Below are 109,377 nucleotides of genomic sequence, written 5' to 3'. Positions count from 1 at the left end.
AATTCAGACTGTTAATCCCCTATCACACATCCAGTAATTCTTCCAATTTACAATACATCTCTGTTCAAGTACAACTCGTTATTCTGGTACGGTAACATATGAAGAAAGAAGTGAGCAAAGGTTTAGAGTATCAGACACTGACTTTATTTCAAAATATTGGTGTCTAGACTACATCTACCAAAATGTAGTCTGTGCTGAAGGAAGTGTGAAGTACAAGGAGTTGTCAAATTTGGTGAAAAGCAGGGTTTGCTTACTCTTGTTAACATTTGGTCTGAAGAGGTCTGACATTTTATTTAGTCAGTTGTATTTTCAGAACCTGAAATTCTAAGGAAAAGTGCCCCGAGTGCCCTGCAGCTGCTTGGGGAATTTAAAGTTCGTGTAGCTGTCAGTATTCTTCTAAGAAATTATTAATCAAAATTGACAGGAATGACATTTCTCAGAGCAACTGCAGCAACCTGAGTGAGAATCAACTCCAGTCCTGGGGTAGACCAAGGCTGCCCAGAATCCACAAGCTCCTGGAACCTAGGCTAATACTTCAGGATCCCCTGTGTGGAGAGGGAGATTAGACTCCCAGGACTTTCAGTGGCAAAGAAACAATGTTCTGGATCAAGAAATCAATGTTTTCTGTCAAATTTTTGTTTTGCTGAAAGGTTTTTACTAACTGTAGTGTGACGAGGATGTACCAGGAAGTGAGAAATGTCTGTGAAATTTCCCTGACAGATCCCAGCAAATGCATGCTATGCAAGAATGCTTTTCTGCTGCTATGGAAAAGAGAACACTGCATGGTCCTCTCTACTAAGGATAGTAGTGGGGATAAGCTTATTTGTTTGCATCTCCTCGAACACTGAACAACCATAGGGCATCACCTATGAACGGTCCACCTCTCCGACATATGGATGCAGAAATGATCATAATGTCATTATTTAACAATGAAATAATTACACAGTATGTATAATAAGAGCTGGTGAGCCATTCTAAAGTCCTGCTGGGTTTTCAGGTTTTTTGTTAACCAGGATATATGTGACTAACTAAATATAATTTTCATACTTTCTCACTCCCCAAGTTTTAGGGTAAGTTCTTAGAATGAATGGCCCCAGTTTTCTTTGTCAAGCTGTAACCATAGGATGTTCATTTACGGAGCTTCTGATAATGAGAGAAGATACAAGAGACTTTTTAGGTAATAAGGGAAGCCACAGTATAAACAGTGTGAGTGGAAGCATCTGAGATGAAAAAGAGGGACATGGTGAGCACAGCAAAAGAAGAGCACAGTGAGACTCTGAAGGAGTTATTTTTTATGTAGAACAGCAAGGAAATGCCCTGAAATAGAAGAAGTGTGTGTAGTAAACTGGGCGTAGGACATGGTTCTGTCACATACTTCAAGTCTTGATGCCTCTTCATAATTTCATCTTACTGGAAACCAGTGCTCTTCTTTCTCAGATCTATACCGATTCTTATATCTGGAATGACTTTTGTCTCACAGCTGGTCAGTGATGGTAGATTCTGTAATGTTAGAGGCTAAAGCTAACAGCAGAGGTGGGTCCAACAGGAAGAAAGCTTTTCTTTATTTTTTTTTTTTTTGCCGTTCTTTCCCTTTTACTGTAAGATTTGTGATGTTGTCCAGTTATTACAGTCCTACAGCTGAAGGAGCATATAACGTTATTAGACTTTGACGGGGGACATAACTAAAATTCTCTCTTTTGTTGGATTTTTACTTTCTAATGCATGTAAAAGTGGAAGTGCGTATCTCTGAAAATTTGATGAACCGTGCCATCACAACAAACCCTCTTAGGACACAATAAATCATACCTGTTTTTTAAGATGAAGGCGAGATTCATTAAGATACACTGGTATTCTACTAGTGGGAAAATTAGTATACTACTACTAGTATTCAACTGCAGAGAAAATGCTTGAAAAGTCAGTACATACAGCTTTGATTCTTATATTAATTTCAGCTTACTGTAATTCTGTTAATTTCAAGATAATGGATCTTCACGCTCTTGTATGCTATAGGAAAATGGCTTTTTTTCTGAATTTTCCAACCTTTGATTTCTTATCAACTATCATACCACTGCTATTCTGTCTTTCTCCTCTATTTTACATCCTCCTGAAGTTATGGAGCGACAGTGCGAAACTTCTACTTCCCCCATGATATACAATGAAAACGAATTTGCATCTGTGTCAGAAACTGGAATTGAATTGCTTTTGTTTGTATTAGGCAATTAGGCTCCGCTGACTAAATCTTCTACAGCTGTTGTGCATATACAGGGTGGCTCAGGCATCCATTAAAAGCAGCTGTTCATGAAACAATATAATTCAACTGCTCCATTAGCACACTTTTTGAATTTTATGAAGAGTTTACTTTTATTTTGGATTTCTCAGCTGGTTCAGTCATAGCCATGAGGAGTTGTCGCTAACAGACTTGGTTGTTCAAACTTCTTTTAGCTGCCACTCCCTGAATATTTCAAATTGCAAGCTTGAGTATCACAGCAGTCAAACAACTTGATTTTGTCAGGTAGACATTTTTGAACAGAAAAAAATAACATGAGTACAGCATTTTTAGACAAGAACATTCCTGTTTTCCTGAAGAGGACATCAATAATGAAAGGATCAAGGCAACAAAAGGAAGAATTTTACATGACCATTAAATTTTTTTAAACTGAAAATTGCAATGAAAATAACATTATACAATTATTATTATCATTTGTTGTATTACTCATTGATTAAACAAAAAGGTGTCTCACAGAATAAACAATACTGAGTCCAGACACATTAGTCACGTTAGTACATTTCATTCTAGTGGCTTTTCAATTTAAAATTAGCTTACATTTCCTGAGGCAAAGGTTCTAGTATGTTTTTGCTTTTCCTGAGGCAAGCTTTGTTGCTTCTGAAACTCTGATACCCTCCTACTCATCTTAGGGCATAATTAAGACAGAATTTTGAACCATAAAAGTAGATAAAGGAATTACTACCACTGAAGAAAGAGGGGTCCATACATAGTCTGCTGCAACAGGAATTAAAGAGCACTAATAACCATTAATAACTTAATAACCATTTTCAGGAAGATCTGGGCTGTTCATTTCAGTGTAAATCACATCTAATTGTATCCCGTAAGTTTCTTAATTATTAATACAAGAACCTATGATGTTATCTGAAATCCTCTCCACCCTACTTCCTTAAGAAAAAGATTTACAGTGTCTCAGAGTTTAACAACGTAGCCTGCTGGAGATATGCAAACTGAAAATACAGGGTATTCCATCAGGTGTTGGCCTTCACACTGCTGCCTCTCAGTGAACACCAGCTCAGGACATCCAGCAAATTGCTAGTGATACTGCAGATAATAAGATGCAGGACTTCCAAATAACTGCCCTAAGCCATGCAGTAGCCTTGAAATACAGGATTTTCACGATTAAATGAGTGCTGAAGCAAGTGAGAAGCCTATACATGCTTCCTAGTTAAAGGCAAACATATTTTGCACCGTAAAATTCAGATAGTATAGAAATGCAGCACAGAAGTATTGTAGAAAATTATGTCAAGCAAGTAATATTTACTGAATGCCCTAAAAAACAAGTAGTACTGGTAGAATGCAATCACATTATTTTAGAGCTTTATTTGGCCACATACAGAGTTAATCAAACAGTCCTAGAAACATTCTCCACATACAGATACAGTAAGTAACAGCACTTTATAACGGCCCTGAGATATAGTACTACATGCATATACTACATGCACATAAGCAGCCAAGTTCAAACTCAATATTGAAAAAGTCTAGATATGAGAAAATATTGGAAAAGATTAGATGCAAAAATATATTTAGCCTCCACAACTGTGTACCTGCAGGAAGTAGAGCTGGATGGAAAGACCATTGTCCAAATCATGAATGCTTTAATGAATATACAATCCCTTAGAGAATAAGTCATACAAAGGGGAAGTTTTCAGCAGCTCATTTCACACACTACCATTTTGCATTGCTTATCTACCTCATTGAGATTCAAAGCCCAGCTCACCTCTAGGAAATCAAAAGCAGCAACAAAAATATGCAGAGCCCCAGAAGCCTCAACATTTCACTCACAACTGAGTACAATAACGAAAACCTTATTTTATGTCTGAATACTGGTCAGACTTTGCCTAGCACAAATACAACAGAGAACAGGGTGTCCACTCTTCCCCAGTCACTATCTTGTCTGACTGTGTACAGTTAAGGTCAGAAATAAAAGCCTGAATCTGCTTCTGAAAGGTAGAATATGCCTTTGGGCACAGCCCTAAGCAAAGGTTGGCATTTAACCTTCAATATGGGAGTGGGAGGCACTGTGTTGCAGAGACACACCTCAGGGGCAAAACCTATACATCATTTCCTCATTGCTTCAAGGGGGTAATAATTTACTACTCAATCAGCAGTGTTGGCCATCATCTTGGGGCATGTCTGATGTAAGGCTTAGAGTGTTTCTCCTCCATGTTTCTGTCTGCCTCCATGGCCTCAGATGGTTGTGGATGTTGACGTGATAGGTAGCCTGCACAGAGAAAGTGAAGAAAGTGTATGTAAGAGGATCTTTCTTCCACAGTTCCTCCTGTAAGTGCCTAGTCCAGATAAGTAATTGGAGAACTGAATCTCTGACTGAATTTATGTAGAAATTCTGGCCTCCACAAGATCTGGCACTTTCCTTTTGATGCTTAGTTCATATTTTGTATATGAATTAGATTTATTGCTGCTTCCTAATTATTTTTTTACGTAGTTGTGGGCAAACAAATCAAAGGTAGTATTTAGTGATGGAAAAGAGTGAGCAAATAGGGTTGGGGGGAAGAAAAGCATACATATTCATTTATTCTGCTCATTGCAATTATTTAATACAAATAACCTTAAAAGTAAGACTTCATATGCTGGACTTCATTTTAATTTTATATAAAAATAGTTTAAATGGTTTGCAAAATCCTAGGAAAATGTAATTATTGAAAAATAACAGAGAAATAGTATAAAAGGTTGCAGGTTCCAGCAGAAGTCTTGTTTTAACTTAGTTACCCCCCCCCCCATTTTTCTCAGACAAAGCACCTATAAATTTGTTTTCCCTACATTTTTTGTTTGTTCCCTTCCTTGCTTGGTTTCCACTTTTGAAAGTAACCAAGAAGTAAAAGTTCTCCTGAGCAAAGAACTCAATGAAGAAAAAATTGTTTCAGTTTTACCAAGAAGACAGTATATGGGGTTCACTTTCTTTTTCTATCAGACTTGAAGTACTTTGCCTTCACTGTATTTTTTAATTTGGAATGGTCCACATGCACTGCTATCTTCAAAGTAAAGGATTAAATTCATTTGAAAGAGTGAAAGCAGAACTATGATTTCTGTACTGTCCTCCAGAATCAAACTGAATAAAGTTTTAGGGCCATAAGCCTTACAGGTAAACAATTATTTCCTATTTCCTTGAAGAAAAATCTGACTTTAAGCTCCCTCTCTATCACATTTTTGCTGATTGACAGGGTCAAACTAAACTAAAGAGCTAGCTTATCTGGCTTGCTCCTATTACAGCAAGTTTTGTTGGCACTCAACATTTGCCACTAGTTTAAGACTTATTCTCCTGAATTGCTTTCTATACTAATTCTGATCTCAGTTCCTTCATGGACTTGCAGAATGTATTCCTGAGGAAAATTTGGTTCAAATAAAATGTGATCCAAAATCCTCATTGCTTCTAGGATTTGCCCCAGAACCGATTATATCTAAGGAGCATGTTTAAAGCATAACTAGTTTCTGAAATTTTTGAATACTGAAGAGTGGGGTTGATTGAAGAACAGGGTGGATTGAAGAATGGGGTTGATTGAAGAACAGGGTTGTAAATAAGTAACCTCAAGAACCTTAGGCTTTGTTAGCAACTATAGAGAAAACAAAATTACTAAGATAAGCTTTGCCAGAACCCCCTGGGGGTTACTGATATGACAATGATCCTAAAACGAAGTGATGAAGAAATAACCACCAGGAGTCCGAAAGCCCACTACCACATTTTTGTATGCATACAGGAGGCATTGTCTAAGAAGTATGATGTAATGTATGTCATCTAATGAACATGTATGTTTAAGGACAATATAATCACAGCCTGGTTGATGCCTGGGAGACACATGTTTGGAGGAGCTATCCCCCGTGTCTCCCAGCACTGCAATAAAGAATACCTGCTTGTCAACTTAAAACTTTGTTGGCGAGTTCCTGGAGTTTTCTCCGAATCAATTTGTCACCCTAGGTGGGACCCTCTCTGCTCGGCTGCAGGACCCACTGAGGACAGGGCTCCGTCCCCTTGGCTCATTCGTATCACTGCTAGAGCAGACAAGGACCATCTCATAAAAGGTATTCTTTTCTTTTAAATTGTCCGTAAGATGCAGGGGGTGTCTCAGTTTGGTAAATTGGTTTGATAAGTGTACGCATGGTTTGGAAGCCTTCTGTAAATAGAGATAGGTAATCTCGTGGGTAAAGGTGTATACCGAGCTGCTAGCTTCTGTTTGGTATACACCCACAAGAAGCAGGGGGCTTCTTGTTGTTTGGGTCCTGCAAGACGCAGTGGGTGATTTGTGGAAAAGGTTTTGGATTTTACTGGTATTTGACTTATGTTATGGCTTGTTATAGTTATGATTTTGGTCTTGTGATTTTGGTATTGGTGACAGACTGTTATAACTGCGTTATTAATTGTTGTCTCTGTTTCAAGTGTTGTAACTGTGGAGTGTCTATTCTGTGGCTTGTTACAGTGACGATTTTGGTCTTGTGATTTTGGTATTGGTGACAGGATAACTGTGTTACTAATTGTTGTTTGTTTGATACAATTTTCGTCTCTGTCTCAAGTGTTGTAACTGTGTGGAGTGTGTCTGTGGGATCCTGTGTGTGTGTGTGAATGCGAGACTAATAATGGGAAATCAGCAGAGTGGAAAGATCTTGAAAAAGAGTCCTTTAGGGTGCATTTTGGCACACTGGAAAGAACTGGGAGGGTTTCCTGGGGGCTCAGTAAATAAGAAAACTTTGGTGAAATATTGTAACCAATGCTGGCCATTGTATACTCTGGGGGATCAGGAGAAATGGCCAAAAGTGGAACTCTGAATTATAATACATTGTCACAATTAATGTTGTTTTGAGGTGGCAGGGACAACGGGATGAAGTGATGTATGCAGATACATTTTTCACTTTAAGAAACCACCCAGAGTGGCAGACAGAATGTGAAATTAATACAGCTCTGCCAGATCCCTAATTTTGGCTCTGGAAAGGGACAGGGAAAAACAGAAAGCTAAGCTGGAGAGATGTTGTTCAGCCTATGATATTGGGGGAATGATGTTTAAAGTTAAAAAAAAAAATCAACAAAAAACAAAACAAAACAAGAAAAAAAAAACACAACAAAAAACCCCAAAACCAGAGTAATCAGGAAGATAGGTTGGGAGATTATGTATCACAGGTACCTCTGAGAGGAGCACTCTTGGCATCTGCCCTGTTACTGATAAGGAGGAAGAGGTTGCTGTCACTGGCAGCAGAGTGGAAGGACTTGAGAAAGTTAAAGACATGTGGAGAGTGTATCAGAATCGGAAACATGTAGAGAAGAAAGAGCTGAGTTGTGCTATAGGCACGGCTGCAGTGGCTGCTTTGGGACAAGTAGAAACTGGTGGAGGGACTAATGTGAGAGGATGAGCAGAGGTAGAGGAGGAATGACAGGCAGAGGTGAGAAATTGAATTCTCCTGTGGGATGGGATCAGTGTGCATACTGTAAGGAGTTTGGATGTTGAAAGTGAGACTGCTCTGGAGGGAGTGCCATGGGGTGCCTCCGGTGACTGAACTGGAACTAGACCGACAGGGACCTGGGGGATCTACCCTAGCAGATCCACTGATTAAATTAAAACGAGGAAATAAAGTGGAATTTTTAAGTGGATACAGGAGCAACTTACTCGGCGTTAAATCAGAGGAAAAGAATTTGTTACAGATGTGTGAGCTACTGGCCATCAAGAAAAAAAAAAGGAAACAAAAACAAAGAAAAGCATTCTTTCTGAAACCTTTAGAGTATAAATTGGGAAAACAAATAGGAATGCATAAATTTTTATACATGCCAAATCTTCCAAAAATCTTTATTAGGGCGAGAAGCAACATTTAAAGAAGGCAAAATGGAATTACGAGTCAAAAATGATCAATTAATTGAAGTTTTGAGTTTATCTTTAATTCAACAGAAAAGCAAACAGGAGGACCTCCCTGAAATAGAAGAAATCCTTAATCAGGTATATCTGGAAGTATGGGCATCTGAAGTTCCAGGTAAGGCAAAAAAAATGCTTTGCTTGTTAAAGTAGAAATAAAAAGGGGGGGGGGGGGCTGCCCAATTAGAATAAAACAATATCCCCTAAAATTACAGGAAAGGGAACTAAAAAAATCATTGATAAATTTAAAAATATAAATTATTAATTGAATGTGAATGGGAATATAATACTCTTATCTTGCCAGTAAAGAAAATTTGCAGGTTGGTTCAAGATCTCAGGAATCAACAAATTTATAGAGGATATTCATCCAGTAATAGCTAATCCATATACCTTATTGACTAAATTGAATCAGAAATGGTTTGCCGTCTTGGATTTAAGGACTCTTGCTTACCATTGGCCAAAGAAAACCAGAATTTATTTGGTTTTGAATGGGAAAATCCTGACGCAGTAAGGAAACCCCAATTAATTTGGACAGTATTACCTCAAGGGTTTTAAAACAGTCCAACAATTTTTGGAAATCTGTTAGCACTGGAACTAGGATCATGGAAACCACCCACTCAGACGGGGACTCTGTTACAATATGTGGATGACCTATTAATTGCCGCAGAAATAAAGGAAAAATGTGTCCAGTGAATGGTGGAATTATTGAATTTTCTGGGACTGAATGGTTATTGGGCAACCAGACAAAAGGCTCAACTAGTCCAAACCTGAGTTTCCTACCTAGAATATGAAATAACAGGACAGAGAGAACTTGGAACTGCTAGAAAAGAAGCCATTTGTCAAACTCCATGACTGCTGACCATCAAGGAGCTCCAGATGTTCCTGGGAATGACTGGATGATGCAGACTTTGGATGGATGATTATGGTGTTCTGGTAAGACTCCTATATGAACTGTTAAAAGAAACCCCTCTCTCTTTGGAATGGACTGATTCAGCAGAGGAGAGCTTTAAAAATTTGAAAACAGAGCTAATGAGAGCTGCAGCTCTGTGACTTCTGGATGTGACTAAATCCTTTTGGCTATATTCCTATGAAGAACAGGGAATAGCTTTGGTGGTCCTTACTCAGAAACTAGGACCCTATAAGAGAGCAGTGGTGTATTTTTCAAAACAGCTGAATGAAGTGAGCAGAGGATGGCCTGGATGCCTAAGGACTGTGGCAGCAGTTGTCATGAATATTGAAGAGGCCCTTGGGACAAAAGATTACTGTACTAGTGTCCCATGTTGTATCATCAGTCCTGGAACAGAAAGAAGCCCACTGGTTATCTCCTTCATGTTTTTTAAAATACCAGGCCACCCTTGTGCAGCATGATGATATAGAAATTGTGGTCACTAATGTTGTGAATCCAGCATCCTTTTGCTGGAACAACCAACAGAACTATTAACACACGACTGCTTGGCCACTAGATGAAAGTGTATATTCAAGCCAACCAGATTTGAAAGAAACCTCTGGAACATGCCCTGGAATTGGCTAAAGACAAAAGGATAAATATTTGGACTGATTCTAAATATGCATTTGGTGTGGTCCATGCACATGGTGTCATCTGGAAAGAACGAGGACCTTTGAACACACAGGAGAAACAGATTAAACATGCTACAGAAATTCTACGACTACTGAAAGCTGTTCAGCTACCTGAGAAGTAGCTATTATGTATTGTTGAGGGCATGACAAGGTGACTCCGATCAGGAAATTGGAAATAATTTGGCCGATTTTGAAGCCAAACGAGAAGCTGAACAATCTAAACTCCTTCCCTTAATCCCTGATGGCAAACTAACAATTGAGATATCTAAACCTAGATATTCAAAGAAGGATAGAAAATTGATTGGAGATCTCAAAGGAGAGGAAAACAAAGAAGATTGGGTTCAGATACCTGATGGGGGAATTGTAATCCCCTATAACCAACTCTGGAAGCTAGTTCAGGAGGAACATAATAAAACTCATTGGGGTGCAACTCTTTGTATAAATACTTAGATGAACAAATTGCAGGAAGGAATCTATATACCATAGTTCAATTAGTGACAATGTCAGCTCTGTCTCAAGAATAACCCTAAAATTGAAAATAGAAATCAAATTAGTACAACTGGGGAGGAAGTTATCCGGGACAACATTGGCAAATAAATTTTTCTGAATTACCGAGAACAGGAGGTTACTAATATTTGTTGGTGTTAACGAATACTTTTTCAGGGTGGCCAGAAGCATTCTCTTGTGAAATAAATAATGCAAGACAAGTAATTGGAACACTGTTAAACAGTATAATACCTGGTTTTGGAGTACCAGAGGCAATTTCTTCCGACCGAGGTTTGCCCTTTAGTGCAAAATAGTTACAAGAAATTAGCAAAAATTAGAAATTGATTGGCAACTACATGTTCCCCACAGGCCTCAGGCCAGTGGACAAGTAGAAAAGATGATCAAACAACAGATTAGTAAAATATGTCAAGATATTGGTACCAAGCCTTACCACTGTCTCTTTTAAGAATTTGAACTAAACCTTGGTCAAAAGAAGAGGCTATCCCATGTAAAATTTTATATGGAAGATCATATCAGTCCCAGTTTAAAGGAGAAAGTCTTCTGGAAGTGGGAGAAGGTTATCTCCTAGAGTTTCTGGTCAATCTGGGAAAACAATTAGAAAATAAGAGAATACTGGGGACAAGAGCAAGAGGCATGGGTTATCTGATTCACCCTTTTAGATCCAGAGACTGGGTTTATGTTAAGAATTTTTCAGGAGATTCTCTACAGGATAAATGGAGTGGACCATACCAGATAATATTGACCACCTTTACAGCAGTGAAGATAAAGGAACAACGTGCTTGGATACATTATTCAAGAACCAGAAACACATCAGAACAGAGAAGAAGTATGGCATGTTCAGTCTTCAGGACCCACACGCATGAGACTACATCGATCATAATTTGGACTTGTATAATAATAGGTGTAGAAGCATGGAACCAAAATCTGTATCTGAGATAGATACAAAATGTTACTAATGTCTTAAACAAGAGTGATTGTTGGATCTGTACTCAGCTACCTAAATCAGGAGAGAAACTGGGTATTCTTTCAATTGGCCTCCCTATCCCCTTTAAGACAAATTGGAATAGATTGTTCCTATATAGATCAAAGTGGAAGAATTACTACTGATCTAAAGGAAATGTGGAAACAAGTTAAAATATTTCATGAGGTGGCTCAGGACAACACCTCATGGGGATTTGAGGAAATTTGGGAAAAATTAACATTATGGGTACCCAATCTCTCCTGGTTGAGACAGTTGTTTTTTTACTATATTTGTAATAATTGTAATGGTTGTAATTACATGCATAATGGTCCAATGCTCCTTTTGGTGTTGCAAACAAACCATGATGAACTATGATGAATGGAAGAGAAACAAAATTAAGCATCAAATAGAAACAGGGAAACACTTCAGGAAACTTTAAATAAAAATGAAATAACTCAGACAAGAAAAAAAATTAAATAACTCAGACAAGAAAAAGGGGGGATTGAAGAGTGGGGTTGATTGAAGAATAAGGTGGATTGAGGAATGGGGTTGATTGAAGAACATGGTTGTAAATAAGTAACCTCAAGAACCTTAGGCTTTGTTAGCAACTATAGAGAAAACAAAATTACTAAGATAAGCTTTGCCAGAACCCCCTGGGGGTTACTGATACAACAATGATCCTAAAACGAAGTGATGATGAAATAACCACCAGGGGTCCAAAAGCCCACTACCACATTTTTGTATGCATACAGGAGGCATTGTCTAAGAAGTATGATGTAATGTATGTCATCTAATGAACATGTATGTTTAAGGACAATATAATCACAGCCTGGTTGATGCCTGGGAGACACACGCTAGGAGGAGCTATCCCCCGTGTCTCCCAGCGCCACAATAAAGAATACCTGCTTGTCAACTTAAAACTTTGTTGGAGAGTTCCTGGAGTTTTCTTCGGATCAATACTAATCTTGTCCCATCCAGGTATAGCTCCTTTCAAGATGCAAGATGTTGATTCATTATTACAGTTGTACATAGGGCTTTGGGCCCTCCTTTTTACTGATTCTTTTTGTTCTTGTTCTTATCTTACACTGTCCATTGTTGCTTGAAAATATCTGATGAGCTAAATTATGAAGTGTGGACATGAAAGCTGAAGTACAATGTGGTAGGGTGTGTTAAAGTTTTGACCTAACAATAGATAGAAGAATTCTTGACCTGATATTTTAATTTCTTTCTAAGTCTGTAAAAGGAATAGCAAAAGGAACTAACTAGTATGAATAAAAGCAAACAGTATTTTGTTTTATATATATACATATGTATATATGGTACCAATACAAAATATATTTTAGACTGATTGAAACTGCTGTCTTATCTATCATACAGCCTTCATGGCAACTGGATAACCAGTATTATTATGGCTTTGAGATAGTTAAGAAAGTGTACAGCCAATAGGTGTGGCCAGGTTTTTCCATCAGGTAATTAAGAACATTTGAATACTGTTTTTTTCTGTAGACTATTGATCTCCATTGACAAAAACTGAGGGATAACGCCTTTTGTTACTTATTTTCAAGAATTCACAAACTCAGCTGAAGTAGGAGAATTTATAAGCTTGGGCATTCCTGGGTGGGACCATTCAAATGTACCTGCTGTCAAACCAGTTCTGAAACTTCTGAATTTCTAAAGTAAAACTCTGGGATGTGATCCTTTACTGAATGCGAAACTTCCATAATACATTACCATTGTTGTTCATGTGCAAAACAGAATGATAGAATGGTTTGGGTTGGAAGGAACCTTAAAGATCATCCAGTTCCAACCCCCTGCCACGGGCAGGGACACCTTCCACTAGACCGGATTGCTCAAAGCCCCATCCAATCTGGCCTTAAATGTTGCCAGTGATGGGGCAGCCACAGCTTCTCTGGGCAACCTGTACCAGTGCCTAATCACCCTCACAGGGAAGAACTTTGCCCTTACGTCTATTCTAAAATCTGCCTTCTTTCAGTTCAAAGCCATTCCCCCTTGTCCCATCAACACATGCCCTTGTAAAAGTCCCTCTTGAGCCTTCTTGCAGCCCTCTTTAGGTACTGGGAGGCTGCTATGAGGTCTCCTGAGAGCCTTCTCTCCTCCAGGCTGAACAGCCCCAACTCTCTCAGCTGTCTTCAGCGCTCTGATCAGTCTGGTAACCTTAAAAACAAGATTCTTCCATTAGGCAAATCATCAGATCACTGTTTAAACTCCATAAAGATGGCATTTCCCTTACTAATTGGCCATCTTGAGATGAGCAGACTTCAAAATCCAACTTATTATTGTAGTGCTTTAATGTTTCTCTCTTACAGAAGTGTACAAGGAAAAACATATTGTCAGACAATAATCACCCTACTTGGGTTTGGGCTTTAGAGTTTTTGTAATTGGTGGATTTTCTTTCTTGTTGGGTAGTTTGTTTTGGGGTTTTTTGGTTTTCTTTTTTTTTTTTTCTAAATTTCAATACCTGAAGTATGTGCTTTTGAATAATAAGTAAAATTCAACATTGAGTGTTTGAATTAACAGAATTTAGTGCTTTTGGAAAGTATACATATAGATATATACTTATCTTACACTATAAAAAAGGTTTTGACTTACAAAGAGGTTAGAACATGGAGAGAAAAAAGATTTATAAAATTATAAATACCATTTTTCATTTTAGACTGGCTACCTCCTTTTGTACTTCAGACCTGCAGATTTGTGAACAGCAACATTTAAAAAATAAAGTTCTGGAGATAATATTTAGAAATGGAACTTCAGCAGATGCTCTACCTCTTTTCTGACAAACTGTACTTACTCTTTCACATAATCAAGCATATTCTGTACTAGCTTGACTGAATTCTGAACTGAAATTTCTTGAGAGCAAAGAATTTGTCATCTTAAATTTATCTAACTATTTTTGCACTTACTTCAAGTTTCTTTAGAATCACAGTTTAGCAATAAATAGCCTAATGAGTCATTAAACTCATACTTTTTCACCAGCAATTGGTGTTTGTGTGAATGTGATACTTACAATGTTGCATATATTAGATGTAGATGGTAATACAGGATTATAACCAAAATACTTCAACAGATACGTATAACTTTCCTCCAGAAAAGCTACATTCAAACTGTGCCTGTTCTGCTTAATGACTGTAAGCCATTCTGCAAATGACTATATTTTATAAATTCTCAAGATGCAAGTTAAAAGTTTTCTAACCAAACACAGTCTTCAACTTCTTTAGCTCTGGCACTTGCCTAACTGCAGTATGAGCTTACTCAAGCTAAACACACATGTGTTTGCTAGGCTAGTGAATTGAGTCAATTTATGATGTGATCAAATAGTATTGCCAAAATCTGGGGAGATGGAACTACACAGCTAAAAGCAGGGAAACAGAAGTGTCAGCTGCAGTGTGACACCACTTTATACACACGTACAGTATCGGTGAAAGCTTATTATTATTGAATTTACTATTGTAGGAAAAGATTATTACTGGAGTAAGGCACTGCATTGTTACTGATTTTACTATCACACGTCCTGGCTAAATAATTTTTGCAGTGAAAAGTCTTGCGTAGAATTGAAATAGCATAAACTTTACCTGTTGGTTTTTGTCTTTTTTTTTTTTTTTCAACAAATACCTATAGCAGGCAAATCAATCTTTGGCAGTTTATTTTGTAATTTACTTCAGGTAGTCCAGGACTGTATTGGTGCTTTCTCCTAAAAAAATGGGGAAAAAAATTGCAATTATTTGTGGCCATTATATAAAAAGCTTAGGTGAAGAGGATCAAAGGGAAGGAGGTTTTATTGTTAATGGGGGATCACTGTCAAAATAAATATTCAATTTACAGAAACACAGTTAAACATAACCATCAAAGCACTCATTGTCTCCACTGGCCTTTTAAATAAACACATGTGAAATATAACAATTAGGAAGATATTCAGTAAGTGTGTGTCCTCAAGCACTGATAATAAACTTTTCAGAAAGAAGCAAATGGGCTAAACCGCCAGTGTTACCTTCCATCAGGTGACTCATTAAAGCTTAAGTATCTGTAAGGGCTTGAGGTCAAGGTCAACCCTTGGTATCTCTAAAGTGCTATATCTAGCCTGACTAGAGGACAACTACCATTCTGTTTTCAGGGCAAAGAGCAGAGAGCAGACCTGTGCTGAACGCTGAGGAGATAGCAGATTGCACCCTTAATAAAATTAAGGTGGGCTTGTGATAGTTGACTCAATGTTGTTTATGAGAAAAAAGAATAACTACTAATTTATCAGCAGTGAAACGAGGCAGCATGTTTTTTTAGATACATTCCAGGAAAAATTGAAATTCGAGTCTGAAATTTGAAGTTTTACTTTTTTATCCCATATCCTTCTGCCACATAAACCCAACAAACCAAGATGATACAATATTTTAGCATTGTAGTATGCAATATCTGTATTGCAGCACAGGGCACAGTGTTATCAAGATACTTACGCTAATTCAGAGCTAAGAAGCTAAGAGGTCAGCATTGCGGTCACTTCAGGGTAGAGCTCTTTTGCTGTGTAATTACTCTTACTGGGAAGTAGGGTATGTTATTGGAGACGTCTGAGCTTATCCGAGTCATGGCTATTATCTGTATGGCACTGAGCTGCCCTCTGTAGACACAACAGCTTAATGAGAACTAGCTCCAGCTTTGCTATGTAAAACTGCAGTCTGCGGTGGAGATATAGCCAAAGTTTCAGGCTTTGGATAGAAGGATATGCATTACGGTCAAAGTAAGATTCCACTGTATTGCACCATTATCTGGGCGAGTCTATCTGAAGTAATGAACCTTTTGTTAAGCTTGCATGGAAAGCTTCATGTTGCAAGTTCATGTCTGCTTGCTGTTTTAAGCAGTATAACCCTTAAAGCAGTCTTGAAGACATCAGGGGCTCACTGGGTGTGAGGGAGGTCAGCTTGCACATATGTGTGGGAATATCCAGTTATTCAGTCAGCATCAATTTACTCATAACTGGGATAGAGCAGTTAAGTGGATGGGCATAACATTTCAGAAGGATTCTCACAGTCTGCTAACCCAGCACATTACTTGATTTTGGTGAAATACATGAACATGCCAATGGAAATATGAGAAATACAGACTCTAGTCAAGAAACTGATGAACAGAGAAACAAAAGGAGGAACAGGGACTTTAAAGCAGCCTCCCTACCAGTAAAATTGACTGAAGTTTGAGGAAAACCTGAAAAAGGGTCTCATTGCTCACTGAAAGAAACTTAGAACCTTCGATAAATATCTGGTAAAGGATATTTAACTGAGTACGACTGGAGAGAAATCTTGATGATCCCTGTCGCACAGAGAGCCTCCTTCTGCATGATGTAAAAGCATCAAGTGCAGCATGTAAAGCTCACAGAAAGCTGAAAATAGGGATATACTTTTTGCTGCATATTAAACATACTGCATATTAGGATATATTTACACTATGAACATTCAAAGATTTATGCACAGAGCAGTAAGCTAACTCAACACAGTCCGACAACATGGACTTTCAACTCTATAGAATTCCAGTTTGGCCACCAATATCATTATGTTCAGATGTGTAAAGTGACCTGTAGGATTCAACCACCAGATAACAGTATATTTCCATGTGGAAATAAGTAGGTTGGTACAGGATTACATCTCTTCACTACTGTTTGGCATTGCTGCAGAATTGGTAATGAGGAATTGAACAGACAACGGAAATGCCAGCAGAGTACGTACGTGCAAAACCACACAAGACCTAGAATTTGGGTCTACTGAGCACACTTCTGATATGCTGTAAATAAGGAAAAATGACCTGACAGAAATAAGAGACCAGATTCAAAATCAGTTAAGACATTCTTAAACCTCTGTAATATCAGGTCTAATGGGAAACCCATCAACAAAGGGAAAAGGTTCCCCAGCTACTATCACACAACCAAAGACATAACCGAAGTAGGTTACACGTGAGCTTTTAGGAAACCTGCTAGCAGCACTGACAGAGTTGCTTGTTGTTGTTTTTTTTTTTATGCGGTAAAAATAATGTCTTTTACACTCATTATATTGTATTGTACTTTAAATAACATATCTCTCAGAAGGATGCTTTTCTCTCATATTTAAACTGAACTACAAGCAACAGGTGGGTCACCCTTACACATTAGTCGTCAGGCTATTTGTTTGGATTTTGCTAGAAGGTACATGAGTTACCTTCTAGTGAAGAACTAACAGTTTAGAAAGTCTTTAAGATGACCTTTCATTTTCCTAGGCAAATTGCACAGTACTAGTGAGCAACACCTGAATGAAAAAGAATTTAAAGGTCTGTTTCACAAAAGAGGTTCTAGCACTATACATATGACTACTGGCAATAATATTTTAAAAATCAAAAATCGAACAAATTATTTCTTGCAAGGTTATATCACAACTTGTAAGCATCTTTTTATTAATGTTAAGCTCTTCTGAATAGAAACATTTCCTCATTCATCATCTGTACACATCACATCATCAGCTTCTAGCCAAATTCGCATTAGAATACATTGGAATTTACAGCCCAATTAAAAATCATGATTAAAAAAAAAGTGATCTATAAACAATTTAGATGTCTGAGTGATATGTTTCTGTCTATACCTATGCCTATATTTTATTTAGCGCAGTCCCTGGGATAAAGAGCATCTGTGATTGCCAGATTAAATGGAGATACTTAGACCCTGGGTTTTGACAAAATAAGCTGAACAATACTCTTATTCAGCTCTTACGCGGAATTTTTTAATGTGTTCCGGAAAGAGGTCTTAATTATTATAATTTGAAAATCAAGATACAGTGAGATAAATAGGATTGCCTAAAATCACTGACTACTGAGCTGAGACTGGACCAGCCCTGCTTCCTGTCCCAGTCATTGCTTATCAAACTACAGGCCCTAAGGAGGGATGGCTGCAGTAGGGGTGTGTCTGTGGTTGTGCAGTTATGCGCTGCCAATGCAGAAGCACATCCCTGCATTTAACTTAATGCAGGACACCTGACAGGACACTGTGTGACCAGGTGCAAGGACTGAAACCAGATCCCTCTGCTACTACTGTGCACCTTGGGAAAGCTAGCTAAGGTGTTTTGGTACAGTTGCACCAGATGAAAAGCTGTGTCTAAGAAAGAAAATTGATTTTTACCTTTTCTAAAAAAACACTGAGCCAGCTTTAAAAATTAAATGCCTTTGATGCCTGACTTTAAGTATCAAAGCAGAGTTAGACTGTTACAGTACATGCAACTGGGAAAAGCTAAACTATCTGTTGAGTGACCTAGTGACAGCAGAACTGTGGGACCTCTAACAATTCCAAAAGATAAAAAGCATTAAAAACAAGCTACCATTGTTCTCAGTTTGCAAGAAGTAAACACACACAAAAATCCACTGTGTCTGTAAACACAGAGAAAGGATTTCCCACAAGTTAGGTGGGGTATTCAAAGCTTGTAACTGAATCAAATAGAGCCAAAAATGCAAGAATTCTAGGGACGTTTAAACTCTCATAGAAGGGGATGTCTGTGCCTGTATGTCTTTCATGTGAGTAAAATCATAACTATTTCCTATCTCTTAATTACTGCAGAGGATATAACAGTGTTTGCACAACAGCAGTTTCCTGCTGCTCGTATTTATGTATTTTCTTTCTGTAAGTATTAAACTGCAGCAGGGACAGTCTTGGTTTTACCTACCGTCTGAATCACTGAATGTGTTACCAATGGTCTTATTGGTCACCAGCAAATTATATTCCTGATACTAGAATGTAAGAACATAACCAATTTAATATTTTAATTTACAGATACTTGAGACATATAGTCTCAAGGCTGTACTCTGTAACAATTCATACAGCTTGCATTGAAGCCCTCAGGAAAGATTGTAGGTCAGCAGAAGCTAGTCTGTGCAGCCTTGGCAATGGTGAAATGTAGCTCATGAGAAAGTTTTAAAATGGATTACTTTTTAAGCTAGTTAAACACATATGTTAAAATTGAACTAATTTGTATATTTCAGGAGTCCTATTATTATTTAGGAATCGGAACTTCCTGATATACATGATTTTTTGGTAAGAGCATAGTAGGGAGGAACCTTATTTATGAAAGAATGGTTTATACCTAATTTACCAGTTCCTCCTTCCCCAAATCTCATGCCTTCCAGATGCAGCCAACTGACAAATTTCCATTTCATCAAGTCCCATTGCAGGCAAAATGTTTTCATTAGGATCCCAAGATTATTCTAGGCGAGATGTCTTGACTGATGGATCTCTTCTGCATAGAGAGTACAAAATCAAGCAGTTCTGATTCAAAAGCAGACATTTTATGCAGTGAAATATGCAAAAGGTTTTGCCTCTTGTTGAAGGATGGAAAAATAAAGGTCAAAACTTCAGAAGTTCTCATGAAAAAAAAACCGCAAAAACTGATATGGGTTTGATCAGCCTTGTTAAGCTTGTATAGCTTTTTGAATTATTATCTTGCTTACAATTAAACAAAATCCAAAATTGTACATTTCACATCCTCACAGAGATGTAGAGAGACTCTTTAAAATTTAATATAGTTCTAATCTGTGTTACAGCATTGTAAATATGTCAGACTTAAAATTACTAGTTTAGTGATGAAGCAGAAGTCCTTGGCTGCTTTTTGATTTCACAAACTAAGTGAATCACTCAACTGTGTCAACATTTGCTCTTTTCAGTAAAATAAACTTTTGTTCTTTCGGTGGAATTATTTGTTGGTTATGCCTTATAGCACTCTGGTACATGCATGTCTTTTCCTCATGTGAAAAAATATTAGAGGAAAACTGAAAACTTTGTAGACTGCTAGAAAAGTTTCTCTTCTGTTAGGCTTATTACCATCTTGGTTTCAGAAACTTATTTCTTTTTCAAAGTGAAGTCAGGCAGTCTGGAGAAAATTGTAGTAAACACAGGTACTTGTTGCCAATGTACGCAGAGAGTAACTTGCGAATCAGGATCACCTGCCAAGGAAGACAGTGTTTTTGGGCTCAGTCAAATACTACTCACTAGTGGGCTAAAAGACACGCATGACATAGCAGCAGAACTGTCTCATCTCAAACCCACTTTCTTAGAACTTGCTGTTTAGTCTGTCCTGTAGCTGCAGGTGCTGTCATCTCCCATACATGAGAACAACCTCAAGACAGAAACACATGTGACAGTGTTTATTTTACCACACTGGCACATAAGTAGCTCAAACATTAGGGGTAGCATAATAGAGACATGTGGCTCTATCCAAGAATAGTATAACAACCTAAGATGTATCTTTTATCTATATTGATTGTTATAACCGATTTTACATAGCCAGTATTCTCTAAATTAAAGAAGGCTATTGATTGTAAATATGTTTGTGGTTTTTTTGATTATATGCCAAGGTTCTTAAACAGACAAAAATGTTCTCCATAGTATGTCAATGTTTGGTCTTTGTATGGGAAGTTCAGCTGCAGTAATGAGATGTATAGAAAAGAACAAGACATAATACAGAGACATATCTAAAAGACTGAAGGAAAAAAAGAGATTCCAGAGGAAGAAAACATGTTCTTTTTGATTGCTTCTTGATGTGTTTTGCAGAAGCCCAGGAGAGAATCTTACACAAGAGTGCAGAAGAAAAACAAGCTTAGTAAGTTAGAAAGGAGAACTCAGTGGAATGATACAAATTCAAAAAATGAGGCATGTATTGTACTCATACACTAAGTTCAGCTTTTCATCAGTACATATTTTTTTCGTATAGGACATGTCTTAGGAATGCTATATGTCTTCTTGGCCCAGTGAACTGATATCCCAGTGTAACCAGATTTGATAAGTGTTATCACATTCAGTGTTATTTTTTTGTTGCACATTCGTGCATAGTTTGCAGCAGAGTTCTTGTAATGAGGTTAAAGATCTATATTATTTCATAGTCTTTCAATATGTTATGATGATGATATAAAAGGGGGATCCATGACCCAAAAACAGTGAGAAGAAAAAGTTAACTCTTTTTTATTCAACACATTGCAATACTGAAATATTAATACTGGTCTTACAAAAATCTTGACTTAGGCTTTCATAGCAGTATATACATTCAAAGGACTACCTTGCTATGTGTTTCAAGAAAACTGCCTTTGCAGCAACATTTGCTATCCTTTCCTCTCCCCACCATTTATTTTCCATGGCATTAGAGCTATAAGGCTCTTCTATAAGTAGAAAAGGTTATCTTCCTCATGTGCATTGCTACTCCCCAGGTGTGATATGAAGCATCACAGTAAAAAGTGGTTGCCTGGCCAACTTGGAGAAATGAATGACCACTGACAAACTGGCAGTTTGTGAATATTTCCTTTGAATATTGTAAAGCCACCAAATGACAGTATATTAGTGAAAAGCTGAGAGTTACGTGTACCTTTTCATCCTCACCATCCTTTCTTTAAAACGTCTTTCTTGAAAACAGTCACCTGGATATCACCCTTTTCAGGGAATTAAGAGTTGACTAGGCAGAAGTGAAGAGTTTAAGCATCATGATTAGGGACACAGAGTGGGATGCTGGTTTTGTTTCATGTAATTACAGAAACAGGGAAATGTGCAGGAAAGCTGAATGGGAATCAGGGTGCAAGCAAGGTAGTAGGAAAGGCACCCATGTATTCCTTCATCTGGATGTTTATATAACTGCAGATCAGTTAAAGTAATGCATGTTGTTCTGGTGAAAAAAGATATTTTCACTCCTAGCTTCTTAGTAGATGACCCCAACCAACATCACATATGGCAGATGAAGCACCAAGAGCTAAGGTTTGTGGGCTCCTTATGAATTAGCATGATGATGTAAAAGTTTTCAGATCAGTGTTTAAACAGCACAGTAACCATCTCTTTACCATGCCTTCCAGACTGTAGAGGAAACAGGGATGAACACAAAGCCTAGGAGGAGCAAACATAGTAGAAAATGAGTGGCAGGTTTTGACAATCTTGCAACATGACATGTTTCACAACAGATTTCAAATGTAGACAAACCCTAATGGTCTCAGAACTAAGCATGCTCTGAGATACATTTGTCCTTAACCTTCAGCAGCCCTGTAATATTTTGATTAGTTTTATGATATCACGTAATTCTGAGCAAACCAACAGATTCAACAGGAAAATATTCAGAAAGGTTTTCATGTTCAAATACAGAAAACAGGTGACACACTTGTAACATAAATAATTATGGGTCAGTTGCGTGTTAAGCACCTATGTATGAACATATTTGTATTTTGCTGCTTTATGTTTATATAAAGCACTATGAATGGTTTTTATCAACCGATAAGCAGCTACTGCCATCTATTGGAAAAAGCTGTTGAAGTAGAGAAATTACATCATACTGCTTGCAAGGGATCTGAAATACAGCTCCCTTTGTGGAAATCAGTGCTGAATATTTTATCACATATAAAAACTGTTATAAGAATATTATCAAGGGACGCTAGCTTAGATATAGGTAGACAATGGGTAAGGAAGTATAAACCAAACAAATTTGTTTCAGCTCCATTTCAGAACTGTCATTAATCTCGCTTCTAAGATAGCAAGTAATTGTAACCAATTTACAAGCTCAGGAGTGTTGCATCCCAACTAGAAGGAAGTGCAGCAGGAGGGCCAGGGGACCTCCTTGGATGGATAAGGAGCTGCTGAGGAAAATCTGAAGGAAAAAAGAGGCTTATAAAAAGAGGAAGCAAGGACAGGTGGCCTGGGAAGAATAGAGGGATGTTGTCCAGGAAGGTAGGACCCAAGTTAGGAAAGCTAAGGCCCAGCTAGAATTGAACTTGGCTAGGGATGTGAAAGATAACAGGAAAGGAGTCTATAATTACATTGCAAATAAAAGACAGAGGAGGAACAACGTGGGTCTTCTCTGGAAGCTATCAGGAGAACTGGCTACACTGGATTTGGAGAAGGCTGGGGGTCTTAACGACTTCTTTGACTCAGTCTTCACTGACAAATGCTCTGACCACACCTCCCAAGTCTTGGAAGGCAGATGCAGGGATTGTGAGAATGAAGACCCTAGGCCCACTGTAGGAGAGGAACTGGTTTGAGGCCATCTTAAGAACCTGAATGTGCACACGTCCATGGGGCCTGATGAAATTCATCTGTGGGTCCTGAAGGCACTGGCGAATGAAGTTGCTAAGCCCCTGTCCATCATATTTGAAAAATCATGGCAGTCAGGTGAAGTGCCCGCCAACTGGAAAATGGGAAATATAACCCCCATTTTCAAGAAGGGGAAAATGGATGACCCGGGGAATTACAGACCAGTCAGTCTCATCTCTGTGCCTGGCAAAACCTTGGAGCACATTCTCCTGGATGTCATGGTAAGGCACATGAACAACAACAAGGTGCTTGGTGACAGCCAGCATGGCTTCACTAAGGGGTAATCCTGCCTGACCAATTTGGTGGCCTTCTATGATGGGGCTACAGAACTGATGGACAGGGGTAGAGCAGTTGATGTCATCTACCTGGACTTGTGCAAAGCGTTCGACACTGTCCCACACGACATCCTTGTCTCTAAATTGGAGAGACACCAATCTGATGGATGGAACACTCGGTGGATAAAGAACTGGCTGGATGACCGCATGCAAAGAGTTGTGGTCAATGGCTCAATGTCCAGCTGGAGACCAGTAACGAGTGGTGTCCCTCAGGGATCGGTGTTGGGACCGGTCTTGTTCAACATCTTTGTCGCTGACATGGACAGTGGGATTGAGTGTGCCCTCAGCAAGTCTGCCGATGACACCAAGCTGTGTGGTTCGGTTGATACACTGGAGGGAAGGAATGCCATCCAGAGGGACCTTGACACGCTTGTGAGGTGGGCTGATGCCAACCTCATGAAGTTTAACCATGCCGAGTGCAAGGTCCTGCACCTGGGTCGGAGCAATCCCAGGCACAGCTGCAGGTTGGGTAGAGAAGAGATTGAGAGCAGCCCTGCAGAGAAGGACTTGGGGGTGTTGGTTGATGAGAAAATGAACATGAGTTGGCTTCAGTGTGTGCTCGCAGCCCAGAAAGCCAACCGTATCCTGGGCTGCATCAAAAGGAGCATGACCAGCAGGTAGAAGGAGGGGATCCTGCCCCTCTACTCTGCTCCTGTGAGACCTCACCTGGAGTGTTGTGTGCAGTTCTGGTGTCCTCAACATAAAAAGGACATGGAACTGTTGGAAGAAGTCCAGAGGAGGGCCACGAGGATGATCAGGGGGCTGGAGCACCTCCTTGTATGAAGATAGGCTGAGAAAGTTGGGGCTGTTCAGCCTGGAGAAGAGAAGGCTGCGTGGAGACCTCATAGCAGCCTTCCAGTATCTGAAGGGGGCCTATAGGGATGCTGGGGAGGGACTCTTCATTAGGGACTGTAGTGATAGGACAAGGGGTAACGGGTTCAAACTTAAACAGGGGAAGTTTAGACTGGATATAAAGAAGTTCTTTCTTGTTAGGGTGGTGAGGCACTGGAATGGGTTGCCCAAGGAAGTCATGAATGCTCCATCCCTGGCAGTGTTTAAGGCCAGGTTGGACAGAGCCTTGGGTGACATGGTTTAGGGTGAGGTGTCCCTGCCCATGGCAGGGGGATTGGAACTAGATGATCTTAAGGTCCTTCCCAACACTAATTATTCTATGATTCTATCATTCTGTTCTAATTTCACATATGCACTCTACACAGCAGTACTTATTTCTACGGTGCTGCCTGTCATCTCAACTCTTCCACTTGACGTGTGACAGCTCTTTATAGCAACAGCACCTATTGCAGGTATCTTTTAACACAGTACAGTTCTGTTTTCTGTCATGTTCTGTTCTAATTGAAACTTGTTCCCAGGGACAATGAAAAAGAAATTTACAGCAGACAACTTTAGAAACTGTTCTTCCTGCCAGTGCAGAGGCTGAGGGTACGGACTAGTGACTTTAAGCTGCTGAGGTACTAGATCATTGCCAGTGACCACTCACCAGCTAAATTATGGTAACTGAATATGTGTGCTCTTATCCTCCCCTAAAATACCTATCTCTTGCACTATAAATTTTCTTACATCGCTAAACATCAACTTCTACAACCTAAACACCTGTATAAAGTGGCTTAGTTTTTAAATTCCATTTATTTTCAGATTTTAATTCTGTACTGTACAGACATATAACACTTCCAAGTTGGATATGATTTTACTTCAAAATTTTAATCCAAATATGTCTATTAAAGGACCTGTATGAAAATTAGAGTATACTGCAAACACATGGTTCTTAACATTATTCTCTATAAATCAATAAGGTTATCATCAGAAACTGGAAAAATACAGTCATAAGGTAAACTTATACACTGAAATATTGCAGTATCTCAAGTGCACAATATCCGAGGGAAATAAAGTACTTTTTTTACTAGATTCATGGCACTCATAAATCCATTTCTTTTTGGCTGTGAGTGGAAAGTTTTCAGTTGTCAACCTTACACATAAGAATCTAGGTGTTTGTTTTTTTTTTTCCCAGAATGCACTTTCCATTTTCTGATCAGGTTTAACCAGGGCTTTGGTTTTGTTTGAGAAAAAAACAAATAAGTGTCCTGTTGTGGCACTGATGGAATACCAACTGAAAGAAAAGAGCATCATCCACTGAGTAACCATCACTCCCTGCTAAAACATTTAAGGGTATTTTCAGATTTCCTCCCAAGTTCCAATCCTTCCTGATCTTTCTTCATTATCCTAATAAAACCCAGAAACACCATAAGGTAAAATGCAATCGTATGAAATTATTTCATGTAATTTCATTTATAAAACAAAGGACACTAAACACAGCATGCCTCTTAGTGTTCAAATTACACATTTAATGCCAGTTTATATTTGCTATGAGTGCCAGTTCAAGGGACGTTATAGTAAAAAGCAGATTATTTCCCCCCCCTTTTGTTTAGTAAGTATAAAGAAGCTGGAGTGTAATTTCTTATGTTTTCACAAGGTTGAAAATGGGCATATTCTTTCACAAGTAATCATTTTAGGGCAGAAATATTACATGATAAATATTAATAGGTAAATTCAAGGAAAAAATAATTGCTCTACAAAATAATTTAATAGCCCAGAAAGTTATGCAATATTACATGAACAGGTTTTAAAACATATTCTGGTTTTTGCATATACGTATATACACAGCAGTATACCACATCTGTGCTTAACTACTTTGCTTATGAGCACTTTCTCTAAAGAGTAAGAAGTAGTACATAAAAAATCAAATTGAAATATTTGAAAGTCAGTTTCTATACTGACTTTCCCAGACTGTATCAAAATATCAATACAACTCAACTTTGATTTTATGTCTATTAGAGAGGTTCTAGAAGATAAGTTGAATTTTATTTTTGTTTGCTTTAGTAATTAATTCAGTGAACATAATCTTCAATTCTCTCAGCAAAAAGATTGGAGTAAAGGCTTCTTCTATTGCAGTATGAACTTGTCCATAGCCACAGATACTTTAAGGTGTACCTTCTCCAGCATGGACTTACCCTTGAGCCACTACCTCCTTCTGGAAATTAGTTACTTTCAGGGTTTCCAGAATTACTTGTTGCAAGTACATGATGAGAATGTTGCAGTTCTCTGTCATATAAACGTCTTAGGTAACTCTCTAAGGTTAGGAAGTTGGTCCACTTTCATATTAAATTTACGAGATTCATAAATGAAAACTTATCCTGAAATCTACTGAGGTCATTAGAGGGGCTTCCTTATTTGGCTTCAAGGAACGAGAAATCTGGAGCAACAGCTTAAAAAAACCCAGAAAAGCAGAAGTGACAGTCACTAAGTGTGTCAAAGAAAGTGTAATGGTGAGTTTCTGAACAAAGGAAAGGTCAATCTTCTAACTGTGAATGAAAAACATGTGAAAATATGGGAAATTTATCATAGAGATAAGCTGGAAATACACAAATAATAATGATCCAACATAAAAAGAATTATTACAAATAAAATGGTACGTCATCCAGGTACCTGTAATGAGATTAAAGGCAAGCCAACTCCAACAGTTCCAGTATACAAAATGGATGATATATTAGCTGCCACTACTTGAAGAAGAGATTGTAAAAAGCAGATTAGTAGTGAATATTAACGTAACTGATTTACTCATTTTTCATGCTTCCTCAGAATTCAAACACGTTTTACATTAATTACAGTAGTTTACTAGGTGTTATCATCACAAGCACGAATGCTGGAAAACTGCACAAGAATGTGATTGTTGTTGATAGATTCTGCTAGTTCCTGTCTGGCCACCATACTTCTTATCACGTATGTATTTATTAGTGAAATGCTTTAAAGTCATTGATCTGTACGAATCTGCGGGGGGGGGGGGGTGGGGGTGGGGGGGTGGGGGGGGTGGAACCCAAGCGTTTTCCTCTTGTTTTTCTTCATGCAGCAAAAGCCATTGCTTCCATTTTGATTAGTAACAACATTGACTATTTAGAACACTGAACACTTCTTACTCACCTGTTCAAAACCACAAAAAGGACAAGACATGAGTATTAAACAAGACATGAATGTCAAATAACAAGAAGAAAGATGGGGAGGAGAAAGAAGGAGAAGGAGGGAGAAGAAAGAAGAAGGAGGGAGAAGAAAGAGGAGAAAGAAGGAGAAGGAGGAGGAAGGAGAAGAAGAGGAGGAAGAAGAGGAAGAGGGGGGGGTCCACTTGCCGTATCTTGGTAACTGCCTTGCTGCCCTGCGGGAGGGGGCGAGGAGAGGGAAGGCTGTTAGAGGTGATGGTTCTCCCTCCCTTGCTGACGGTTCTGTCCGCTGGCTGGGAGGAGGATACACTCGCTGAGGCCTGCGTGCGCTGGCGGCCCCTGTGCCTCTTGTGGATGAAGCTTAGACCCTTATCACTGTTGCTTGACTGAATCTGTGGGCATGGTGTGTTACGCTACTGCTGATTTTAACCCCTGACTCAGCATTTTCTGAAGCTACTTTGTGAAAACTTCCTGTATCCTCATTCACAGGGGAGAAAGTTACAAATAACTTTGTACTACCTTAGTACTTCCTTGTTTCTTGCTCCCTGCAAATTTGAGGGACAAGCATTACTGTAATAAAGAACTTTAACTGGTGTCACTTTTCCACTGATCAACAATTCATATATTAAAAAATTACTTCGCAGTCGCTTATGTCAGAAGGGTATTTAACTCAGGTTTGGGGGGAATTTTTTCACCATAGATAACAGTTCTTTCCTCATACTTACTCAGAAGCATTGCTCTGTGTTTTGCCTATAAGAACAGTTAGCAAAAAGTTATAAAAAACTCTCAAGCAGAAGAAAATGCAGATACTGTTCTGCTGGTCCAGAGAAAAAAAAACAACCACACCACAAGAACATGCTGTCTGATTTTTCAACTGATATGTACACTACAATAGCTATAGTTTGCTAATTGGGTGAGTCTCTTGTCATCTTGTACTTTAAGTAGTAGTTAATTTGTATGCTCAAGGGATGTAAATCTCCACAAAATCAGTATGTGTAGCTCATTGTTCAGATATACGTGTATTACATAGAGCTTCTGCAAATGAGAGCCTCTTAAATATGTGATTTCTTAATATATTTAAGATTAATTAATAGATAGTTGATATATGTCTTGCCTTTGTTTTCATCTTTGCTCACTGCTCTTCTTTCTCTTTTCCCCACTTCTAATGCTGTATCTTCCTACTTTGCACCATCTCCGGCATTTATCAGCTCATGCAGTATACCATATCCAGCTTGCTAACCCAAAAAAAGCTATTGCGTAATTCTAGTTTTGATGTCCATTATTCCATCAAAGTTGATTAAATCACTGCCAGAGTCGATGCAGAATAAAGCAACTGGAAGACATGGCTGGAAGTAAAGTGGATGTGGGAGAAGCAGGACTTGCAGGTTTCTTAACCTTAGGCTAAGGTTAACAACCTAAAAAAACAACCCTCACATTGTCTTATCTTCTCCCTTAAGTAAGTCAGAAGGCCTGGAATTCCTGCATAAGAATTTCCATTATTTCCCATCCCTTTTTCATCTGTTCTCAGGTAATAACGAAGCACCAACAGCTGTTATCTTTTCTGTTTTGACTGAGCTAACATTCGTAACCCTTTTCCTCTATTGTGGATTCATAGCGATTAAAAGAAAAAAGGACAAAGGAATATCTGTTCATCTTGCCTAGTGCTTTCAGATAAAGAACTTGTTAACCCATACTATGTTAACCCAACTATTGCATAACTATGTAATGGTAAACTCAAACTAAAATGCAGGGTTTGGGCATCTGATGTAATGACCTAAACAAGGAATCATCTAGACAGGTTCAGACAAATTGTTAAGTAGATCTGCACAAGTCTGCCCAGGTTTCTGAGTTTTTAAGCTTTTTATTCTTATATGATTGACAGGAGAGTGTTTTTCCGCTTCTTGGATAAAAAGCTGTAGCTGATATTGACAGTGTATTATCTGAAAAATGTAGTTTTCTCATTCATGACAATTTGTTTTTCTTTAAGCTGTTTGAAATTACCAACATTCTTAATTTGGATGTGAAGGAAACAGAAATTTGGCTTCTGTTCAGTACTAGTCCTGGTAACAGTTAACATTTAGATGTGCTACTGACTTAGCTCACTGTTTAAATGTTCTATATAATTGTTTTTTGAACTTTGAGTAACATGAAATGCAAAGTAAATTTTTGTTTGTTTGTTTGTTTTATTATAATTCAGTGCCTGAAAGCCTAAAGTTTTTTTTTAGAAGGATGCAATGCTCAAAGACCCCAGCGTACTTGGGCACATCATTCCTAGATACGGAAATCAAGCCCATTAAGGCTATAAATTCTTCATAAAAAAGGATATTACATGTTGAGCTAAATCACGGGAGAAGTAGAGGGAGTGGCAGATACAGGGAGAGAGAGTAGGAGTCCCAAATTTAGAAATACATACCTTGTTTCTTGTGTCCTGGATTGAGCTTCCCCTGGATGTCTCCTGCACTGCATAAAGTACATTAATTGTTCCTACAGAAATAATATGACAGAGTTCAGTAGATATAGGCTTAATGCTACCAGAGAATGTACAACCTGTTTTCTCTATCATAGATTACCTTTTTTTTAAAAAAAAAACAACCACCCAAACAGTTTATTATTGCAGGTTCATGCATCAGTTCTAAAAGGTTGTTTGTGGTCAAAATCCTTGTATATTTAGAAACTGAGTTTTTATTATTCCATAGCTTCTTTCCTAAGGAAGGTGATATGCAGATCTGTGTAGTTGAAGTGTGTTCTCCCTGTACACAAGATGATAGTGATTTAATCTGCATAATATGCATCTGTTGTAAGTACTTGTTTTCAAGGAAAAGCTGGAAATATAGAGGCTGTTTTCTCCTGGAAAGCACGCATGCAGGATTTTGAGCTGGTGCTGGCTTCTTTCAAACATCCTTTTGCAATGGTTACCCAATAGTTATTATTACAAGTTTTATCACAAAAAAAAAAAAATCCAAAAAAAAACCCCAAACAAAACCAAACCCAAACAACAAAAAACCCTGTAAGTAGCAAAAAGATATCCATGTGTTTCCTGTTTTTGTTTAGTATTAAAAAATGTTGTCCTAGTTCTGCATACTTCAGAATAGCTTCATCCTGTGTTTTGCATTAACCATATCAAGTACTAAAATGTGTGGAAAATTTTACCTGCCTTTCTTTTAAATATGCTGAGGTGTTACATGTGTGCTCCCACCCATGCCCCCATCCTCCCTGCCCTTTCGGCCTGCTGTAGGTGATGTCCATTCCTTGTTCATTTCTGGAAAACATCAAGAGAAAATGACTTTTTGAAATTCTCTGAGAAAATTTACTTATCTGAAATTCCTAGATCTCTTTCACAATACATTAGTAAGTTTGGAGGTAAGGACTTTGTATGTTTGGTTGGTTGTTTTTTCACAGCTAGCTTAAGAAAGATGTAACCTACGCACACTGCATTTTGAAAGCATATGGAAGACAAAGCTAAGAAAGTGTTAGCTATCGGGAGCAACATTGCAATAGTTACATGTATGCTTTGTTCAGCTCTGTTTTCTGTGAAAAATAAAGGCGAAGTATGAGGGGGCAGTTTCTTTTCCAATAAAACTGAAAATCAGCATTTGTGAACTGAGGGAGTCTCAGTGCCTATTCCAGTTCCAACATACCATTAAATTGGTAATGAAGATGCTGATCACTGAGATGTGTCCTAAGAGATAGGCAAAAAATGGTAGGTTTCATGCTGAGGTAGTAACTTTATTTCTGCACTTGATCATCTGCAGGTGAAGCATGTTTTCTTGTAGCTATTCAAAGTATGCTTTAGAAAGCATGTCTGGATTTAGTTTATTTTAAAATGAGCAGCCATAGGAAGCAAACATTTGGCGGTTGTTTGAATGAAGTAGATGTAGAGCTTGGATAAGTATTTCAAACTTTAAAGTTTGTCTTTCACAAAGATTATATTGCTCTAGTGGGTGAGTATGCAGAAGAACATGCCTCTGCATGTTAAACTGACAACACTTGGAGGAACTTTGATAGCAACTATGATTTCACAAAAAACTCAAACATAGCGAATCGCAGCACTCTCAGCAGCATCATGGGAATCCCAGGTGATTACCATGGGGATCTTAAATAGTTGCTTGTGTTTAGGAGTTCAGTTATGTATTTTTATTGAAAAATGTCACCAATATATTCCGTGATTACTACTTCTGAAGTTTTCCTGACTCACGTGAGATGGTAGTTAAGTCTGTGAATCGATGCTGAACAGTTGTTGCTGAAATAAATGTATTTACTGCTTCCTGACCTTACCATAAGCATTAAGAGACTTCTGTAGGTCTGAGTGCTGGAAAAAAAAAAAAAAAAAAGAAAGAAAAAATAATAATAAAAAAGATATTGCAACACCAACATATACCCCAGTTGGTTAACTTTCAATTGGATCAGCTTTAGAGTCTGGCTTATTCTAGCAGTGTAACACCTGGTATAATGCAGAGATTTAATGCAGAAAGTGGTGTGAACTTGAAAGAGTGACTGGAAGTGGTAAAGAAGAAATAGCAAACACTTAGGTTTCACATGCTGTTTCAAAAACTGTTTCTCACCCTTTACCCTTAGATATCTTTCTGTAATTAAAAAAAAGTTTGCTGATTTTCATTCTAATTTAAGTAGTTTTATGCAATGGTAACACAAATTTTATTTTTTTTTTTTTTTTTTTCTGAAATGGATAGCTTGCTGCCATAGCAAGGAAGAGGTTTTGTTCCTGTACGTTCCTTCTCTGGTCCCTCTAAGACTTCAGGTCCTTCTTTCGTCATCCATGGCTCCTGGCCATTCCCTTGCCTTCTCTCTGGCACTCATGAGATAACTCTGTGACTCAGTTCAGTCCATTAACCTAGCAGAGAAGACAGTCTTCTTTTTCCTGGTAGATCTGTTTCCTGGCAAGTTGACATGTTGTATGAGCTCACAGAGGAATCCAGAGAACACAAGAGTTTGTGCAAGGTGAAAAGTATGATCATTGACAGCTTCTCATTACAAGCATGGGGAATGAAAAATAAAGGAAAAGTATTGTTAGCTCCCTGTCACAGAGACTGTGAGCTGTTAGATGAGGTCATCTCATGCTGCCACAGTCCCAGACTGACGAGTGCCAATACTAGAGGAAGACTGATTTCATAATTCATTCTTGCTTTTCTTTCAACTGTATGTTCACCTAAAGTAAAATATTCTTGGTTTGGTAAGTATGTAAAGGCAGGCTTTATTCACCAAGTATCTTTGTATGGACAACAGATACCCAGTCATGGCTGTTTCTCTTCTCACACCTCTCTTCACCCCCTAAAGAAGCAACACCCTCCTGCTACCCCTAAGCCGTTTTATGTGAAGATCTAAACCTTGTATGAAAGGAAGATTGAGCATGTTGGCTCTGTCTTTCAATACAGCCTAACAGGTGTTATATAATTTGAGATTTTGTTTATAGGTTTTGTAAGAGGAGGTTTAACTCGGTGTGTACATCAGAACATAGGCAATATTAGCATTCATTTTACCAAGATGATGCTACTGATTCATGCCACGCAGCAGAAACTTTCAGTTTTTATCTTCCTGGTTTTTTGAAGTGATGTCCAAATGTTAACTCGGTTTGTTTTCTGTGTATTAAGTGAGTATTCAGCGCCTGAGTTCTTTAGAAAAACTCAGTCTTTACTTACAACCGCATTTCATATCTATCAATCAGAAGTGTTTAGACTTCATAGCTTACTGCACTCTAAGGTTTGGATCTGCATTTGAATTAGTATTTAAAAAAAATCTGACTATTGCCTTTTTATAGTATTCATGCTTCCAGGCCTTAGAGATTTATGTAAGAAAGTAAACAATACATTTTTACTGCATAAATGCATTTCTTTGCTTTTATGACAGGCAATTTTAAGGGCTTGGGGTTGAGAGTTTGCTAAAAAATCTTGTGTAGAAACTCTGTTCACGTGTTTTATAGTTTTTATACGTGTCATGATGTAACCTCTGTAATGCAGTTGTAACACTTACTTTTTTATCCTCTACTTAAATAGTGGAAATGTAAACAATGAAGGCTGAAGAAAGCAAGCAACAAACTCTCTTAATCTGATTATTTTAAGTACTTGCTACCGCTTTTAAATAAAACAAGATTGTTCAAAAAAATCCATCAATAGATGACCTTGAAATTGCAAGGATGTAGACTTTCAGGGCTAGATTATAAGTGTGTTCAGCTTTGGCATAAATCCCATTCATATTTTTGGGAGACCAAACTGGCTTCTGTAAAACATCAGACTCCATTAATTCTATCAGTCTGAACTGTGTCTTGGAGATAGATACAAAATAAGTTCAGAATAAAGTTGTTTTGAAGTAGGGATCAAAGTAAAACTCGGAGAATACGAAACAATACTATATTTTTCACTTTAGCTTATATGTTACCATCCTATAAGGATATGACTTGATTAAATTCACAGGTATGTGCACAACTCATTTGCAGATTAACTGTATACACAAATGTTTTGATAAGATAGCTTATTTCCTTTTTGTTTGCATTTGTTCCTTTGAAATGTCTTGATAATAAGCTTATCTTGTACTACAAGGGAAGAAAACTAGATTCTGTTTCCTCTGGGGAGCTGTGCTGATTTTACTTTTTTGTGGAGCTATGAAACAAATGGCTATATTATTGCTTTGTGAACTTTGATCTGCCATCCACATTGTCATTTATTGCTTTGTCATTGATATCAAAGGTCACAGAAAGTGAAGATAGCTACTATTAGAAGTTATTAGTAGAACTGTACTACTAACTGACTAAACACTATAGCAAGTGTATATTTTTAAGTGGATGTTAACTGTGAGGCCTTCCTATGTTTTCTGTGACTGTTTAGACTAATTTCTGTACTTTTTTTCATGTAAATGCTATTTGTTCAACTTTTCCCTCCTGCCAAATTTCAAGAGTTTCATAGCAGACAGTTTGCACGTTTATCTTAGTATTAATAAAATCACACTGTTCCAGATGTAAGACTAAGTTAAAGAATAATCATGCTCAAGTGAAGTTTTCAGAAGCTTTCCAGTTTCCAGATGAAGTTCCAATGTTACTGACACTTATCACTTTCAGCCGCTGATTCTATTGCCAAAAAATTCTCATTGTACAATGCCAGCCAAAGTTTTCTACATGCCTAACTGTTGCCAAAGTTTCACCTTTATATTCCTAGGTGGAAAGAATCATTAACATAAAATCTGCAAGTTTGTTTCTAATGCTTCTGTTATAGCTCTAACATGTGCTATCAATGGGAGATGAGTTTCAGCAATTGATGTAATATAACGGATAAAATGACAGTCAGGAAGTAACCTTTTCCTAACATCTGAGTTAAAAAAAATTAAAATAATCCCTTTTCCTACATAGAATGGTTTGATTTACAAGATTTGTCAAGATTTTGTGTACGGTTGCTATGTTTGTACGGATTTTGTGTTGTACGATGCTATCTTGGGTGCACTTATTTTTTCCATTAACATTTCTTACCTACCTCAGTATTGACACAGCACATTAGATTGATAAACTGTCTTTTAATTCAATAATCATAAAGATTTAGTGGTGCTGCTGACTCAAACACTCGTGAAAATCTTAACAATGTAATCAATTTTTGAAACATTACATGATCATCCAGGCACTGTTAGTGAATGAAATGCATCTTTGCTGCATTTTACTAGACAGCATACATTTAAATTAAGTCTTTCTGAGCAACTGAATTAAATAGATGATGTTAAAAGGTACAAATGCATTACTTGAAACAGTTGAAATGCTGTCCCAGTAGTTAGAGATTCATTCAAAAGTGAATAGCATAGTTAAGTGAGGTCAGAAAAATTCAAAGTGAAGTCTGGAAACACTTAGAAAATCTGCAAGACTTCAGTCACCAACTGAATTCACCTTAAGTATTTTTGAAAGATAATTACACATAACTATGGTACTGCTGCCTCTCAGTGTGGTGAGCTGGTATACACACAGACTCATGCTTCAGTGGCTAGAATGTTTCTGGGACATTACATGTCTCATTTAAAAATATGTGTCTTGTAGTACGCTCAACAGCATAGACAGGAACTTAGATGCATCTAATAAGCCTTGTCGGTTTCTTGTGTTACTTTTGGGGGAGGATACCTTTTCTGTTGGCATCACATATTTTCAGGTAGTCTCTTGATATTTATTTTTCATTGGTGAGCTCATTAAAACATTCATTTTCAACACCAGCATCCTATGTTCCTTCTAGCTTGTTTCTAAACCTGGCATGGGTTTGTAAGCATTTTGGTTACATTTTGTTTGTAAGCACTGATTAGCAAAGGGAAGAAAGGATTTCTGATGTACTGAGACTGGTTTTGCTCTTTTGAAATACTTGGTTTGAGTGTAGTTCAGTTGCATTTAAATTTCTGTTGTGTTGTTTCTCTGTATTTATGTAACTGTGTATTGTACATTTAGGCACTCCTCTGGCAATAATGACAATTTTATATCATGTTTTGAATGTCAGCTTTGGTAATACTGTTTTGTAATATCAAGATACAGGACTAGATTATAGCAATTACAAATATAACAGTTTTAGTATTTTGTCTTTATATATTTATGTGAAATTTATTTTTATAACTGTACCTTTTTTTTATATGTACGCTGATATAAACACAGGCATAATGCAATTGTTAACTTACCGTGAGTTTTTCAATTTAGCACTGTTGTGATCTTTGCACTCAGGAAGGGGAAATGTAATTGTATGACTACATGTCAAAAATAAAAGCGATGTATAAGGAAAGATACAAAAAAGGTGCAAACAAGGCCAAACTAATAACACAAAGCAATACAATTAGGTAATCTTAGATATATATGTTTTGTGAAATCTTCAAGAAAACCCCAAAAGCTCAGTAAATAAAGCTGTGGATAAGGGGAAGATAGTATAATTTCTCTGGCTTTGGTGACACTGAGATTCATGCAGATCATAGAATCACAGAATGTTTTGGATTGGAACGGACCTAGTTCTGATCCACCTGTCATGGGCAGCGACACCTTAAATCTTAAAGTTCTTAAATAGTAATAATGATGATGATGATAACAACAGCAACAACAATAATAATATGTTAAAGTTCTGCATTTGGGTTAACATGTGTGTTAAGTTTGTTGTTTTTATGATTTGACTTTCAAGTGATGAAGGCAGCTGCTGATTATACAGTTGTTTGAGAGATAATTTTAAGAAAGACATGCATGTTTGGTACTTACAGTCAATTTATTTTTATGTTTTTAAATTTTCAAATGTTATTTCATTAGTATTTACAAAACTGATAGCATAAATGTTAAAGAACAAGAAGTCTGAGACTGGACCCACCTCTCAAGTATGGTAGCAACATGGTATAAGTAAGTTTGTATTGCCATTAGCTTTTTGGAACTAGAGATTTCATAAAAACCCCCTGCACCTATATAAGTATAGACTTATGGAAATGACCTTTCTTTTGGATGAAATTATCTTAAATGTCTGAACTTCTTGCTTCAATATTCACATTTTTAATGTTCTCAGCCTGCTATTTGCTCAGAACTGGGAGCATTTCAGGTTACAGCTGAGGTACATTGTGCTATTGTTGGAATAATCTTGCCTTGTGTTATTAGTTTGGCCTTGTCTATACCTTTCTTATCTGTTTCCTTAATGCTTTCGTCTTATTTTTGATGTGGAGTCATAAAGTTTTTTTCCCACTGCTAATGGTAGCTACAAGGGTATTTACAAAGCTGAGATCAGCTGAACTGATGACATCTATCTCATGACTTTTGTAAGTTTAGCTTGTAACTTAGGACACATTCGAACAGAGCAGCCTGACACTACCTGCTTTGCCAGAACTAAAAATCTAAACTAGGCACTTCTTTCAAACACTTATTTCCAGGCAAACCTTTCTTTTACTTGTCAAACATGTTCAGGGCTTTTTTGTATTGCTTGAAGGTCAGCAGCTTCATACTATTTGGGATCACAGTGTTTCTACCACCAGCTTTTTCTTTAATATTTTAGACAGTAGGACTGACATTTCCGTTGCTAATAAGTGGAGTAGAATTGCATAGAAAAGAGACCAGTGCAGACAGTGCTTCACAGTTGGCATAGCACAGTCTTCTTATAACATGGTCTTCTTATATATCTGCCTTGCCAGTTAATCATAGAAACATAGAATGGTTTGGGTTGGTACGGACTTCAAAGATCATCTAGTTCCAACCCCCTGCCATGGGCAGGGACACCTTCCACTAGACCAGGTTGCTCCAAGCCCCATCCAACCTGGCCTTGAACACTGCCAGGGATGGGGCAGCCACAGCTTCTCTGGGCAAAACTGTAAGTTCAAGATGGTTGGGTCCTGAATTTTTAGCAATCCTCATGGGTTTTTTCCTGATACTTGGAGTCATCATATCTCTGTAAGGAGAGAGATTGGGGTTTCATTGCAAGAGGTGATAGACTTGCATGGAGACTGTGTTGCTGTCTGTGCTTCTTTGAGCAGAGATGAGTAAGTTTGTATACTGGCTTTGGAGAATTACAGTTCAAAGCTAAAGTTTGAAAGAAGAGGTTGCAAGAGCACTTAGAGGTTGTTATTAGTCCATGATAAATATCAAAGAAAACAGCAAAAAGACCTGTGGTCTTGAAAAAACTTTCTTGTAGAATTTCCTAGCATTTTTGTACCACTTTATCAGCAAAAGGATATACAGTCTAGCTTACTAAACACAACCTGATAGTTATGGCATCTAAGATGAAATACTGCAAAAATGCTGTCATCTTCAGAATTCAATAATTCTCCTTTGGGGGAAGAAAAAAAAATTGGGGGGGGCGGGGGAAAGAAAGAAGAATAATTTTAACCAGCATGTTTCTGAACAGTTTGTTAGATATATCTCTGTGTTTGCAATAGGAATTTCAGCTAATGCTAGGAAAAGGTTACCTTTCATAACACTTTCCTATGCAAGTGTAAATACTAGGATCTTTATTCCTTAAGTAATGCAAGTTTTTAACTTCCATTGATTAGAATGATTTATGTAGTATCTTAGAATTAACTCTTGGTGCTTAACAAATAAAACCCACAGATGGCATGAGACATTAGCATTTTATTTAATCACCTATATTTGGAACTTGTTTGGAATTTTGCATCCTTATGCCCTAGAGTATGATATTTCAGTATAGTAGAAACTGCTAAAAATTATATTCGTGTTTTGCCATGAGTTTAGTATCCTTATGCTCTGAATCAACAAAAAGCATTTTTAACAACAGTAGTGCTAACACTACATGCTGTAAGAAAATAATGCAGCACACTGCGTTGACAGTCTATGGAAAAATGGAAAAAGAGTAGTATAAAATTAGAAATTTATCACTGTTATCACCTAGTTTTCTTATAATCCCAAACAATTAATAAGCGTGGAATACTTGGTCAGTGTCTCAAGTCTGAAAAGCTGTATTTCAGTCCTGTTCAAAAATATACCACATTTTATTTTGCTGTGCTTGGAAAATGCTTATTGTCTGTGTGATTTAGCATTCTTGTCTCTTGCTTATTCTAGTTTATATCCATATATTAAATTACCTGTAGTTATTTGATAGCAAACCTGTCTTTGTTTTTTTCCCTTTGCTACAGTATAAATATTTGTCTAACGTCTCACCAGCTAAACTTCTCAACAGTAAACAAGGACCTGAAAAAGAAGTAGCAAATTTATGTTTTCAGAAACATAAGACTAAGGATTTGTCTAAAAAAATTCCAAACCTAAAACTTCAACATGAAGATGAAACTTATAATAAAATTTCTGTCCAGGCTAACTTTACAATCCATACAGGTATTAATTTTAGCACTTTAATTCTTTTGCTTACTTTGTTTAAGGTGTTGATTACCATGGTAGAGATTATTCTTCTATCTTCTATATAGGAAGTATGTGTTTATGGCTCTTTATAGTAGTCTTCTGCTTCATTTATTATTCTGTGATTGCCAGTATCTTTAGGAGATATCTAAGCTCTGTAATTAAATGGAAATCAAATTCAGTGTTCTCGTAGAATGATTTTTTTGAGCTTTCTAATTGGTGTCTTTACTGAAGAATAGATTGCAGTCTTTAGCCATCACATACACTTGTGGCTGGCCCCGAGCTGCACATAGACTGGCCAAAAAGTGCCTCTTGCTTAGCAGGTTTTGTGCATGGAGAGTACTTCAGCAGCATAGGGAGGTAATGGATTTGGTGAACATTGGGTAATTTGGCTAATAACTGGAGGTAGTGTTGGGAAGAGATGCACATGGGCTGCATGAAAAAGGATATTGAGCTAATACTGTGTTGAATGCATGAATAAAAGAACATATAACAAATCTGTAGGTATAAGTGGTCATGTAGACTGCTAGATATTGATTCACAGTTCAGTTAAGATTGCTAAATCTCTTCTACTCCACAATCCTCAGAGACATAATGGACATGCATCTTGCGGGGGAAATGTCACAGAACAAGCCCCTGTGCTTTTTTCCTCCTGTGTGATAGGAGAAATGGACGTGACCTTTGGGTTTCAGCTCAATGGCATACATTAGATATTTGGTAGTTCACACGCTCCCTGCTCTTTAGAAGAAAAATCTTTTTGTCTATTTGGCGGATTCTTTTTTCCTCTGTGCCTTGTGCACCACCTAGTGGACTCTTCAACAATCCCGTCAAAGATGCAGCTTCTCACAGGTCCATGGAACACAGTATTCTCTTGTTTCTGAGCAGATAACTCACACTCCAGTTACTTTGTCTAGTAACAATACGCCTTAATTCATACCTTTCTGTTTAACTTCCAGTTGGTTTTAGCAGCTCATAAAGAGTTCTTATTTTATATGAACATCATTAAGAGTTCTTCCTTTAACGTATGGTATCAATAATCATTGGTGGCAATCTAGTTTAGGTTTAGCTTTCACCAATTTAAAAAGTCAGGAAGAACAGAACATTCAGAAGTCTTGAATATAGTTTGCATGAAACCATGTGAAAAGAACCCAGTAAGACTTGGCAGGGAGGATATTTTACACAGTCAAAACTAAGTCTTAATATTCTTTCTCCCCCTTGCTAAGCCCCTTGATAACTTGATGGCATCAGATGCACTATGCACCAGTGGCTACTAGAGCCTTTTAATCTGGTGAGACTGATATGCCAGGCCATCTGATCCTTACAGTCCATTAAACTCAGTTGTCCTTCTCCTCTCCGTGACTGGAGGCAGGGCCCCTGTAATAGTGATCATAAGATTCTTCACTTACTTCTTATAAAAAGGGATTAGAATTCCTGTTCATAGGAATTGGAGTAAAATCAGCTCTTCCACAATATCTGGGGAACTGCCCACCAGAGTTTGGAGCAGCAGTTTTCCTGGGAGGATTCCCAGGAGGGGGGATCCTTGGAATTCATGTACCCATCCCTCTAGAATTAAGGTAGGTCTCCATCTCACTTCCTCAAGTCCTCTCCATGATCCTGCAGATAAAACCACACCCTGTGGCCTTCTACATTCTCCCTCACAATGACATGTGCTTACTGTTAATAGCTGAGATGTGAGCCTGTACATGTGGGGAGCAGCATATATCCTCTCTAACTTGCTGGAACTCCTGGCACAGTTTTGCCAGAGCTGAAATGATGGAGGGGGAGATACTGTCTTCAGACTCCTGGGGTTGGTCATCAGTTAGTCATAAAGTGCTTGTTGTGGAGGCTGAAATGTCTGAAATCCCTGTCACCAGAGTTTGAGTAGCTACAGCGACTGCCACAAGAGTTTGAGTCCCCCTTCTTCTTCGAGCCACAGTGCTCATCACTGGGGGCTGGAGGAGCCACAGGTAGCTGATTAACCCTAAGCAAGGTCTGAACCATGTTTAACAGCATGCTCACTCCCAGCAAAAGAACCAGGATGGTTTAATGGGTATTCAAAGGATATTCAAATATTTAAAATTCGCAGATGCTACTGTAATTATCCTGGAGGAGAAGGAGGATATTGGAAGAAAGGAAGGGGGAAAGGAAGGACAGAACAAAACCAAAAGGAAGCTATAGGAAAATGTTTCCGTGACCGGTTGGCACTCCAAGGAGAAAAGGCCAAAAGTGTAATTGTTAATAGCTCCCAACAGATGGCTCCCGAAGGACAAAGGTGACGACAATACTGAGTGTACATACCAGATAGCCTCATGATGAACGATTCTCAGTCCTATCATAGCCCAGCACTACAAAGTACAACAAAATTATAAACTTAGCCCAAGCCCCACGGATAAACATCACCACAGAGAGCACGTAGGACAAGAACAATATTACCAGGGAGTACACATGCTTGAACTCTGAGAATGAATGAGGCAACATTGTAACCAATGACTATTACAACACAATGAATGCTTACAACAAATTTGTTTTAACACGCTTTGGTCAGATGCATTGTTATCTCAACCCTCTGGGTCCCAAGCTGGGTGCCAAAAAAGGAGTATTGTGGTTTAAACCCCCATGTGGGGTGGGAATAAGAATCAGAAGTATATATATCCTGCAGGTTGAGATAAGAGCAGTTTAATAATTAAGTAAAATATAATGATAATAGAAATAATACTAGCTGTAACAATACTGATTACAATAAGTAGCAACAACCTCAGAAAACACAAATGATGCACGATACAATTACTCACCACCTGCCCACCAATACTCAGTCTGACCAGAGCAGGGATTGGTCCCTTCTGTGTAAAGCACCCCCATTTCTACACTGGGCATGATCTGCTGTGATACGGAATACCCTTTTGGCTAGCTCTGGTCAGGTGTCCTGTCTCTGCTCTATCCCAGCGTCTTGTGCCCCTCGTTACTGGCAGATCATGAGAGACTGAAGAATCCTTGATCTGGGTAAGCACTACTTAGCAACAACTAAAACATCGGTGCGTTATCAGCACTATTCTCAGACTAAAGCCAAATCACGGCACTGTTCCACATAGTAGGAAGAAATGCAACCCTCTCCCAGCTGAAATCAGCACAAGTGTGAATACAACTGTATTTAGCTAGTATCTTTTCACTTCTGTAAATCTAAATTATTCCATGAGTTCATACATGCATTATTTCTCCTTAAGCAAAAATCACTTACATTTAGTAACTTGTACACAAAGTGATGGAACTGTTTGCAATTGTGAAGAATATATAAAGTACTCCAAAGCGAGCAAAATTTTACTGGAAGTATTAAGCTTTTTTCAAAATAAAAAAAATAACCCGAGAACTGGTCTGAAAGTATTTTTATCATCTCCAGACCTAATTTCAAAAACTAAGTGGATTTTCATAATAAAAAATCCCAAACCCAACAATATAGACTTTATTCTTATAAAATACATAAAATACATATATAAAATATATATAATAGAATACTCTGTTAACATGACAGTGTCTTTTTTTCTTTTCCAGACTCATTAAAATAGATGAATTATACACTTCTTCAGAGCAGCACATGCAAACTCAGAATTCTAACATACTCTCAGCATCTGAATTGCTCAGCAATAGAAAAATGTGCAATAAAGCAAACTGACCTGCTGAGAAAAAAAACTTCATAGCTACGCAAAAACATAATGAACAATCTAATGCTTGGAATATCGATGCTTAAGCAGAAATTATTTGTTGCCTCTATGGAAACTGTATGTGAAGAACAAACAATAGAACTGATGGACAGGTAAGCATTAGAACAAAGATCTGTAAGATCTGATTGTTGTGTATTATAGATCTCAAATGTTAAAATGGACCTTTAATGAAGATTCTCTTTTCTTAGATTGCTTTTCAGAAATTAATATTGTTCTATTACTCACTCACTACCTTTTTTGGCTTGCAAAAATAAGACCTGCTGAACCCTGTTCTCTGTAATGCCAGGCTTAGGGCTCTCTAATGTTTTCATTCATTTGGTAAGCAATCAGAAGACTGCGGTGGTGGTATGCTAGTCCTATATGGAAAGATCCACCATCTTGTTGGGATCTTACTCAGTATCTGTCTCTCACTGTTCTGCAGTCAGTTGCCCATGGTGAAAGTGTCCTCTGCTCAGGTAGGCTGGATAAGAAGAAGGGACAGGAGGGCAGAAAATTCCTTAGCTGAGAAGGCTGGAATACAATAAGCCATAACAATCAGAGGAGAAAATACCCTTGTTTACTGCAGCTTTGTTTCTGGATTTAAACCCATGTAAATTCAGGATTTTAAGGTCAAGTGTCATTCCTGTAGTTCTGAAAAAAATCAGATCTAAACAGATGGGATTTTTCCATGGAATGTGGGTACTTGTATCTTAATTTCAAGTGATATTGCAGGGTTTTCCTAATAGAGACTTCTGTCAAGAAGACTGTAGATAAAGTGTTTTACAAAACAAACAAGCACGAATTCTTGCTTAGTTTTATATTTCTGCTAGAAATAGGTTCTTCTTCTTTATCCATCTGGTGATGGTCAACAGGGCAACTGTCTCACAAGACTGAGCAGCTCATCTGATAAAGTGAATACCATTCTTCCAGGTGCCAGCATATCTGTCCTTGCAATTAAAAAACCTAACCCCTTAACTATGTACCTGTTTACACATTTTCTTTTTCACTGATACATTCAGCAGTAGTTGCAAATTAGCCAATTCTTGTGGTGCAGTTCTGTCTTTTCAGAAAGACTACTGTGTTTTTTATGTTATACATAAGCTTTTAAACCTCTTAAGGCTTCTAGCTTTCGAACTTCATGCTGCTTCAAACCAGTAACAGACACTTTGTGACAAATTTCTAAGTGCTTATTGAAACATCTCACTTTATTCCATTAAAAAGTTAGCTTCAGGCATGTACAGATGGCCTTTCTATTAAATGCATAGTCCTCAGGCTGGTTCTTGTGTGCTTTCTCTAACTTTGCTGTGACCAGCTTTCTCTGCTACTCTTTTATCTGAAGTTTCCACTATTTTGCTTATTTTTGTTATGTTGTTGCCCTCCAATCCCTTATTTCCTCCATTAAAATTAATCTCAACTTTCTATAAGCATATTATATTTGCTAATCCAGGAGTAAAGCACAATAGAGATATTGCATTAGCTTTTGGCATCTGCCTCAGTCTCACAGGGAGCAAAAATGCTATCATTGAATGAATGAATGGCCCACTGAAGTCAATAAAAATCACAGCTTTACATTGTAATAGCTTGGAATGAGGCTTTAGCAAAACTCCAGAGAATGCATCTGACTTTCTCTCTCATTGATGGCTATTCACAGAATCTACTTTAAGCCAGGTGACTACTTGCCTTTCAGCTTTTGGGGTTAAAATACACCCAAACCCTAAGTCAGTTAACCCATCCAAGCATTAAGCCGTACAGATTTTCTGCATCAGTGCAGTATTTATTAATGCAAAATACTACTTACTATCTGACATCACCAACATCACTTTCTATCTTACCTCTTAAAGGCTGTTACCCTCTGGTCATACTCCTTTCTAGACACTTGTAAACCAGAAGGAGCTCCAGGCTTATCTTCACTGCAAAGGCCTGCAGTCAGTATCTCCTGCAGGAGTAACAATTTGTTCAACTTTTAATGGTAAGACTGTTGTTAAGTTAAGGCTTTGACAGATACCTACTGAGATCTGTGATACTCATGTAGCATTGAGAAGGGTGTAGCATTCAGTCATAAGCACCCTGCAGATCTGAGGCTAATTTATGTCCAAAGTTCAAGCTCCTTTGCTATTTCTTCAATACTCCCTTTGTAGGGAGGAGCAAGACAACTAGCAATCACTTAGTGCTGGTGACAGTGCCTTGGAGCAAAGCCAGAATCTTATAGAAACCATAAATTTTAAAAAATATATATTTATATATACTAATACATATAGTTAAATAAACACTATATTTAAATGTAAACATTAAATACAAATTTTATATTTGTATTTTTTATATTTTATACTGCATCTGGTCTAGTGACTTCAACAAGTGGAAACTATTCTTACTAAATAGATATCAATGTATGACTGCGTAATTTATAAGAAATGTTCCTTTAAAAAGTTCGCTTTGAAGTAGAAGTTCAACTTATTAATAATAAAGTACACTAAACTGATCAAAATACTACTGAAAGGAAACTTTAAAAAGATCATTTAATTTAGCTGGGGAAATGAACAAAATAGGTTGCCTGATTAATTTATAGAACTTTAATTTCTACCAAGACTTAGCAGACACTCACTTGCCACAAGACTCAAGCTGAGCAGTTTAACTGGAGTTATTATCAGTTAAGAAACACAATGAATCAGCTTTTTCACAATATAGCAACAACAGATGTTGGTAACACTGCAAAGAAGGTAAAGTTTCATGCCAGTAGTGTTGATCAACATAGCCAGAAACACTCAGCAGTTACAAAACCAAAGCCAGCACCACCAACAAAACCAAAATCAGCACCAATAGCCTGTCTCTGGCCAATTAGGATGAAGACCTGTTAGTAGGAAACATGCATATATTCAGTGTGGTTCCCTCCAGACAGTTTATCAAACAGCGATCACCTGGATTCCTCTTTTCCCTTGCTGCTGGCACCTGTATACGCAAGCCTAGGAGGACCACATCTACATTTCAGCTGCTGGTACACTTCTCCCTCACCCTCACACACACCAGCACACACTGTGAATCTCTTGAGTAACTGGGTTTAGATGTGCAACCAACTCAGTAACTTGCCCCTGGATTCCAACATCTCCAGTTGCCTCCTGCTTAGAGACACACGCCTTCAGACCTTGTGGTCTTCCCAGTAGCTGGCTGGGACTGCCTGATCCCCTCTAGCATGCTCTTCGAGCTGTTTGAGAGATATACACATACCTGGCCCAGTTTTATGGCTGCTTTGGTAACTGAGGCTAAAGCCTCTTAACCTACTGGCTGAGTAGGTTCAGCTTGGTATTTGGTAGCAGTCACATGGTAGTATACATCCCCTCACTTGATCCGCTTCCCGGTACAGAGCCTCACACACTCAATTGCTGGCACCACAGGTATCACTGGCTATTGTGACCCATGGTCTGACTTCAGCTGATGGCAATTAGACCCCATATGCATGTATGTATACAGGAGTATCCAGTCTTATCCATTACAATAAACACACTTAATTAGATGATCCCAGGTACACGAGCTGTTTAGATAGCAGACTCAGATAAAATATTCCATTCTAGCCAATTTCTGTTCCACATACAAAGTTATTGTTGCTGTTACAGTGGTCATGGAACTCAAGTAAAAATGGGATTAAAACCTGTATTTTATTTTCTATAGTACCATGTAGTATCAGGGATTGACTACCTTATCTCCACTGAAAAGGAAAGGCATACTTGCACTAGCTGGAAGCAAGATTCATTCCAGCAGTCCCAGCTGGCTATTCTTTCCTACTATCCCTGCCACTCCTTATATTCCTATATTCATTCCTGAAAACCCCTGCAGCCCTCAAGTGACCCCTGGATGGTTGTGTAATCTCTGGAGTTCTCAGTTTTGGAAATAAAGTGATGTAAACCTGGAATAAACTTCAGGTTGAAATGTGAACCAAACCAGTAAATTTCAATGAGCCTGGGTTAGTTTACATTATTAATAAAGCAGTGCAGCAAGTTAAATGGGAAGTTGAGGAAAAGAAAAAATTCTAACTAGAAAACTAGGTTTTATGAGTCTTATGAGTCCCCTGAAGGCTTTCATTTGGCAGAGATATAGCTTTTTTTTTCTCCCCACCTTTCCCTGCTCTGCCTTTCTCCATGCAGTGCTGGCTGTGGTAAATACCTAGCAGAACCAGAAGAGATCAATTGCATTTGGCATGGACATGAGAGTAGTAGACCTAACTGATGCTGATTTGAGTAGTCAGTCCTAGAAGCTTAGAACAGAAACACAGCAATGGTTAGGTGGTACTCTGTCAGACCCATCTCAATAGGGCTATCTCTACATGCACAATCTACAGGGCACAGTAACTACACATAGACAAAACTGAGCCCAAAGAATTCTATTTCTGGAGTAAAGAGAATACATCCTGGCAGATTTTTTTTTACTTTTTATTTTAAAGTCATGATGCGTAAGTGGCATTTAGGGTTGAGCGGGCATTTCTAAAGGCTCTACAGGAAGATAATAAAACCTCAACTCTTTTGAAAATACAGATTTAAGTGTCTTATATTCTCTTCAGACAGAAGGGGTACTATCTCCCTTTAAAGTTTTTTGAATGAAAAAAAACCCTAACTTTTCCTTTAGTAATCCCTGAAGATTCTGTTTCATTACCTTTTTTTACAGTTTCAGTAACCATACATGCTCAGAGATAAAGGGGGCTTTGTCTGGCAGTCATACTACAAACAGTATATGATCTCCATGCAAGAAGCTATCTCAGGACACAACTCTATTAAATTTCACTTAAAAAGCATTTCTAAAGAAGGTTGTCTAGTGTGTTAGCAGAGAGAACACCATTTCCAATTAGAACCCCTAGAGGAGAGACAGTGTAGCTGTAAGCTGTTTAGTAATGTTCTCTTGTAGTTGCTAATCCAGTACCTCTACATTACTAGAGCAGCACTGTGCTTGGGTTATTGTAACATTATCATGTTGTTAAGATGTTCTGAGTTTAATTAAGTAACTTCAGTCTTCTGTTTCTTGAAAAATCTTGGGTGTTATTTCTACTGGGAAGCTGAAGAATATTGTTATTTATGAATAAAAGGTCTACGTTTGCTTTTGAATGTAACATCCTTAAAACAATGTTCAGGGTAGCAAATAACTTTCCTTGCAAGTAGAACATTTTCAACTCCACTGAGAAAGTAAGAAGAGTAAACTCAGGCTTTTGAGACTGAGGACAGATATATGTTACGTAATTAGTTAAGAATAACTGGTTTCATCACTGACAGATCTCAATTAGCGGATCATCATCATGGATCATACTAGAGTTCGCAAAATGTTAATGGTCAGCTTTACTCATTATCACAACTAGCTAAATAAATGGTGAAGAAGAAATACATTCTACTCAGAACCAGAGGGGGGTGGTTCAGAGAGTATTTTGTGCAATTTATACATTCATTAAGAATTAGCTTAACATCTAAAGTATAAAATAACGGTTGGTAACAAAGTTTAGCAGCAAATACCATTTACTTCAAAAAATCCAGGAACTGATGTAGTAACACATTTATTGATCACTTTACCAACTAAAGATAAAATCTTATACAGTCAGTAACAGCAGTAACGTATTTTATGAGAAGCTATGCTTTAAAAAATGGTGTTTACAATATGGATTTCACTACAGATTTTTCAAGCCAAGCTTTTACAGTGCTAATTGAACAACTGCTGTACTTGAACTTTTTCCCTAAAACACCACCAATAATGTTGCAGACAAAGTAGCTTTTCCATTGTTAATGTGGGTTTAGAATTTAAGAAGACAACTCTAAAAGGTTTAAAACATCCATAACATTGTCATTACTTTAACATTCACACTGATAAAGTGATACATTTAATACTTTCTAGCATTAATAAACAGTGTAAAAATATATAGCATATATATATATATATAAATTTGTCTCCTTTTCCTGAAAAAAACTAATACAAACTAGTAGTATATGATCCCCCCTTCAAGTTTCTTTTACTTACTTTAAAGATTGAATAGTAGTAGTTTTAAATTAACAGAAACAAAGATATGGAAATAGAGAATCACTGTTGTGCTCCTCCATAACCTCTCGTCACGGTTACTAAGCATATTAACCCCTTGGTGACAATGGTTCTGTTTTTGTTAACACCAGTTAGAATTTTGGCACTGACTGCAGTGGGGATAAGATTTTGCCCAGCATGCTTTGCACTGGATGGTGCCTGGCCCCTTCAACAAGTGGTTAAAAAATCTTTGCTTAGAATATGTCTATCTATTATAGTTAAGATTAAGCAATGCTATGCTCATTTGCAATAATGACCAAAAAAAAAAAAAAAAAAAAAGGGTTCAGTGTTAAATTAGTGATGAAAAAAGTAAACTTGTAAGGTTAAATGATCATGTAAAATTTTTACCATGTTGAAAATTTCACAGTGAACACAGTAGGCTAGTACAGCTGAATGTTAATGTTTGCAATGCCTGCAATTACAAATATTGCAGGTAATTATTAGCACACAGCAGCTTCCTGGTTGATGAAAGACAAATGAAAATAGGAACAAGAAATAGTAAAATTCACTTAAAGTTTTTATGATACTGCACAGTGATCCAAGGAAGACTATGTCAAGACCTATCTCTGCATCACAACTATTTAATGATTAAATATTTATTAGTGCTCTGGGTAATCAAGGACAGAACAGTTTTGCCTCTACACTTTATGATCAGGTCCAGACAGCATGCACATTCATATTTGTGCAAATAAAGAATCAAACCATCTAAACCAAATTACAAATAGTTGTTGGAACAGCACGGACAGATAAACAAGCTAGCAAAAGAATAAAGCATAATGTGGATAAATAAATGGTTCATGACTGAAGAAATCCAACCTCAAGCATTCAAAAATTATACTTTTATATAAATATATATTTCTCCTTTAATATTTAAATCTGTGAAACATAAAACCTTGCTAAAACTTCAATATACTTATCAAACATTGATGATTTTTCTGCTTTACAGAATATAAGACAAATTACTTTGTATTATAAGCATTACATAAAACATTTTCTCTGCTGCAGTAGTTTGGCAAAGCTTCTGTATTCCGAATTCAGCACAAAGACAAACACAAATACACTTTTGTTGTATTCTGTAACTTGTTTTGTCTATAACCTTGCCATTTCATACACTACAGTGCTAACAGAAGCAGTTTGCCAACAGGATTTCATACAGAACATCAGAGACTGTAGGTTAACTGACTTTATAGAAAGCCTTTGTAAAGAGCTAGTATATATTTAGCATGAATATTACAGACATACAGCGTTTCAGTTGCATTAATATAACCTTATTTAACAGAGCCCAGGCTGCATTATTTCACATTATTTAATTATTTTGTTTTTAAAAAAAACGCATTGAGCAAATGCAAGCATACAGAAATTCATCTGATGTAAACTAGACCTTAAAATAATTCATCATTGTGGGGATACAAATTGCCATCTTTTTTCTTATTTTGTTGCTCATTGATATTATAGCTCCTGATCAAAATGTAAAGATGGATGAAGAATGAGTGTACTTTTAGGGATACATTTTTAATTAACTTGAAGGTAATTTTATTTGTGTTCATGATCTGTTTTGAAAAATGAGCCAAGTAGTAGAAAAATCTTGAATAAAGAAAACTGAAGGTGGGTAAATTATGACTAACTTCATCTTTAAGACCTTTACAAATGCTTACAACAAAATTCACTTCATTCAGTGCTGTAAGCTTTACAGTAACAAAAAGAGATGCTGTATAACTATATTTGAAAATTGATTCATTGGCTATTTATCTGCAATTATTTGAATATGGTAGGTGTTTAACATTTTTCCAAATCAGGTTAGTCACTTGGGCATTTCAATGTCTATTTCCAAATCTAAGGTATTACAAGGAAAAAAGCCTCTTCTGTAGTCTTGCCACTCATAAATATGCCCCAAAGTAGTGCATGTGTGCATGCACATGTGCATGATTATGAAAGAGAATTTATTTACAAACAAAAATATTTTCAGACTACCAGTATTTCAAATGTCTGTCAAGAATACCTAGCAAATAGGCTGGGTTTTTTTCCTTTTATTTATTATGAGGCTCACTTTTGCCAAAGATTACCTTGAGTTGATGATCAATCAGTTTGAATAAAACAAGCCAATTCAAATCTTTTCTGACAACAAAGAGTTGTATCTTAAACTTGTTTTAAAATCCACCTTTTCCATATGGATTTTGAAAACCATGAAAAAATATCAATATATTACAGTTATTTCTCCCTGCAAAACTATGTTACTTGGACAATTAAGAAGTGAAGCTTCTATCTGCAGGATAGTTTCTTTAGCTTCCTGAAGCACCATTCTTAGCTGGGACATCTTTCAAAGCACTGTTTTTGAGTTTAATGGGCAACCATTAATGCAGCTAAAGGTCTCTCACTAGTTTTAGGATTCTGACTTAAAAAGAACATCCCGGTCCATCATTCCCACCCTATATTAGGTAATGGGCATTTAGGGGTGCACAGAATAAGTAACTGAATATCTAAATGCTATTTTATGGGCAAACACTCCAAATACAGCAGCCAAATACAGGAGGTATATATGTATCAAGTTGAGGCACTCCAGACTGTGAGAATTTCATACAAGTTTGAGATCTGTCATTATTCTTCAGGTATTTAATTTTATAAAAGTCTATATAAGACTCAAGTCCATAGGCATTGTATAACAGTTGTGTTTCTTGTTCCCACCTCAATACACCATGACTTTATACCTATTGATGATGAACGACTCCATGTATACATAGTGAGTGCCAACTTGCTTCACAAAGTTGGGGGAAAGAAAAGCATACGGCCCATGCAAGGCATAATATTAAATGGTCTTTTGAGAGCACTCAGAAGAAATCTTGCCTTCACTCTCACTCCTACTTTCTCACTATGGAGAAACACTTCTTGTCACATCAAGTCTATGTCAGAATCACCGAAGAGGGACTTCCCCTAGAAATAGGGACAGGGTAAACTTGTAAAAACATAAAAGCCTTGTTAGATCTTTACCTTCATGCTATGGAGGGCGAATGTCAGTGTTACCAACTGGCCAAGCTAAACAGCATTGGCTGCAGGACTAGAATTTGGCCCTAGTAAGATTTGAGGTTTGGATCAACATCTACATGGTTTAATTACTTAGCTGGATCCAAAGAGTATGTGCACACACAAACCAACCTGTACAAGTCTTGTGTATTACACTACTTATTACCAACTAATAGACAAACCAAGACCATAATAGTCACACTACAAACAATATACACAAAGGTGCAATTATTTTGGCACACACGTTAACAGTCAGTTAAGAAGACATGTACTAGTGCAACACATTACATTTGCTCTATCATGAAGGTAAAAGGCTTGTTTCTTGACCAGTGCAAACAGAATTCTCATTCATGGATGACAGGCACATGCCCACAGAACACATGCATCACTGAAAGGCAGGGTTATGTTCTGAATAGCATACATGCAGGCACAAAGAATTAAAATATATTTTATAACTATGTCAAGCCTTAAGGAAAAAAACCCTATCAATTACAACTATTGTTTTGGTTTTAGAGAAAGATACATAAGGATCTTCCCTACAGATGGTTACAGATGCACAGATACCTATCACTTGCAAGCCAAACCCATAGCAGTCATTTGCCTTTTAGTTCTGGCTAGTTTCAGCTACCGTAAAAAATATTACCTGAGCCAACAGAGAGAAAATATGGGTGACTGAAATGGTAGTTCATGAACAAAGTTTTCTATAATGCCAGAAAGTTGTCAGAGAAATTTCTAATTTAGGCAAAGTCAGTATGGGAAATATCATACTTCAATCCAAAATATCTTTGAGAGACAATCTCTATGCTGATGAAAAACACAAATTGTGACACGTGAGTACTTCTGAAATCTCTCTTTCCTTCCCTAAAGTGAAAAGGAGACAAGAAATACTGTAGGACTAAAAGAATCCCAAAGTGGCTAGATCTTGGCCACTGTCAAATATTCAAATATTTGATTACAATTAATGATAACTGTTCACATAGGACTGTTGAAACAGTATGGTTTTTAATGCCTGCTTCTCTTGTGATGGCTTTGATAGAGACAAAAAGCAGAACAATAATTTTGTTTCTGGTATTTCCATATTGACAAGTATGTTACAAAACTCTCAACAAGGAACTAAAGCACATGGAGTGACTAGAGGGAATTGGTAAGCAAGCACTACTAATAAAAAACATTTGAATTCCTCATTCTCAATGAGGTTTTTTCCTCAGTGAGGATTTTTACTTCTTGTCCTCAATCTTCCAAAGACTTTGATGGTCAGATTAATCCTCAGGTGGAGATACAGGTACAATTATGTACTGCCATAGTATTTACGGGTTTGATTTTAAATGAACAGTATCATTTGAATTTGCTCTTTAAGGCAGTTATTGCTGAAAGCTACCTGAACTTTCTGATTATATTTCTTTTGGTAGCATGTTGAGCAGTAATGAAAGCATGAAAGCAAAGATAATTAGGAAGCATTCTACAGAAGATGTGTAGAAGAGCGCTGCATAGTGTAAGATGCTGGTAATCAGAAAGGAAAGTTAGATGTAATGAGTTGAGATGCCAAAAATAAAAAGCGTAAACCTTATTAAGGTGCCCATGTCCTTACTTCAGACATGACATTTAGATAGTCTGAAGTATGGTGCACAGGAAGAGCACATGTCTCTTTCTTTCAAGCTCATAAGCTTGAAAACGGGTCACCTCCTGATCTCATTCTTTCCCTCATCATTGAGTTGTACTTGCTGTCCCGAGAGTTCAGTGAATGGCAGATGAACCAGAAAATGTACTTTGCCTCATTCCCAAGCAGGCCTAGAACTTACAGCTAACATTCAAGCTAGTATTTAGGGGTTTAGTTTGCTGCAAATCTTAGTGCAAAAGTAAGAGCTGAAGTAGCTGACTAAACCCCTCATACACAGGTGCATATGGTGCTTTTATTCACAGCCTTTATCCTCCACACCAAGTGTAGTAAAATGGAAAAAAACTTTCCAAAGTACTTTTCAGCCACAACTATTTGTCACTGTCATGTTAGACTGACCTCTTTTCATGCATCTGTTCAATTGAATTTTAAAACTGTCTAACTGTAGAAATGAAGAAGAAACAAGGAAGTGTGCTCCTCAAAATGGAATACTACTATCTGAAGCATCTTCTCAGGTCCTGATCCAAAGTTTGTACACAACTGAAAGTACTTCAAAAATTTTGCATCAGGTCCACACATAGTGCTTTGGTGCATGGCAGGGATTTTATACTGTACAAATAACACCAAGTAAACTCTGGCAGAACCCCAGCTAGTTCTACCAGCTTCTCCTAAACAAATAGTAGCTCAATTTCTTGTCAGGGTTAGCTTGGATCTGTCCTCACTCTCAATCCTTTGCATGCCTTCTATGAGTGCACTGGTCTCCCTCACATTATGAACTAGCAACTTAAAACCTAATATACTTTAAAACCTTCCCAATCAATCACACCTATGTAGCAACAGTCTGACATTACTGACACTCAGCATCTGTGTACTTGAGAAAGCCTGTTGCTTGTGTAGCTCAGGTTAAGTATCACCTGATGTGCCGCACAAGGCAGCTAGCTAGCAACAAACAGCATGCTGAAAGGGCTCTGCAGTAGACTGGACTTCACCCTTCATTCAGGCTGGGTCCAGATTTCTTCAGTTATCAGTGAGTTATGAGTCTATAGTCAATGGGAAGAACAGGGACACTGGTTTTGCCTGTAACTTAGCTGAAGGATGTATCAAAGGTCAGAGGCTTAGCCTTTTTATTCATAAAAACTAGGACTAATCCGGAGCCTTCTTCAGGTGCACAGGCACCAGTGATGTGGAAGAAGGTTCTCTCTGTTTAGGCAGTTTACTACCACACTGGAATAATTTGCTGATATCACAGCATGCAATCTTCTGTCTCAGAGTGTGACAGGTAACCAGTGCAACACAGGAGTTGATAATCCTTCATTCCATGGAAATTTATCAAGAACAATGGGTAACTCTAGGAAAGGCTTCACAAAGCTGGATGCTTCTCATCCTGAGCATCCTTAGGTACATGAAAAAAATCTTTCCAGGTAACCAGAGCCAGCTATGGGAAAGCCATTTAAATCTTTACAGGAACATGAGCTGAATTTTTGGCAAGCTTCCCTCCCTCCTCGAAACAAAACCCAAAATAAGTTATAAACAAACAAAAACAATCTCCAAGTTCACAAGGAAGTCCTTGCCTTTTCTATTGTTGTTTTGGTTTCAGGCTGATATATGGGCTCAAAGGGTCATTGAAGGCAAAGTAACAAATAAAAGCTACCATTCTATGTCAGAAAAACAAAACATGAACAGTTTAAGGACTGAAAAGCAATGCTCTGTTTCTGGACATTGACCAAATACAGATTGTTAACTTGCATGGCACAGGACAGCACACAGTGCTCACTAAATTTCATGTATTCTGAGTGGGATGCTGATACATGTTGGGGGAGAGGTATAAATTTATTCACCTTTATTCAGAGTTACACATGAAAATCAGCGCATGAGCTCTTTTTGAAAGAAAGCAAAGTAGGAGTGCTAGAAGCTGGTTTTGAATACTGAAAATCATCATTTTAGAGAAGCAGAGTAATACATTAGGGTACGTGTTCAGCTCTTGCAGAAAATCAGAACGGCCTTTTCTCTCCTTTTTACCCAATATAAAAAATGAGTTATTTTTATTCCTATTAAGGTGTTTTGGCATTCTGGGCCTCAGGCAGCTCACACTCAGCTGCTTGTACCTTAAACCTGTGGAATTGGTTCTCCTTCTATAGCAGTGGAAAGCCATTCCCATCAATATTATTACTCCCAAGTTAGGCAGCAAAAGTGAACAGAGAATCAAATCCCTTGGCTTCAAACAATCTAACATAAAATGTGTCCCAGTCATAATAGTATATTCTTGTGGGCAAACTGCACCTGATTACATGGATATTAATTATAAATGTCCTTATTCCAATGGGCTGTAAACTTTTTTCACATAAGTTATACCTTAAAGGGAATATGTGGCAATGTATGTGCATAATAACATTCATTTAATAGCAATCTGATTGGCAGTATTTAGTCATAACAATTATTTTAAAGCATTATTAGTTTAATGCCCCCTTCACTTCAAATGTGAGGCAGTGCAAACTTGAAAACAGACTGCAAAAAGCTTTAATAGACTTTCTTAGTAATGTCTTGTTCCTCATCTCTCAGGTTAGTACAGTAGCCCCATCCAAATCCAGCCAGTCAGAACCGTGCTACAGTACATACAGTAACAAGCACAAATTATAGACAGGAGGAAAACAAGGGCTGGTATTTTCCACTCTTTCTGTTGACATGAAATACTTTAGAACCTATATTGTCCTAGAAATAGGGGTGGGTTTTTTTTTTCAGTTTTTCATGAGTGGTATATGACATTTACAGGCTAGAACCTTGTATGTTACCACCACTTACTCCCCAATAGCATATTGTTGAATGTTTTAAGGAAAGTGCCATATCCCATGTAAGACATTTTTCAAAAGCCCAAACCCAGTAGTCAAATCAAACTGCATAAATAATGGGATATTCTTCAGAAAGACTGCTATGAAAGACCCTCTTTTCATGAGGTTCTCTTTGACATCTTCAGGGCAACTAGACATTTAGGAATGTTTGAAAACTTTTGCTTAAATTGACAAAGTGTGGATATAACTGCTCTTGAATTTTGTGGGTGGTTTTTCCTTGTTTTTTTTTTTTTTGTGCGTGTCTAACACTCAGCAAAATTATGTAAATTTTGTACCTATATGTTTATTTTTGCCAATATACACATGAGGAATGTAATGAAGTGGCGTTGTGCTGCAAGTAGCTCAGCAGATGTTGAAATCAGTTCCAGTTCCTGAAAACAACTTCTTGACAACATAGTCTTAAGCATTCACAATAACCAAAACATATGGGATTCATCTACATCATTCTTACAAATATATTCTCTTTCCCCATCTCTTTCTCTTTCTGTGTTGCAAACCCTCAACCTTACTTGCTTCCTTGTACTTTATGATCATATGTGCCTGCATGCTTATAGCCAGATACATATCCTGAATCATCCACCAGATCTTCTCGGCCAGCTTTGCCTTTTCCTTTCCCACTGGGATCAAACCTCTCTTTGTGAGAACCAGTGAATTTTGATGTATCTGTAAGGCGTGATACAGTTGGAGATGAAATGGCTTTCTGTTGGAAGAAAGAAAAGAAACAAAAAAATCCATCAGAAATCAGTCATTCTTAATACAGATATTTTTACATGCTATTGACACTTAAATCATGGCTAATGATGGAGACTATGTAAATAACTACTCACTTCCAGCAAAACGTACACAAAAAGTGCTTGTTTCTTGCCTTTACATACAATGACAACCATATAGGCAAGAACAAAATAGGGCAAGTTATGTCAAAAAACTTCTGGAAAAGACTTTCAATATGAGATACTTCTGATTAATAATCAAGTTCTAAGCACCAAAGATATGAAGAAGTCAAGGGGAACAACCATATTCAAAATCCATTATATCACAATCAAAGCATAAAAGCCGCCTCCAGCAATGTAGAAAAGGCAAGCCAATACAGCTAGAATTCACTGCTTCAAAAGAAAAATATATTCTAAACTCTAGGATTCATTACAGTGATAGGAATGCTCTGAGAAACAAATTTTTCATCACAAACTTCATTCTCACTCTACCCATTCTCAGCTCAAATAAATGCTCATTAGTGAGACTCAGGCTTTCAAAGTAACACAGCTCTCTGTCATTGTTTAAACCCAGCTGGCAACTGAAGTAACACCAAGCTGCTCACTCACAGACAGGATGGGGAGGAGAATCAAAAGAATGTGAAACTCACAGGATAAGTACGGTTTAATGACTAAAGTACACTATAACAATATTATTACTACTAATAATAAAAATGCTAAGCGAAATAACAAGAGGAGAGAATCCAAAACTAAAATGGGAAAGTAAAGAAACACAATAAATAGCAGTGATGCACAACTCAATTGCTCACTACCAACCAACCAATACCCAACCCAACCCAAGCAGCAATTAGTCTCTTCTGGGTAACTCCCCCCAGGTTATACACTGGCCATGATGTGCTGGGGTATGGAATACCCCCTTGGCTAGTTTGGGTCAGGTGTCGTGTTTCTGCTCCCTCCCAGCTTCTTCTGCCCCTCCTTACTGGCAAAGCATGAAAGACTGAAAAGGTCCTTGATCAGGGTAAGCGCTACTTACCAACAACTAAAATGTCAGGGTGTTATCAGCATTGTTCTCAGATTAAAACCAAATCCATGTAGTAGAAAGAAAAATAACTCTATCCCAGTTGAAACCAAGATAATCATGCATACAATGGCTTTCAGCTATTGGTTTTTCACTTCTGTAAATTTAAATTATTCACAGGCTAAATTAACTCATCCATATTAACACTCTGATGGGATATCTGCAAATATTGGGGCTAGCTATTCAGGATACAACACTGCTCTTCAAAGTAACCAATAACTCAGTAACAGTACTCCTGTGTAGAAAAGCAGCTGGGAATGCTTGCACTGCTGAAAATGGTAGTGGATGCTCAGTAGGTAAGGTGCCAATATTACTCCTTACCAAAAGGGTATACATTTTAGCCACGGTCTTCATGGCTACACTCTGTCAACTGTAATCATCCTTCCTCAATTCCTCACTGAAACTGCATGGCTTTTTACGTTTGCTCCTTCAACCATAAAACTTTAGTATCTAATTGCATTTCTTCCTAGAAAAGGTTGCCATAGAGATTTGCTTATGTAAGAAAATGTTCTGGGAGCCTTCAGAATCAGCACCAAAATTAGCCATCCTAGTAAGGTTTTAATATTTTTATTTTTTTTTTTGCTGGTAACATCCAGGACCTTTATAAAGAAAGAAAACTTAAAACTGACTACGAAATGGGGAATGAAAAAATATTCTTACAGGGACAGATTTTCCTTTTCTGTGATTATACCAGGACTCCACACCAAAATGATTTTATTTATTATTTTATTATTAATGGGAATATGTGCACATGCATTAAGAAAACCTGCAGAAAGTCAGGAGGAAAGATCAAGCTTCAATGAAAAAATTGGATTTAATTCACATTTTTTCATTTAAGCATGCAGAGATACACAGGCACAAAAGAAAGCAGTAAGCAATCCCACTTCAATAAAGCCAGAAAGTAGTAAGTAACACCATTTTAATTATCAGGGTGATGACTTTCAAAGGAGTGGTTTCCAGTTACAACACTGCAAGTACTAACATTAAATATAGTGACTAAAATTTTCACCAACTAGTAGTCTGGCTAGAGCTACACCAAAATACTTTAAGAGGTTGCCACTTTCAGGAACAAACTGAAGTTAGTAAGTTAAACCTTCCTGAGCCAAATCTAACTCCCAGTCAGTTGGCTGCTGCAGCCAAGGCTGCCTCAGCTCTTACATCTTAAACCAGTTCTTCCTTTTGATTGTGAATAATAAGCCCAGAATATCTCCTTAAATCATTCATTATACACATTAAGATTTTTTTTTTTTCCCAATTCATTTTAGAAATGTTATGGATCACTTGCAGTTATTTTAACTTGAGTACCAAGGCCAGAGACTACAAGGCTTTTTTTCCAACTGCCTAAACAAGGCTTTATCGGTCTCTTCATGACCAGTAGGTCTGTATGAGAAGCCTTCTATATCATCATCTTTGCTGGCCTGTGCTCTGCTGCACCCCCTGCCCCAAGGCAAAGCCAGATGCAGTCAAGCTAAGCCTTTACACAGATCACAATTTCACTTCCTCATTTTCCCTACTGTATTTTCTGAAGAGCCTCTATCCATCCACTGCAGCAATTCTAGAAGAGCTGGAGTCGCACCACACCTCCATAATCCCAGTGAAGTCACAGCTCTGCAATTTACCCTGCTTGTTCCCCTTGCTTTTGTGGACAGGCATTTGAGATTGGCCCTAAATCCTGCTGCCTCCTTTGTCAAGCCTGTCACGTAGACACACATGCTCTCCCCATGTGACGTTCCTTCTTCAGGTTATGGCAACCTTCCATACCCAGTTTAACACTCTCCTCAGCAGATTTGCAAGCCTAGTTGCAAAGACACTCCCCTGCATTAGTTTTATTCCATCCCTGGCTCAGTAGTGCTCATTCCTCTGGTTACAGAAGACAAAGCCCTTCTGCAACACAAGCCATAGAGCCAGGCTCCAGGTTACCTTTGGAGCACTACTCTTGGTACCCATGTGGAAGACAGGGCACAGGTCAGTCTTAGAATGCTGGACAAACCTTTGCAGTCCATCTGCAACAATCCCAGATCCCGCACCTGCCAAACAACAAAACTCCTGAGGCATATGGTAGGGACAAAAGATATATTCCTGGATCATCCACAACAGGAATCTCCAGTAACTATCTGTGACTGGTACCCATTGCTCCTGACACCTGCTACAGCACTGTGGCCAGGATATGGTGACAGTGACAGGGAAGTGTAACAGCACTTGAGATATTCTGGATGACAAAAGCCATGATCTCTCAGTGATCAGGGATTGAGCCTGTGACTGTTCACTCAACTGTTGCTCAGATTTTGGCTAACACACAGCTCATGCTAAGGCCTAACGTGTGCTGGGAGCAGTGCCATTATGTCAGAGATAGGGCAACATGTAGGCAGGACGCAATGGACACGAAGAGATAAAGATCATTATGCACGTGCAGCTTGCTGTCTCCTGCAGCCAAAATTCTTGCATATTGATTGCCTGGCAGCCTCTTCAGAATCCACTAAGTTATAGAAATTGTATAGTCCAATGCCCCAACCTGACAGGTATAAATACATCATTTTATCCAAAAGGTTTTTGAAGCTGATCCAGCATAAGCTGACAGACTGCTGAGGCTTTCATGCGTCCCAGTATTAAGCAGGGAATGCTCACATAATGATGGAAGAGGAAAGGGGAAGCACCCTCACCCTGGGCTAGAGGATCATGACACCTCTTCCATAATTATTAATATTATGAGATTCATGTACTGACCCATGTACTTTTTAAAGTCACCACCCAGATTATTATTCTACGGCACACTGATTATTAAGAATTTTACCCGGCCTGCAGAGGGTCTAGATGACTGAAAATTGCAGGTAACTGCAATTTTAGGTAATAGGAAAGCTATCCCAATTGTTAGAAATTCTGTGTAGCCATAAGCTACGCTGATTACTAAAGCCTTCCTACAATAAGAAACATCTCACGATAACATCATGCAACAACTGCTATGTTTCACTTGGTGCACTCTGTGAGCTCCACTCTGGCTCCTTTGCTCTTTCCCTAAAAGGCGCTTTTTTGCGAGAATACAGTCCTGCTCACATCACCATCATGCTGAGCACCCATCACCCAGCTTTCATAGTGCTGTCGCTGCTGTACTGCCCTGCCACCCACAACACTTACAGCAAATTTGGCTGAACTGGGCATTGCATAATCTGATCTAGCTTTGAAGTTAGTCCTCCTGTGAACAGGTTGAATGAAATCACCCCAGAACCTTTCCAATTGAAATTATTCTACATTTCTATATCAAGGACCCTGTTGAACACACTGGTTTCATTTGAAGAGACAGCAATGACCAAAGCAAGTATTTGCTCCACAGGAGGTGCAGAAATGCATTCAACATACTTACAGCACACAGCTTTTGGTACAGAAAAAGAAAGAACCTCAGTCTTGCTCTTGTAGCTTTTGTATAGGAGTGAGGGAAACTAAAAGGCCTCAGACTTCATTTACATGTCTGATTGTAAACTGCTAAAGATATATGACCTGTACATTCTGTTACCAGTTGACTATCAAATGAGCTAACACAGCTATGTCTCAACTAATACCTAACACTTGCCTGTTGTTTTTCTTCCTGTGTGACCAAGGCAACCATACACCTTCTGCTGCAGATTAGAAAGCAGCCCAAAATTTCACTTGGTTTCAATGTTTGGCTGCCGAGCCTTCTCAACCACATCAACTATAAGCAGGGATTTTTGTAATTCTACAACATTCTGAAGGAGAAGAAAAAAAAAAAAACAGAAAAGCAAAAAGTAAATCTTCTATCACAACATGCACTAAAATCCTCATTATCTGATGTGAAAGTAAACTGTCCAACCATTCTATGGAAGCTCTGGTTTCCCCAGGCTGCCATTCAGTACAGATACATCACCTGTTTCCCTTCTTCTCCTCCCCCAAAGAGAGAGCACAAAACATAAGATGACACAAAAATTTCCAAATGCCTCTATAGTATACTTATCCACAAGCCTCACATAATCATGCTTGCAACTCCATCCTTAATATGTTTAATCTGTCAGTAGTCATACTGAAGTTTTCTGGCTGAAACCGGAACCAAATCTATATGGCCTACATAGAAGAGCAAGGCACAGACTACATGGCATGACTGAGTTATCCCATAACATTTTAAGAAAAGCTTTATATAACTCTAACCAGTCCAACTTAAAATTTCCAGGGCAGACTTCCCCAAGTAAACAAGGTATTAGAATGCTTGCATATAGATTTTATATTTGCATTCCCTGCATGCTGGGGCGGGAGTGGCCCTGTATTTATTTATTTTAATGCCTTTGATATTCAACTGTTTGGGTCATTTTTATCACCTGGAAACTAAATTAACATTATAAATCAAAGGAAGTTTTTGTTCTCCCCTCAGCCTGCAATCTCCTTCCCTTTAAGCTCTGCCTCCTGCCCCTTATTTTGCCAGCAAGCAGGACAGAATATTGTGATTCCTCTGCTGTCGTGTTATTTCTTCACTTCTCCAGCTCTCCCCAGGACTGCACATACAATAGGAGTACAGGCAAGCCTCACACTTCCAGCTCATATTCCTCCTCCATTCCCTTCCCCCTGTTGCTGGGCACATTTATATACCTCTAAAGCACCTACATGATGCTATCCTGCATGTGCAAAGCTCTCTCATTACCCTGTCATCCACGCAGAAAGATGCTTTCCCTTTATTAACGGCCATTGATTATTTCAAGATCTGACTGCTGAAATACCAAAAAATAGAATCAAGAGTGAGCCTCAGAAGATTGTGCACAATTCAAACAGGGAATCGTTTCCTAGATGAACAAGTTACTCAAACTCACTATAATGAGTGAAAGACAAAAAGGAAGGTTCGTTATTGTAGTCTCTGTCACTTGTTTCAAAATAGAGTACCAGAGTAATAAAATAAAATAAAACCTTGTAAAAATCTGACAAATTGTACAACTTAAGAAATCTCCCCATTTGACATTTCCACTGTTCATTTGTATGGAACCAGTTTCTGGAAAGATTATTTACAATTACATTTTTATTCACAGCTCTACTGCCAAAATTCAGGAGGATCACAAATTTTAAGCAGATGAACTAAACTGGCAGGACTATTCAAGTTGATGTCAAACACTCTAGCATTGCCTAAACTACAGGGTTATAGCTTGCCTAACTTTGGCATTTAAAAGGGCAATCAAATTTATGTACACTAGGCTTTATGGCTTCCTTTTTGCATAGACAATTTAATGCCAACATTTAAAAAAGAAAAATAAAAAACATTATATTTCTGACATACTCAGAACAAGCAAAAAACCAAAGACATGGTAATTACGCACAGATTTCCAGTGTTCTGGGATTCACATAGCGTATTAAATCTGTCTTAGGATGCCTTTACTCTAGTCTTTTTGCCTTTTCACACATCTGTTTAATGTGGTTCTAAATTTAATTTGCTTCTACACTTTTTGATTTGGATATGCTGCTCTTGATGAACATTTCTACGTTCTAACCACACACAGGAGCTCACCTTGAATGCTCCCGACCGTTCCCAATTGTGGTACTACAATTCCTAGCAGAAGCAATGACAGTGCCACAGAAGAACACACAGTAGTGCAATACTTAGCTGTTGCATAATCTTTGCTCCCAGTCAGCTTAGTACAGTTGTTGCTTTCAGGCCCATGAAAGCATGCTGCTTGGACTTGTGGATTGCAAATGCAAGCAGGTGAATTCAACAACAGTGCAGTAGAACAAAGGATGGCTAGAACAATGCATCCATTAGATCAGTAACATACCGTTACTCCAGATATAATTGGGGCTTTTCCTTCAATTAGTTTATATATTTCTTGAACTGCTTCATCATCACTCTTGTCCTTGAAACGCTTCTTTGAGAGTTCTTGAAGAGCTTCCTTGAACTGCTCAAAAGTGATAGTTCTGGAAGACTTTCCTCTACAGAAACACACAGAAATTAAAACAAATTACAAGAGAGCACAACAAGCATTCCAAGAATAACAGAATACCACAACAAACAACATAAAACTGCAACGCAGTTGCAACACAGGAAGATCCATGCAGCCCGTTTATGGTGTCACATAAAACATATCCCAAGAACATCACTTTCTTCATGTACATCAGCAGGATAGTGCTTTAGAAATTTCCCCTGATCAATGATTAGAAATAAAGATGAAATAAAGGGACCTGGCCTGTGTCAGAATGCCTGCAGCTCATCAAATCAAACTCATGGTCTCGTTTGGTTGATTGCTTGTACGGCCTCGATGCGTAAAAGACAAACTGAAGCATCTTGGGTGAGTTTAGTTGTTTTGTTTTTTTTTACTCCTCTTTGAATAACTGGTAATGTCATGTTATTCACTTTTCATGTATTCACAAGTAAATTAAGAAAAATGCTGTTGTGTAAAGCAAACTATTGAAAAGCATCTACAAAACCTGAAATTCCTCCATTAAAGAATGAGGATTTTTAAAGTGATACATGTAAATTCAGTTATCTGTTTTCCTTTAGATGATCAACTTCATAAAACATTCACAGATTCATGGAAAACACAATATAGCAGTCCAATACCCTCACATACCCCCCCCCCCCCCCGAAATTCAGAGCTGAAGACTTGCTGTTGTTTTCACTAATAGCACATATTTTCACACTAATAAATTAATTGTGTAGGTTTACTTCAGTGGAGAGGATTTTGCTACAGCTATTTTCAGTGGAAAATCTGACAATAGAGTGGGAAATTCACACTTACAAACATGTAGTTATACAGCCACTCCTGCAGATCTTTAAATCCATCAGGTCAAAAGGTTCAGTTGATAAGAAACTCAGACTTAACTACAGAGATGTGTTTAACCAGAAGGAGAATAATGCAAGTCTGTTTTCTATAATTTTGAAAGATTCAGTTTAGGCAGGAGATAATGCAGTGGAGTACACAGTTATTTTCCCTAATATAAAACTATTTCTAGTGCTCCTCATTTTAAAATTCAGGTATGAGGCCACAGCATCAGTGAGATTATTCATGATTTTAAAAAGAAAAATTTTTATTTCTATGAATTATATCACACACAAAACACACCTTTTCCTGTATTATTAAATTGCAGATTTTCTTATCTTTAGAACAAGACTTTATGCACCAAAATTTAGCCATACATTTTAAGCTAAAATTTAACAGATCAAATAGAAAAAGTTTCAAAAATATTCTGACACTTCTGCTGATGTAATCTTAAATAATATACCCCCTCCAAATAAATAAATGAACAAACCCAAACAAAATCAAACCACACAAAACAACACACAACCCAAACCAGTCCTTTCAACAGTGACAGCTGTTTCTAAAGAAATAAATGACAGATGCAAGGATAGGGAAAAGTTGCACTGGAAACAGAAATCTCGGGCTGGAAAATTACCCATAGAAATCTTATTTTTATTCAAGCATCACAAACAGCCATTTATCTATCACTGATTTATCTCTGATCTTAGACATGTTAAGAGGTCTAATCCCCCTCAATTGGAGGGTAGCTCCACTAATAAAAAGAGGAAATGAGATTTCTTGGTTTTAAACAGCAATAGTTAGGAAGTTACTCCTATTTCATTTAAACAGAAAATGAGATTTTATTCCAGGCTTTCAAAACAAGGAGAAAATGGTTATTTACAATAAAATTCATCACTAACACAACCCTTTACACACCATTCATTCCTATATCCTGTATTTCCTCCAACTCAGCACAACATATAGCAAATCCCTACATCCCTTACACTCCCTATTTTAGCCAGAAATAAACTTTATCTGTGGTTTTCTTTTGGGTTTTCTTTTTTGACCAAACTTTGATCTTTGTAACCACTTTCTGCTTTAGGTGAAGCATATGCTGAAGCATCCCATGGAATTAGCTAGTAAAAGAACATTGTGGAAATGAAGAATATAATTCAGTATTTCATTAATCAAAAAGACACATGGAATAAAATGCAATTAACTACCTGGAATTTGTCCAGGATTCTCATTAATGGGATTAACATCCCTCTTCTGATGAAATGTGTCCAAGAATTTTTAACTAGCTCAAAAGGTCAGGACTTCATTCTGTTTTGCCTCTCATTTAGAAAAAGATGGCATAAGCAATCACTGCAAAGCTTCAGCATGACACAGCACTAAGGCCCTTTTTCACTAGAGACTCCCAGCCAAGTCTAAGACACAAATCTTTCAAATGCAATTTTCTACAGCACATTTGTTACCTGGAAGTCTCCAGTTAGGATTGCTACAGTTTATTAGTCAGGATCATCACAATGGGAAAGGGAATGACCACTTTTGGCAAAATCTGTTGAAGTTCATGTTGACTCCTTTTATATTTACAAACACGTGGAAAATATTTTGGTTTTGAGTGTTTTTTGTTCTGTTCCTCTCCCCCGCCCACATTAAAAGGAAAAAAAATGCATGTATAAGGGTGCCAAAAGGAAAAAAGAACATCTCTTTTTAGTCTAAGATACAGTCATTTCTAACTCTTGCATTTGGTCTTTTCCTTGTCACACTAATAAAGGAAAGCAAATGAGTGTTTTCCTTTTCCCCAGCATACGACAAATTGGATACACATACAACCCATGTAGTATTGCTGTTGGACCAAAAAGAAACATGCATCATGGCAGATCTTTGCCAGCAAAAAAAATTAATTGGACTGACATTTAAAAAGGATTTTTTGGAACTATAACGCAGGTTTCCTGAATAAAGCGGCTTTTATTTTTCTATACTCCAGAAACATCCCCCTCTCCCTCAAACTATTACAATAATACCAAACCTATCCGAAAAGCATAATAATTCACTCAAAAATTCTGCAGTTGCAAAGTATGCCAAGCCTTGTGGAACCCCCTGAAGAACTTGATGAAATTGATTAACTTACGACATGTTTTGGTACTTTTTGTATGCCATGTACGGTACGTGTATGCTACGTACCATAGCATCTAAATTACTTAAGTAGCAATGCTACAGCTCAGCCTATCTCTAGAGGAAGGTTCAAAAGAACTCTGAGCAGTTGCTGTCATCACTGTTACTCAGCAAGACAGCATGCTCCTACCCTTTCTTCTAACTGCAGTGTCTTGGTTTGAATGCAGAGCAGAAAACAGACTGAATACATAGAAAAGACAGAAGCAAAGTCTCTCTACTAACTTACATAGCTTGATTTACACACTCAGTCACAGATTGGCCCCCTTCAGGTCCACAAAAACACACTGTGGAGAATGACTTGGGGGTACTGGTGGAATAAACATTGGACATGGGCCAGAAACGTGCACTTGCAGCCCAGAAAGCCAATCATATTCTGGGCTGAAACAAGAGAAATGTGGCCAGCAAGTCTAAAGAAGTAATTCTACCCCTCTACTCTGCTCTGATGAGACCCTGCCTGGAATACTGGATCCAGCTCTGGAGTCCTCAGCACAGGAAAGACATGGACCTGTTGGAGTGGGTCCAGAGGAGGGCCACAAAAATGATCAGAGAGATGGAACACCTATGAGGAAAGGCTGACAGTTGGGCTTGTTCAGCCTTCAGAAGAGAGGGCTCTGGGGTCATCTGACTGTGGCCTTTCAGTGCTTAAAAGGGCCTTATAAGAAAGATGGTGACAGACCTTTTTAATACAGACTGTAGCAATAAGACAAGTGGTAATGGTTTTAAACTAAAAGAAGATAGATTCAGACTAGATATAAGGAAGAAATTTTTTATAAGGATGGTAAAACACTGGAACAGGTTACCCAGAGAGGTGGTAGAAGCCCCATCCCTGGTAGTGTTCAAGGTCAGGCTGGATGGGGCTTGGAGCAACCTGATCTAGTTGAAAGATGCTGTGTGTTGGGTGTTGGGTGTGTGTGTGTGTCAATTAGATGACCTTAAAGTTCCTTTCAACCCTAAATATGAAAAATGATAGTACTAAGAATGTTGCATGACACACAAGGCAGTTGTACCCTCAGTTTACTTCCACCATTTTTAATCTCTGCTCCGATTCAGAAAGCCCCTTCCTGACACCAGCTTTTCAGAGGTCATGAGCTAAAGAAATAAAAAAAAAAAAAAAAAAAAAGCAACAAAAAATCCTCCAAGCAAACCAGTTTCTTTCTATTAAGCAACTGCTACAAAGAAACAGCTTCCTTGTGTATATCTGTAACTTGCTTTTAGGAGCTCATTATAAATATCTTGTTTCCATGGGAATAACAAAACAAATATATTAACTTTCATTTTCCAAGTGTTACAAGTTCAAACAACTTGTCTACAATTAAGTATGCCAAGGGTGATCTCTCAGCTATTAACAGTCTCCTCTTAGGTTTAGCACTCCAGAGAGTTAATAGAGACCAGACTTAGAAAGAAAACAAAATATTGTACAGTAAAAGAGAAAAGGGGGGAGGGGAAGGAAAAGAGAAAAAAATATTAATTAAAAGCTACAGAAATATGACACAATCAGATACTGGAAATGCAAATAAAACTATCTGACCAGAAAATGAGACAAAATGGAAGAGATCAATAATAATGTGAAGAGGGGGTTGGGGGAGAAGACTTTTACAAAAACAGAAGTCACATGATTAGCCACCTCAACGAAAAAATACATAAGAAGAACATTAATAATATAAATTCTTAGCACCCTGTACTTCATTATGACACAAATAAACCTTTGTGTTTAGGAAGGATACATTCTTACATACCATTCTATTTTAAACTCTGCTCCTTATAACAAACAGAATTACTCTAATGTACCATAGTTAAGTGGAGGAAACAATGTATTCATGGGACACCCATGAAAGTTGCTTGTATCTATGCACACCATTTGAGCAGACTGAACACACTCAGAAGAATTTAGGGAGCTTTGCTTCCCATCAAGGGAGCTTCCTTGATGGGTCTCTCCACACGCAACCACTGTGAATGGGAAGATTCTGAACTAAAGCTTGAATTCCTCGGTTTGCTCTTGGGAACTGAAGTTCACATATGTAAAAGCCTCATTTCTGAGCCTGGACACTAGCATAGTGAACAGAGTATAAAAGATCAAACACAGGCCAAACAGATTGCAATAGGAGGCGATGCAGTTTTATTTTGCAAATATTACTACTAACAGTGTCCTGTGTTCACAAGATCAGAACAATGCAGTGTGAAAATGCACTGCTGCAAATTAATACTACTATGTTATTTGGACTGGAATACTATTTGTATTAAGTTGTCTACAATTCTGGCTGAGATGAAAAGCAAGCTGTACATTCCACATACCCAATACACAAAATCCTTGATCAGTATTAGAAATCTTTATCTCCATAGCATTATTACAGTTCAATGTTAATACAGCAAGGTCTTCAAAATAGTTTTCTATCTTAATCTCCAAGCTACCAAAAGTCATCCCATACTCCCATCCCAAAAGCTCACCTTTCCTTTAAATTTTCTTAGATTGAAGAGGGAAAGAAAATGTGAAAATACTCAGAGAAACTTGTGCTCTGGGTAGCATACCAGAGAGAATTACAGCAGGATACACTAACCAGTACTCTTTCGCTGTGGGAATTATCATCTATCCAGAAAGGTATAAGGTGTATAGACAGTCTGACATGGGTCTGAAGATAGCATAAGTAGAGGTGGGAACCCAATAAATGTTTTTGCATAAACTTTTGTACAAGGAGTTTTGTTTGTAGAGTTTATTTAGTCTAAATTCACCATGGACTTGGGTGCCTCAGTCAACTGAGCAGTTAAGTAAAATTCAAACATGTCGTATCTTGGAAATCAGAACAAACAGGATTTGGGGCGCTCCCTATATTTATTCCCTTCCCAAGGCAGTCTCATTCGTTCAGGAGACAGCATGAAGGATTACACTGGCAATATTATGCCTGTGAGGTTTATTTGTCACAGTTTCTGACTTACTGGCACAGTAAGTTTAAGCGCCATAAGAACAAGTGTCATAAGAACACTGAGAACAGTCTGTAAGTCTGACTTTTTACACCTACCGGAATCATATTTGTGATAACACCCCAAATCTTCTTGATGAAGTCTACAGACGTAATGTACATTAATAGCAATGGTTAGTGGTATTTGTACTGTATGCATTGACAGTAAAAGGGCACCACAGACAAATTCCTTGAAGGAAAAAAGGATTGTATTGGTCTCTGCAAAATACATCACTCATCTAACAAATATATTCTTTTTTTCCAAGAAGAAAATGGTGCTGAAATGTAACCAGCACAAAGTTCAAGACTGATCTGTTTAACCAAGAAGCAAATTATGCCACAGGGCTGATAGCGTTTTACAGTTTTCTCTTTTTGCTTCATTTCTCTTCTGCTCAGCATTTTTCCTGGCCACCATCTCCACAATTTACAGCCAAAAAACAGTACCAAATTAAAGCTAAGTCCCTAGGTAGGGTAAGCAGGCTGCTAGAACTTTGCAAGCTACTGAAGTATTTAACATAGAATCATAGAATGGTTAGGGTTGGAAAGGACCTTAAGATCACCTAGCTCCAACCTCCCTGCCATGGGCAGGGACACCTCACCCTAAAACCATGTCCCCAAGGCTCTGTCCAGCCTGGCCTTGAACATCACCAGGGATGGAGCATTCACAACTTCCTTGGGAAACCCATTCCTCACCATCCTCACAGTAAAGAACTTCCTTATTTCTTATCTAAACGTCTGTTTAAGTTTGAATCCATTACCCCTTGTCCTGCCACTACAGTCCCTAGTGAAAAGTCCCTCCCCAGCCTCACTACAGGTCCCCCCCCCTTCAGCAGGTACTGGAAGGCTGCTATGAGGTCTCCACGCAGCCTTCTCTTCTCCAGGCTGAACAGCACCAACTTTCTCAGCCTATCTTCATGCGGGAGGTGCTCCAGTCCCCTGATCATCCTCATGGCCCTTCTCTGGACTCGTTCCAACAGTTCCATGTCCTTTTTATGTTGAGGACACCAGAACTGCACACAATACTCCAAGTGAGGTCTCGCAAGAGCAGAGCAGAAGGGTAGGATCACCTCCTTCAATCTGCTGGTCACGCTCCTTTTGATGCAGCCCAGGATACGGTTGGCTTCCTGGGCTGCGAGCACACACTGAAGCTGGCTCATGTTAAGTTCCTCATCAACCAACACCCCCAAAAGTCCTTCTCCACAGGGCTGCTATGAATCTTTTCTCTGCCCAACCTGCAGCTGTGCCTGGGATTGCCTTGACCCAGGTGTAGGACCTTACAATTATATCCTATGAAGATTTGTTTCTTGCTATACTATCAGTCAAGAATGAAACAACAAAATTTAACATACAATGCAAAAAAACTGACAAACTAACTAAAAAGTGAAGAGTTTCCTGGATAAAACTGAACAATGTATGACTAGGCCAAAGCAGAGACTTGTGTAAAAATCTGACAAATATAGCTGAAGAAAGAAGAGGGGTGGGGAGATACCATAATAGAATTCTATCAGGTTCTTTGTGCTTCACTAACAGCTCTAAAAAAGGTGGTTTTAAAAGAACCAATTAAGAAAACAAAGCTTGAGGAGTAAACTGGAAATTGTTAGATATCCTTCCAGAAGATATCCTCAGAAAAATGATCCGAGGAAGAAGCAACAGAATTCTTCAGCTGAAATAGCTGACAATTCCAGAATGCAAGCCCCTTTGCGTGCATGGCTATTTACCAGAAGTGTATTCCCTTGAAAGAAAGATTAGGACTGACAAATGAGACATACAGGTGACCTTCTTAATTACTCCATAACTTCTAGTACCTTGGCCAAATCAGACAGAAGGAGGTGAACCAAGTGGCTTTATATGTCCTATTGACCACAAGGCAATGACATCATCAGTTTTCTCATCATTCCAGGAAAGCAAAGCAACAAGAGAGGAGCAATGCAAATTGGAGTGCAAAATGCTCTCTGTATGTTACAGCAATAGCCATGACTTGCAAAATTCTCTCTGGAGTCAAGGAGTAGGTAGCAAGCGTAGAGGAACACACACCATTCACTCAGGAATTGAACCTGGAAGTGCCAGCTTCCCTACAAAAGCTTTATTTTCTCATTACTGAGCAAGGGTAAAACAGTGCGCATAGTTAATTCTAAGTATCTGAAACTGTGATGGCTTCTAAACTGCCATGCTTTGAAAATCTGAACCAAGAGGACATCAGCAGCTCATTACACCAGCAGCCAACACCCTTATCAGGCTTTATTTTAACCTAAATATTTTAGGAATCATAGAATCATAGAATGTGTAGGGTTGGAAAGGACCTTAAGATCATAAAGTTCCAACCCACTGCCACTGCCATGGGCAGGGACACCTCACACTAAACCATATCACCCAAGGCTCTGTCCAACCTGGTCTTAAACACTGCCAGGGAGCATTCACAACTTCCCTTGGCAACCCATTCCAGTGCCTCACCACCCTAACAGGAAAGAATTTCCTCCTTATATGCAATCTAAACTTCCCCTGTTTAAGTTTGAACCCGTTACCCCTTGTCCTGTCACTACAGTCTCTAATGAAGAGTCCCTCCCCAGCATCCCTATAGGCCTCCTTCAGATACTGGAAGGCTGCTATGAGGTCTCCATGCAGCCTTCTCTTCTCCAGGCTGAACAGCCCCAACTTCCTCAGCCTGCCTTCATACGGGAGGTGCTCCAGTCCCCTGATCATCCTCGTGGCCCTTCTCTGGACTTGTTCCAACAGTTCCATGTCCTTTTTATGTTGAGGACACCAGAACTGCACACAATACTCCAGGTGAGGTTTCACAAGAGCAGAGTAGAGGGGCAGGATCACCTCCTTCTACCTGCTGGTCATGCTCCTTTTGATGCAGCCCAGGATATGGTTGGCTTTCTGGGCTGCGAGCACACACTGAAGCTGGCTCATGTTCATTTTCTCATCAACCAACACCCCCAAGTCCTTCTCCACAGGGCTGCTCTGAATCTTTTCTCTGCCCAACCTGCAGCTGTGCCTGGGATTGCTCCAACCCAGGCGTAGGACCTTGCACTTGGCATGGTTAAACTTCATGAGGTTGGCATCAGCCCACCTCACAAGCGTGTCGAGGTCCCTCTGGATGGCATTCCTTCCCTCCAGGGCATCAACCGAACCACACAGCTTGGTGTCATCGGCAAACTTGCTGAGGGCGCACCCAATCCCACTGTCCATGTCAGTAACAAAGATGTTGAACAAGACAGGTCCCAACACTGATCCCTGAGGGACACCACTCGTTACTGGTCTCCAGCTGGACATTGAGCCATTGACGACAACTCTTTGCATGTGGCCATCCAGCCAGTTCTTTATCCACCAAGTGGTCCATCCATCAAATTGATGTCTCTCCAATTTAGAGACAAGGATGTCGTGTGGGACAGTGTCGAACCCTTTGTACAAGTCCAGGTAGATGACATCAACTGCTCTACCCCTGTCCATCAGTTCCGTAGCCCCATCATAGAAGGCCACCAAATCGGTCAGGCAGGATTTCCCCTTAGTGAAGCCATGCTGGCTGTCACCAAGCACCTTGTTGATTTTCATGTGCCTTAGCATGCCTTCCAGGAGAATGTGCTCCAAGATGTTGCCAGGCACAGAGGTGAGACTGACTGCTCTGTAATTCCCCGGGTCATCCATTTTCCCCTTCTTGAAAATGGGGGTTATATTCCCCTTTTTCCAGTCGGGCACTTCACCTGACTGCCATGATTTTTCAAATATGATGGCCAGTGGCTTAGCAACTTCATTCACCAGCTCCTTCAGGACTCGTGGATGGATCTCATCAGGTCCCATGGACTTGTGCACGTTCAGATTTTTAAGATGGTCTCGAACCAGATCCTCTTTCATGAAAACTCTCTTCTATATCTGAAGTTAACCTTTTTCTCCTCTTGACTTTATTTCTGCAGTATTTCCTTCCTATATGCTTCACCCAGAGTGAAAATTCCCTTCCATTAAAATAAAATCTGAAGTCAAAAACAACAACAGTAAAATAAAAGGGCAAATGAAAAAGTTATGAGCCTATCAGATAAAACAGTATTGGGAAGGGAATAAAAAGGGGGACTGGAGAAGGAAAATGACTTGGCAAAACCATGTAGTGGATAAAAGCTTCCAAAGGAAAGCAAACCCCAGGATGAGTTAAAGGTGTTGAAGAGATTAATGGTACTTAGGGATGATGAGGGAAAGGAAAAGTCCAAGTAGAAAGTAGGCCTGATGATTATATAGGACTTAAAGAAAGAGATGAAATTAGCTTGTAAGAGTAGCAGAATCCACTTGTTTGGAGTTTGGTTAGCAATTTTATCACTTAGTTAATTTTTGTCACTTAGACAATTATTTTTATCCTTAGAATGCTGTCTACTTCTGTGGAAGAATCCAGTAAGGGACATGAAATTTTCAGAGCATGTTTTTCAGTAACACAGAAATCTATCTTTTGAGTGCAGGCATGACTAGCACTACTTGTCAGCACAACTGGTGTGGAAGTTGTGGTGCAGCAGGGGTGCGTGACAGCAGCAGGGAAGTTAATCAGAGTACCGACAGATGTAAGTAATAGCAAAAAAAGAGAGCCTGCAGTCAGGTCTTAGACCCAACTGGCAGGGGATAAACTAGTGCTGAAGCAAGAGAACTGTGCCTCACAATCAGGAATCTGCAGATATGCTGGTTATTTCTCCAGAGGGCTCAATTTATTTGCTGTTCTGTGTGGTTCTTGTCATCTTAAGGATATGCACTAGGCTGGGCACACACACATATCATAGAGGAAGGAAGCAGAAACTGTTAACCACAATCTAACAATGTAATACAGTTCACAGCTGCCAGGGACACTGCTGAGCACATCCAAAACATGAAAATCCAAGAGGATGATGTCATAGTGCTCATTAAGTTAGCCTTATACCAGCAAATGAAAGCAGTTAAGGATAGCTGAAGATCTACTAATGGTTTTCAATAGCTAATCATTTTATCTGTCAGTCTTCTGTAGCCTGTGATGAGCTTACTACACAAGCTAGTGGTAAGAAGCTATTTTCTCAATTTCAAATGCTCTTTCTGCTGTTGAAGCGCAGAGGCTTATGGTAAAGGCATTACAGGTGAGAGTACAGGGCAAAGAACTGGCATCATGTGTACTTTCTCTGCCAGTTAAAGCAGCGTGCATGAACCCATTGCTTGATAACCCAATAAAAGAAAAGTAGAAAACACAGATAATCATCCTTCCAGAGCTCACCAGCAATCCCATATGAGCTGTCACATCCCATTCATGTCCTAGAAAAAAAAAACCAAACCAAAACCCACCAGCTAGGTTTATTTTGAGTCACTTTTCCCAGTGGCATTAAAAAACCTGATTAAAAGGAGACCAGTTTACATACAATGAAACAATTTCCAACACAAACATTGTTGAAAGGAAGCTTAAGTACAGTCACAAGCTGCGACTGTGGGCAAGGCCAGTGCTGCACAGCTAAATGTCTTCTAAGCAAAAGTGATCCCAAGCAGTTAATCCATAGAAACTTACAAAATTGCTTGCAAGTATGAGAAGAAAAAGATCCTGAAGGACAGACTATTATTAGCTAAATTAGCTATTAGCTAAATACAGGACACTCAGAAATGGAGATGTAACTCAATGAACTTTCTTGCTAGCACCCAGCTCCCTCAGGCTTTTGATAGCCAGTACTTTCCTTAGAGCTTTCTCTCCACATGCAGTTATCTATGTTTTGACTGTGCTAACATTCAGGGAAGACAAGTGACCTCTTTTCATGAAACCAGTTAAGAATAGGATGTGGAAAGAAAAATGAAATCTCCACAGCAGAAATCAAACAGTTACGTAAGACAGTGCTGTTTTTACTAATGAGACTCAGAACAGAAAAGCTCAATACCTCATGGAGGACTAATACTGTATGATTATCTGATACGACATCTTACTTGATTGAGACAAAATTAAAACACAACTACAAGAGGTCAAAGACCAATGGTATTATTAAATAGGACTTGACATAGTAAGATCTCAAGATACTAGAACTTAAATTCTGCTTTCATTAAGAACTGAATTGGACCTTAAAAGTGAACCACTGCTCAAGCAACAGAATAATAATTGAATCCAACTCATTATTACACAACAACAGTGAGGATCCAAGCTTTGTTCTAGCAACATCTTACCCAAAAGTTTTTCTCCTCTCAGTTTTTCCTCAAAATTACAGTAAAAACACTTCCAGTTCTATGTGGTGCTAACTTTCCTTGAATTTCTTGTTTCTCCTGGGACTTTGTGATGTTTCAGCAAACAGCCTAGCTCCATGTCTTTATTATGTCTAATATTATTAGGGTTTTTGAATTCCTAGGCAGAATATTTGTAGTTACTACAATGGCTATTTCACCCACGTTGGGCCAATCCACATCAGAACAGCACAAAAACAACAATGCAAGATGGTGGCAAGGCAAAGGGTGTGTACTGTGAGGACATTTTAAATCACTATGAAGCTCAAGTAAAATTGCAAATGCAATTTGAACATTTTATTACTTGTTCCTATAGGGAAAGATGTCTGGAACACTCTGTTTCACTGATGTCTCTGACAAAACTCCCATACTAATACAGAAGTTACACTGTTCAGTATAAAAGAAAAAAGTCACTAACTGAAGACAAGAAAAATGAAGGGAAAGGGATGGAAAAAACAACCTTTAATTAATGAATATAGAGCATATTCACTCTATTATTCAGGCACTGCAGCTGTTTGTTAATGACTACACTGCCAAAATACAGCAAGCTTACTCATACTTTGTGGCCAAGAAATTTAGAAAGCACTAAATGATAACTGAGGTACCCAGCTCCATTCCAGCTCCAGGACATTTCCCCCTTCCCTCTAAGTAAACATTTGCAGTTACAGACTGGTTTGGATGTGGGATTTTTTTTTGAAAGAAGAGTATAATAGTACTTCATACTACACGTAAGAAGTGTCTTTTTATAGCTATTTCTGAAACATAATTTAAATACTGAATGACGTGGATTGAGGTATTTTGGGACTGTGATGCAGCTCACTGCTTCCAAAAATGCTACTATGAAAGCCAGAGCATCAGTCTCCTCCAATCCAAAGTGGGGCTTTCCTTTAGAGTTTAATAACATCAAATTGAAAACTAACACATTTTTATAGGACTGTCCCAATAAGAAAACATCATTATCAGATGGTTTTACAACAGCAAAATTCCATTTTTTCAAAATATTTCACAAGGTTATTTTTTTCCATGCCAAATCACATATAGGCATGAAAGCTATTTCTGAACCTTGTGACAGCTCAATGATAGTGAACTCTCCTGAAAGGTCAGATATATTCAGGTAAGTAAAAAAGCATGTGTATGTGGGAGGGGTTGTTTTAGTGATCCTGAAGACAGGGAGAAAACACAAATGTATGTATATCTTAAAATTTTCTGCTGGCAATATGAGAAGGTGGCAGCATTAAAAACTGACAGCTGGGGTTAACTTAAGAGCACAAGCTCGGTTTATGGGACTGACCATGGAGGGAGATAATAAGGTGTGAAATTAAGAATGAAATGCCAAGTGAAAGAAGAAAAACTAACTACAATGGCAGTCCATATCTGGAAGTCACAGGCAGAGAAACCCACAAGATACAAGTCTGTCATAACCAACAGCCAAGGACCAAATCACAACCTTCAAGAAAGGAGGCTCCAAAACCAGCTACACAACAGCAGAAATATCACAATTTCTCTTTCAAATAAATAAGATGTACAACCTAAATGAAGAAGAAACTGCACACGCCTCCCTTTCTGGAAGACGGCCTTCACATAGGAAAGAGAAAATTGAGTGGTTACAGGAAAGCTCTAAATAAGCAGACCATCTCCAATCTTCCATGCTATGTGTGTTCCTTGTATGGGAAATTTATATCTCTGCTAAAACTCTAACCGTCACAAAAATGTGCTGCTCTCCCTCCCTGGATTAAACGTTTGTCTTTACAGTGCTGACTCACGTGCATCTGAAACCAATCAAGAAGAAATGCAGCAAATTATGACAGTTAACACCAGAACAGATACTCTCTCATTTACATCACACTTCTCTCAATTCAAAGCGAGAGCGTATTTAGAAGATCCAAAACTTTACAATAAAAGGAAGTTTACCAACATATTTTTCTATCTTGTGGACATCATCATCATCACCACAAACCAAAATGACAAGCAACAATTGGGAAGCCTCCAAGATGTTGGAATGAATAGTGAAAGCAGAGAGGAGACTATGAAAGAACAAGTGTACATTCTTTTGGAAATCTGTGACTCATTTAGATGAACAGCTACTGAAGGAAGGTATCAAACCAACGCTAGGAAAGATTCCGACAATTTTGGAGATGTCTAACATAACTTCAGTAACTGAACTAAGGAAGCAGCTAGAATTACTGAACTATTAGGGGAAATTTTTGCCAAATTTAGCCTGTATCTTACATCTGCTGCAAAATCTATCAAGGCACAGGACCCCCCAGCCTGCCAGGATGAAATTAAAGCTGCCATTAGATTAAGTCCAGTTGAACAATGTCACTGTGATCAAATACCACTACATAGTTAATAGCATTTAATAAGAACAAAATACTGTAGAAACTTTTCCTTTGAAAAAGCTTCTTGAAGAGAAATACAAACTCCCTTTTGATACATCTCTTTCTCTCTTTGTCAGGTCACAACTCTAACTTTTGAATACAAACTGCTGCCCTCTTGAATTCTGTTTTGTACAAAGGGCACTTTCTGTTTCATTTCCAAACAGGAATCATTACAATTAGCAATATTAGTAGTTCTTAGTTACTTACATTTAGAAAATAAGGCTTTCCATCTTTGTTTTTCTGAATTACTTAGTGTTGAAGACTACATTGTTTTCAAAGCCACTGATTTTAGCAGCTAAAACAAGAAGGTCAAGTATTGCTCCAAACTGTCATTTGCTGACAGTACGTTATTTCGGTGTAAGAAGGATATTCAATGTAGCAATATTAACTCCTACAACCTTTGGTGTAGGAGGGTAAGTTTTCTAAATTGTGGCCAGTTAATGCTGCAATTAGTATTAGAATTCTGTGCTTTTACTCCAGTGCATATGTCAGAAGACTGTCTTACCTACTATATTCTTATATACCCATTTGATTGAAATACAGAATCTTCTGAATGAGGACTGCTGACAAATTTCCATGGGAGCCAATTAAACAGCTAGTGTCTCATACTCCACTACTGCTGCCCACAGGGTAGACTGCTGTTCATAAGAAAGCCAAATATATCCTTACAGCTTGTAAAGCAAAACTGCAAACTGTCTCTTGCAGAAAAACAGAATGACATAGAAACAATAGATTAAGACAATGTCATGTACATATACATTGTTAAGCTCCATATGCTGTATAGCAGATACCACCCTGGGCATGTTTACTGTGGAATTCCCCTTAACAAGCAACAAACATCTTTGCAGGGTTACATGCTGTCCATTTCTAACCACAAAATCTCTATATTAGATATGTTGATACACGTAGTTAATTTAAAACTAGCTTAAGTACTTGATGCATGTATTTATAGTTAACTTCTCACAATAAGGTCAGCAAGACCAGGAGGAGCTCAACAGCAACTAGTTCAGGCCAATGCTCTACTTTGCCTCAATTACTAAACAAAGTCAGATATGGTAGAACACAACCAAAGCAAGCTTTCTGCACTGCTAAACACCTTATCCTACACCTACAGCAGCCCTGTGAGATCACAGCTACAAAAACTGCCGTTGTGCCTTTCTACCCTGCAGCAGAAGCAGGGTGTCCACCCACCAGGAGGCAAGAGAAGAAATGTTGGCCAGATTCTTCCTAATACATGCAAACCAGGCACATTTCAAGTGCTTATTTAAAAAAAAAAAAACAGCATATGACAATTAACAACACTGTTAAGAGGTTAGTCAATACTTAACTACTGTATCATCACATATGTTGGAGAAGCTGTGCTGTTCAGTAAGTGACTTCTTCCAAGATTAAGAGATTATACTTGCAGCAAGCACGTACTAAATCTAATCAACACTCGGCATAACCTGTTTGGATAACTGTCTCCAGAAAGCACATCTTTTCATCTTCTTCATCTCAAGGCCTTGACAAATGGAGTTGAAACACTTCCAAAAATTTCAACTGTCATGGTAGATAACATCAAGTCAGTGTCCCTAACATTACAGAATTCCAGTTCTTTATGGGTAACCCTTAAGCCTTGATAGCTCTTACGTACCTTCGCTATTTACCTCAGGTGACTGTACCTTCACTGTCCATCTCAGTTACACCTTTCACAGATTTGTACTTGAAGACACAGAACTATAACTCAAGGTAGCCAAAGACTGGGCGACACTGTGTAGCATCTAGAAGGGGAATAAAAGGAACAATCTCCCAAGCATGCATGAGACACTATTGCTGGTCACAGAACACAGGACTAAATCAGACAAACTGTTAAAAATGGCCAATGTTGACTGAAGCTGCAGTCAACTGGATTCGCAAATTAAACTCAAAATCAGACAACTACATCAGCAAGCACAGCTCATCTCAGGATGAAAACCAAACAGTTTCTTTAAATGTCTGCTGAGTACGCTTTCTCTAGCTTTCTTCATCTGGCTAGAGAAGACCAAATAGGCCAGTGTGTTGTCTTGACAAAAGAGATCAAGTTCGTTCTGTGCATTTCAGTCCAACAGCTTTCCCAGCTATGCCATCCACTTCAGCATAATAATATATAATAATATAAAGCTCTCCTATTGCTCTCAGCTGAGGTGAAACAATGAAAGAAAAGCAACCTCCCTGGAAAACAAAACCACAGCTCCAACTCTTCTGTAAAAAGAAATAATTTCTCTTTACTTTTACTATAAAAGCTTAGAAAACCAATCATGTTAGTTCTGCTGTCTTAATAGGATGAGCTGCTGACAAATGGTAAATGTACTGGTCCTCTCAAGGTAATACTACACTAAATACTCTTCACTGTTCATTTTACATCAGTCCTAGGATTTACTGGGAACAAAAAAATGTTGAATCAGATTACAGTCATTACTCTCAGATTTGCATACAGCAGCAGTAGCCACTCTACATGGGGAAGTGACTGGACAGGATGGCAAACAGTGCAGTCACCGTTTTTCATCTACCCCATATCACAGAGCCTCATTCTTGCAGAAGTGAAAACACAACACCTTTTTGTGAAATACAGACTGCACGTGACGATGAGTAAAAGCTGTCCCCCTTCTCCTCTATGATCTTCTCATTAGTAGCCTCTTGTATTTCACCCATACTGCTCTGGGACAGATAAACTCTCCATTCTCAGCATGATCAGTTCCACTCAGAAGCTCAACAATCACCATTCCACAATGAGTAACAAACACCTCAAATATCATGAGGCAGATAAATTCAGGCTTAATTGATACTGCACTGGGAATTGCAACGAGTTTGTCTGGAGATCTTGTATAACTGAGTTAGATTCCAAACAATAAACACAAACCTATCTTATTTTCTTGTTCTGATTTTTCAGTTACGGTGTAATGAACTACAGTCATGTTACAATATCACTGTATATCTGCTGTTAACTGAAAGAAAAGCAACTTATCCTTGTACACACTTTTCTGAGTATGTAAAAGCTATCAGTTTCATCTTTTACAATGACAATGAGCACAACTGCTCCTCTCATTAGCTTACTTTCATTTTTAAACAAAATTTGCAACTTAGGGACATAGAATAAAGACCCAAGACATCTGGGCAATGAAGCAAGTGCTGTCATGTGTCATGAGAGTCACAGCCTGGTGCCAAAGATCACCACTGTTCTGCAGCTGCTGGTGCCCATGATCACAAACAGCACTAGGCGGTACAATGCTCCGCTATATCAGCAGAGACAAACAGATGAACAGGTCTACAGCACAGACTCCTTCTCACCAGGATGGTGGCTTATCCTTTTCTTTAGAATCTTGTACTTTTCTGTCTGCTGAAAGTGCACTCCAGAAAGCTTTTTGCCTAAGTATCCTATGAAGCTTGTGCCACAACTGAAAAACGGGTAACAGTGTAAGACTAAAAGGTTCCCCAAACTTTTAGGGCTCTTCCTTCCAGAATAAAGTGGAAGGAAAAAAAAGAAGGAAAACAATCTAGTGGTGCTTAGGTCATTTTCTTCATTCGGGGCTCTGGGCCCCCACAAGAGGGACCTGCTTGAGCAGGTCCAGATGAGAGCCACAAAGATGCTCCAAGGGCTGGAGAACCTCTCCTATGAAGACAAGCTGAGAGAGTTGGGCTTGTTCAGCCTGGAGAAGAGAAGGCTCTGGGGAGACCTTACAACAGTCTTCCAGTACCTAAAGGGTGCTTACAATTCAGAGAGGGACTTTTTACAAGGGCATGTAGTGACAGGACAAGGGAAAATGGCTTTAAACTGGAAGAGGGGAGATTAAGATGAGATCTGAGGAAGAAGTTCTTCCCTGTAAGGGTGGTGAGGCCCTGGCACAGGTTGCCCAGAGAAGCTCTGGCTTCCCCATCCTTGGAAGTGTTCAAGGCCAGGTTGGATGAGGCTATGAGCAACCTGGTCTAGTGGAAGGTAGCTCTGCCCACAGCAACCACATCAGTGCAGCACCACACAGCTGCAGCTGCATTGCATCCATTTCTGCAGCTAGTATAGTTTGTGGCAAGCTCTCAGTAGCTACGCAGCTTTGCAAAGAACATGGCACCATTCCCAAAAAGGATCTCCAAAACCCATTATGGGGAACTAAACACAGCAAGAAAAACTATTAGATTTCAGGAATATCATACATTCTAAACAGACATGAAGTGAAATGTTTTTTACAATGAATTCTTGTTTCCACTGAAACAGCTCACCTGAAGATATTTTCCACTGCTTTTCACCACTGAGAAAGATTAAGGTTTGATTTAAAGCTGTTCCACAGCTTAAGCAGAAACTTACTCGCTTGATGCAAAACACTGCAGTAAAGTTTCCCTCTGAATTACGAATGTCCAGATAGTACAGAAACATTCCCTTTCTGCTATAGGTATTATGTCTTTTAGCAACTACTGGATCAAACGCAGTAGGAGGTGGCAACCATTAACTAACACATGGACTCCTCTACATCTAACCACTTCAAGTGATTCTTTATCTTCCTTTACTGTGGGTACTGCTTCAAACCCACAGGCTCTGCTAGCAGCCTCAGGGACCTGGGAATCCTGAAGGCACACCTTACTGGTTGCAAATGGAGGCAAAAGAAGGCGCTTAGTATCTCTGCCTTTTCTATTTGTCACTAGATCGCCTGCCACACCAAGCAGTTGGCTCACACTTTTGCTCCTTCACTCCCCTTGTTAGTCTCAACTCAAGCTGAACTTTGGCTTTCCTCACTCTGTTCCTTCATGCATGGGCTATATTCCTCTCACATAGTCTCTCCCTGCTTCCACCTACTGTGTACTCCTTTTTCACGTCTGAGCTCAGTCAGAAGCTCCATGCTCATCCATGCTGCCCTCTTGCCAGGCTTGTTGACTTCCTGCACATGGGAATGGACCATTCTTGTGCTCAGAGACAGCTGTCCTAAAGATTAACCAGCTCTCCTGAGTCCCTCTGTCATCCAGGGCAGTTTCTGGTGGGAAACTGAACAGGCAGATATCTTCCCTTCTGAAGTCCAGGTTTGTAATTCTGTTATCATCTTGCTCACTTCTCTCAAAACCTTACGACTTTACAGTCACCTGCTTGCTGCAACCAAGGCTGTCTCAACTTTTACATCTTTAACCGGTTCTTCATTTGATTGTGAATAACAAGTCCAGAGTATCTCCTTAAATCATTCATCATACACCAAAGACTTTTTTTTTTTTTAATTCAGTTTAGAAATCTCATAGATCACTTCCAGTCATTTTAGCTTGGTTAATGCCACTAATGAGTACCAAGGCCTGGGACTGTGACCAAAGCTCAGTGTGCTTCACTCTCACTCTCAGATTTCTGAAGCCTCTCTTGATACGCTCCAGGTTACCTTTGGAGCACTATTCCTGGTACCCATGAGGAAGACAAGGCACAGGTCAGTCTTAGAAGGCTGGACAAACCTTTGCAGTCCATCTGCAACAATCCCAGATCCCGCACCTGCCAAACAACAAAACTCCTGAGGCATATGGTGGGGACAAAAGATATATCATCCACAACAGGAATCTCCAGTAACTATCTGTGACTGGTACCCATTGCTCCTGACACCTGCTACAGCACTGTGGCCAGGATATGGGGACAGTGACAGGGAAGTGTAACAGCACTTGAGATATTCTGGATGACAAAAGCCATGATCTCTCAGTGATCAGGGATTGAGCCTGTGACTGTTCACTCAACTGTTGCTCAGATTTTGGCTAACACACAGCTCATGCTAAGGCCTAACGTGTGCTGGGAGCAGTGCCATTATGTCAGAGATAGGGCAACATGTAGGCAGGACGCAATGGACACGAAGAGATAAAGATCATTATGCACGTGCAGCTTGCTGTCTCCTGCAGCCAAAATTCTTGCATATTGATTGCCTGGCAGCCTCTTCAGAATCCACTAAGTTATAGAAATTGTATAGTCCAAAGCCCCTCTGTAGGCGGAACAGATCATGACTCGTTGTTGCCAGAAGTCACAAACTTTCAGCCTTCTCCAGCTTGACAGTCTCTGTTCACTTGGTCTCCAGCTGTTGTCCCTCACCTTGTGTAGCTTGGGTTTTCCACAAATACCATGCCAGTGTCATCTTCATCTTCCTCTTTAAAATCTGGAGCCTCAGGGCCTTGACCACAGCACATATTTCACAAGAGAGGCCACCACTGTCCTGACCTCCAAAGAGAGGAAGGAGCACTCTGCAGACAGGACCTGGATCCTTCATATGTTAATCAACTTCTACTTCAATCCATGAAAACTGAGAGACAAAGTCTACTTTGATGTGTAACAGTCTAGAATATACTTGCTTCCTAATCAGAAAAACTAACATAGATTTCACATAGCTGCTATTATAAATTAAGACAATTTTTTATGATGGTAAAATCTGAAGAAATTAGGCTGACAAAAAAAAAAAAGAAAAAAAGAGGCACAAGACAAGATCTCATACCAGAGTTCTACTTCTACTGCTCTATAGTAGTGCTCTATAGTACTGTATATAGTATCATGCAGCATTCCGTATCAGCTGAGCAATGAATCACCCACCACTGCATTTGTAGGCTTTGTGTCTATTGTGATGTCTCCTGACACAAAAAAGGGCATTTTTTAAAATCATAATAAGCATACATCATTATGGGTACAGGACTTACACGCTTTACATGTGCAAAACAAGCCTGCATATCTGCAAGTGAATCTACATCCATCTTCTCGTTAGTGATCACAGTTTTACTTCTAGAATTTATGCCTCTTGGTAAAAGGGGGAAAAGAGTTGTTTTTGCTTTTTTAAAATAAAAAGCCTTTCAAGAATAAAGTGCAAAAGGCAACATTAAATTTGGCATTCTCAGGCAAGAAATGAAATTGGATTTTAATTTCAATTAACATACAGAAACTGTGGTAAACAACACTTTCTGTTGTAACCTACCTGGAGTTTTATCTGTAACTGCACTACTACTTCACTGTTTGCCTGGGAGAGATTTATTAGCACAGATTATGCTCTGCATATAATTCTATATCCACTTAAAACTCGCTTCCTGATGCAGACATATTAAAGTACACAAGTTAACTGTTATCTCTACTTCATGCAAAAAGTAGGATTACACAAATCAGATTCTGTGCCACTATTAAAAGAATCTCTCCAGTAGAGGAGTAAGACACAACTTAAAACTACTATGTGCTTCATTCACATAAAGACCACTTCATACCTATTTACATATAAAAAAATTTAAGAGAGGCTTCAGTAAAATCTTTTGAATACAAATTACTTCAGAGAAACCTAATGGAGAGATACTTGTCTTGAATCAGTGAAGGTGTCAAAGTACTACTCCTCTCAAATATATTAAGAAAACAATAAGTATCTAATTGTTCAATACAAAGAAAAGGCAACAATTATAGTTGACAAATGGGGAAAGCATGTACTCATTCTTGCCAAGAACTATCCTGCCAGCTGCTTAGAGCAAACATATCCACTTTAATTCTTTCACAGTCTTGGTGAACTACTGCTGAATTAAAATCCAGCTGATCTCAGGTGGAAGCACTCCTGTAGAGACCTGACTGATCTTAACTGTGGGAACTAGGCTAAACAGCTGACTGTGCAATATATACTAAGGATAGAGTATGGGTGGGACTGCTCAAAAGTCAGGGCACAATAAAGTGTGTTGTGAAGATTCTCCATGGGAACAAAACCTTTCTTTCTCAGAAAGATGGAGGAGAGTTTCTGGCCTTTAGAACACATGGCTTCCTCAGCAACAAGAAAACATGTCAAAGCAACATAAGAAACTATTGCTGGAATTTGAGAGGACAATTATGCTTTCACTTGATCTTTTACCAAAAATATTTTAGAGGGCAGGGAGTAAGGTATATTTACAAAGCTTCTGTAGATTAACTAGTCCTCAATAACAATCCAGTATAGAACCACAAAAATTTGTTTAAAATTTAACACATAGTAACATCAAAACAAACAAATGTTTCCATGGAGACAACTACCTAAATAAATGCTCACAATGGATCCAAGGCATGACGTCACCCAAGCCTGCCTGCAACCATAGTAACATGCCAGTGTAAACAGAAATATTTTTATTTTTCTATCTAATAATGTCATAGAATTAGCAGTTTTATGGCAGTGCTTATGCCATATTCTTGCAGTGCTGAGTGGTAACACTTCTAAAATAAGATCAGAAGTATTTATATCAGAGCTATTACTATTACCATATTAACTACATACAACAAGTGGAGTATGCGTATGGCATAGCTAACATATCAAATTTCCCAGAGCAGTTGTTGACCCCCGTAAACAAAGAAATTTAAGTTCCTAAGGCAACATGCCGGAATGCTGCTCAGAGATCAGTAACATCTATTCTTCTTGGGTATTCTGCTTTCCTTAATACGAAAACTCTGAAGTTCTGATGCTGTTGTGTCTCACTGTCTTGCTGAATTAAGAAGAATGCAGCCACGTGTTGCTTTTCATATCAAATACAGAACACTTCTGAGCCCTTCTCCTGTGTCACCAATGAGCTTGCTTTCTCCAAGGCAACAAGATTCACTAAATCTATATTTGCACTCTGCAAGCATAACACAAGATTCACAGCCTACAGACTTTTGCAGCTCTGGAAGAGTAACATAAAAGAAACAGTTCATGAGGAAAATTTGCAAGGCAAGTAATTGTTTCAGCTACTAAAAAGATACTCATGGAATTCCCATTCTCATAAAATGCCTCCATTTTCAAATGCTATTGCATGTCTGCACGTTGTATGTCTCTAAATTCAGTAGACCCCACTGTCCAACCACAGTGTTACTGTTGTATGCAGTCCAAAGAACATATGAAGAAAAGAGCCCAAAGTTTTGACTGTGGAAGTATAAAATACAGCAAGGAAAGCTTACTACATAATTGTATTTATACATATACACACTTTTGTTAGTTTTGCTGCATTTTTAATAATTTCATCCCATAGATATTTTAAAGCTTTGTGATCACTTTTCACAATTCCTTCTGCTTTTCCAGATGCAACACGCACAGAAAGATAGTATCATGTGAGATGTCTTTATTACAGTATCAGAGTATGCTACAGATTGGAAGGGACCTCAAAAGATCATCTAGTCCAATCCCCCTGCCGGAGCAGGAACACCTAGATAAGATGTACCTTTATAACAACATAAACTTAATCTCAAATGAACTAATCTCTGAAAGACAGACACATAGTCCCAGCTTTGAAGAAGTATTACGGACTATTCAAGACTTTCAGGAGTTTTGTTCACCTGGTTTGGTAGAGGTGGGTAAGAGAGTCTTCATTACTTCTCAGGATTGAACTGATAAAATCTTTCCTGCGGTAGAGAAAGCTACCAATCACAGAATAAAACCCTATCTTTCAGGAGCTCTTAGGTAAACATATCTGTTACTAATTTCCCTGTTACCCTATTAGCAACACACAGTTCCTATCTATTTTGCTAGTATGTGTAGCAGAACAATAAATGAAGCCTGGGAAAGTTAGCAGGATGACAAACATGGGCTTTATACATAGTAATTCATAAAACCAAAGAACAATTCCGCTGGATTAATTATTTTCTAGTGTCTTAACAACATGTGCTGTTGTCATAAACTATAAGTATAGCTGGTTAGAAAACAAACCTTGCTAAACACAATGGCTCCCCAGTAATATACCCAACAGAAAACCTGTTTGAAAGTTTCACAATGCTAGATGGCAGGTGCAGTTGGATATGATGAACATTTTTTCTTATCTTTTCATGTGTTCCATGGCCAGACTACAAGTGCCAAGACCCACCAGCCCCATCCCGCTGAACCACTCCGGCTGACCACAAGAATCCCAGGCCAAAGTCCATCTTTTGAAACACAGTCTAGCTGAAAAACCTAAAAACAACAGCGAAGTACAGAGCCTTCTGATACTCATAAGCATAACTCAACTACTGAGGCATGGAAGCAGTACTCTGCACTTTCTGGGGAGCAAGAGTTTCTTTTATAGTGTTTAATGTTTTTAATTCAACATAGAAGGGGAAAAATTTGGGTTGTCAAAAAACGTTAGTGCTCTGCTGGGAAAAAGCTGCTGGTAAAATGGAAATGAGTAGGGGCTTATTTTGTGAGTATGCCTATTTTGATGCATTATCAAATCTATTATTATCCTCTAGTTTAGGGTTAAATGTGAGGCAAAAGAGAAAGCAAGGAAAAGCAGTTGCGTAAACATGCTCAAGAAACCCTGTATACTCAGCCTATGCATAAGCCTCCTAAGTTAGAACGTATTACTAACAGTTGAGTAACTGCAGCCATTATATCTTCCCTTGTTAATATTTAAAATACTATATGTGAATAAATGGGATCCAGACTAAAAAGAATTGCTGACATATGCTCTCAAGAATAAAAATGTATATAAAAAACCCCAAACAACACCCCATACTTAAGAAAATGTGGAAGTATACCTATCAAAAACATGTGCATGAAAAAACAGACCTTCCTAGTAAAGACAGGAAAACTCATCCCCATCTGGCACTTAAGCAATATTAATTTAAAAATAAAATAGTTTTAAAAGAGAAGAGTTTATAAAATGCATGTTATATGTACATGTGCAGGTGAGGAACAAGCAAGTAATTAATAAACAAGATAAAATAATTTTGCATTTGATACAGATATCTTCTGAAATATGAAATACTAGAGAGAGGAAAAGACGGTGTTCAAGGCCAGGCTGGACAGAGCCTTGGGTGACATGGTTTAGTGAGATGTCCCTGCCTATGGCAGGGGGGTGGGAACTAGATGATCTTAAGGTCCTTTCCAATGTCAACTATTCTATGATTCTATGGTGCGCTTCTTCCAAGAGGAATGACAGCATTTCTCAGTGGTAATGGGAGGAATGTCTGAGAAACTTGAACAGGCACCTCCCCACAGAGAGCTGAGCTGACACTGCTGAACAATCACAAGGGGATATGCTGACGTATCTCTGAGCTTCAGGTACTCACCATCTCACAACTTATTCCTGTAGAATAGGTCCAAATTTCTTCCACCTCAGCAGGCACCAAAACTGATACTTTATATCTGCTAATGTTGCACAATTGTTTATGCTGTATCATTGGGTTGTCCTATCACTAACTTGCCTATATACTGTAATGAGAAAGTAGGGCTAAGACTCCTATGATGACAGATACAAAGAAATTTAAGACGATGAAACCCAAATAAAAGTTGAAATTAAATGCCAGCACTGTCTATCATAACAAGAAATAAACAACCGTACAGCATAAACACCCATTTCAATAAGCTAGTTCATTGATAGTGTATCTAACTCTGGCAACACAACTTGCAAAAAATACAGCTAGGGAGTCAAAGAGAAAGTGGACTGATACAAGAACAAAAGGATTGAAACATGCATATATGGTGTTCTCAGTTGTCTAGGTAAGATCCCTGAGGAGAAAAGAAAGAAAGAAATCAAACAAGTAATGTCACTTTAACTATGCATGTTAACACTACACAACCTTTCAAGATCAAGGGCCTTCTCTGCCTTCCTATGCTTTGATGCACTCCACAGGATCAGTGCTTGTAGGAAGTTTTTCCAACTGCCCTTGTAAGCCACTCAGTTTGCATGTCCTCCCCAGCATTATACCACAGTAGCTGGAAGCACAAGCCAAATAAATGTTCCTACAAGCTACAAGTACAATTAAGGGGCCCTTGTCAAACATGTCCCTCAACACATGGAGGTGTGAGACAATTTAAACAGTTACTGTGGTAATAAAAAACATAATAAACAAGGCTATAAGATCATGTACCAGGGGAACAGGGAAGGTGAAAATAATCCAATTCTACACATAAAGCAAGAACAATAAATTATCTGAAGTTTCATACAGAATATGTCAGAACAGTTGAATGTCTTCCCTTGGATTTGACAAGTTTCTGGATCAAGCTTGCCTAGGTTTTCAATTTCTGGAGGAAATTTCACTAAAGCTCTAATCTGCTTACAAGCATAAACTAGGATCACTGAAATAATCCTAACCAATTAATCATAACCATGGATTTGCATCACAAATCCACCATCAGTTTGATGTGGCCATACACTTTAAGCTTGAGTAGATATTGTGCTAGACATCAGGACTGTTGTTAGAATAATGGCTTTTAGCAATATCCCACCTTAGCCTATGAGGTTGAGTTTTGGCAAGATATAAAACTACATCCTGACTTCATTCAGATATCCTTCAGGAAACATTCACATCATTTACTGTGGTAAAAAAAAAAATGTTTCTTGGAATAACCTGCATTTGTCCTATTCATATCATACGTCTTTGTACAGTGCAACATCCGTGACACTGAAGTCAGTTTAAGATAGAAGAACAGAAGCTGAAAGCTTTACTTCAGACAAAACAACACAGTCTGATAAAGGAACAAGAAAGAGGTTGATTTTGACAAAGACAAATAGTGTCTCAACATCTGTAAGCAACATATTTATGATATTTACAAAACACTTTGGGAGACAAGGAAACGTTGGCAGAAATGAACTTACTTGATCTTACTGAAGACAATGTCAACATCTGTGATTGTCACGTTCTTCCCATCTATCACATGACAGTCTTTACATAGCTTTGACCAGTTCTTCCCATGCATTTCTTTTCCTGTGGCTCTTGTATCACCATGGATAGCAAATTTTCTAAAGGCCTCTTCCAAAGCACTTAATTCTCCTGCTATGGCTCCCTCATGGGAGCTGTTTGAATCATAGGATAATCGTTTTGCTGCTCGGTCCTTTGCTGGATCTGAAGGAGACTTTGGAGGAGTCTTATTCACAGGTTTGGTCGACTTCGCTTTATTGTCAGCCATTGTGCTACAAAGAAGAGGAGGGTAAACTCATCACATTAAATTGCAGTAATTTAGTTTCTAAGCTACACGCTACAATCCATGTCACAATGTATGAAGAATAAGAGATCTATAAAGTTAGTATGAATTCAGTGCCCTCCACCATCAACCAACAGTCTATATACATAGAACTGTTTAACACTCTGCTTACCTAGAACAGAAAAAATGAAAGCTAACATATAAAAAAAAGGCAGAGAAAGAACATTTCAAAATGAGCACAAACCTAATTTCATCATCATTACCCAACAAGAGAACACTTACTGTTTCTTTGGTTTTAAATAGCAATCACCACAGTCATTCTACTGATTTGGACGAAAATATGCCCTTTACATTGTAAGCATTGCTATCTGTTTTTATTTCTGAAGGTAAAATCATAGAAACACAGAATCAACTAGGTTGGAAAAGACCTTTAAGATCATCAAGGCCAACCATTACTCCACCACTGCCAAGACCATCACTAAACCATATTGTTGATGGCCTCATCTATACAGTTTTTGAACACTTCCAGGGATGGTGATTCCACCACCTCCCTGTTGCCATACCCGATTACCCTCTCTGTGAAGATTTTTTTCCTAATATCCAATCTAAACGTCCCCTAGTGCAGCTTGAGGCCATTTCCTCTTGTCCTATCACTTGTTACTTGGGAGAAGAGATCAACCCCCACCTCACTACCACCTCCTTTCTGGTAGTTGTAGAGAGCAATAAGGTCCCCCCTAGCTTTCTCAGGGTAAACAACACCAGGTCCCTCAGCTGCTCCTTAAGACTTATTCTCCAGATCCTTCAGCAGCTTCATTGCCCTTCTCTGGACCCAACCCAGCACCTCAGTGTCTTTCTTTTATAGACATTGTAGTGAGGGGTCCAGAACTGAACAGAGTATTGGAGGTGTGGCCTCACCAGTGCCAAGTACAGGGGATGATCACTTCCCTGGCCCTGCTGACTACACCATTTCTGATGAAGGCCAGGATGCCATTGTTCTTCTTGGCTGCCTGGGCACAAGCTGGCTCATGTTCAGCACGCACCAATCAGCACCCCCAGGTCCTTTTCCATGAGCAGCTTTCCAGCCACTTTTCCCCAGCCTGGAGCATTGCATGGGGTTATGGCACAAATGCAGGACCTGGCACTTTGCCTTGTTGAACCTCATACCACTAGCCACAGCCCATCAATCCAGCCTGTAATAAACAGCCATTTATTTTGTAGATTGTGGCTTTTTAATTATTAATTGAAAAATTAAATACTTTGAATGTGTAGCAAAAAAGAAAAAAAAACCCTAACATGCCAGAAGCATGTCACAGAAGTCTTTACCTTCTGCCCATACATCTTAACTTGGCAAAAATAAGAGGCACTGGAAAGCCCAGGGATAGGGTGCACTGTTGCTGTCCCAACACGTATAGGAAGACTGTTGCTCGACTCACATCTGTGGTGCTGCTACAAATTTTAACCCATAAAGGTATGCCCCAGGTATCAGAAGTTTGGCAAATACTAGATAAGGGCTGGAAAGTTCACCATACTTACCTCATCTATTCTTCTAAAGCCACAGCTGTACATGTATGTGACTAACACATGCAAAGATTGGTATTTATTTCTAATTAATGTCTTTTTCTGCATCAGACATAAAGTTCTTTGTCTTATATACTGTACTTCAATACAAACTCCTCAGCAACAGAAACAATCCTAAAATTTTACCTCTTCTGATATTGCTTAGCCTCTGTCACTTCAACAACCAAGGCATACCCTTTCCTGCACACTGAAACAGAATTAACCATAACTACCTGTAATGCAGCAGCTACTTTTAAGCTTCATGATTAGAAACAACCTTTTAATAAAAACTTTAGCGAAGGTCCTTTGTCCTTTACAGATGCAGCATAGCCAAAGAACTATTATCAATTTTGAAAACATTCCAGTAAATGCTTAAAAACCTTGTTGTATTTTGTTTACACTGTTAGCATAAGTTTTGGCCAACAAACCAAAATGCTAAATTAAAATTAATACGACAGGAATTTAGTAAACATAGCCTGCGAGTTATATGCGCACCTGTGAAATAAAAGGAAAAGCACAAAGAGGGGGAGAGAAAGAGTTTGAAAATGTAAAGTTCATTAAAAAGTTAAAAACGTAATCAATTCAACTCCCAATTCCATTTCCTCTTCTTCCTGCCTGCTCTCCAAAGGTCAGCAATTTTACCTCAATAAACTTTTCTGAAAGTCACCCAACACAAACACCAAAACAGTAAGCACCCACAGTAAACTGTAGGGTCCAAGTACTACAGACGTATAGGTTTTTTTTCCAAAAGAGATTGATCTAAACTGTCTAATTCATCAGGCTATACCCATTCTTTTCTACCACAACAGTGGTGAGAGAAAATAAGAAGAAAACAAAAACACTGATGACACAATCTATGCAAAAGAGAATTACATTAAGATCTATGATTCATCTTCAAGGAAGCTTGACTTCCAAAAGCAGAAGTCTCTTCCAAGCTTACACCATTTCAAATTCATTGGAGCTGGAAACTAGAATCATAAATTTTCTAGGATAACTCTAACTGGCAAGAGGGAGAATGAGGAAGGGCACACATCAGCAAAAAGTTGTATAGAATATCAAAAACCAGTTACATCTGTAAGCAAGTAACAAGACAAAAGGTAGAGATCTGCTAAGTATCTCTTATTATTTTGCAATTTTATCTTGTGCCAAATAAACCTTCCATGACATTTTCAGATCTAACACCCTCTTGCTCTTAGCAATTCTGTCAAGAGGCTATACTCAGTGTGAATATTCTTGAAAGATTCAACAATTGCACAATTTAAAAACTATAAAAAGAAAACATCTATTCCACTGTCTCATCTGCAAATCAAAAAAAAATAACAACATGCCTAAATTTAAGTATCTTCTGAAGAAAAATCTTTCTTTAGCCAGTGTCAGTACTTTGCTTTGCCTAATCCCATGTCACCCATAACCATAAGTCAACTATGCACATCACAACAGAAATGCGTGTTAAAAAGCAACTTGTGGTTTCAAATCATGAGCTCAAACCCACATCGGTTGCCAAAAATTGTCATGGATACTCCTTCTCTTGATGAACCATAATTACAATTTACTTGTTAAACTCCCACCTGATAGCATGGAATTTACTAAAAAGCTACCCGGTTTATGAAAATATTGACCTAGTCTCATCTTAAAATTTGTTTCTTAACACTGAAAGAACACACTCTGAAGAGAAATATGTACACTAATATACCTTATTAGAAGGAAGGAATTACACAACACAGGATATGAAATCAAATGCTTAATGGGGTCAGCTGCTTTAACTTTTTTTAGTGATTATTGATGAGGAAGGAGATCATGTCATGTTGAAGAAATGATCTCTCAAAGAGAAATAAAGAATAACCTGTTTGCCAAAAATTCAAGATCAAATGCAATTTTGAGTCTCACCCATTTTTCCCTGGACAAAGGGATTACATGTTTGCTAGCTTCTGCTAGAAGATTAGCAGTAATTTGGGGAGAGGCCACAGTAGGGTGGTAGGCGGAAGTGACAAAAAAGGGGCTACACTAAAATGCCAATTCTGAAATTCTGTAAATCAAAATTAAGACACTGTTCAAAAGCATGGGCTGTGTAGATGCAGACTATAACAATTACAGATAACCAAAGAAGCGCCTTTCATCACCATCCCCAAAGTCTAATCTGCACTCAGGTAACACTACCTTTCCAGAGCCAGCAGAGGGAACAAAGGCAGGAATATAGCAGTCAATCCCATCCTGTCTATCTACTGCTGACTCCAACCTAGCAGGTCCACATCACCAAAAGCAGCCACATAAGACATTAAGAAAAGGGTATAAGCAGATGCTAGAGTTCAGAAGGCTTTGTGAAAGAACAACTGCTGCAAAACAGGGCGTTCCAGAAACCAACAGAGTATTTAGACAACTAGGTGCTGTGTTATGAACTGCTATAGCCTGTGTCATGTAATACTGCTTTGGTATCATGAAAAAAAACCCAACAGTTCTCATGCCTTCTCTCACTCTACAATAGGTAAATATACAGCACATTATACAGAGATATCTATACAGACAGATTAAGCTAGGGATCAAACTGACTGAGGTCATGACTAATTCATGCTAAAATAGACTGAAAGTGCAGATCCATGGTCTCAGCACATGCCTAACCCATTAGAAAAAGTCTTCTCATATAAACTTCCTTCCAGACAGAGACTACAATACATACTCGTCTGCAGACAGATAGCTGGGAGAACTCCTCTAGATAAAGTTGTGTATTAACGTGGATTCTTCCAAGACTGAGGGCACATGCAGTTATTGTTTCCGTGAATTCCAGCTGCCAATTTTCTATAGCTGCATGAATACCAGGAACACATTAAATAAGCACAACGACTCAGTACTGACCAACTGTCAGCTCTACTTAAAGATTTATATTCATTTACACTCTTTCACTTATCCACATCCTTTCCAGGTGTCAACATACTGCAGGAATTCTGGTATGGCTTTGATTTAGATTTGGGAGAACTGCTCTTTCAAATAACCCATCTATCAGCACCAGCGAGGAAGACCTGAAACCTTACTAAAACTCAGAGTACTTTTGCCAGCAATTTTAGAAGCTTATTCAACTCTACGGAATATGCATGGAACCCTGATGATCAGAATTCACTGCAGTATCGTACCTGCCCTGTCCCTGAGAACTAATGCATGGCTAATCTGCTCAGGAAGTACAGAAGTTAACACCACTGCCATGTCACAGACAGGGGACGCAAAGAACCAAAGCAGAGGGAATAAAGAAAAATGTCTGTCCTCCTGCCAGAGTTCAGAACACAATGATGACCATAGGACCCATACTCTACACTGCTTTAATTATCAGGCCACAAATAGTAGGTAGAGGACTGCATGGAATGCTCTGAAGAACCAGCATTCTCTGACTCTATGAAAGAAATACAAGCATAGTCTCACTAACTGCAAATGTATAAATGCAGTTTATGATCTCCACACTAAAAATGCTTTTCCCACAACAACAACAACAAAATAGTCAAAAGGAAACTACCAAAGGTGTGACTACCTATCTTTTTGGGCTCTGCCATGTACTTTCTTATCTGCTTTGTCCAGCTTGCTCCTAGCATGCTAGGAATATTCTTTCCTGGTATAAGTTGAATTGCTTTCATTTGTAGCAAGTATTACAAAAACAGTTTTTAATGGAAGTCTTGCAGCATTAACTGCCATGGAAATGAATAAGGCTGTATTTGTCTAAGACAGTACAAAAGACTAGAACACTAGTTACTTACTACAGCATTTGATATAATCCAGTTAATAGGAAAGGCAGCTTATTTTGAAACCATTTGTGCTGTAAGATATTTACTAACCACGAATTGTCTAAAATGAGGTCAAAAGTCTTGTGAACTAAGGAAAACTTTCAATGAAAGCTATTTAATGGCAGAGAGCATTCAAGCATCAAGCAGACCTCAGTTCAGGCAACTGCTAAGATTGATGATATGTCTCACACAAATAAACCGTGAAAATCTACAAGTTCTGTCCTCAATTTACTTTTGTTCTGCAAATCTTTTTGCTGTTGCTTTCATGTAAAGTGCAAGGTCCTGCTTTGCTTACAGTCACATCATAGGGCTTTGGCCAAAAGGCAGAGTGGAGATGGCACCCTAAAAGTACCCTAAATATCTACCAAGATATAATCCAAAACAGAGATTCCCCAGCCTTCTTGCCATCCAGCAATTCTGTTGTACATTTTGTCTCCATGATCTGTTAAGTGAGAAGGGAAGGAAATCCACAGCACAAACCCTAGACTAATAAGCTAAGATACTGTTCTACTACCTGCAAAATGTCACCAGCAGGTAAAAAGCCATAATCTTTCAAGCATTCTATTCAATTTTTGCTAGTCCTCAAGACAAGTGTGAATATGTAGGCTTTGCAACTCTCTTGATCTTTGTAACAGGTATTCAGACCAAAAATCCCCTAGTTCATGGACAAATTTTATCCAACTGTCTTCTTTGCATCCTCAACTTCCAAAGGAGGGAAAATACAACAGATTAATCAGCAAAACCATCCATACATGTATTTAGTTGGCCAAGAAAAGAAAAAGATTCTACATTCAGTAAGACAGCATCTGTCATGCATGTGATCACATCATACATTTCAATGAATGCTCAAGAAAATAGTATCCAGGAATCCACCAATTTTATTGAGAACTAGAAATAAAGTAGGGGGAAAGTAGAAAGATGGTGGACCCCTCGCAATGCAGTTAACACAGCCAGCAAGTCAACTAAGTCTGTTAACACACAAAGATCTGAAGAAAAATATGTTAACATTCTGGTTTAACCTCACTATAAGCTTCCTATTTCTGCACCATTCTCCCGTTAAGTGTATCAGCCTCAACCTTTCCACACTCATGTTCTCAGCTTTTCAACCTAGCTAAACTTCCAGCCTTTCTAAAGATGTTTCTTTTAGGGTCTTAAACCTGAAAGGTCATTGGCTTTTAGAGAAAAGGCATACTACAAAGAATTCTGCCCACAGGCACATAACCTAGTAGTTTTACGTTGTTACCTGTTTTTACCTTCCATTCTCCTGCTACTCCTTCCTGCACATCAAGCGTTGGTAAGCACACAAGTGCTTAAGCTGTAATTCTTATCGGAATCTGTTTATGTACAGTTGGTAAAACTTATCCACTGCACCACAAATAACTGCCATCTAAAATTTCTCAAGACCCTCCAGCACAAATTTTCAATGAGGATGAGAGATGCGATTTTTATGAGTGAAATGGATTCATAACATTATCAATTTGTGTACGGTATTTGAATTTCTCTGACTGTATCTGTTTTATTTTAGTACTTGATCTATTTTTCCCTTGTTTTAAAAATATTACAGAATTGCAGTTAAAATAAATTCTCATTTATTTTCTGTCTGTAATAATTTATGCCAAATAAAAACATCAGAGACAAAGTACAGCAGATGGAATCTTTATCCCACATTTTCACATAAACATCCAAGCTGAAGGAAGGGATAAACAGCTGGAGAAATGCAACATTCTCCTAATAAAATGTAGTGCTTTAGACAATGCTCTTAAAGCTTCCCTTAAGCTTCTTTCACAGCTATCTGCAGGAATCAGAATTAAGGCATTTCTCTTCTGAGTTCTGCTCTGGGTATACTTCTCCACATTTGATGTTCAAGTGAATGAGAGCCACCCATTTTCCCTATCATATAACACAGAAGGAAAATGAGCAGGGAATACTGCAGACCAAGCAAAGCTAACACATCTCTATCTGCATTCAAACTCACCTCTAAAGAAAACTAAATCCTTTCACAGGCTTTATGAGGAACTGCACAGTTAAACCTTGAGTTCTCCTAACAATATACATGGATCTATGGACAAGGCTGGTTATTTCACACAGCTACATTAAGACCTTTTGCAGGACACAAGCACACAGAGTAACAAAAAGGTGGTTACTCAAGTAGTCCAATGTTCCTCCTTAGCAAAACAGTATGTCAGACTGTGATGAAGTTACATATGCCATTAAAGGAACAACCTTAGAAAACACACTATCAAGCACAGAGATTATTGACTGCTGATAAATGACTGTTATTGTTCTATTTCCAAAAACAATTGTTGCCCATCTACATGGTTACTGCTACAATATCACTTATATACAAAATTAAGTTTAGTTCTTAGTAAATTATATTCTTGCATTGCAAAGAGCTACTTCATAAAATATCACTTCACATACGCATAAACAAAGCACCTATGCAGTCACACACACCTTTATCAGCAATTGTTTTGTTAGAACTTTCTTCTTTTAAAAGATGCATGTTCACCTGATAATACTTGAAACTACACAAAAACTATCTAACTAAATAACTCCTATCTAGCTCTACAATATAATACCACAAGATCACATACATAAGGTCTCAAAAGCACTGTAAAATTTAATAGTCACACAGCATCACCTCCAATCAAAGAATTACAGATGGTATGACAGCTACAAAGTCATGAGACAAGACGTTTTACTGTAAAAGGCAGAATTCCACCAGTGGAATTTGTCAGGTGACTGAAGTCACTTCAGTGAGGTATCCAAATACCTTTGCAGAGAAACTGCATCACATATGAAATGTCTCTTTACAGTCAAAGATATCAAAAAACTCAACAGCTGAAAATTCAGGCTATGCCAATATAAATTAGAAATAAGACTTTCTTAGGGAGAGACAATCAACCATTGGAAACACTAATAAGAATAGCTGAAAATATTTCACATCCTGACATCTGCACATTAGGCTCAATTTAACACAGAAGATACATTGCCATCTCTCGCAGACTTCTATCAAATGTACATTACTCGTCTCAGATAACTAGTTAAAAGTAACTAGTACATGAGTCAGATTAGATTGTCTGAAGATCCCTTATGGACTTACAAGTCTGCTGCTGCAGTTTTGTCTGAACCCCAGAAATAAATTAGTCTTTAAGTACAGTTTTTTTAAACTACCCATAGCTCAGTACAAAACAGGAGAGTACTTCCCTTTCTAAATCATCAATAAATTCTTTCACACCTATGAGGTCCTGTAGGATGAACTGTTTGAGTAATGGCCATGGTTTCTGACAGTGAAATTGGATGAGACAGGCAGATACAGATTTGGTTTTAATTTAAAAATAAGCAGAGTCACCAAAAATGAAAAAATGTTTTTGTGAGCAAGACCTCTAAGCATTTGAATTTCCACTGCAAGAGTTTCCTTAGCACTGACCCAATAGAACTGTTCCCAATAGGAACCTCAAATGTGCATTTAAGAACTTCTTTGAACTAGGACTGCCATATAATGCACTGAAGCTTTGCTCTGTATATTCTTTGTTTCTAGCTCTTGGTTTTCTATCCAGGACAAGGTAAGTTCATCTCACACACTCGGGTCAATATGAAGCAGGGGAAAGATAAGGAGGAAAAGAAAAAGAAGAGGGAACCTGAAGACAACTGGTAAGAGTAAGAACCTAATCTTCTCTACATCAGTCATTGAGTCCCGACACAGTTAAGATTCCCTTTTAGCCAAAGCAAACTGAATTGCCCACCCACTACACATTAATAACAAAACACAGAAAAACTTCCCATCTGTTTTGATGGATATACCACTGTGAGCCAAGAAAAATGACCAGCACAAAATCATTATTTTCTGCTCAGTCAGCACTTGAGATAAATACCCAGTCAGAAAACGTGTCCTGAAACCTAAACAGGCTATGCGTGCTTGCCCTGTACTACATGTATAAGCCCTGTCGCTGAATGACAATTTGTTTATTGGTGTATATTACCAATAATATCCACTCAGTGCACAGCTACTTTCACTACTGTTTCCAAGTATTCGAATAACCAGACTACACTGCAATGGGAAATCCTTGCAGTACTTTAATGTATGGGTAATTTGGGATGGGCAGGGTGATACACTCACTAAAAAATTTCTTTCTGCTGAAGGTGTATTTGCTCCTAAGTACTTTTTGCTGGCTTGTGACACATGAGGGAGATGAAGCAAATAAAGAGATGAAACAGCTTACAGGAAACACTGGGGAAAAGGCAAAACAATGTGATTTTTCCTGTACAACATTTTGATTTTCAAATAAAAGCTCAGTCTCAAAAATTAAAAAAAAAAAAAAATACCTGAAATTTAAAGACTATTAAAAACTAAGTAGCCTGAAGATAAAATGTTTCATATTGGGTCAGTGTAAGGTTTGTTTTATTTCAACTTTCAGCATTTAGTCAAGTTAAACAAAATCCCTCAAAATCAAACCATTATTCACAGGTCCCAGGTCCCAAGAGTACCCTTTGATACCAGAACTTCCCTCAGAGAACTGTGCAAGTCTTACATGAGGTTCTACAATTCCCTTTGGTCTAACATACAAGAAAGATAAAATACATAGCTGGATAATGCACACACATACCATTGCATCCTTTTTAACAGCTACATTTGCTCTTTTTTGTACCATTTACAGTGTCTTATTTTTTATTTTGGTTCATAACACTTTGGGGTCCAGGCCCAAAATCTTGTTCCATGGTTATATTGCACCTAACGCGCTAGTTAAGGTCCCTCATCACAGCTCCCAGACACCATGGCAATACAAACAGTAAGCAAAATATTTCTTCTCAACTGACAGAGGCACCTAGAAGCACTTATGCCCATGCCAGTCATGCCAGCAAGGCAGAGAAAACCCTAGGGGTAAAACTTCTGTTATCTGCGTTCGATTTCAGTTACACATGGCATAAAAATGGGGTTTGGAGGAAGAAAAAATCCCAGTTTGTTGCTTGCTGGAAACACTTCATTTCATTGCTGCAAGCAGTACAAGTAGAAACAACATGACGTCATTGAGTGACGATACCACAGGAAAGACTGCTCTTGTTATAAGTTTTTCTTCATACAGTGATACAGGCTTGTGAATACAGTCACATTCTCACACTGAAGACTTACATAATCAACGTATGCAAAGCAAGAAAAATATCTGATATTATTTTAATTTACATTTTATTTTATAATCTGGAGCAAGGTATCAAGTTTAAACATTGTTTGGTTTATTCTCTAAAGCATGCCGAGATATATGAAGTGTAATTAAGTGTCTCTATCTACAATCAGTAGAAATCCACTAATCTTAACATAAACTGACATAATTACCTATCCCTCCCTCCTTTAAAGAGCCTTTTTTTCCTTTAAAGCCTTTTTTTTTCCTTCCCCAAATTAAGCTCAGGGTACAAAAAGTAAAAAAAAACCTCTATCATACAACTGAATGTATCTGCTATAAAAAAAAAAAATACATTATTCTGCACCACAGTCAATCCACAGCTTAAATCTGGCACAGGAAGAATTACCTGCTGGATGCATATTTCCATTTATAAACATCTTTTCTTACATTTATGAGGGTCAAGTGTAAGCACTGCAGGAGATTCCTGTGTGAAATTTATCTGCAATTTGATCCTTGCATGGCATGCTGTCCAAGCATTACACTGTACTACGATTTAATGCTGGGCATAGACTTCAGCAGTTACAAATGATAGACTATTTAAAGGAATACGGCTGTAACCCAGAGATGTACAAATGTATACAAAACAGCATTTTATTTTAGATTTGGGAGGGGTGAGATCGAGTTGGGGGTAGGCCTGTAAAAACCATAATTTGAAAAAGAAGGGCCTCATCACTAAAGGATCAGAAAAATGGCCATTAACATCTTAAAAATAAATAATTATATACACTCAATATAACAGTCATGATATTTTAAGCTTCAGACTATGAAAGTGTACAGTATTACTCCATTTCCCCCTAAGTTTTCACACCACTAGAGGAATAAAACAAATAATTTTAACGTTTTGTTATCACGCTAATGCTTGCCAACCTTCTAAAGCATGCTATTTAATGATACTGGTTGACAAAGCAGCATGAAGTCCCAGTCAGTGAAAACAGTCTCCTATCACGTGTTTCATTTCAGGCTGGGGGTTGGTTTTGCCCCTCCTTCTCTTTTTAAATAAACATAAGCAGTTATGCAATTCTCTATAAAATCTGTAAGAATTTCCCCTGTGGATCCTGCAAAACACGAATAGAGAAATTGCTTATCAGCATCTATTGCAAGAATCAAAGCTACTGATGTTTAAGACACACACTTCACATGTGTGTTCAACCCCTTACGCGTGGAAGCATTTCACCCAGGTACTTTTACCCAGGACTGAAGAAATACGTGCAACTGCTGCTTATTTGTGTATGCGTGTGTATTTGCTTTCAGGCTAGCTAGCCGGTGTCGCAGATTAATTCACAGGATTCTGTCATCCTGTTTTTCACCCTGGAGTATTGCACTCGGCTTTCTACGTGCGGGTGTTAACACTGCAGTCCATCAACAGTCTCCCTCATCTGATGCTGGTTTTCTTCGAGAACGCCATATAGGAGCGGCCGGCAGAGACTAAGCCCCTTCAGCTAACATCTGTGCATTAAAACGTGAAAAAAATAAAAGACAAATCGTCTTTACCCATCAATCTCCACAAAAGGGGACCGCCTGCTCTCTGCACGACAAGCAGCAGACGCGGCGGTTGAGGCTTTGTCGTCTCTCAACAACAACTAAGAGCAGAACGTGTGCGCGCAAGGTGGATCTTTCCGCAGCTCCTCCGGGAGCCGCCCGCTTGCCAGCGACCAGCATCGCCCATCCACGCTCGGATCAAACAGCTCCCGTCAAACAGCCTCCTCTCGCTCCGCAGAGATTGCGGCCGCGCATCCCGTCCCCGATGGCGGAGAGATGCGCCTGCCGAGGCCCATCCCGATGGGCAGGCAGAGGACTGCAGCTCCACACCGAGCCCTTCTCCCTGCCGATTCCTTCCCCGGGTCTCCCGCGGGAGGGATGCAGAAGAATGAGGGGAGGCAGCGAGGGGGTTAAGGCTGGTGCGGAGAAGCTGCCGCCGCCGCCGCCGTGTCCGCAGCCCCCCGCGGACATTACATAACTGCAGCGCGTAGCAGCGCAGGGCGCCCTACGCCCCTCTGAGCTGTGAAGGCGGTGAACAGTAGGGAGCCGCCAGTCGCGCCGCGACACCGGGGGCCGCCAGCCCGGGGCAGCTCCGCCAACGTGCCCGCACCCTCCTCTTGCGTCTTCGCTAACCTAATAGAAATCAATCAGCCAGCGCGCTGAAGAGGAGGGAGAGAGCAAGAGAAGCACATACACCCCACACACACCCCAAAGAGAGAGTCTTGCCTTGCCCGCCCCGCAGGAGGTGCCCGCTTACCACCGGCTCTCGAGGGGTGGCAGGTCCCGCCAGCCCAACCTTACGCTCGCCCTGATTCCGCGGCTATCGGCAGCCCGTGTGAAGCCGGCGCGGTGGCTCCGGCAGGCACCGCCCCCGCTGCCCAGGCATTGGCGAGAGCCCGGCACCGCCTGCCCGCCCTTCCGCCGCTCGCCCCCATAGGCCGGGCGGGCTGTCTGGCGGCGGTCGCTCCCGCCCCCCCGCAGAACCTGAGGTAATGAATTAGCGCGGGGGTAGCTGCTGCCTTTGCTGCCTTAAATGGTTGGTTACGGCTGGCGGCGCCTCTGCCCTCTCCTCCCTCTCGCTGCCCGGTGCTCGGCAGCAAGTGGGCAAGGGCAGGTGCAGGGGAAACCGGGAGGCGCTGGTTGCTTCATAGTTCCCGTCGCCAGGAGCTGGAGGCGACGAGGGGCTGGGCAGCGGCGCCCCTACCCCGGCTGCGCCAGGTCCAGCAGCTTCTGCCATGTCGAGCATCCTGTTGCCCCTTCCCCAGAGAGAAGCAGAGGCAAAGTGGCGCGACGGTCCTCTGTGTCCTCTCAGGCTGTGGCAGGTTTGGGTCCAGATTGCTGCTCGGCTGTGGTTGTTGACATAAAGTAAATAAAAATCATGCGAAAGACTGGGCCGTGCAGTGCAGTAGGCGTTCCATAAAGCCTCGTGTTCCCTGAGCTTGCCAATTGTCTAGGAGCAAGCCTGGGATTGGCACAACGAGGAGGTGCAGCCACTAACCTAATCTGCAGCAATGCTATTCAAAATCTGAGAGTACGGAAACACTTCAGGAGTCAGCAGAAATGTGACGAGCTGTTTTGCATTCCTATTCATGAATTTATAACCAGTCTCCAATGAGCCGGCAGAACTTGGTGGACCATAACATGAGAGCTGCTGTGCTGGAATCAAGTTAAAACAATCTACCTGCAGAGATGAGGAAGAATAGCAAAATGATCCAGTTAATGTGCAGTGGAGTCTCAATTTTCCAAATGCAAGACAGATACATGGCCAACTGTTTTAAATAGTCATATACTTACACTTGCCTTAAGATGCGCAACAATAGTTCATAAACTATCATAAACCTACTTTATAAACTCTTATTTCAGTATCGTATAAGGTGGGCTGATGCCAACCTTGTGAAGTTTAACCATGCCAAGTGCAAGGTCCTACACCTGGGTCGGAGCAATCCCAGGCACAGCTACAGGTTGGGCAGAGAGGAGATTCAGAGCAGCCCTGTGGAGAAGGACTTGGAGGTGTTGGTCGAAGAAAAATTGAACATGAACCGGCTTCAATGTGTGCTCACAGCCCAAAAAGCGAACCATATCCTGGGCTGCATCAAAAGGAGCGTGACCAGCAGGTCGAAGGAGGTGATCCTGACCCTCTACTCTGCTCTTGTGAGACCTCACTTGGAGTATTGTGTGCAGTTCTGGTGTCCTCAACATAAAAAGCACATGGAACTGTTGGAACAAGTCCAGAGAAGGGCCACAAAGATGATCAGGGGACTGGAGCACCTCCCGTATGAAGATAGGCTGAGGAAGTTGGGGCTGTTCAGCCTGAAGAAAAGAAGGCTGCGTGGAGACCTCATAGCAGCCTTCCAGTATCTCAAGGGGGCTTATAAGTATGCTGAGGAGGGACTCTTCATTAGGAACTGTAGTGATAGAACAAGGGGTAACGGGTTAAAACTTAAACAGGGGAAGTTTAGATTGGATGTAAGGAGGAAGTTCTTTACTGTTAGGGTGGTGAGGCACTGGAATGGGCTGCCAAGGGAGGCTGTGAATGCTCCATCCCTGGTGATGTTCAAGGCCAGGTTGGACAGAGCCTTGGGTGATATGGTTTAGTGTGAGGTGTCCCTGCCCATGGCAGGGGGGTTGGAACTGGATGATCCTACCGTCCTTTCCAACCCTCACTGTTCTATGATTCTATGATTCTATGATTCTGTCTCAAGGCAGTTATTGAAATGACCCAGAATGTCATAAATGCTTTAAGGCCCCTGCGTGTTAGGGCTGAATTTGGCTGCACTACTGATGAAAGTTTTGTGGTAGAGTATGGCAGATGCACTTGTGATCTCTCTTGACAGCATAACCAAAAATATTCATATATTTTGTTTCAAAGTTTTTCATTCAGCATGCACACACAGGAAGTCTACCTTTTATGAAGCCTCAGCTGGCTTAATCTTAAGAAGAATCCCTACCGTACAGCTGAAAACTAGGTTAAGACAGGTAGTTTTAAATTGGAGCATAGTTTTGAAGGCAAAAATGAATGCGATATAGATTAACATAAAACAAGGTATGGTAAATAACCCAGTGGAGACTATTCTCCTAATATTTATTATGGAGTTTGTCTTATATTATTGTCAATTCCTTCCGCCATCCCACACAGTTCAGAATAGAATTTTCTGTTTCCCTAATAGAATTTTCTGCCAGAATCCAGGCCATCAATTTAAGCAAAAAAAGCATGCAGAATGGGAATTTTCCAAATTTGATTTTATGATGGAATTCAGACAAATTTCACAATTCGTCTTCCTTAAAAAAAAAAACAAACCAAAACCAGAGAAAGAAACTGACAGTGGCCCTCAGTTCTCTTTTGTGAGAGTCCTGAGGGGCACTGGGGCATAGAATCTGGTTCTCTGAGTTCCCCATAAGGATGGAGGTTCCACTGCTTGCCATTGTTACTCTCTGCTACATTTAGTGTGTGGAAATGACTTTTTTTCCAAATAGCAACACGTAATTTCTGGTCACACTTTTAAGACCCCCTGTCCTCAAATAGAGAGGGACTTAGAGGTTTAAGTTAGCAATTTAATTTAACTAAATTTATTAATTTAGTTCCTAGTCCTGAATACTGTTGACAATATTCCAGCAAACTGGAATTTTTCCTCCCAAACTGGTTTTACTAAAACTGTAGTATAAAATCACAAACCCCCATTTTAGGGTTGTCTGTATTGGGTTTACGTGGCAAGGTTTTGGTAGCGGAGGGTCTACAGAGGCTTCTGTGAGAAGATCCCAGAAGCTGCTCCCGTATCAGACAGAGCCAGTTCCAGCTGGCTCCAGGACAGACCCAACACTGACCAAAGCTGAATGCCATGGTAGCACGCTGTGGCAGCGTATTTAAGAAGGGGGGAAAATGGTGTACAACCACAACAGCCAGAAGAGTAGAGTGAGAAAATGTGAGGCAGACAATTCTGCAGACACCCATGTCTATGAAAAAAGAGAGGGAGGAGCTGCTTCATGTGCCAGAGCAGAGATTTCCTTGCAGCCTGTGAAGACCATGGTGATGCATGTCATCCCCCTGAAGCACATGGAGGTCCATGGTGGAGCGGATATCAACCCTGTAGCCTGTGGAGGACCCCACACTGGTGCAGGCAGATGGTCTCTGAAGGAGGCTGTGACCCTGCACTGGAGCAGGCTCCTGGCAGGACTTACGACCCTGTGGAGAGGAGCCCACACTGGAGTAGGTTTCCTGACAGGACCTGTGACCCAGGGAACCCGTGCTAGAGGAGTCTGTTCCTGAAGGACTGCGCCCTATGGAAAAGACTCATGCTGGCACAGATAGTGAAGAACTGCAGCCCATGGCAAGGACCCACATTAGTGAAGTTTTTGAAGGACTGTCTACTATAGGAAGGAGCCCACGCTGGAGCAGGGGAAGAATGTGAGGAAAAAGGAGCGGCAGAGATAAATAATTATGAATTGACCTGAACCCCCATTCCCCATCCGCCTGCACTGCACTGGGGGAGGAGGTAGAGAAGTCAGAAGTAAGTTGAGCCCAGGAAAAAGGACGAGGTGGAGGGAAGGGTTTTTTAGGTTTGTTCTTATTTCTTACTACCCTACTTTGTTTCATTGGTAATAAATTCATTTGCCCAAGTTAAGTCTATTTTGCCCATGACGGTAGTTACTGAGTGATCTCCCTGTCCTTATCTTGAACCTTGAGCCTTTTGTCTTACCTCCTGTTGAAGAAAGGGAGTGATAGAGTGGCTTGGAGGGCACCTGGCAGCAAGCCAAGATCAACCCATCGTATTAACACACTGCATTAATAAAGTAATGAAACTTTGGGTTCATTGTAATCCTGTGTGCAAATTAACTCGTTCCATATTTTGAGGCAGGAGATTGGGCAGTTCTTTGTCTGCATTTATTTTCATTTTTAACTCAAGAATGCTATCATGGAGTGCTATGTGTGCCTGGGACATTTGTTTAAAAAATAAAATAATGTGAATACCAACGTGCATCTATGTTGTGGATTTCTGCAGCACTCCATACACTTACTTTACATAGTACAATTACACTCTTACAATGGATTCCTTAGAGCTCCCAGAAGCCTCCTTTTATCCCTGCAAAATGATTTTTTTTTTTCTCAGTCCAGAAAATAGTCTGCTCAGTTTTACATTGATAAGGTAATAGTGCTCTGCTACAGAACAGAGCAGAGCAGGGAGCAGTCCAACCCTTGATTAGCTCGATCTCCTCTGGAAGTCCATTCACTCACAGGAAGAAAAGACCCTTGACCATGACCTTTAATATCTCACTATCTTATCCTAAGATTAGCTGCGTTTCCCCAGGAGGGTAGTACAGCTGTGTTTGTAGGCTGTAGCTGTGGCTGAAGGATACTGTCTTTTCTTCTAGGCACAGGCCACTGTGTAAGTTCACATGTGACCTGAAGCTGATGATTTGTCAGTGTGACCTAGCATTTTAAATGCTTTTTCGGTCTTCTAAAGAAACATTTGAAAATATGATTGATCAAATGTCTTTCTCTCTGAAACACTCTTGTTAGACATTCCCAAGCCACTGCAGCAGAAATATGTTTCCTTAGAATCCAGGAATGGAGCAGAGTGTAGGCATTGTCCATACCCTGAGTCCTGCAGGGGCTTTCAGAATGTAAAATTCCTACAAGCCTAAGGATGAACTTTCTTGCCTCTGGGCTGATGGCAACAGAGTAGAAAAACTGGCCCTGGTTTTTCCTTTCAGAGCTTGACAATAAGAAAAGCACAAACAGATTTCCTGCTGAATTCCAGAGTGTTACTGATTTTAATTAAC

At 38.9% G+C, this 109,377-nt stretch overlaps 1 protein-coding gene across 1 annotated transcript; it reads right to left on the bottom strand.

Moving 5' to 3' along the window:
- Positions 1-48,582: 48,582 nt before the first annotated feature.
- TPPP (tubulin polymerization promoting protein) lies at positions 48,583-104,542 on the bottom strand. The gene is made up of 4 exons (XM_061449693.1): positions 104,357-104,542; positions 91,294-91,608; positions 64,140-64,293; positions 48,583-57,292 (listed from the first exon to the last, which is right to left on the bottom strand). The coding sequence occupies exons 2-4, from the start codon at positions 91,602-91,604 to the stop codon at positions 57,098-57,100; spliced, it is 660 nt and encodes a 219-aa protein (XP_061305677.1). The 5' UTR covers positions 91,605-91,608; positions 104,357-104,542; the 3' UTR covers positions 48,583-57,097.
- Positions 104,543-109,377: the final 4,835 nt, after the last annotated feature.

Source organism: Pezoporus flaviventris, unplaced genomic scaffold (assembly GCF_033815535.1).
Source record: "Pezoporus flaviventris isolate CSIRO_AGI_PZ_B2104156 unplaced genomic scaffold, CSIRO_AGI_Pfla_v1 ptg000007l, whole genome shotgun sequence".
Taxonomy (NCBI): domain Eukaryota; kingdom Metazoa; phylum Chordata; class Aves; order Psittaciformes; family Psittacidae; genus Pezoporus; species Pezoporus flaviventris.
Note: the sequence above shows the minus strand (reverse complement) of the source record. Positions and strands in the feature narration are given on the sequence as shown.

What these genes read in the sequence shown, in the direction of transcription:
- TPPP (XM_061449693.1), bottom strand. Translation starts at nt 91,604, where the DNA reads ATGGCTGACAATAAAGCGAAGTCGACCAAACCTGTGAATAAGACTCCT. An exon ending in ATTGTCTTCAGTAAGATCAA is followed by an intron (nt 64,294 to 91,293) that starts GTAAGTTCATTT and finishes GTGTTTCTGTAG; the next exon opens with AGGAAAGTCTTCCAGAACTA. An exon ending in CAATTATATCTGGAGTAACG is followed by an intron (nt 57,293 to 64,139) that starts GTATGTTACTGA and finishes TTCTTCCAACAG; the next exon opens with AAAGCCATTTCATCTCCAAC.